Source organism: Callithrix jacchus, chromosome 10 (genome assembly GCF_049354715.1).
Source record: "Callithrix jacchus isolate 240 chromosome 10, calJac240_pri, whole genome shotgun sequence".
In the NCBI taxonomy this organism is placed as follows: Eukaryota; Metazoa; Chordata; class Mammalia; order Primates; family Cebidae; genus Callithrix; species Callithrix jacchus.
In genome coordinates this window covers 128846211-128986130 of record NC_133511.1, presented here as the reverse complement: position 1 = coordinate 128986130, position 139920 = coordinate 128846211, and the positions used below count along the sequence as shown (strand labels likewise).

The window sequence follows — 139920 nt, the reverse complement described above, 5'->3', positions numbered from 1 at the left end:
CACCGAGCTGGAACAGAAGGGTCCGAGGGAACCAAAGGGGCTCTGGGGCAAACCTCCAACCATGGGCAAGCTTCATACAAGCACTCAAAGCACATTCTCACTAGGCAGGCCCTCGGAGACTCTGATCTATGTTCCCCTTTCAGTGGGGGGGAAACTAAGGCCCAGGGAGGCTCCTGCACCCTAGACAGGCCCCACCCCTTAGAGGGGTCAGTGAGGGAAAGTCAGACCCCAGCAAGATGGGAGAAGTCCCACACTGGAGACAATCAAAAAAAACAGCACCAGTGCAGGTCCCAACTGCCCCAAGCTCAGCTCCAGTCCCTGGAGGATGAGCTGGGCCCGTGCAAATTCCCTGTGTGTTTCCTGCATGTGCGCCACCAGGCAACTACTGTCTGACTCGAGCCCCTGCCCGCATACCCCAGTACCACCCAGTGATTGCCTGGGGCACCCCCAAAGGATCCGGCCATGCCAAAAGGAGCCACAAGCAGATGGCAGTGCCAAAGGGAAGGGGAAGACCATAGGAGTGAAGCCTGTAGTGCCCCCAAAGGCAAGTCCAAGTGGCTGAGGCTGCGAGCAGGGCTTCCCAGCTGGCCCGCCTCCCACTCTCTGTGCATTCTCGTTTGCATGCGTGGCATTTCCACTTGTATACTATTTTACTTCCCAAAAATGGACCAGTGCCTCACAAGAAGGTCCATAAAGCAGCAACATATTGACCTGTCAGAATTTTAGGGTGAACATAGGATGTCCCCTATACTCAGGGACCAGCCATCAAGTGTGACACTGGATGCAGGATGTCCTGGACTTGTCCCAGGTGCTTGGTCGCTTAAGACACTTGGCCAGATGGTGGCATGAGGCTAACAGTGCTTTTGTTTCATTTTCAAGCAAAACCCGGGGCCTTCCCTGGAAGCCAGCATTGTTGTTTCAGAATGAGTGGACAGGGAGGCATCCCGGACAAAGCTGATGTGCACCACACAGAAGATGGGAAAGAGACCATGCTGTCTCTTCCTGTCCATGTTGCACTTGTCAAAATGAAACTTCCATGAGTCACCCAGAGGAATAATTTGCAGGTAGGAGAATGCAGCGTCTGGGGTCTGCTTTTTTTGTTGTTGGTTTTTTTCGGTAGAGACAGGGTCTCAAAATGTTGCCCAGGCTGGTCTCCAACTCCTGGGCTCATGGAATCCTCTTCCCTTAACTCTCCAACTTGCTGGGATTTCAGGCATCAGCCACTGTGCTCAGCCAGGGATCAGCTTTGCAAAACTGCAAAGGAAAAAAAAAGTAAAGGTAGAGGTAGGAAACATATTGACAAGATTGGAAAAATGTTAATGGTGGTTGCAACTGGCTGGTGATGTATTATTCTATTGCTTTTGTATAAGTTTGCAAATTTCCATAAGAATGCTTTGTAAGGAAGTAGAAGTGATACTGTTACATATTGCTGAGAAATGTAAAACCAAATACAAAGTTAACAAAAAGAGATAAAATATAGACACATACACGTTATATACATGCACATACCATAAAAGAAGGCAGAGCCGGGCGTGGTGGCTCATGCCTGTAATCCCAGCACTTTGGGAGGCCGAGGCGGGTGGATCACGAGGTCAAGAGATCGAGACCATCCTGGTCAACATGGTGAAACCCCGTCTCTACTAAAAATACAAAAAATTAGCTGGGCGCGGTGGCGCGTGCCTGTAATCCCGGCTACTCGGGAGGCTGAGGCAGGAGAATTGCCTGAACCCAGGAGGCGGAGGTTGCGGTGAGCTGAGATCGCGCCATTGCACTCCAGCCTGGATAACAAGAGCGAAACTCCATCTCAAAAAAAAAAGAGGGCAGAAAGGCCTGGGCAGATACCCTGATCAAGTTTTCGTGGTGCCATCACAGTGGCCTTGCAGTTTTTGCCCAGGGCTCCTTGCTGACATGAACTCACAGCGGTGTGCCCCTCACCTAGGCCTGCTTCTTTCTAATAAGACAGGCAGGAAGCCACCCCTGGCACTTGGTCAGTTCAAAAGAAGCGTTTGATGATTTTTTTTATTCTGTTAATTACTGAAAGTCCATACTAGAGGAAAGAAATTGTTTTGTTTTGAATTTATTTATTTATCAATACATGGTCTTGCTCTGCTGCCCAGGCTGGAATGTAGTGGTGTGATCACAGCTGACTGCAGACCACCTCCCACGCTCAAGCAATCTTCCTCCCCAAGTTGCTGGTACCACAGGTACACACCACCATGCCCAGCTAATTTTTATATTTCTTGTAGAGACAGGGTCTCACAATATTTCCTAGGTCCCAAATTTCTGAGCTCAAGCAATCCTCGAACCTTGGCCTCCCCATGTGCTAGGATTACAGCCTGTTTTGATTTCAGGCAACAATTGTTTGTGGTTCCTGAAGTAAACCCTCCAAAATATGCTGGCTATTAATCAATCACCAGGGTTGGGATCTGTAAGGAAGGGTGTTGGGGCAAAGATGGCTGCAAACTCTTTGCCACTCACCCCATTGAGAAGCAGAAAGGATCCCTCTCCCGTGAATCTGCAATGGTCTCAGTAACTTGCTTGATTAGCTGAATGAGGCAGACATGATGCTGCATAGAGTTTCTGAGGCCAGGTTTCTAGAGCCACTCCTAGGCCTCCTGGAACACCTGCTCTTGAAACCCACCATGCTCCTACCATGCTGTGAGGAAGCCCAAGCAGGCTTGTGGAGGGAGCTGTAGGCAGCAGCTCCCAGGGCTCTGCCAGGCATGGGAGTGGGCCATCTTGGAAGTTGATTCCCCAACCCCAGTTGAATTCTTCTAGCTGACGCCCCACAACACAGAGCGAAACTATTCTGCCAACTGTTCCCAAATTTCTGATATAATCATAGGTATAAATAAAAACATGGTTTTAAACCATAAAGTGTTGGGATGGTTGTTTACTTGGCAGGAGATAATAACAACAGGTGTTATCATGCTAATGGAGAGAGGGCCTTCCAATCACGTGCCTGTTAACACCTGACTTTATGCCCCAGTGTTGAACAGTAGAGTAGTGGCCGTGATTTGGGGCAGAAAGGGATGGTGAGGTCACAGGGGCAGAAAGGGATGGTGAGGTCACAGGGGCAGAAAGGGATGGTGAGGTCACACAGCTATCTGGCACGGGAGCAGGGCAGCCCTGCTGAGAAAGCCCTGCCCTGAGGGCTTTCAAGTAGCAGTTAAGATCAGAGCATTTCTTCCTGATGCCACAAAGCTATCAGGGGCCATTTATATTTTTTATTCCAAGGGGCTTGCCCATGGAGCAGATCCTGGTAATATAATCAATATTTCAGCTATCCTGGAAGCAACCACTCCTGGGCTTAAATAAAACCATTTTTAATTTTCAGAATAAGCAATTGGGTGTTTTGTTTGGTTTGGTTTTTTGAGACTCTGTTACCCAGGCTGGAGTACAGTGGCACAATCTTGGCTCACTGCAACCTCCACCTCCCAGGTTCAAGCGTTTCTCCTATCTCAACCTCCAGAGTAACTGGGATTACAGGCACGTGCCACCCCACCCAACTAATTTTTTGTGTTTTTAATAGAGATGGGGTTTCACGGTGTTAACCAGATGGTCTCCATCTCCTGACCTCATGGCCCACCCGCCTCAGCCTCCCAAAGTGTTGGGATTATAGGCATGAGCCACTACACCCAGCCTTTTTTTTTTTTTTTTTTTTTTTGACACAGGGTCTCACTCACTCTGTCACCCAGCCTGGAGTGCAGTGGCTCAATCTATCATGGCTCACTGCAATCTCTGCTTCCCAGGCTCAAGTGATCCTCCCACCTCAGCCTTCTGGGTAGCTGGGACCAAAGGTGCACACAAACCACCAAGCCAGGCTAATTTTTAAAATTTTTGTAGAGATGGAGTCTTGCTATGTGGCCCAAGCTGGTCTCAGACTCCTGCACTCAGCCTCCCAAAGTGCTGGGATTACAGGCGTGAGCCATTGTGCCTAGCCAGAATTTCTTAAGGATGCCAGACTGGGCAGACAGCTCCATCTCTGAGACTGTGACCCTTCCCCAAATCACAATCATTTTATTTCTTCATCAAAGAAAAAAAATAAGATTACTTACTAGACACCTGTTAAGGCACACACACAAAAGCACCCTACAGCAGGACAGATGGTGACCAAGAGAGGACTCAGAACCCATCGCTACCAACCAGAAACACCTGGCCTCCAGCCTGCAAATGTGGCAGGCTGGACCCTCACCAGCAGGACACAGAGCACAGCTTGCAGGGATGGGTCTCTGTGTCATTTCTAGACGTGTGTCCAAGTATCCAGAACAACTGGGAATGCCACCAGGCCTTTGCTGTCATTCCCTTAAACCTCTAACAGTGAGCTGGGTCTTCAAAGGACTTGTCTCTGTCCGCTTACCTTATGCTGCATGACAAACAGGCCCAAAGCTCTCAGGGGCATACACCAGTCCTGTCGCTGGTGGCGGGGAGCGGGGGGCAGTTGTGCTCCATTTTCTTTTTTGGAAGGAGCAGCCCTGTCTGAGGTCTCTCTGGCCTTGCAGCAGAGAGTTGAAAATGGCAGGACGCTGGCTTTGACAGGCTCTGTTCAGCAGTGGTACGTGTCAAGTCAGTCACGTCTCACTGCCCAGAGCAAGGTACACGGCCACATTTGATATCCACATGTGGGAAATGCAGAAGCTCCCTGCGGTGGGGGAGGCAGAGATCCGGAGCAGGCAGTTGATTACAGGGCCATCTGGATGAAGAACGGCCAAGCGCTCAGGTTCTTCATCCCGAGCCAGAGCAAACCAGCCAGGACCCTGAGATCAAGCCACTGTCACCAGAGTCCATTTGTAATTATGCCTTGTCCTTGTTGTGTCCACATTGTAGTGGGGTTTCTGTTTTTTGATTCACCTAAAATTGGTGGTTGGTGCGATCCACAGATGAGAAACAGGAACTCACAACATTGCCCTTCAACAGGCGCCGTGGGCAGAACGCAAAAAGGAGCAGCCGCTTTGGAAGATGACTTGGTGGTTTCTTACGACAACAAATGGACCCTTCACATACCATCCAGCAGTTGCGCTCCTTGGCACTTGCTTGGATGAGTTGAGAACGTGCATCCACATGAAAGCTTGCACGTCGATGTTTGCAGAAGCTTTGGTCATAATTGCCCAAACCGGGAAGCCACCAAGATGTCCTTCAGGAGGGGAGCGGATAAACAAACCCTGGTGCATCCGGTCAGCGGAATGCTTTTCAGAGCTAAGACAAATGAGCTAAAGTCATGGAAGAACCGTGAATGCGTGTTTTTAAGTCAAAGAAGCTCATCTGAAAGGGCTGCGTGCTGTATGAGTCCAACCCAGTAACATTACAGGAAAGGCAGGACTGTGGAGACAGGAAGAACATCAGTGGTTGCTGGAGTTAGGGAGGAGGGAGGGATGGGTAGGTGGAGCACAGAGGATTCTTAGGGCAGTGAAACTCCCCTGTACAATACTGTAACGGTGGATACAGGACACTAAGCATTTGTCCAAACCCATTGAATGCACAGCACTGAGAAAGGACCCTCAAGCAAACGATGGACTTCAACTAATCATATTGAATCAAAAAATAACAAACAATAAAACAGCGTCCTTCAGCCACCATCACCTGCTGTGCCACCTGCTGGGAACTGGAGGAGGGGCTTCCTAGCATCCTGTTTAAAAGGCTAAACTGGTGCTCAGCTCGGTCCTCCTTAACACTTACCACCTTTGTACGTGCTGCAGCCCACTGGCAGGGCTTTCAGATGTCACCTCCCAGTGCACAAAGCCCCTGGGGCAGGGACTTCTTGCTATTCATGGCTGAGTCTCTGGTGCCTGGAACAGGCGTTGGCATGCTGGAGCCTCTCAGATGATTCGCCAACACCGTGACTCTGCCCTCAGCCTGGATGGCCGCACTGTCCTCCTGGTCTCCTCACTCCCTTTCCTCTTGCTGGCTCTCCTCCTTCCTGACCCAGCAGCTAAGATGCTTCTACCTCTCCCTGCTTCAGTCCCTCAGGGGCTCCCCACTGCTGGCTGACGAAATTCAACCTTTGGCACCAGCTCATCAGGCCCGGGGAGGTACAGGAGGCCAGTAGGACAGGGCAGGGAAGGGAGAGGCCCAGCAGACACACCCAAAAGATACCCTTACACTGAACCATATGGACAAGCATGAAGGCCAGGCCTGCCAAGACCCCTGGTACCAACAGCCTCCCCTGCCTCTTCTCTCCTGTCTCACCCTGATCCTCTAGCTCCAACACATCCACCCTTCTCCCTCACGAACCTTCATCCAGGCTGTGTGTAGGTTAACGGAGCACCTGCCTGTCTTCCCAGCCCTGTCCACGGGCAGGATCATGCAGTGGTTTCCAGGCCTGGCCCCAGAGGCAGGACATCCCTCTGGCAGAGGGATGACATGCCTCTGTTTCCTCTTCAAACAAGGAGCATGGTGGGACCTGGCCGCAGCCGATCCTGCTTAGTACATGCCTGGCACAGGGAAAAGGCATTGCTGCATGCCTGGAGGTTCTGGTGTCATTGATCGTATGATGATCATGGATCCCCAGTGGAGCTGGGGTGTGGCTCCCACGTGGCAGACCAATGAGTGTTCTGGCCGCCAGTGGAAAACACAGACCCAGTGCCTGTGTTTTCAACTTGGATGAGGCCTGGGGGCCGGGATGCACGCTCATAGCTGCTCTTCCAACAGCACAGGTTGAGAAGAGGGCTTTGCAAACAGTGCCATTGGGTATTATTTCCATGGCTGTCCCCACATGAGAATCACAGGACACAGCACGGGAAAGAACTCTACGCCTCTCTCAACCCAGATGGGGAAACTGAGGCCCCCAGAAGGAAAGGCCGGCTTGCCTGGGTCACAGTGTCCAGAGTCACACATGTGACTAGCAGCCCATGGAGGGTGGCTTGTGGGTCCCTGCAGCCAGCTCCTGCCCTGGGGAGAAACTCCTCCTGAGAAATGTCACTGGGCCTCACCTTCATGTCCTCACAAAGCCCTCACACTGATTTTGAGAAAGCTACCCTTGAGTGACACTAGGGTAGTAGTTACATGTCCCGTGCCCAGGGTCCAGGACTGTGAGAAGCCAAGCAAGGTAGACGCCCCTCGGCCCAGCCTACGGCAGGAGACCCGGCATTAGACGTGGCTGTGGATGCTGAGGGCTCACCCCAGCAGCTTGATCACCAAAAACAATTAACTCAGGTCACCTTGTACGCCCACCAAACTGCCTGCCAGGCACCCAGTCCAGCCCCCTCCCAGCCCAGGGCAGAAGACACTGCTACCCTCCTTTATCTCAGAAGGGAAAGGGCTTTGTCCTGCTCATACAGGTGAAAGCGGTGGTTTCTTCCTGAGAGGAGAGGTCTGAAGGCTGAAGTCAGGTCTGCGTGGCCTGGTCCCGTTATCAGCTGAAAGTCCCTGTTGCCGAGCGGAAACAGCAGGGCCTGCCACTCTCGGGGCCCGGGGGCATTTCCCAGAGTCTGGCCCCAGCTGGGCCTCAAGGCCAGCCCCATTGCCCTCCTCGCCCAGCCCTTCCAGGCAGCTCGGGGAGGCTCAGTTAATTCTATGTCTAAATACGTCTCCAGCATCTCGAGTCCGGCCCCTCTTTGTCCCTGACACAGAGGGGAGGGGGTTGGGGGGAGTCAGCAACTGTCACGTAGGGCTCCATAAGAGTCCACCAGTTCTCTTCCCCTGGGCCAAGGCACCAGCAAAAATACTGCTAGCCGTTCTGTTTTTGCTGTTTTACGTCACCCTTTCCATTGTAAGCCATAATTTTCAGAGGTTTATAGGTCAGCTATTAAAATAAAAAAGTCTCTTACTAAGAGAGGGCTTTGAAACTAGTGGGCTGCTGGGGCAGACAGTGTGGGTGCAGGGGGTGCACACAGCCTCCACTTCTTCCACCAAAGCCTGGGCATCAGAAGCCACCTATCCCCAAGCCCTCCTGGTTCCAGGGTGCCCCCCTTGTCCTCCCACTTCTCCCTCCCCTCAGAGGCTTCGAGGCCATCCCTCCTCCACTGCAGGTGTGAATAGACCTTGAACACTCTGGCTGTCTTGTGGCAAGACCTAGGGAGACCCTGGTGCGAGGCCTGAAGAAGTCTGGAGGGACGACGTGCATTGGCGGAGCCCTGCTCCCCACCCCACACCCCTGTGCATCCTCGAACTAGCAGGGGCCTGAGCCCATCATCGGGGGCAGAGGGGTTGCCCATGGTTTCCTTGAAACAAGCCTGGGTCTGGGCAGCAAGTCAGGGGCTGTGCTGCCTGCCTGCTGGGGCTACGTGAAGCCCACACTTGTCTTTCTGCAGCCCCGAAGGTGGAAGGTGATAAATGTGGGGTGCAGTGCCGGCCAGCTGCCCCTCCTGAGATAAGGTGACTGGAGCAGGCGGGAGTGGGCCAGGCCCAGCCGGGAGAGAGGCTTCCCCTTTTGGACTGGGGATGGCCACTTTGGCCTGCTCTCTCCTGCGTTCTAGCTCTCCAGCTTTGGGGGTGCAGGAGGCAGGCACAAGCACAAACAGACTGGAGTTGCAGCATCTTTCGGCCTCTTTATTTAGAACCCGGCGGACGAGGGGCCGGGGCAGTGGTACAGTCGGCTCAGGAACCATTTTAACAGATTTGTCTTCAAGTTTAAGATAAACACAGTAATAGTAAGAGAGAGCGAAAGCGCGAAGAGAATGCAAGCTAGGTGGGCGTGATGGCAGCTACAGCTTGTGAGTGACCCCTTTCCCCAGAGTCCGCTATGAGAATAAAGTTATACACTTGTCAATAACGGGACGATGTGGGAGGTGGAGGTGCCTTTGGCATAACCAATAACCGAGCTAGTGCGTGGCAGAGCGGTCCACGCCTGGACATAAATAGAAAATATAAGTTAGTATAACTTTAAAAACTTTTTGTACAAATATACATGGTTTTTTTTATTTTTTACTTTTTTTTTACTTTTTTCTTTTTTTTTGCACTGAGTTTCAGCAGAGATTAAACATTTTATATAAATGACTCTTAAAGCTTTACACCTTGGGACCAGTGTACCTTCTCGTGCAGAATACATTTAGATATAAAAAGACGTAATCAATACATTGCACAGTTTTCAGAATTTAAACACCGAACGCTGCTCTGCGGCAGCCGCCGCCGGTTGCTGCTACATGAACGGTCCCAGCCGAGGCCCCAGCGCCCTTCCAACGTCCGCTGCCCCGGCAGGTTCCCTCGGGGCTCTTTGGGCTCTAAACTGCGGAGCGGGGGAGAGAGGGGAGGTCAGCAAAGTCCGAGAGCACCCCGCAGGAAGGCCCCCCGCGCCCCCCAGGTGCGCCGTACTCACTTGGCTCACCGCAGCCTCTTGCGCGGGGTCTGCTCCACCGAGCCCACGCCGGGGGCGCCGCTGGGAGCGGGACACGGCGGGGGGACCTCTCCCGACGCCTTCTCAGGCGCAGATCTCTTGCGCTTGGCGAAGAAATCTGCGGGCGACAGCGCGCACGGCCGGTCAGGGCGGGGCCGGCCGAGAGACCCAAGAGGGGGCCGGGAGAGGGCTTGGGGCGCGGGCTGGCCGGGGTGGGGGCGCCGTCCCTGCCCGCGCCGAGGTCTGCGGCGGGTCAGCTTTGTTTACGTCGCCGCGCAATGTGCTGTGTAAGCATTTCCCCTTGTCCCGCGGCCAAGCCCCCCGGGGCCGCCGCTGCGCTTAACCCCCTCCGCGCCGCGATCACGACGCCCGGCGGCGCCCGGGGAGGGTCTCCTGTGGCCGGGGGTGAAGGCTGCGCTCCCGGGGGGTCGCCGCCGGGGCTCCTCCTCCCACCCCGCCCGCGCAAGCCGCTCGAGGGCACGACCACGGGGCAGGGAGGGGGGTGAGGGCGCAGCCGCGCCCTGAGCGCTGCGGGCCCTTTAATGCCACGGGAGGAGGCGGGAACCCAGCGAGGCCCCCCGAGGGCTGGGGAGACCGGCCGGCGGGACAAAGCGGGGCCGGGCCGGGCCGGGGCGGGGCCGTGCGGGGCTCACCGGAGATCAGAGGCCCGGACAGCTTCTTGATCGCCGCGCCGTTGGCGCTGGCAGCAGCGGTGCCGGCCGCTGGACGTCCCGAAATCCCCGAGTGCAGCTGGTCAGCGAGAGGCTCCTGGCCGCGCTGCCCCTGGTTCGCGCCCTGCTCGGCACTCTCTTGAGGAGCCGCGTCCGGGGCCGGGCCCGGGGCGGGGGCCGGAGCCAAGGCCGGGCCCGGAACCGGGACCGGAGCTGGGACCGGGGCCGGGGCCGGGGCTGGGGCCGCGACCGGAGCCGGGGCCGGAGCCAGAACCGGAGCCAGAACCGGAGCCGGGGCCACGACCGGGGCCAAGACCGGGGCCACGACCGGGGCCGCGACCGGACCTGCGATCAGACCCGGAGCCACGACTGGAGCCGGGACCGGAGCCGGGATCTGAGCCGGGATCAGACCCGGAGCCACGACCGGAGCCACGTCCGGAACCGCGACCGGGGCCGGAGCCAGGACTGGGGCTGGGGGCGGGGTGGACGCCGGGGCCGGGACCGGGACATTAGGCAGCTGCTCCGGCGCCTCCTCGAGGCCGTCGAGGGACTCAGCGTCCGGCTCGAGGGGCGGGCTGACAGCCACCGCGACCGCGACGGGCCGCGGCGCCAGCAGCAGGCGGCAGCGCCCCACCTGCACCGTCTCGCGGTAGAACGCGGGCACCGACTCGCTGTCCACTTCGGTCCACTGCAGGCGTCCGGGGCCCCGCAGCGGCATGTCCTGCTGGAAGTCGTAGTCCCAGCGATTCTGGTCCTCGGCGTTCAGCTCGGCCAGGCGGGCCTGCAGCTCGCGGCTCAGCTCCTCGTGGTCCACCGGGCCGAAGAGGCTGCGGCAGGCGCTGGTGCGCACAAGTACTGGGAAGGTCCCACGGGCGACAAGACGCTCCATCACGGATGTGCTGCGGAGGGACGCGTCGGACATGGCCCGGGACTGCGCGATCGCGGGCAGCGGGAGAGGAGAGGACAGCGAGAAGAGGGGGAAGAGGACAGGAGGAGAGGGCGGAGGCCGGGCGCGAGGGAGACCCCGCGCAGCCCGACGCCGCGTGTGCGGGGGACGCGGCGGAAGGGCGGGCGCGGCGGCTACCTGGCGGTCGGGTCGAACACTCTCCTGCGTGGAATTCGCTGGTCTGGTCGGGCCGGCAACCGCGCCCCCTCGATGCCTGCTGGCTCGCTCGCTGCTCGGGCCTGGCTGGCACCCCTCGAGCACAGCGCACTTGGCCTGTGGAACGCCCAGCCCGCCTGCGCCCGCTTTATACGCGCGGGCCCCACCCCCGTGCGCGCGGGCCCGGCCGCGATTAGCATAATGTAGTATTTTCAGTTTCAACAACACCGCGGCGATTGGCCCCCGCCCCGCCGCCCCGCCCCTTCGCGGCCCCGCCCCCGCGCGCCGCCCATTGGCCGCGAGCACACCCACCGAGGGCGAGGCGGGGCGCGCGGCCGGGGCGCGCGGCTGATTGGCGGCCGCGGGGTGAGCGCGCTGTAGCAGGGGAAGGGGGCGGTGAGCGGGGCGGGGGCGGGAGTTAAAGGGCGCTGCGGGCGGTAACGTGACACCGCGACGCCCCGCCCCCTCGCCCCATCCCCCCCGCTGCCCCCCCCCCCCCGGCTCCCGCCCCCCGCCGGCTCCTTTGTCTGCAGGCGGGGGCCTCGGTCCAGCGCGGCAGGGGCCGGCTCCCGGCGGGTCCGGTGTCCGGCCAGGCCCCGCGCGACCCCGGCCCGGTCCGGACCCCGGCGCCCAGCCCCGTCCCGTGCTCGCCCCTGGGCCTCCTGCGCCGGCTGACGGGACTTGGACCCGCCGCTGCCAGCTCGGCCCCGGCCTGCGCCGGACGGGGTCTTCGGCTGCCCCCGCGCGGCCTGCTGCGGCTGCTGGGTTGTGTCCCTTCGAAGGGTCCGCGCACCTGGAGCCCTCACACACCTGCCGGCCCGAAGGCCCTCGAGTCGGGAAGGGGGGACGGGGTCAGCTCCACTCTTTCCCGGAGGGACCATGTGTAGGACACTTGGAGAGGCGCCCAGCAGCCCCCTGGGGCTGGAGAGAGAAGCCGCCATCTGCGGAGGCCTACCCTGCCCAGTAGATGGAACACAGGCTTAGCCCAAACTGGGCTGCGCCCATCATGTCACTGTCGGGGGTCCCGGCCCCCCTCAGCCTTGGGCCAGGCCACCCCAGCCCCGGGATCGGCCTGTTCAGGCTGCTTGGAGGCTGCTGTACTGGGTAAAAGTGAAAGATCTGCCTGAGGTCATAGGGGAAGGGGCTGAGAAGGACCATGCCCCTCCCCCACCTGCAGCCCTTCCTGGTACAGACCTTGGTCGTGCAAGCGCGCGCGCACACACACACACAAACACACACACACACACACACACACACTGCTTCACCCCAGCCAGACCAGACCCAGAGAGACCATTCTTTCCCGCTGTCTCCGCTTTGCCTCACTTACCATGAGGCAGGGAGCCCCCTCCTTAAACTGGGAGCCACCCAGGTCGGGAGGGGGACTGTCAGACACCTGTTGGAGGGTCCAGCAGTCTGGGAGCTCTGAGCCCCTGTCTCCAGTGAACCTGTGAGCAGCCAGAGACATCTGGGAGGGAGGGACGGCAAGGTCCCCTGAACCCCCAGCAGCCTGCCTCTGAGTCCCAAGACACCCCAGCCCCTGTGAAATGCCGTGACAGCGTGCAGATGCCACTGGGGGAGCAGGGTGGGTCTTCTGGGTCTGGGGAAGTGAGATCTAAAGTGAGGGGAGAGCTGTCCCGGACAGGGCGTTGACCCAGGAGAGGGGCCAGGGCCCTTGATGAACCACATGCAGGGATTTATGTCGATTTCATATTCTTCTCTGTGCACTATTTTTCAAGTTTCCCACAACAAGCACAGATGTGACAATTTTTATCTTAGGAAAACAAAGAGAAGCTGAAGAAGGCTCCAGAGGCCCTGCGAACCCCTCAAGCAGGACTCATATCAACTGGTCTGGGAGCAGAAAGAGGCAGGGTCTAGTCACCCCTGCCCTGTGCCAGGGCCTCCCCAGAGACTAGGAGCAAAGGGCCAGAGTGGGTAGTGACCTAGTGGCCCTCAGACACCCACACTCCAAACATCCGGACCCATTGGCCCTAGTGACACCCCTCGGAGGGTGTAGCTGCCTCACCCTGTGTTATAGAAAAGCAGCAAAAGTAGCAGAGACGTCGTGGGCCCCGAGGCCGCACAGCTGGGAGAAAGCGGGCTCGGAAGCTCCGGCTGCCTGGCTTTCTGGTTTGCTCTCCACTTAGGTTCCCTACTTTTATTTTTCCACTTTACCAGCTTAATTACAGAGTCAAACTCGGGGCTGTGGGGACTCCTCCCGTCTTGGCCTCATTAGAAGTCGAGAGGTGACCTGCTCTAAGTCTGTCACTCTGAATTCAATCAAGGGTGGTACCCAGTAGCTTATTAAAACTGCACATCCCAGGAGTGGGGACTGCGCCCGCCAGCCCAAGCCAGGGACACACCTGGAGGAAGGCACCCCAGGAGCTGGGGGCTGGGAGTTCCAGGCTCTGCGAGGGGGCCCAGTCCTCCAACCCAAAGGGCCCGGAAGCAAACATCTGTCTGGGTGCAACAATCAAGCTCTATTTTTGTCATTTAAAATGTCTCCAAAGGGAAAAAAGAAACCAAAGGAACAATATTTGTACTCTGTGTTGCTGCAGAGAGCAGAACTGGGGAGGGGTGCTGGTCAAAAGGCGTGGGCTGTGCTGTGCTAGTGCCCCAGCTCCTGCAAATGGGGGGGCCTCTGTGGGGGGCTCGTGAGTTCCGGGCCCTCGTGTGTATGTTCACGTCCTGTCATTCTTGCCCCCAGCCGAGAGAGCAGCAGAGGAAAGGCAGGACATCCACTAGCCTTTGCACTCTCCTCAGAGCACACGGAAAGACATTTCCCAGCTCTCTCGCACACAAGTGGGCCTCGGACCCGCTTTGGCCGGGAAGGTTTTCAGGAACGCTGGCTGTTCACCACTTCCAGGCTGTCACGTCCCAGCCGCCCACGCAGTCCTTCTGCGCCCTCTGCTGGCCAGATGGAGGCTCCGGACCCCAGGAGAACCACCCTCTGCCCTCGGCATTGCCTGTGTGGGGCAGAAGGAATAAACTTTTACTGCATCTCAACCCACTAGAAATGTGGGGTTCTCTATCACAGTGGGGCGTCACATACCCTGACACGTAGGGAAGGCATGGGAAGATTTCAGTTGGCCTTTGAAAGATAAGGAAACCAAGGCTTGAGAAGATTAAAAGCTGCAGCCGGGCTCACACCTACACCCTCAGCACTTTGGGGACACCAAGGTGGGCGGCTTGCTTGATCCCAGGAGTTCCAGACAAGCCTGGGAAACAGAGAGAAACCCCATCTCTACAAAAGATTTAAAATTTAGCTAGGTGCGGTGGTGTGTGCCTGTGGTCCCAGCTACTCGGGAGGCTGAGGTGGGAGGATCGTCTGAGCCCAGGAGGTTGAGGCTGCAGCGAGCCGTGATCGTGCCACCACCCTCCAACCTGGACAACAGAGCAAGATACCCTCTCAAAACAACACAAAGAAACAAACAAGAAACACCGCACAAACAGTTAAGGATTCACCTGCAGCCGGAACACTGTGCCTTCCTGCTGGAAAGCTCCAGAAGCCAGGGCAGCCTGGGCCCCAGCCCTGGTGGAGCTTTGCACAGGAGTCGCTAAACCAGCTACTTCCCAGGGACCACCCATGGGCCAGTCCTTGCCACAACCGCATGGGCGGTCGGCCAGTGTTGTAGGCCCACTTCACAACTGAGGTGACACAGGCGAACGCACTGGCCCGTGGGCAGCAGGGCCGGGGTAGACCCAGGAAGCCCCCTTCTCGGCCACATGTGCTTTCTGGTGGATGACCTCCACTCCAGTGCCTCCGCGGCTGCCCGAGGCCTCCCTCTCCCAAGCATGGTCGTGGCAGCTGTACAGCTGCCTCGATGGTATGTTCACAGCCCCATCAGGAATGTGTGCCACAGGTGGCTTCACAGAGATACGGGCGCCTGTCAGGCCAGGCCCACTCCCTACCCCAGAGCCCCAGGGAACCCAGATTCTGGGACACAGGACATCCGGCCAGAGGGTCAACCGCCCCTATCAGGGAGTAACCAAGGACAGGCCGGGAGCTTTTTTCTCCTCTCTGACTCTTGGTGAAAAATGCCTCAGGTCTGTTCCCTGGGTTCTGAAGCCCTGAGCTATCTGCCTTTCAAACAAACGAAGTCCTCAAAGAATGTTCCATTCAGCATGGGCCCACATCATCCATCGGTCACAAAGCACTGAAGAATGCAGGCACAGGCTCAAGGTGGGAGGGGAGGGGAGGACCGGACACCACCTGCATCCATCTGTGCCGCTCCAGGGCCCGTTAGAGATCCGGGTGCCCAGAGCCCACCCTCAGCAGCACTGCCCTTCCGCAGCACCCCAAGGACCCTGCCGGAGGTGCCTGTGTCCTTCCTGGCTGCCTCCCAGCTGCTCTCCAGGTGGTGCGCTTTGGAGGGTACTGGAGGGAAATGTTTAGCGACGGTAATACTGGCTGGCTTCATCCTGTGCCTGCTCAGGGCCCTGCCCTAACCCAAGGCTGGGCTCACTGCCTCATTTAATCCTTCCAAGACCCCTGAGAGGAGGTGTGTTCACGCCCATTTTGCAAGGGAGGGGACTCAGGCTCCCGGAGTTGAAGCCACCTGCCTGAGACCACTGAGACTTGGGGCTGCCTCTGCCTTTCACCCAGCCCAAGCCCCTCCATAGGACCTCTAGCAGGGGACAGGAAAGCGGAGCACACAGAAGTCAACTGCCCTGGGAATCTCCCCTGGACATCCCCCACCCAAGCCCTTGAGCCAGGCCTGGGCATCTATGCAGGGCACAACCCTGGCCAGGGATGGCTGACCCTGGAAGGACCACCCCTTAGACCTCAATCGCCATCACCCAGCAGCAGGTTCTCAGACAGCCCTGGACTGGCCTGAGAGACTCCTGCCCCCTGAGCCTCCACCTTCCCGTCCGTAAGATGGGGTGGGGAGTCATCCAGCGCAGAGGCCCCAGGGGCATGGGGAGTGACAGATTAACCCAAGGACCCCCCCTCCAGCAACAGGCAGCTCGTTATACACTTGGCGGGGGCCATGCTGGGCCAGGAGAGCTGCTCCCGCACCAGTTCCTGTGCACAAGGCTCGCCCCACCCCCCAGGACGGGCTGTTCTTGGGGCGGCTGCCAGGCACGTCCTCTGCAGGTGCCGGCCCCCCTCTGGTGACGCGGCCACATGCCGCACAAGCTCTCATTACAGGGACTGCCTTGTGCTGAGGGTTCAGGCTGGGGGTCCTCACTCCCCAGGAACCAATGGGTGGAGCTGGGCAGGCCCTGAGGGGAGGCCCAGTGGGAATAGGGAACAGTCACCCCTGCTCCAGAACGGCCCAGGGCTGCTACCCTCAGGGTCTGGAAGAGAGGGACCCTGGATCCCAGCCTGCCTGAGACTGCTGGTTTCAGCACTGAATGTCCCAGGAAACCCAGGGTCACTGGTAATCCTGGGCTCCACACGGCCCCTTTCTGGGCTAGGAAGGGGAATCCGAGCTAGAAGGCAGGTACAGGGGAGGGTCTCAAGGACATGCAGGGACCTATGGCAGACAGCCCTGCAGCCAGCTCTCAGCCCACCAGGCCTTTCTTCCTCTTCCTGCCAAGCCACAGGACACACACTCAGAGGTCCCAGGCCCAGGCTCACTTTATCAGGGAAACAGCAGGAAAAGCACGTCTGTGTGAGCAGGTCTCCCTTCCCACCAAGCCCCTGACTTCCTGCTGGAGCCGGGGGACCCCTGTGACCAGCATCTCCTGCCCACGGAGGGGGACACTAGGTCCCCCAGGCCTCTCCAGGCCACTCCCTCCCATCCTGCTTTCCACACTCAAGCCATGGTGTTCCCAGAAGCTCAGGGCCCAGGGAGCAGGAATGCCTCCAGAGAGGGGGCATGAGGGCCTCCAGATGCACGCCACTACTCCCTCCTCCACTGCAGGAGCAGGGGCCTGAACTTACCGAGGAAGCCCCACCCCTTCTGGGCCCTCGGGGGTGAAGGGGTTTCCCAGGCCTTGAGAGAGACTTTAGACCTCAGTTAAGTGCGTGCTACATGGCATGACCTCTTTGAATCCTGTTACCTTCCTATGTCGGAAACTGAGGCCAGAGAGGTGGAGTGACCAGCCCAGGGTCCCCCAGCGAGTCAGAGACAATGAAGCCATCTCCTGCCGTGGGCTGGGGTCCCGCCCCACTGACCTCCAGTGTGAGGGAAGGAGGGGAGCCTCCATCACTCTTTCCCTCTTTCCTTCCTTCCTTCCTCCCTCCCATTTTCCACCTCCTCCTGACCGAGTTTTGGAGCCAGGGCAGTCGGCCAGACCCAGCGCAAAGGCCAGGAGGTGACGGCAGGCGTGCCCTGGCCGCGTCCCAGGTGGCTGCGCCCCACAGGGGAGGGCTGCTCAGAGTAGATGCTCTGCAGAGAGGATGCCCGTGCCCCCTTCGCCAGCCGCAGGGGCAGCCAGAGGCCAAGCAGCCCCTTGCCCGAGGGAGCCTGGCCGCCTGAGGGCTGAAGCTGGGTGCCTGCTGCCCCCTGGTGTCCCGAAACGGCACAGCCACGGGGACCCCCACCCGTCTCATTCAAGTCTCACACCTGGAGGTGATGGGGCCAGGCCCTTCCTCTCTGACTTTAGCCCCTCAAGTCTAAGGTGGGGGTTCTGCCGAGTGTGGCCATCTGGGCTGCAGCGGGCAGGAGCACATTTAATCACAAAACCCCAACACTCCTCAGATCTGGGGCTGGGGCAGTGTCACTCGCACCTCCGTGGGAAACAGCACGTGGGCCTTGCCCATCTCAGGGGGTGGGGGAGGGGAGACAAGGATCCAGCTCTGCAGCGAGGTGGGCACCCGCCCTGCCGCCCCTCCCCCGTTTCCTCTCCGCTCACTGCCCCTCCTCCCCTCCTTCCTCCTTCCTTCCCTCCTTATCCCCAGCTCCTCCTCTTCCTCTTCCTGCCCTGTCCCCCCGCAGGCCCAGGCCCGGCCGGCAGCCCAGCGCCCTCTGCCTTCGTTCCCGCCATTGGAGCTGCTGCCTGGAGCCCCTAGGTGCAGCCAGCCCCGAGGCAGCAGCCTCTCTGTGGGGCCTGCACCTGCCCACCGTGTGGTCACTGCCTGGATGCTTGTGGACACACACACCCTTCAGTCCTATGCACAACTGTGCCCTGGCTGCTTCAGAACAAGGAATCATAGTCCTGCTCCTGGCTGGGAGCTGGGGACCGGCAATCAGGCAGCTGGAGAAGTGGTCAGGGAGGGCGCGGCCCAAAGGCCCGGCTCAGAGAGTGAGCAGGGAACGGGCCAGGGGACGGGGTGGCTGGAGTGGGCCGCAGGGCTTGGGATGCAGCTCAGGAGCTGGCTTCACCCTGGAGGCAGCCAGATTTGCTCCTCAGCACCTGGCCCAGCAAAGTGACAGGCACTGCCTGGCCAGCAGCAAACACAGAGGCTGTGGAGTCGGGCAGAGCATCTGCCTCTTACAGGCTGTGTGTCCTTGGGCAAGTTGCTTAACCTCTCTGTACTTCTTCTTGCTCATCTGTAAGGCTTCTGATGAGGCACAGCAGCCCTCTTCTTGAGGACACCACTACCCTCACCATCATCAGCCTCTCCTTCCAACCTAGAGGGGCAGGGGCAGGTCACAGACCTGCCACTGGCGCCCCTCCAGCAATGTTGCAACAAAAACTGGACATTCACTCTATACCCAGGGACATGGGCTGGTGGGGAACAAAGGCACCTATGCCCCCGTCACATAGTTCTCAGACAAGCAGGATGAAATGGGGTGTGTGTGTGTGTGTGTGTGTGTGTGTGTTTTGAGATGGAGTCTCACCCTGTTGCCCAGGCTGGAGTGCAGTGGTAGAATCTCAGCTCACTGCAACCTCCACCTCCCAGGTTCAAATGATTCTCCTGCCTCAGTCTCCCAAGTAGTTGGGATTACAGTCATCTGCCACCACGTCCAGCTAATTTTTGTATTTTTAGTAGAGACGGGATTTTTACCGTGTTGGCCAGGCTGGTCTTGAACTCTGGACCTCATGGTCCCCCCACCTTGGCCTCCCAAAGTGCTGGGATTACAGGCATGAGCCACTGTGTGCAAGCTAGGATGAAATGTCATCTATATGACAAACAGCTTGGGCAGTGAACCCCACCTTTGACAGAGTTCAGGACAGTCCATGGGATACAGGTCACTGTGACTCTGATGTGCCAGTCTTCATGCCAGCCCTCAGTGAGCACTGAGACACACATGCCCAGCACCCAGCAGTGGCCCCATCCCCAGCTGCTGGTCAGTACCACCTGCCACTGCAGCTGGTACCTCTCTGCCAGGCAGCCTCATGCCATGCACTTTATGTGCAAATGATCTTGTCTGATCCTCACAAGCATCCTGTGAGGCAGGGATTAACACTGTCCCCATTTCACAGATGGAGAAACTGAGGCTTGAGAGTTAAAGGCCCATGCAAGGCCTGGTAAATAGTGAAGATGCCAGCCTGGTGGGGCTGACTGCAGAGTGCATGTGTAAGTGCTGGGCTCTGTCACAGCACTGGCCCCTGGCACATATGCTGCCAGGATTTTAAGATTGGGGCCCCCTTGCTGAGCCCTATTTACAATTGCCCCCTTTCCTGGGTTACTCCAGGTTTTAATTTGTAGCAATTAGTGAATTGAGCTCATGTGGGGTCTTGTTTGTATTTGCTTTTCAGTTTTTTCCGTTTGGGGCATGTGGGGTTTTATTGAGAGAGTCTCACTCTGTCACCCAGGCTGGAGTGCAGTGGTGCAATCTTGGCTCACTGCAACCTCTGCCTCCCAGATTCACAATTCTCATGCCTCAGCCTCCCAAGTAGCTGGGATTACAGGCACCTACCACCATACCAGCTAAATTTTTGTATTTTTAGTAGAGATGAAGTTTTGCCATGTTGGCTAGGCTGGTCTTGAACTCCTGGCTTCAAGTGATCTGCCTGCCTCAGCCTCCCAAAATGCTGGGCTTACAAGCATGAGTCACCTCGCTGGGCCCTGTATTTGATCAGCCGTGGCAGCCTGGCAGATGTTGCTAAGGGTGTCTGGGCACCTGGGCCTGGGCCTAGTGGCCTGAGCAGCACCTCCTTCTCAAATGTCAAATTGAGACCTGGACTAGGGGTGTCTGATTTGTGGCCTCACCTGTCTGCCTGTCCATTCAGCAACATCTCCCTGGGACCTCAGGGACAACTATGCCTTCAGGGGCTTCAGGGTGGGCAGGCAGCAACAGAAATAAGTATACAAAGCAGGGCAGTGCCCAGGCTGCATGATGAGGGAGGTGACAGGGGGTTTTCAGGGCAATGACTTGTGCCAAGATCCAAGGGTGGAAGGGAAGGGATGTACAGGCAAGGGAACCATTCCAGGCATGGGACAAAGGCACAGACCCATCCAAAGATGAGTGCAGGGCAGGCAGTGCTTGGAGGTGGAGCGCTCTCTCTCTCTCTGTCTCTCTCTGTCTCTCTCTCTCTCTCTCTCCCCCGCTCTCTCTCTATGTCTCTCTCTCTCTCTCTCCCTCTCCCCCCCTCTGTCTGTCTCTCTCTCTCTCTCTCTCTCTGTCTCTGTCTCTGTCTCTGTCTCTCTCTCCCTCTGTCTTTCTCTCTCTCTCTCTCTCTCTCTCTCTCTCTCTCTCTCTCTCTCTCTCTCTCTCTCTGTCTCTCTCATGCTTCTTTGGTTTGCAAAATGTGGTAAGATCCAGCAGGGGTTGAGGTCCCAGGGCCCCAGAGCTGGCCACCCCCCAAACAGAGCGATGTCACCAGAGGTCTAGGGGTGGGAACAACTACAGTTTTGGAAACTCACCCAGCCAGGTCCAGGGTGCCCAGAACAGAGAAAGGAGGCTGCTACATCTCACTGAGATGCCAGTATGGCTGCCTCCAATGGAAACCAAATAGCCAGGCTCCCTGAAGCTGCCAGCAAGTCTTGGGGTGGGGCGGACAGGTGATAGCTGAGGGGAGTCCAAGGGTCAGAAGTAATTGTATGGGTTTCGTAACTTCTCTTGCTCCTTGGAAATCCGTCTTGCATCTTTCTGGAATCCCTACTGAATTCTGAAGGTTCTAAAAGACCCAGAGGCTGGGTGCTGTGGCTCATGCCTGTAATTCCAGTGGGAGGATCGCTTGAGGCCAGGAGTTCAAGACTAGCCCAGGCAACATGGCAAGACCCTGTCTCTACAAAAAAAAATGTTTTTAATTAGCTGGGTGCGGTGGTCTTCATCTGCAGCCCCAGCTACTAGGGAGGCTGAGGCAGGAGTATCCCTTGAACCCAGGAGTTCGAGGTGGCAGTGAGCTATGATCAGACCACTGCACTGCAGCCTGGATGACAGCAAAAGCTTGCCTTATACAAAATAAAATAAAGAGACCCTGGATGTGGGTTGGATGGTGAGAGCCTGGGGCTCTCCTTAGTTTCTGAGGGACAAGGGACTGGGACCAAAGGAGGCTGCAGTTGGGGGAGACATGTGTACCTAAGAGATGGGCAGCAGCTAAGCTCCAGGCCTTCAGGTAGGGGCCTGCTGGGGGACAGAGGCCCTGGTGGCCCTGCCGCCCACCCTGCCTCAGTTTCCCAGTTCTGGCTGGTGAGAGGCAGCTCTCTCAGGACCTTGCTTTCTTGTGAACTTCTAAGGCACATCTCTTCCTGATTCCAGGCTGCCCTTCACACGCGTGCACACACCCACATGCACACCTGCACACGCGTGCACACACCCACATGCACACCTGCACACGCGTGCACACACAACCCACCAGGGCCCTTGCCAGGCTGGGGCCTCCAGCTGCTGGCTCCTCCCCTGCCTCCCTGGATGGACATCCGTCATTTGCTGCTGGCTCCTCCCCTGGCCCCCTGGATGACATCTGTCCTTTGCTGCTGGCTCCTCCCCTGCCTCCCTGGATGACATCCGTCCTTTGCTGCTGGCTCCTCCCCTGCCCCCTGGATGGACATCTGTCCTTTGCTGTTGGCTCCTCCCCTGGCCCCCTGGATGACATCCGTCCTGTGCTGCTGGCTCCTCCCCTGGCCCCCTGGATGACATCTGTCCTTTGCTGCTGGCTCCTCCCCTGCCCCCTGGATGACATCTGTCCTTCGCAGCACTGTTCTTCCATCTTCCTGAGTCCAAAGCCGGGCAAGGTGTCCCTCAAGGGGGTCTGGAGGTTGGGCCCGCAGCCCCGCAGTTCCTGGTGCCTGTGCTGCCGCCTGGCTGCTCCCCAGCCTCCACCATTGTCCCTTCCGACCTCTAGGCCAAGGACTGGGGAGAGTCCCTGTGGCCTCCAGGGTCCCATGAGGGGAGGGTGACTCAGTTTGTCCAGACCTGTCCCAATTTTAGCATGGGAAGTCCCACATCCCAAAACTCGTCAGGCCCTAGCAAACCAGGGCTCCCCCAAGCAATGAGTGAGCCTCCTAGAGCAGGGTGTCAGCCCCTCCACCCGTCCCCTCTGCTCCCTTGGCCTGTGGTATGAGAGCCCAGGGACGGAAGGGTGCTCGCCCATCCAGGACCCCAGGCCTCTCCCCAAAGCCCGTAGTGGGTGGCCACCCTCCCTCCATTTGGACACTGGTGCTGGGACTGGCCCTTGGCCCTAAGCCCATCTGGGGTCCCTGGATTACTAGTGGCTAATGGAGAAGCCCCTGTTGGCAGGCAGAGCCTACTCCAGGGACAAGCTGCCCTGGGCCGAGGGCCACGATTCAATTCCACAAACCTCTCGTGGGAGACATCAGAGTGCAATGCCCAGCCCTGTCCCTCCTCCTGAAAGTCTCTGCCCAAACTCCAGTCCCAGAAGCACATTCACCGAGTCCAGTTCTAGAAGGTTCCTCAGCACCTGTCAGCCCAATTCCTCACATGGCACCTGCAGAGCCTGGGCCTAGAAGGTGAGAGGCCGAGTGGGCACCACCAGGCCTCCCCAGGACTACCTGACAAGCCTTTGAGCTTCAGGCTGACCCCTGGGACCCAAGGATATCAGGTCGAGGGGTGAGGGATCTTTGAATCCAGCCTCCCAGACTCTTAACCTGACACCTCCCAGATGAAGCTGAGGCCAGGTGCCCGATGCCCACAGCAGGCTGGAAGCCCCTCATAGGCCTGTGACTCCCAGGACAACATACAAAGCCTGGGGTGCTAGGATGGAGCCCCACAGGGTGTCAGACATAGATCCCACCGTTCAGGCCCCCCCACCGACTGAGGCCCGCAACCTCGCCTCACCTGGCTGAGAAGGTGCAAGGCAGGACTCACATCCAGTCCCGCCTCAGCTCCAGTTCTGCCCCAGGCAAGATCTTGTTGGCTTTGGTGAGACAGGTCCCCGGAGAATCATAGGGGTAAGAGCAGAAGGCCTCAGGGAGCACACATTCCCTGCACCCATGGAGGGTGACGAAGACCAGACTCCTTCCTGCTCCCTCCAGATGACCCCTCTGTCCTCTGTAGTATCGCTTTTTTACATCTTAACGTCATGAACACAGGTTTGCTCTCTTCGTCCCACTTCCCCTCCAGCCACAGTCTCGTTTCTCGACCCCCTTCAGAAGGGTGTCCATCCCCTGCGGTTGCCCATTCCTCTTGCTTGAATCTCGAGGTCAGCTCCCAAGCCTATGACACTCCTGCCAAAGCCACCAGGGACTCCGGTGCTCGGCCCACAGACGCTCCCAGGCCTCCGCTCCCTGACCCACCTCTCCCTCCAGGCTCGACTCTTTTTGTTTCCCTCCCTTTCCCTGGTCAGATGCCTGGCAGCTCCTCCTCATGCTGGGGTCTGGCCTTGGCCTCTGGCCCCTCTCCTCTTTAGCCCCATGCACTCCTGGTCACCTCATCCAGGGTCAGAGCTCTAAATAGGACCTCAATGTGAACCACACCCTCCCGTTCAGCTCAGCTGCAAACTGCACCCTCTGCCCGCTCTGCTGGCTCACAGGCCCCTCCCCTGGACGGACCTACAGGGTTCCCTCCCCGGGTGTTGCCCTCAACCACTCCTTCCCAGCAGCCTTGCCCTGGCGGCCCCTCAATCGACCCTCTCAGCCCAGGCCCCAACCAGCAGGAAGTCAGTCAGCCCCTCCTTCCAGGGAGGTACAAACTCTGCCCCTCGAAGCCCCCCAGGCCCCACCCAAGCCCACACCACCTCCCATCTGGACCACAGCAGAGACCTCCTGCACTGCCCCTCCCTCCATCCCCCATCAGCATGTCTCCCAGAGGTTCCCTGGGGAACAGAAGGGACTGAGAACCCTGCAGCAGTGTCCACGCACACACAGGAAGGACTCCAGCGCCCATAAGGTGCGTCATTTCCTTACTGCTTCCCTAAAACCTGCACGCTCGAGGTAAAATGGCAGCTGCCAAAGGCCATCAGCTTTGTTGGCTGATGTCCCAAACAGCTGGCACAGGACACCCACACAGTAGGTGTTTTGTATATGTTTGCTGGGTTAAGATAGACACAAAGCCATTTCAGATGTCCAGGCAGTGGTATAGGACGGTCAGCTCTGACGCTGGCCTCCTCTCATTCGGGACTTTCAGGGCTCCCAGCCTCCAGGGTGCGGCCGTCAGAGCAACACTTCTTGGTGCGGATCTGGCTGTGTCCCTGCCCAGTCCTCCCAGGGCCACCTTTCTCTCTAGACTCACTTTCTGCCCCGTCGCCCAACTATACACCCTTGGCCCAGCCCCTTCCAGGGGCTCAGCTTCCCTAGCCCTCCAAACCTCGGCTTACCTCTATGCTGTCATCCATGCTATTCTCTCAGCCAGGATGCCCTTCCCATACCCGCCAACCTGTGCCCACCTTTAAGACTGGCTGGGGCATCACCTCCTGCTGTGGGCTCGGGGGAGAGGCCAGGGGTCCTGGATGGGTGGCACCTGCAGAGCCAGGGCCTAGCAGGTGAGGGGCCGAGTGGGCTTGCTGACAAGCCCAGCCCCTTTGGGCTGGGGGCTGACCCCTGGGGCCCAAAAATACCAGGGTGAGGGACCTTTGAACCCAGCCTCCCAGACTCTTAACCTGACACCTCCCAGATGAAGCTGAGACCAGGTACCGGGTGCCCACAGCAGGCTGGAAGTCCCCATAAGGCTGTGACTCCCAGGCTGACATACAGCTGTCCTCCAGTCAGCCTGGATCCTCTCACCCAGCAGAACCGTCGCCATGCTTCTCCGAAGCCATGAATGTTCTGGGGCTTGGATGCTCCAGCCTCTTAGCCCCAAAGCCAAAGCGGCTTCCTCTTGAGGAGGAAGTCCAGGGGGTCCAGGGCTCCTCTCCTCACCCAGCCCAAAGGGCAATCTTCTCACGTTCCCTCAGAACCAGGAAGTTCCCCCACCCACACTGAGCCCGTTCATGACAAAAAAAAAAAAAAAGATCTCTCTGATTTCCTCTGCTCAACCAGTTCCCTGGCCACCTGAGGCCCGGCTTCACCTGGAGGAAGACAGTGGTAAGTTCGCAGCCTTCCTGCCACTCCCCCAGAGCCAGAGGACCTTCAGCCTCCCCTGCCCACGTCTGGGCAGTTAGGTAACTCAGCCCCTCTCCTCCTGCCACTTCACCCTCCAAGCCCTGCCCAGAGAACTGAGGAGGCCTCTAAGGGACTGTCCCTTTCTTGGGGACACTCCCTCACACCTGCCCCATGGAGTAAGCGTCCATGTGAATGCCCATCTTCTCCCAGGAGGCCAAAATCTAAGACACCCTGAGACTCCTGTCACCTGCCCCGGTCCCAGCTTCCACAGCTGGTCCTTCTGTGCAGTCCTTCCAGGAAACTCTGGCTGACCTGAGTTCTCAGCTTTGGACTCTGGGCTCTCAGCTCGACTAAACCCTCCCTAGGTCCCCAGGGAGGCCAGTGGTGACTACTCTTAAACTGAGCTTGTAAAGGATCTGGGGACACCCACCCCAGACACAAACACATCCTCTCATTTGAACTGTTTGGGCTGGAATCGTCTTGGGCATGCACTGCTCCTGTACATTTGCTAAAATACGAGCTGACAGAAGGCAAATTCACTGGACAAAAGGTATTTGGTCCGCAAATTTATTGATGTCTATGCATGGGAGTCTTCAGAATGAAGACCCAAAGACAAGGGGGAAGTTGCCATTTTTATGTTTAGGCTCAATAAAGTATGAAGAATCATGAAGGAACAAAAATGAACAAAAGGGCTTGTGCTAACCTGAAACCTAACCCTAACCCTAAGGCAATAAGCCTACTGCCCTATTGCCACTGCCCTAACCCCACTGCCCTAATGCCACTGCGCTAACCCCACTGCACTAACCCCACTGCACTAACCCCACTGCCCTAACCCCACTGCCCTAACCCTACTGCACTAACCCCACTGCCCTAACCCTACTGCACTAACCCCACTGCCCTAACCCCACTGCCCTAACCCCACTGCACTAACCCCACTGCACTAACCCCACTGCCCTAACCCCACTGCCCTAACCCCACAGCACTAACCCCACTGCCCTAACCCCACTGCCCTAACCCCACTGCACTAACCCCACTGCCCTAACCCCACTGCCCTAACCCCACTGCCCTAACCCCACTGCCCTAACCCCACAGCCCTAACCCCACTGCCCTAACCCCACTGCCCTAACCCCACTGCCCTAACCCCACAGCACTAACCCTACTGCACTAACCCCACTGCCCTAACCCCACTGCCCTAACCCCACTGCCCTAACCCCACTGCCCTAACCCCACTGCCCTAACCCTACTGCCCTAACCCCACTGCCCTAACCCCACTGCCCTAACCCCACTGCACTAACCCCACTGCCCTAACCCCACAGCCCTAACCCTACTGCACTAACCCCACTGCACTAACCCCACTGCCCTAACCCCACTGCCCTAACCCCACTGCACTAACCCCACTGCCCTAACCCTACTGCACTAACCCCACTGCACTAACCCCACTGCCCTAACCCCACTGCCCTAACCCTACTGCCCTAACCCCACTGCACTAACCCCACTGCCCTAACCCCACTGCCCTAACCCCACTGTGCTAACCCTACTGCACTAACCCCACTGCCCTAACCCCACTGCCCTAACCCCACTGCACTAACCCCACTGCCCTAACCCTACTGCACTAACCCTACTGCCCTAACCCCACTGCGCTAACCCCACTGCCCTAACCCCACTGCACTAACCCCACTGCGCTAACCCCACTGCCCTAACCCCACTGCCCTAACCCCACTGCACTAACCCCACTGTGCTAACCCCACTGTGCTAACCCCACTGCCCTAACCCCACTGCACTAACCCCACTGCACTATCCCTACTGCCCTAACCCCACTGCACTAACCCCACTGCACTAACCCCACTGCACTAACCCCACTGCCCTAACCCTACTGCACTAACCCCACTGCACTAACCCCACTGCCCTAACCCCACTGCCCTAACCCTACTGCACTAACCCCACTGCACTAACCCCACTGCCCTAACCCCACTGCCCTAACCCCACCGCACTAACCCTACTGGGCTGTGAGCCAAAATGCAGCAGGGCCGTCGCTCTAGATTTCGTGAACTTTCTTGAGAAGCATTCCTTCCTCGTGGGCATGGGCAGGACCCTCCTGGAATGGAGTCTCATGCCCTATGGTCCAATAAGGCAGGTCAGATCATTTATTTAAGGCCAGTTTTTAAACAGAGAGGTGGAGGGAAAGTTAGAGAGATATTTAGGTTTGATGTCTGGCTGTGGGAACAGAGTTGGGGTTCAGATTTCTATGGCCTGCCTTGGGGAAAAGGGATTCTAGTTTCTATGGCCAGCTTTGGGGAAGAATGGCGCTGAGAGACAGCAGAGCAGAAGGTCAGAGGAAAACTCTTGCTTCCGAAGCTGCTTCTGAGGCTTCGTGTTGGGGCATTTTCTGAGACCCAACACAGCTGAGCTGCTGAACCGAGAGCTGCCGAACCCTCTCCCACGACGACTTCAAATGAACCAGCCAGCCGGCCTTGGGCTACCTGGCTCTGCCCCTATCCACCAGGACTTTGGACGGCTCTCCCTCGCCTCTGCGATGTCCGCCCCACCCTGTCTCAGGACCCTCCACCCACTGCAGTTTTCTGCTCTGTTGAGCTACACTTGACACAAGGCAGGGAGACACTGGCTTTGACATTTGGGCCTGTGCCCGCCCTTGCCTGGGCAGGTGGCTGGGGCAGGCGTCCTGAGTGAGCGCCTCCTTACTTAGTGACAGAGGCGGGAGAATGGTGCCCAGGTCAGGGCAGGGCCCTAGCCAAGTGTGCTCAGCGCGGCTTGTGTGCGCACAGAATCAAGAATGGAGATTTGGGAATGTCCACCCAGATTCCAGCGGCTCCAGCGGCGGGAGCAGCATGAGGCCAGTTTACCTGTGTGCCTGCCTCTCTGGTGGCCCCTGCAAGGGTTGGGGAAGGGGCAGGCAGGGTGCAATGGGGAAAGCGGGCTCTCAGCTGCGGCCAGCAGCCTCCAGGTCTGGGGGGTGAAGTGAGGAGGGGCCCAGAGCTGTTCCCACAACTGCGCCTGCCTCCAGCCCCACACTGCCTCTCCTGGGGTCCGCAGTGGGCCCCTGTGCTACCTGAGGGTCAGTGTCCGCCTCCAGAGGGCACCGGGCCGGATCCACGCTGCAGAGGGCTGGGGCGGGCGAAGCCAGGCATGGGGCGGGCCCACGGGTGGGCGGGGAAGGAGCGGGCCCTGGGGGGGGGGGCGAGGCGGGCTCGGCCAATGAGAGCGCAGAGGCAGCGGCGAGGGCGCTCCGGGAACGCGCAGTGGCAAACGGTGAGTGCGGGAACTCGGCCCCAGAGGGGCGGTGCCTGTCCCAGGTCAGCCTCCGCGAGGGCGGGGCCGGGGCTCTATGCGGAAGGACCGGTGCCCAGGTCAGCAGGAGAGCTCACCCCACCGGCACCCGTGCCCAAGCCCACCCCTGCGAAGGCAGGTACCCAAGCACACCCCGGCGAGGGCGGCCCCTGAGCCCCGAAACCCGAACTCCGGAGCAGCGTCGCTCCTCTGCCCAGTGAGGTGCCCCCGACGTGCCTGCTGGGGCTGCCCTGCCTTCCTGCACCCGGGAGCTCCCGTCCTGCCCCACCGGCCCAGATGTGCAGTCAGGTGTTAATGTGGCAAATTTTGGGGAAGGCTTCAGCAGGCGCAAAATCCAGTACCCACCAGTTAGACGCCAGCAGGGGAAGGGCGGGACAGACAGCACCCTGCTGTGGGAGGTGAGGCAGCTGCTGCCTGGCCTGGGGAGCCTGCAAGACTGCGCTCTCTCCCCTACACACTCCAAGACCAATCCAGAAGCCCCTTGGAGCTCTGGCTGCTGCCACAGAGGAAGGTAAGCCTTCCCTGAGAGCCGTGTTGGGGACAGGGCCACTGTAGGCCTAAGGAGGACCCCCAGGCACAGGGACCCAAATCATCCCTCTGGCCACAGAAGGCTCTGATATTTGAGCTGCATACAGTCACCCCTCCGAGCCCCTGCCTCTCTCTAAAAGTGGGGCATGGCACCTTCCTGTGTCAGGCATCCAGCCACTGAGCCGGGCACGGAGGCTGGCCCAGGAGCAGTGTGTCCCTGCCTCCCCTCCCATGGAGGCTATGTGCCTGGAGACCAGCAGTTGTCAAAAGTGGAGAAGGTGGGGGGCACCTGATGGGTCCTCTGAGGTCCAGGTGGCAGGAGAGCCCTGCTGTGGGGGTCCTGCAGCACTGTCCTCTCTTGCAGGCAAGGCTGCGGGGGTGCTGCCTGGGACCCAGTGACTCAGCACCCCCGCCCAGATCAACTGGACTTTTGGCCCCTGCTCCGCCAGCCTCCTGCTTGGATCTCTCCTGGGTCTTACTGCGGCACCTGCCCAGGATGCAGGGAGCTTGGGCTCCCAGGGACCAGGGCCAGTCCCACAGCAGGATGGGCGCTCTGGACCGGCCCTTGGTCATCCTGCTCACCTATGTGCTGGCCACCATCGAGTTTACCTGCCTCTTCATGCAGTTCTCCATTGTACCAGTGAGTAACATGCCCCAGCCCCTGCTGCCCCAGCCAGGGCTGCCCCCCTGTTCCTCCTACCTTCCATCTGGGCGGTGGCAGAGAGTGGGGGCTTCATGCTGCCAGGGCCCCTCCCGGTTGGGACCCCACGCCATGCTTAAGCTGAGTAAGTTAAGGGACCCAGGCTTCTGCCTCTGGACCCCCGTCAGCACATCCTGCATTCTGGCTGCAGTCCCAGCCCCCGGGAGAAGCCGTGGGGAGCCGCCCCACTTCGCTCCGGGGGCAGCACCTCCCAGAGCCCCGCTAGTGCATAGCTCCTCCTGCCTCTCACCAGCAGCCTTTGCCCTCTGGAGTTCCTGCCCCAAGGGTTGGTCAATCCTGCCTGGACTCTGGCACATCGTCCTTCGGAGAGGCTCTCCCTGCCTTGCCGCCGGCTGATGTCTCCCCACTCCATCCTCCTGGGCCCTTGTCCACTAAGTGATCTGTGGTGGCAAACTGATCTCAAGCTTTTTCTTTCTTTCTTTCTTTCTTTTGAGATGGAGTTTCGCTCTTGTTACCCAGGCTGGAGTGCAATGGCGTGATCTCGGCTCACCGCAACCTCCACCTCCTGGGTTCAGGCAATTCTCCTGCCTCAGCCTCCCGAGTAGCTGGGATTACAGGCACGCGCCACCATGCCCAGCTAATTTTTTGTATTTTTAGTAGAGATGGGGTTTCACCATGTTGACCAGGATGGTCTCGATCTCTTGACCTCGTGATCCACCCGCCTAGGCCTCCCAAAGTGCTGGGATTACAGGCGTGAGCCACCGCGCCCGGCCGATCTCAAGCTTTTTCATGAAGGAGAGAGAAGGCAGTTTTACCTCAGCATCTCCGTTGCCACGTGCGGAAACATTTCATCGGCAAAGTCACGCTAGTTTGCGGTACCATTCAGCGGCCTGGAGCACAGTGTGTGGCTCTGACGCTGTGAGTGCGGTGATGAAGTCATCTTCACCATGTCTGGAGAGGCTTGGGAACAACGTCGCACATCGCCAAGAAGCACAGGCAGAGTCGGGGCCAAACTAGGGCCTTTCGACGTTTGCTTCTGGGAAGCCCGGCCCTCCTCCTCTGAGCCCTCAGAGCCTGGACCTGGGCATCTGGGTGGGAGTGGGGATGGCACAGGCTTCCAGCCCAATGATGAGCATAAGGATCCCTCTCCGCCGTGCCTCGGAGCCCAGCCCACTCCCACTAAATGGCCTGGGTCAGGCCCTGAATCTCCTCCTCAGCAGTGGGGAAGCCTGGGCGGGAGCCCTGGTTTTCTCATCATAAAATGTGTTATAACAGTCCTTACCTGTGGGGTGGTGTGGGCCAGAGTGAGAAGTCACAGCCCTTTCACCAGCTGGGCACAGACAGGTGGAGTGGCTTTGGCTGGCCACGCACACTCATGGGGAGGGGCATGTTTTCACTCAGTAACTCGCACTGGGCCCAGGAGCTGACCCTGATGTCACAGCCTGCAGTACTACAGAGCATAAAGTCCCCAACAACCCACACCCTGGTGCTGAGCAAGATGACCGTCCACAGCAAACACACAGGGACTGCAGCGGGAAGGGGTGGGGTCGTCCCCGTGGAGAAGGCAACCTTGGAGCAGGGCTTGAAGGAAGCAGGAGAGGCCCGGGGCAGTAGAGCGGCCAGAGTGGCTGGAGTGGACAGGCTGAGGCCAGAATGGGACCACACTCTACCTGCCACTCAAAGGACTCGGCTGGGGATGGCTGCGGGGAGGTAACAGGTGGCTGGAGTTGGCATGTGTTGTCGAGGGATTGCAGGGGGTGTCAGTCGAAGTGGGCTTGGGAGCCCTGAAGATTTGGGCTTGAGCCCGAAGGAAGGAGAGTGGACAGGAGGAGAGGCAGTCTTTGGGGAAAGATGGGAGCCCAGCTGGGGACGGGTTGAGTCTGAGACGATTTTAGTGGAGAGCCGAAGGAAGCTGGCACAAGGCAGTTCAGCACAGAGGCTCCGGGACCCTGCAGCATGGAGGGGGTCGTGGGTGGGCCCCCCCGGAGGGCGGGGAGGCTGAGGTCGGATGAGCTGGGGGAACTGGCAGTGGTGGCCGAGGTGGGGCAAGGGGACCCAGCATGACTCAGAGCAGCAGACCATGGTGGAGGAGGGAGGAAGCCACCGAGACAGTTGTCACTCCAGTGGGAGGTGTGCCAAAGCAGCCCACTGGAAGCAGCAGTGTGGGTCAGCGGGGACTTCGGGGAGGGGGAGGCAGCGGGAGGCGGGGGCCTGCTCCCGGGGCTGGGAGAGGAGAGATGGAATGAGAGGAGGCTGCAAGGGGCAGCAGCTGCTCAGAGCTCTGCCAGGGAATATGTGGGAGTAGCTGTAGGGAGGGTCAAGAAAAGGCAGGAGAAGTAACAGGGGGTGTGATTGCTCCAGTGGGCAACCTCTCCCAGAAGGGGACTGTGCAGAGAAACTGGGAGAAAGGAGCACTGGGAGAAAAGGCTGGGATGTGACTCGGGCAGGAGGATGACGTGGAAGGCCAGGCCAGGCATGGGATGAGGAGCTCAGCATCCTCACATTAGCAGCGGGCGGGAGGGGAGGGATGGAGGAGGCAGAGGTTTACTAGGGGAACGTGGGAGGATTGTCAGGTGAAGCTTACAGACAGAAGTGACCTGGTAGATGGGGGGCTTCCCCAGCGTCGAGGCAGCAGGGGTGGAACTGAAGGAAGGAGTCTGGGGTTGGGGGAGGGAGGGGTTGCTGACTCTCTTGGGACTGAAGTGCACTGGAGAGAATCCGTGTGGACCAAGGGGGACAGAGGAAAGAAGGGGATTGGGACCCCAAGACTGAGCTCTGGGAAAGGTCTAGCGTATGACGGGGGGCAGTGTACTAGCATCTGGGGCTGCTATAACAAAGTATCCAAAGTCAAGGGGGCTTGGAGCCACGAAAGCTTGTCTCACAGTTCAGGAGGCCAGAAGTCTGAGGTCAAAGCCCCCTCTGAACCCCACAGGGGAGGGTCCCTCCCACCTCTTCCAGCCCCTGGGAGCTCAGACTTCCCTTGGCTTGTGGCCTCATCGCCCCGAATCCCTGTGGGTTTTCACAAAGTCATCTCTCCGAGCGTGTCTGTGTCCCAAATTCCCCTTCCACTGAGGACACCGGTCACATTAGATCAGGGCCCTCCCTCATGTCCTTGCTGTAACCTATTAACTCTGGAAGACCCCATTTCCTTAGAGTCGCATTCTGAGGTTCTGAGGCTTAAGACATATGAATTTGGGAGTGCACAATTAACCCATGGTGACATCACTGGAAGGAGGGTCAGGGACTCAGAGGCAGGGGCCGGGGGAGGAGCGGCTCCTGGGGAGAATGAGGGCAGTGATAGGAGGGGTGTCCCTGGGAGGGATGCTGTCACGGGCCTACCCCTCCCGAGGAGCTGAGGGGCTGGGGCCTCACAAAGCAGACTGTCCTTCGGGGCAATGGGCCACCTCCTGGAGGTCATTCAGGGGCTTTGGGATAATCTGTTGCTGGCCAGGACAGTGCTGCTGGCTTCCCTACAAAGTTTTGAATGAATGAAGACAAAATGGTGGGGGTCAGGTGCCTCTCTGAGGTGTACCCCACAGAGGGGAAGGACCCTAGAGGCCACCGTGGGCTCCCGCCTAGGAGAGAAGTAGGGTCCTTCGGGGAAGGGCCCGTCGACCTTCACATTGTGTAGTCAACAGAGCCCGGGCCCTCTGTTCCCTCCCCCCACTGCCCATCGGGGACCCCAGATTCCAAGTCCTGCAGCCTTTCCTAGCACCTCCCCACAGGCTCACCATCAGTTCCCTCCTCCCCCACCCCTGGCCCATCGGGAACCCCAGATTCCGGGTCCTGCGGTCTTTCCTGGCCCCTCCCCACAGGCTCACCATCAGTTCCCTCCTCCCCCACCCCTGGCCCATCGGGAACCCCAGATTCCGGGTCCTGCGGTCTTTCCTGGCCCCTCCCCACAGGCTCACCATCAGTTCCCTCCTCCCCCACCCCTGGCCCATCGGGAACCCCAGATTCCGGGTCCTGCGGTCTTTCCTGGCCCCTCCCCACAGGCTCACTCCTGTGTTTCAGTACCTGTCTCGGAAACTGGGCCTGGATTCCATTGCCTTCGGCTACCTGCAAACCATCTTCGGGGTGCTGCAGCTGCTGTGTGGGCCGGTGTTTGGCAGGTACAGTGTGTGTGTGCAGGGGGCTCTCCCCACAATGACCCAGGTCCTCTCAGACACCATGGCCGGGACCAGCCAGGTTCCCCAACCCCACACCAGACCCCACTGGGATAATGGCACTCCTGTGTCACAGCCTGATGGGAGTGCAGAAGAGCTTTGGCCCCTGCTAGGTTCCCTGGGTGTCCCACCCCACGCTTTCCGTAATCCTGGCCATAGCCAGAGAGACAGTGTGATTGGTGAACACCTCATGGCCGTAAGCACCCAACCCATAGGCCTGCCAGGGCCAAGCAGGAGGGACTCTGGGGGCCCCATACACCCCGGGTCTCAGTGCTACCGGAACACTAAGCTCCGGACAGCACAGGGACATCCTCCCACAAGCCACATCGGACAGAGCAGTAAGGGTCAGAGCAGCCCCTTAGGGGTTGGTAGAAATGAAGCAGTGCCTTAGGCAGCAGACCAGCAGCGGTCTCTGGGAGGGCTTCCGCTGGCCCGGAGCGGGAGGGAGAAAGGAGCTGGGAAACAGTCTGTAAAACTCAGGCCCATCCCTTGGCCACCTGCAATTCTGACTTTTCTTTTTCTTTCTTTACTTTTCGCTTTTCTTTTCTTTTTCGAGACGGAGTTTTGCTCTTGTCACCCAGCCGGAATGCAGTGGTGCAGTGGTGTGATCTCAGCTCACTGCAACCTCCGCCTCCCAGGTTCAAGCGACTCTCCCGACTTAGCCTCCCAAGTAGCTGGGATTACAGGCACCTGCCACCATGCCTGGCTAATTTTTGCATAGACAGGGTTTCACCATGTTGGCCAGGCTGGTCTCGAACTGCTGACCTCAGGTGATCCACCCACCTGGGCCTCCCAAAGTGCTGGGATTGCAGGCATGAACCACCGCACCCAGCCAGGATTCCATCATTTATTTTACACGGAGTTGATCTTTCCCGTGGGTCAGTCTCGACGCTCAGTGAAGCTGTCTGCACACAGCCCCACTGGGACGCTGGGGAAACTGAGGCCCTGAGAGGAGGGAGGCCTCCCAGCAGCCACCCAGGCTCTCAGGCCATTCGTCCCCATCTGCACTCCGGCCTTCCGGGTTAGCCCCTGGGCAAGGGGAAGAGGGACCCTGACTGCCTCCATGAGGGTCTGACCCGCCCTTCGGGCCCCAGGTTCGCAGACCAGCGTGGGGCACGGGCAGCGCTCACCCTCTCCTTCTTGGCGGCCTTGGCACTCTACCTGCTCCTGGTGGCCGCCTCCAGCCCAGCCCTGCCTGGGGTCTACCTGCTCTTCGCCTCCCGCCTGCCTGGGGCACTCATGCACACGATGCCAGGTAGGCCCGGGGGCTGGGGGACAGGTGGGGCCGGGGCGGGGGCAACCTGGGAGGACCGGGCCACTGCTAGGGAGGTCGGCGTGCGGATGGGGTCTGGCCCTGAGGGCTGGACAGGGGTTGGGGGTGACGTCAGTGTGGCTTGTGGAGGGGCAGGTGGAGGTGGAAGGGGTTGAGGGAGGTGGGTCGTGGTGAAGGGTACAGCGAGGGGCTTTCACTACTCAGCCCCCCTGTCCCCTCCCCAGCCGCCCAGATGGTCATCACCGACCTGCTGGCACCCGAGGAACGGCCTGCGGCCCTGGGCCGGCTGGGCCTCTGCTTCGGAGGCGGCGTCATCCTCGGCTCCCTGCTGGGTGGGACCCTGATCTCTGCGTATGGGTGAGTGGAGGGGCCGAGATGGAGGCTTCGGGGTCAGGACGCCCTCGGCCCCCTCTCAACCTCGGTTTCCCCTTTTGCTTGTCTGGCAGGCTGGGCTGGGAACTGGGGGCACAGGTGGCCATGTGGCATGGCTGCAGGGACACCTGGCCCCATGCAAGGCCTAGGCCTGACCTCCCAGGCTGGCCCTCGATGGGTCTCAGTGATGTCCTAGTGCTGGCCGGGGTGCCACTGAAGCTGTCTGTGCACAGCCTCACTGGGACACTGGGGAAACTGAGGCCCTAAGAGGAGGGAAGCCCCCCAGCAGCCTCCTGCTGGGGTCTGGGATGCTACGGCAGCCGGGCTGAGCTGTTGGATGGTAGCCAGAGCGGACAGTGGCCAGGAGGCCGGAGGGAGCATGAGCATGGGGGGGAGTGGGCTTCCCACTCACCTCCTGACAGTCCCTTGCCAGCTGTCTCTGGAGGCTGCAAGGGTGGCTGTGCCTGAGAGGGTTCCCCAGGGAGAGGGGCTGCAGCAGGACTCTGGCAGGAGGATCCATGGATCTGCTGTCTCCTGATGTCAGCTCTTCCTGACTCAGTTTCCTCAGCTCTGAAATGTAAATCCTGATAGGAGGGGAATGGTCCTGGGAGGGTAGATGAAGTTACAGCTGTGCCCCTTCCCCCGGCTTGTATTCTATACCCAGGGTCTTCCCAGGCCCTGACCCCCACCCTCTGCTGGCCTGTGAGTTTCTCTGAGGCTCCATCTGGCGTGGAGCCTTCCTGGCATCTGAACTCCCACACACTGGGGGTGCCCCTCAGCATGAGGCCAGCACTTATGTGGACACCAGGCTCTCCAGCCCTGGATGAGCTGATGGCAGTTCCCAGGCCAGACGCCCCCTAGGGGCTGCAGCCTGGGCTCCCCAGGACCTCAAGGCAAAACCCAACCATGGTGGAGGCAGCTGTGTGCTGGCACAGCCCCAGCGCAGGGAGGTCTCAACGGCCTTGTTAGCGCCTCTCCTTCTCTGCAGGTCGCTAGTGCTTCACTGGGGGCCTTAAGTGAGGCCCTGAGCGTTCTTCCAGCGTTTTCATGAGAGGCTGCGCTTCTGACTGATGGCTGCTGCTGGCCGTGAGCGGGACGGTGGTGGGGGGTGAGCAGTTTGTCTACTCAGGGATGTTTTCTGAACACCTGATTGGTGCCCCCAGGATGACCACGATGGTGAACAGCACAGGCTGAGTCCCTGGGCTGAAGTGAATGTGATACGAATTCCCATAACGTCAGCTGAGCTACATGGAGCAGAAAGTCACAAAGCAGGACTGGGGGTTCAGTGGACAGGGTCACTGGGGACTGTGAGCAGGTGCCATCTGAGTCGAGGCCCGAATCGGGTGGGAGAGGCGAAGAAGCCACGGTGCAGAGACCTGGGCGTGGAGACCAGGAGGCTGTGCAGCTGGAGGGAGGGAGGAGGGGCAGGCGCCAGGCTGGGGCACCCTGGGTGGCACAGCAGGGGTGAGATGGGGGCTGGACACCCCTGCAGGGAGACCGGTAGGGCAGCCACTTTGCCAGCCAAGGATGGTGGCCAGACTGGAGGTGAGTGGTGGGAGAGGGCAGAGGGCGGACTCTGGCTTGGCTTTGCCAATGGGCGGGATGTGGGGGTGAACTCAAGATGGCAATGCCAAAGCCATGTCTGCACCTGGGGCTGGTCCCGGGGAGCCTGGCAGCCTTGCACAGAGGCCCGAGCAGCCTGAGGCGCCACCGGGATTTGGGTCTTGTTCAGGCCCAGACAGGGTGCTTGTTGAGCACTCAAGGGAGCTGCTGAGTAGGGACCCAGATAAGGGAGAGAAATAGGGCAGGTCTTCAGGTGTGGAAGGCCCGGAACTACTCACTGAGCACTCGTGTTTTGGGGCTGGGAGGCGAGGAGGGAGAACAGAGAGGATGAGGAGGGAGCACTTTCCGGGAGTCAAGGGCTGAGGGGTTCGAGGGGGGCAGGGACCTGGGCCTCTACTGCTGGTGGCCAAGGAAGGCACAGTGACCCAGTGTCTGCAGCAGGGCAGCCATCCCCAGGTGCCGGTGCCAGCCGCAGGAGCCTCATGCAATAGACAGGTCCAGGGAAACAAGGAGACAGGAGAAGGGTCGGGGAGTTGAGCTGTAAGCAGGGCAGAGGAGGGTTCTGGGGGCTTTGCTCAGGGAGGAGGAGCCCTGAGGAGGCGCCCCAGGTAAAGAGGAGGGCTGATGTGGGAGCTGAGCACAGGGCTGGTGGGGTGTCCCTGGAGGATGGGGCCCAGGGCACCTGTGTGGGCAGCAGTGGCGGGACTGCAGGGACGGCTTCCCCTGAGGCCAGGAGGGTGGCAGTTGTGAGGCATGGGGAGCCGGCACCACCCAGGGCCTGTCTTTCGAGGGTGGCTGGGGTGAGTGGGGGTGTGAGCAGGGCACAGGGAGGAGTGCTGGGCCCTGGCAGGTGGCCGAGCTGGGCAGCCGCTCTCCCATGGTGCTGCCCACCCCGGGGACTCTGCTGGCTCGGGGCCCAGCCACCTGTTGCTGTCTTCTTCCCGTCCTCACCTAGGAAATGGGCCCTCCCGCACCCTCACTCTCCCAGAGGGATGCTTGGAGGGTCCAAGCTGGTTCGCACAGCGGGGCCAACACGCTGGAGCAGCTCAGCACGCATGCCTCCTGCAGGCCCGCCTCCCAGGCCATGGGTCCCTCCCGTCTCTCCTGTCCTTTCCCTGTCCCCACTGCTGACCGAGCACACCATTCACATCCCTCTCCCTCCCTCCGGCCGCCAAGACAGCCCCTCCCCCTACCCACGCCTGCCAGTGTGTTCCATTGGCTTCCCTGCCTCCATTCATCCCAGGACCCCAGGCACTCTACATCCTTGACGTTTCGTCACCAGGCCAGCTATGACAGTTCCTTTGATGGATGGGGAAACTGAGGCCTGGGAGATGGTGAGACTACCTCCATAGCCCTCCCGGTCCCTGTCCAAGGCTCAGGTGGTGTGGGACTCCCTCAGGATCCTCACACCACACCCAAGACTCAGGGCACTGTATGGGCCTATGGGAAAGCTGGCTGCCCAGAGTGGTGGTGGGAGGGCTGCGGGGGTAAACTCGTGGCTGGAACTCTGCCTTTGTCCAACCCAGATGGGGAGAGGGAGGCCCACATCTCCTCTTCAGGGGCTCACCGAAGGCAGTGAGGCCAGTGCCACCCAGACTCCGAGGCCTCGTGCCCCATGGCAAGGGCCAGCCCCCTGGCCTCCTCAGTCTGGCAGCCCCCAGCCAGCTCTGGCTCCTGGCCTAGCCAGGGGCAGGAGCCTGGTGCAGCTGTGAACGCCCCTCCTCACAGCCTTCCTGCCCTTCCTTGATGGAAACCAGGGCACAGCACACATGGGGTCTTCCTCCCTGCCCACCCACCTGTGTATCCCATTCACCTGAAAGGCTCCAGTCCTGTCTCGTCCGCACCCACCTGGGCAGCAGGTAGGAGGAGGAAGTGGACTTGGCACCCACAGGCTGTGGGGGCAGGCACTTGTATAACTGGTTTGGGCCCAGCCTCTGGAGCCCAGGGCTGAGAGACCAGGCTGGCCTGGGGAGGGACCCAAGACCTGAGTCACTGCACACACGCTGGGTGTGGGGGTGGCTCTATGACTCATGTTCTGAGCCCAGACCCTCACAGCCTGGGGAGGGATGGAGAGAGCCATAGAGTCCTCCCTGCATCAGACAGCGGGGAGCCCTGCAGCGTTTGCCTTCTCTGGGTGGACAGGCGGCCACCAGGGCAATGCCCATGCCATGGGGGAGCCAGTACCCAGACAAGAAGAAACGAGGAGCCAGGGGTGCTGGCGCTCAGAGAGGCAGGACGAGGTGGGAAGGGAGGGGAGCAGCGCCACACATGACTCGGGGCACCCCAAGCACTGAGCAGAAGCTGAGGGGTGCAGAGGTGTCTGTAACAGGGCACCTGCTGTGTGGGGGAGGCAGGGGTTGACAGGCAGTGGAGGGGGCAGCAGGATATGGGGGACCCGGGCCCACCCCCACCCCAGCTGGGTGGAGCTAGGACTGTGGAGGGACATAGCAGAGCCAGAGAGGCAGGAGCCCCCAGAGCCAGAGAGGCAGGAGCCCTAGAGCCAGAGAGGCAGGAGCCCCCAGAGCCAGAGAGGCAGGAGCCCCCAGAGCCAGAGAGGCAGGAGCCCCCAGAGCCAGAGAGGCAGGAGCCCTAGAGCCAGAGAGGCAGGAGTCCTAGAGCCAGAGAGGCAGGAGCCCTAGAGCCAGAGAGGCAGGAGCCCCCAGAGCCAGAGAGGCAGGAGCCCCAGAGCCAGAGAGGCAGGAGCCCTAGAGCCAGAGAGGCAGGAGCCCTAGAGCCAGAGAGGCAGGAGCCCCCAGAGCCAGAGAGGCAGGAGCCCTAGAGCCAGAGAGGCAGGAGCCCTAGAGCCAGAGAGGCAGGAGTCCTAGAGCCAGAGAGGCAGGAGCCCTAGAGCCAGAGAGGCAGGAGCCCTAGAGCCAGAGAGGCAGGAGCCCCCAGAGCCAGAGAGGCAGGAGCCCCCAGAGCCAGAGAGGCAGGAGTCCTAGAGCCAGAGAGGCAGGAGCCCTAGAGCCAGAGAGGCAGGAGCCCCCAGAGCCAGAGAGGCAGGAGCACCCAGAGCCAGAGAGGCAGGAGTCCTAGAGCCAGAGAGGCAGGAGCCCTAGAGCCAGAGAGGCAGGAGCCCCCAGAGCCAGAGAGGCAGGAGCCCCCAGAGCCAGAGAGGCAGGAGCCTCCAGAGCCAGAGAGGCAGGAGCCCCCAGAGCCAGAGAGGCAGGAGCCCCCAGAGCCAGAGAGGCAGGAGCCCTAGAGCCAGAGAGGCAGGAGCCCCCAGAGCCAGAGAGGCAGGAGCCCCCAGAGCCAGAGAGGCAGGAGCCCCCAGAGCCAGAGAGGCAGGAGCCCCCAGAGCCAGAGAGGCAGGAGCCCTAGAGCCAGAGAGGCAGGAGCCCCCAGAGCCAGAGAGGCAGGAGCCCTAGAGCCAGAGAGGCAGGAGCCCCCAGAGCCAGAGAGGCAGGAGCCCCCAGAGCCAGAGAGGCTCAGCTGTTGCCTTGTCCGAGTGCTTCCCAGGGCCTGGGGCACTCTGGCTCTTTCCGTTCTTTCCCCAGCGGGGAGGGAGCAGGCCCCACCGAGATGGTCCCGGCCCTGCTGTCCCTCAGAACAGCCTGGGGAGCAGCGGCCGAGCTGGACAGGCCTCCTGCTGGCCCTGAGTCACTCCAGATCCCATTTGGGGAAAGAGGAGCTTGTGGCTTGGCTGAAGGGCTGTGTGTTTGGGGAGTGGGGGGACCAGGTACTGGGAGACACGAGGACTGGGAGGGGTGAGGCCAGAGGGGCCTGTAGGACCTTCTGGAGCACCCTGGAAGCCAGAAGGCAGCTGAGCTCGGCGTGTCCCTGCAAGATTCTTGTTTTCAGATGTGGTTCTAACTACAGCATTGTGGGGCAGGCAGGGGTGACTTGTCCCAGCCCTGGGCTGGATGTCAGGGATGCTCTGGGCACCCCATGCCCCATCCTCTTGTGACCCAGGGGTCGCATGAAGCTAAGTCCCAGCTGACCCAGCCTCGCCCCTCCCGTGGGTTCGCTCCTGGCAGCAGGATGACCTGGGCACCTGCTGTCACCTCTCAGAGCCTCAGAGCAAGGTGAGGCTAGATGAGGCTTGTCACTGGAGACCGTACAGGAGCTAGACCAGCAGAGGTTCCTGGAGACGCCGCTGAAAGGCAGCTCCACTCCCTGCTGTCTGGGCAGCATGCAGGTGGGCTGGGTCCTGCAGGTCCAGAGGGGCCCCAGGACAGGGGGTGAGCAGCAGGGCCGGCCCAGCTCTCATTTGCATAAGAGGAAATGAGGTCGCCCAGCAGGTGAGCTGAGGAGGAGGGGACAAAGACCAATTAAGCTGTCCCCGCCTTCCTGATTGTGGCTCCATTGATAAAAGCGTTGGATGCGCCCCTGGAAGCCAGCGTGCCCCTGCTTCTGGGCAGGTCAGGGTGAGGTTGAGGGGGGCTGAGCAGAAGGGGCTGCCTGCATTGTGCGAATGGAACGTTGATTCAATGGTCCTGGGGGATGACCAGGCTGTGGGGGCGGGCGAGGCATGCAGAGGCCCTGGGGCTGAGGCCGGCATGCTGGATGTCCTTCCCACTCCTGGCAGTTCGTGTGGGGGGAGCAGGAGAGAGCCCTGACTGGGGAAGGACAGCCCAAGTCTCCCCCAGCAGCCATCGGTGGCCGCTGGCACAGTTTCGGGCCCTGACTCACTCCTGGGGCCCTCCAGGGCTCCCCAGCCCCAGGCTCTCCTGTTGCCCACAGCAGCGCTGGCCTTGGGTTCTCCCGCCACCACTCAAGGGCCTGGCTCCCTGCCACCACGCCTTGCTTGTCACCAGCCTCCCAAAATAGCCATCGAAGTGGCGCCTCTGCTCCTGTGCACTTCTGGGGCATCTGGCAAAGAAGGCAGGTTTTGCCCCTGCCCAGCCAGACCCTGAGCTGTGACGTGCAGGCCTCTAAGGCCAGGGTCCCAAAGAGAGGTCCCTTCTCTCTGGTGCTGGCTACAGGAGCCAGGCATCCCTCCCACACCACACATCCGTGCCTGCTGGCTGCAGGGACAAGCTGTGGGGCCGGAGCCCAGCCAGGTCCTTTCCCTGGCATTTTCCCAAAGAAAGGGCCCAATCGTGTGGAAACCCAGCAGCCAGAAAGCCCAAGTATATGGCGCCCCGGGGGCCATGGGTGCTGGGCGGGGGGGGAGGGTCAGAGCTGCCTTGATGGATTGATGGGGCAGCGGCACAGGTGGGGTGGATGTGTGCTGGCACCCCTACCCCCACCCATGTGAGCTCAGGGGTCGCGCCTGAGAAATGAGAGCTGGCCAGTGCCCAGACTGTGTACCCAGAGGTGGCCCACTGGCTGTCCTAGTCAGCGAGGCACCAAGTCCCTTCCTTGCTCTGGCAAATGGGTACATGTTTGCACGTGTGTGTGTGCATGTGTATGTGTGCGTGTGTGCACGCACGTGTGTGTGCGTGTGTTGGCGCATGCGCGTGCATGTGTGCATGTGTGTGTGCACGTGTGCTTGCGTGTGTGTGTGCATGTGTGTGTGCACGTGTGTGCGTGTGTGTGTGCATGTGACTCTGGTGAGGAGGGGCGGAGAAAAGGGCTTTCTTTGAACTTGGTGGAGACACACTGGTCTGTGGCTGGCCGTGTTTTCGGGTGCAAGGGCACCTTCCAGGACCCTGACTCCTACTTATGTCTGTGCCCTGAGGCCCGGACCAGGGTGGATTTGGGGGCTCTGCTGAGGTTGGGGCAGAACCTGTGCTGCCTGTGTGATCGGCTCACACATTTGTCCCATCATCTAATGATCACTGCGGTCTCAGTGCAGGGTCCAACCTCAGCCCACTGCCTCAGGGACGAGTCTAGCAGCGGGTAAAGTGAGTCTTTCTCACATGGCATGCTGTAATGGGAAGGAGGGCTGGGGCCTCACCGAGAAGGGCCCTTGCAGGCTGTTTAGGAGTTTGCTTAGCTGCTTTGAGGGAGGCTGTGGTGGTCAGGCCTAGAGGCCTTACAGCCAGGCTCAGTGGGAAGCCCCCAGTTTCCTCCTGCCTCTCCCTGAGCAGAGGTGGCTGGCTCAGCCCCCAGGAGGCAATGGTGACAAAACAGCCCACTCCAGGCCCCTGTGTTTCCAGGTGACAAGGCCTGCTGGTTCCTTCCAGGGGAATCCCAGGCCAAGTTTCCAGGTGGGGACTCATGGCAGGGAAGCTGACGGGAGAGCCAGAGTCACAGGCCTTGGCGGTGGCCCAGGAGGTGGGAAGGTGGCCGAGCAGCCTGAGATGCAGATCCGGGGCATTGCAAGTCTCTGGAATGAACCCCAGCCCAAAGCTCTCTTCAAACCCAGCTGCACCCACTCTAGAAAGTGGGGAGGGGTCCTGTCAGGAGGGGAGGCAGTTTCTGAGGGCCCGCTAAGTGCCAGGCCTGCCCTTGCCCCCACTGGGAAGGCAGGGTGACCATCCCCATAACACAGCACGGGTGCCCAGGTCTTGGAGAGCCCCTCCCAGGGACACGCACGCCAGACTTGCCCGTTGGAGCCTCTCCCGACATTGGCTAGTGTGGGAGCTGCTGTTCCTGGGAGGATGTGCCACCTACCCCAGGCGCCCAGCAGCCTGGCTGCCACACCTGGCACCCACAGGGGCTGCCAGGGCCTGGGTGCCATGGCGAGGGCCAGGGATAGTGCATGCTTCACCGGTTCCTTCATCCACCACTGAGTAAATGTCCTCTGAGGGTCCTGGTCCCGAGTCTTTAGGTCACAGACTGTGGGGACCTGAGAGGTCAGGCTTGGGCTGCTTTCAGCTGTCGGAGCCATAGTGCGGCCGAAGGCGCAGGTCTCGGGAGGAAGCGGGCGCCTAGGTCCTGGGACCCTCGCCCTGTGCAGCCAATGCTATTGCCCGCAGGATTCAGTGCCCAGCCATCCTGGCTGCCGTGGCCACCCTCCTGGGAGCTGTCCTCAGCTTCACCTGCATCCCCACCAGCACCAAAGGGGCCAGAACAGATGCCCAGGCTCCACCACCAGGTAAGCCCCGCCAGGTACACCCTGCCCGGATGCTGGGGCAATAGGAGGCATTGGCTAGGCCTGTGTGCTCCAGCCAAGGGGCACGGGGCAGGAGGGGAATCTGGAGGGGGGCTACTCACACCCTCCTGCCTTCCTTGAACCCCTTCCGGCTGCCAACTTCATAGGAGCCAAATGAGGTGTGGTCATGAAAAGGTGGAAGTGAGGGTCAGACAGGCAGGGAGACCCAGATGGGGAAGGCGCTAAGAGGGGAGGCCCAGGAGGGACCCCCAACAGGATGGGTGGGCTGGCAAGGCTCCCGAGGCTCCAGATGCCCAGGGAGATGCGAGGGTGCTCCCCCAGGCACATGATCGGTGGAGGACAGAGGATGGTTAGGCGGGTCTCAGGAAGAAAGGCTGGGGCTCACCAGAGGAAGTCCCCTCAAGGGTGGCCCCCTGCTGAGCCTGGCCCCTACATATGGGACACATGGCAGGGCCCGTGCCTCTATGCCTACGGACTAACAGCCCAGCCTGGGATGGAGGAACCCACCTGGGGCCATTCTGGGACAGAAGGCTGTGATGGAATTAACCCAGAAGGTCCAGAGGAAGGACTGGGTGGAGCTAGGGCTGTGGCGGGACATAGCAGAGCCAGAGAGGCAGGAGCCCCCAGGGCAGTGGGCAGCAGCCCCCAGGGCAGCGGGCCAGAGGAATTCATAAGCCCGGCGGGGGACCCGCAGCACCACACTCAGAGGTGTCCAGCGGACCAGGGCATGGTGGTGACTTGTGAGCACAGAGTGGCATGGCATTGCCGTTGTCATCCTCTGGGCTGCTGGCCAGGTCACGCTCTGCCCAGGCCCCAGGCCAGGACCTTACAGGAAGCAGCTGCTGGTCCCTTGTTCAGGGGCTGCTGTGCACAGAGAATGTTTTTCCTGAGTGCCTCTGGGGATTCGGGGGGCCCTAGGCACGCGTGGAAGTGTGCTGAGTGGTGGTGCCCACCTCGGGGCTGGGAACATCACCAGCTCTCATACCCACGAGCAAGCGGCACTGAAGCCAGGGAGAAAGATGTACCCTGGCAGGCAGAACAGAGGCCTGGGAGCAGTGAAGCCTGCAGCCGGGTGAGGGGTGGGCATCGGCACCGTGGCCTCCGCAGGCCTGACTGGCCTCTCCCTGCCAGGCAGCCCCTGGGCCAGTGTGTTTGACCTGAAGGCCATTGCCAGCCTGCTGCGGCTGCCAGACGTCCCAAGGATCTTCCTGGTCAAGGTGGCCTCCAATTTCCCCTCAGGTGAGCCTCAACTGCCACCGGCCGCAGCCAGAGCCTGGCAGAGTTCCAGCTGTGGCCAGGGCCCAGCCCTTCCTCTGGCCTGTGCCCCTCAGGTCCACGCAGAGGTGGTAGCACAGGCAGGAGCAGGAGGAAGGCAGAAAAGGGTCTTTCCCACCTCCCTGCAGCCCCTCCACACCGTGAACCTGCAGACCTCAGGGCGGGTCCCCACAGGCAGAGGGCCTGGCTCTCCGCTCTCCATGGGGACCCACCCTGGGATCTGCAGTGCACCCCTCAGCTCTCATCCTCATACCCTGTGGCCCCACATCCTCTTGGGGCAGCCTGAGACGCAGGGAAGCAAGTATGAGTGTCAGCACCGCCTCTGAAGCACGCTGGCCCACACAGCAGATCCTAGGGTGTCACGGACCAGAGAGAACAGCGAGCCGTGGACAAGCCCATGGGCAGCCCCGTCTCTCAGAAGTTCCGTCCAGGGTCCTCTAACTGGGATGCCAGGAAGCAGGATGGAGAACGGGCCCTTGACCTCCAATTGCCCCAGCCTCTGTCCCACCCAGCCCGCCTAGGCAGGCTCTTTTGATTCTCAAAACTAGAGCCCAAGTCACTAACCTCAGGAACAGAAGCCTTTTTTATTTCGAGGCCACTGCCCAGGCTAGAGCGCAGTGGCGTGATCTCAGCTCACTGCAGCCTCCGCCTCCCAGGTTCAAGCAATCCTCCTGTCTCAGCCTCCTGAGCAGCTGGGACTCTAGGGGGTGTTGGTGCACACCTGTAGTCCCAGCTGCTCAGGAGGCTGAGACAGGAGGATTCATTTAAATTTTAAATTTAAAAATTTAAAGTTAATTTAAATTTTTGTAAAGGCAGGGTCTCACTATGTTTTCCAGGCTGGTTTCAAACTCCTGGCCTTAACCAATCCTCCCTCCTCGGCCTCCCAAAGTGCTTGGATTGCAGGCGTGACTTCGTGGGCTTTTATAACAGAGGCCCAGGGTGGGTCTTGGGGCCAAATCCTCCCAAGTAGTCAGCCCTGGGTCCCCCCATTCCAGCGCCTTCCTGCTCACAGTCCAGAGCTTAGCAACCCCTTAGGAGCCACCTTCCACACCAGGGATCCGGCAGAATTCCAGGGAAGGGTCTCACTGGCCTGGCTGGCACCACAGGCCCCTCCCTGAACCAGGCACCGGCCAGGGCCCAGACCCCCTGGCTGATTGGTCAGGCTGCTGAGACAGGAGGGAGACAGGCAAAGGCCAGGGTGCGGTGGTGCTCACGCCTGCTCCTCTGCCCTGGCTCAGGGCTCTTCATGATCATGTTCTCCATCATCTCCATGGACTTCTTCCGGCTGGAGGCTGCCCAGACTGGCTACCTCATGTCCTTCTTCGGGCTCCTCCAGATGGTGAGTGGCACGCAGGGCCTGCTGAGGGCATGGTGAGGGTCTCCAGTGGGGCCAGCCTCTGAGAGTGAACGCTTCTCCCGATAGAGGCTGGGGAGCCCTCAGCCTTCATCCGGCAATGTCAGGGTCCACAGGGAACCAGGCCAGCTGCAGTGGTAAGCATGCTGTGAGGACAGTGGACTCTGGCCCCTGATGCAGCCGGCTGGGGTCTGTGGCAGCCCACCTGTCCACCAGCTGTGTGACCAGAGCAAGTCTCCCAAACTCTCCAAATCCACCCCATGAGGCCAAAGTGCCACCTTGCAGGGTCCTTAGCAGATGAGGTGACCTGACATGGCAAAGCACTTAGACCACTGTGGGCCCCTGTGGAGGTTCCACAGGAGCAAGACGCCAGCGCTCAGAGGCGAGGCTGTCATTGTAGATTGCCCTAAAAGCCTGGCAGCTCTGACGAGGCAGGGGTCCTGTCTGCCAGCCCCCCAGAACTGCTCAGCTCCTGGGCCAGGGCGAGCCCCCTCCGCCGCCAGCTCCTCTGGGCATCTGGACCAGACCCTGGGGTGGTGGGGCAGGTGATGGTGTGCGGCCACCCAGTATGGCTGCCTGACAGCCAGAGTGAGGGAGGGGCTATTCTGGGACCCACCAGGGTGGGGGGCGGGGCTCTCAGCCCCTCTGGAAGCCTGTGGCATTCCTGGCACCTCCAAGCCATTGGCTCTTCAGCCTCTGAGCCCAGGACTAGACAAGTGCTAAAATAGCCTCTCCTGGGAGGGGCTGGTCCCCCACCGTGGGCAGCAAGGGCTTCTGCTTTGAGGTCCACGGGGCCACCCTGGCAGGGTACAAAGAGATAAACAGAAAAACAACAGCAACGACAACAGTGAGAGTCCGGGGCTGGTGCCACGGGGCCTGTTCTGAACAGGCTGTGCCCAGCTCACCGCGGGTAAGACCCTCATCAGACCCTGGCTGAAGCCTGCAGCCAGGATGGACATGGCAGCCCCTGGCCTGTGTCGGGGGCACTTGGGCCTGGCGTGGCTGCAGTGGGGACCCTGCCTGAGACAGACAGAGCTGGGTGGTGACCGACACCATGGAGATGCCCTCGAAGGAACTGGGCTGATGAACCGCCCAGGGCTGGGGAAGGAGCGGGGTGAGGCCTGGGGACCCTGACAGGCAGAGCAGCAGGACAGGAGGCTGAGGCGGGGAGGAGGGGCCCGCAGAGTAGCCTAGCCCCAAGACCGGCCAGGGACAGGCTGCTCTGCTCCAGGTTCAGGTCAAAGCCTGCAGGGCTTCTAAGTTTAAGCTTTTTTAGACTAAATGGGCAAATGGAGGCACAACACACATAAGCATCTGGCGCTGTGACCTCCTCCTAGGTGCATTGCACGGAGTGAAATTTGCCAGCTCCTCCTTTGAAAGCTTTTAAAATCCCAAAACACCCTAAAGTAAAGCAAGTGTGAAAGTAAGGTCTTTAAGTCATTTGTGGTTCAGGTTGGAAGCAGCTTCTGTTCTGCCTGGCAGGACATGGGGAGAGTGGCTGGTCCCCTCCAGAGGTTCTGCGGGCTGGGCCTGCCCTGCAGGTGAATACTGAGCCCAGGGACCCTCCAGCGGGACCACCCCTGCATTCCAGGCATGTTGGCCCAGCTCTCCCTGCTCGGTGGAGGAGCTGAGATGGCCAGATAGGGAGCCTAGCCCTGACCTGGGAGCTGCCCATGGCCAAGCCTGGCCCACTGAGTCCGTCCCTGGGAGCAGCCTGCAGCCCAGCCTGGCCCACCAGGTCCGTCCCTGGTGTCCCTGGTGTGGGCCTTCCTTTCCTCCCTTGTGGAGAGGAGCCCTGTCTCCTCAGGGACCTCGGAGCCATCCTGACACAGTCACTGCTGGCAGGGTGGGGAGAGACCCCAGGGGCTTGCAGATGCTGAGAGGCCTTCTCTGGAGAGGGACCCCACAGGCCAGTCTGGAGGTCCCTGCTGTTGGGGCTGGCCAAGGTCCAGACGGCCCTCCCTCGCCTCTCCCATCCCCACTAATACCCTCTCTGTCTGGTCTAGGTGACCCAGGGCCTCGTCATCGGGTGGCTGAGCAGCCACTTCTCAGAGGAGGCGCTGCTCCGCGCCAGTGTGCTGGTCTTCATCGTGGTGGGCCTGGCCATGGTGAGGGCTCCCCGCTCTGGCCCACTCCCCTGACCCTCTCACTGGGGCAAGGCCACTTTGGACAGTGCCATCTGTGCTTGGGCTCCTGGCCCCCTCCACCCTCCACCGCCACCCAGGGCCAGCCCTTCAGCAGGGGCAGCAGCCAGGGTGGAGAGGGACCGGTAAGACCCTAGGGAGGACCCTGGCCCCACTCAGCTCGGCTCCAACCTGCCCGCCCCAGGCCTCGATGTCCAGCGTCTTCCACTTCTGCCTCCTGGTGCCCGGCCTGGTGTTGAGCCTCTGTACACTCAACGTGGTCACCGACAGCATGCTGACCAAGGCCGTCTCCAGCTCGGACACAGGTGAGCTGCAGCCAGCTGGTGGGCAGCCTCCTCCAGGAAGCCCTAGGAAAAGCCCAGTGGGGGTGGGATGGTCTAGGGGCCTGGGCTCTGGACCAGACCCTGGGGTGGTGGAGCAGGTGATGGTGTGTGGCCACCCAGTATGGCTGCCTGACAGCCAGATCAAGGGAGGGGTTATTCTGGGATCCACCAGGGTGGGGGCGGGGCTCTCAGCCTCTCTAGAAGCCTGTGGCATTCCTGGCACCTCCTTTGGAGTGTGGTGGGTGGGGTGGGGTGGGTGGGATGGGTGCCTGGGGTCTGTGTGGGGTGGGTGGGTGAGAACCTGGGGTCTGTGTGGGTTGGGTGGGGTGGGGTAGATAGGGTGGGGTCCAGGGGTCTGTGTGGGGTGTGTGGGGTAAAAACCTGGGGTCTGTGTGGGGTGGGTGAGGTAGGGAGGGTGGAAGCCTGCGGTCTCTGTGGGGTGGGTAAGGTGGGGGCCTGGGGTCTGTGTGGGATGGGTAAGGTAGGGGCCTGGGGTCTGTGTGGAGTGGGTAAGGTGGGGGCCTGGGGTCTGTGTGGGGTGGGTAAGGTGGGGGGCCTGTGGTCTGTTTGGGGTGGGTAAGGTGGGGGCCTGGGGTCTGTGTGGGGTGTGTGGGGTGGGTGGCCTGTGGTCTGTTTGGGGTGGGTAAGGTGGGGGCCTGGGGTCTGTGTGGAGTGGGTAAGGTGGGGGGCCTGTGGTCTGTGTGGGGTGGGTAAGGTGGGGGCCTGGGGTCTGTGTGGGGTGGGTAAGGTGGGGGGCCTGTGGTCTGTGTGGGGTGGGTAAAGTGGGGGGCCTGTGGTCTGTGTGGGGTGGGTAAGGTGGGGGGCCTGTGGTCTGTGTGGGGTGGGTAAAGTGGGGGGCCTGTGGTCTGTGTGGGGTGGGTAAGGTGGGGGGCCTGTGGTCTGTGTGGGGTGGGTAAAGTGGGGGGCCTGTGGTCTGTGTGGGATGGGTAAGGTGGGGGCCTGCGGCCTGTGTGGGGTGGGTGGGGTGGGTAAGGTGGGGGCCTGGGGCCTGCATGAGACTCCTGCCCACCACCTAGCCCAGCTCGGGGCAGCCCAGGGGCCTGGGAGGGGCTGCCCGGAGGTGGCATTTGGCTTGGTTCTGAGAAGCACCTAAGGGTCTTGCCTTCCAGGCCCAGAAGCCCCAGGGACTTCTGGGCCCTCCTCCAGCACAGTGGGGGGTCACGCAAGTGCTCAGGAACTTCCTGAATGAATGAGTGAATGAATGCACACCATTAAATCCAGAAAGTCCCTAGGCCACTTGGGGGACACAGGGCCCCCCGATATAGACCTCCCTGCCCCCACTTCAGACCTAACTTTCTTTCTTGAAGCCTAAGAAAGCCCCTCATGCAGTCTGGGGATGCCCTGGTCCCAACAGTGCCCAGGCTCCTGCCTCACCCCAGGCGCGGTATGGGCACACAGTGGCCAGTGCAGGGGGCTCCTGGGGGCTGGCAGAGGTCACAGGACTCAGGGAGTCCTTTGGAGTCCTGGAGGTTCTTCCAGGTCTTCCCAGCAGCAGAGCCAGAAAACTCAGGGCACAAGTCTGACCCTCCTTCCAGCTGCCTGTCTGGGAGGTGGCAGCCCAAGGTCTGGAGGTACAGATGTCGGGGGGGCTGCAAAGGGTAGGCCTCTTCTCAGGGCTGCCTGGGAACCTTCAAGGCCTTCTGGGACTGTGACTCCATGGTGCAGGGGCTGGCGCAGGCTGAGCCAGGAGGGCTTCCTGGAGGAGGTTGGGCTGAACTTTGGAGAGGCCAGGAGGAGGGCACAGGAGAGGAAGGCCTGGAGAGCTGAGGAAGAGGGCTCTGGATGCTGAAGGAGGCCAGGCCCAGGCACCACCACCAGCCTGGAAGGGCTGAGATTTCCAACTCCAGGAGACCTGGGCTCTGAAGCCCCTGAAGCCAGTGACCCTCTGGGCACAGGACCAGAGGCAGAGAGTCCTCCCACCTGGAGTCCTGGGGGGTCCTCCCGCTTAGTGAGTGCTGCCCTCCATGTTGCCCCAGTGTTGACAACAGCCATAGATAGTGTCACATGTCTGTCCATGCTGGTGGTAGCTGGCCAGAGGGCTGTGGAGACAGGGTGTCAGGGACAGAGCTAGCTGCTGCACAGGTGGAAGCTATCCGAGGGTCCTGGGGAGCGGCTCAGTCTTGCTGGGGCTGCAGGAGGGGCAGGTGGAGGGGCCGTGTGTGGGCTCCCGAAGCCCCTCCCTGGCCCTGTTGGGGGAGTTCCACGAAGTGGTAGCAGCTCTCCAAGATGGGGCTGCTGGAGGAAGGGCTGATGGCCAGGAGGGGCTGTGGGGTGGGGGCGTCGTGCCCACTCTAAACCCAAGCCCCAGCAGCATCTCAGGCCAGGCTCAGCCTCCCGACTGTATCACCAGCCCTCAGTGGTGGTGTGCATCCTGGGAAAGAGCCGCCCTGACACCCTAGGGCGGGAGGTTCCGGGCCCCAGAAGCAGATGCCATCTCCTGCTGCGGTGACCTGTGGCCCTGTTCCCAGGCTCCTCCTCCACTTAGAAACTTTCTGAGGCAGGGAAGAGATAGCCCAGTGCCCTGGGAAGTGCCCTGTGCTGCCTTCTGCACGGCTGAGTGGTCCTCAGGGAACAGGCACAGTGGGTAGAGACAGCTGCGTTTGCTCCGGAGGCCGGGTGGGTGGCAGGGGGTGGGGGACCGGAGGTTCAAAACCAGCAGGTAGAAAGTCCTGAGGGCTGTTTTCGGGAGCATTTCACCAGACGATGAAGGTGAGGACTGTGCCATGAGGTTGTGGGGGGTTAGGAGCGGCAGCAGGCCATGGCTGTGTCCAGGAAGTGGGCCACTGCCCAGGGAGCTGCCCAGGGCCTGACTCCCCCATCCGCCCTCCAGGGACCATGCTGGGCCTCTGCGCCTCTGTGCAGCCACTGCTCCGAACCCTGGGACCCACACTCGGTGGCCTCCTGTACCGCAGCTTTGGCGTCCCCATCTTTGGCCACGTGCAGATTGCAGTCAATGTCCTTGTCCTCCTGCTCCTCTGGAGAAAGCCTGTGCCCCAGAGGAAGGACAAAGTCCGGTGACCGCTGCCCAGACACAGACTGGCAATAAACTCTTAATAAATCCCTCCGACCTCTTCCGGCCTGGTTTCTGCAGGCTCACACATGGCCTGCCTGCGTCCTTCGGGGAGGGATGGGGCCTCAGGACTGGAGGGCTTCCTAGAGGAGGGGGCCTACAGCTGGGCAAAGCTCTGGGGAGGACAGAACCACCCAAATTGGTTCCCAGTCATTAGTGTAGCCCTGAGCCCGCTCACAAAGGCACCCCCTGCTGCCACACAGACCCCCTTGCTCACACCCCAAGCAATGGGGAGCTCCTGCCCAAGCCCTGCCCACAGTGTGCCTGACCAAGAGCAGAAACGGTTGCTTTAAAAGATCAATCCCAGAACTTTGGGAAACTGAGGCAGGCGGATCATGAGGTCAAGAGATCGAGACTATCCTGGCCAACATGGTGAAACCCCGTCTCTACTAAAAAAAAAAAAAAAAAAAAAAAATTCTGGGCATGGTGGCTCGAGCCTGTAGTCCCAGCTACTCAGAAGGCTGACGCTGTAGAATCGCTTGAACCCTCGAGGCAGAGGTTGCAGTGAGCCAGGATTGCGCCACTGTACTCCAGGCTAGCAGCAGAGTGAGACTCCATCTCAGAAAAAAAAAAACAAAATCAAGGAACCAAGGCCTTCCTAGATGGAAGGAAAATTGCCCTCACTCTGCTGGACAGCACAGCACATACCCAAACCTCATTCGTGAACTAACTGCACCAGGGACAACCCAGCACACACCCAAATCCTGGTCCCAGAACTGTACCAGACACGCTGCCAGCCACCCAAACCCCAGAACTGCACCAGACACGCTGCCAGCCACCCGAACCCCAGAACTGCACCAGACACGCTGCCAGCCACCCGAACCCCAGAACTGCACCAGACACGCTGCCAGCCACCCGAACCCCAGAACTGCACCAGACACGCTGCCAGCCACCCGAACCCCAGAACTGCACCAGACACGCTGCCAGCCACCCGAACCCCAGAACTGCACCAGACACGCTGCCAGCCACCCGAACCCCAGAACTGCACCAGACACGCTGCCAGCCACCCGAACCCCAGAACTGCACCAGACACGCTGCCAGCCACCCGAACCCCAGAACTGCACCAGACACGCTGCCAGCCACCCGAACCCCAGAACTGCACCAGACACGTTGCCAGCCACCCGAACCCCAGAACTGCACCAGACACGCTGCCAGCCACCCGAACCCCAGAACTGCACCAGACATGCTGCCAGCCACCTGAACCCCAGAACTGCACCAGATGCTGCCAGCCACCCAAACCCCAGAACTGCACCAGACACGCTGCCAGCCACTGAAACCCCAGAACTGCACCGGGGATGCTGCCAGCCACCCGAACCCCAGAACTCCTCTGGTGTACTCCTCTCTCAGCCTCTTTGTCCTATAGCTCAGTGGTCCCAACATTCTCTGCCTCGGGGACCAGTGTCATGGAAGACCATTTTTCCTCGGATTCGGGTGGGGGAAATGAAACTTTCACCCCAGAGCATCGGGTGTTAGATTCTCATAAGGAGCGGCTTCCTGGATCCCTCACATGCGCAGCTCACAAAGGGTTCTCCCTCCCATGAGAATCTACCTCTGCCACTGACCTGGCAGGAGGTGGAATTCAGGGGGGAATGCTCACCCCACCACTCACCTCTTGCCTTGCAGCCGGGTTACCTGATTTGCCGGCCAGGCCACCTACTGTTGCCTTCCCAGCCGCCTGACCACAGCACTTCCCAACCCCTCACCCCCAGTCCCCGGCCCTGGGCTCTGGGGAGGAGAACTGGGCATGGGGAGCCGGCCCAGCCACTGTGACCGATTGACCCATCTGGAGAGAACAGGTTCTCCACAACCTCAGCGAGGGTCTGCAGCTGCCCCCAAACCATGAAGGCTACCCCTCCTCTCCTTGGGCTGCCTTGAAAAGCAACTGTTAAAACGTGGACTCCCCAACTCTTAGAATTCCACTGTCCTCAGAATTTGAGGAATTCCAAAATTCCTCAAACTACAAGTGGCCTCAGAGCTCAGGCCAGCTCGTGCCTCTGCTCGAAGCCCCCAGGGGCAAGGCCTCTCCTGGTGACCTTGGACATCCGTCCAGGTGAGGCTCTGTGCGGCAGCTGGGAGGCCCAGGAGCCCAGCCACAGCAGCATCCTCAGCTGCTCTTTTCTGCCCTTTGTTTGCATGGGGGCTTCACAAAGTGTGCTGGGGGAAACTGCCTGGCAGGAAATGGTTTCTTCTGCATCTAGCACCAAGACTCCCACAGGCCATGCAGAAAAGGGACAGCAAGGGACAGCACTCTCCCCGCCCTGACCCCAGACCAGCTAAGAGGCTTCGTCAGCCCCATAGCAACACAGATTAGGGCCCGATGCTGGTACTTCTCTGCCTCCCCTACCGGCATTCCTCCAACCAGGAAGGTTCCAGAAACGAAGGCCCCATCGTAGGGCCAGGAGTTGTGCGTGTACCCCTTAGCTCCTCACTGGGTGGGGACACACTTCCTGAGCCCTGTCTCGGACTCTCCTTGTCTTTCAGAGAATGCAGCCAGGGAGGGCAGCAGCCATGCTGGTCTGCTATCTCAGGAAGAGGGGCTCAGGCCTCTCCATCCCCATGTCCTGGGACAGCACCTGGACGTGCAGGGACCTCTGCCTCCTGCCCCAACATCAGAGACAGCCCAGAACTCTCTCTTGTTCCCTCAAAAGCAAAGGTGACCCTGCCCTCCCCACACTGTGGGCACTGGCCAGGAGCGCTGGCAGCAGGCAGCCAGAAGGCTGAGGGTTTCCCTCGGGTCTGGTGCCAGGTGTGTGGGGAGGAGGGGCTGCTGGGGAAGGTCCCCCACCACAGGAAGCAGCAGGGCCATGGGCCACCACCCTGTCCTCCCAGGCTCAGTTCCTCAGGACACAACAGGGAGCAGAAGGTAGCCAGGTCAAACCCCAGGGCACTTCCTGGCCTCCGGGGAGGTTGCTTGGAAGGAAGGTGTGGACCTGGCCCAGCAGATGACACGATTCATTTATTCATTCAAAGCCGGTTGCCAGCGCCTTCCACACTGGCCCGGCAGGACTGGATGAGGGTGACCTGCCCTTCCCTTCCCGGGCCTCCACCCTCCCAGCAGGAATCTCACTGAGCCACAGCCGGATGGTAGAAAAGTGAACTGGCCAAATTTATTTGCGGTGGGCGTATCAATGCAAAAACAAGATATCAAGATTATAAAATATGTGCCTACAAAGAATCAGCGAAATAAATACATAGATATTAGATAGTCCAATAACTTAAGGCGCCCGTGCTGCGGGGCGAGGATCCGCGCGCCCGGCGAGGCGTTCTGCTGCTGCGGGGTTGGAGAGCGCGGTCCGGCTCGTCCACTGTGCGGCCCTGTGGGAAAAGGACTGGGTCAGGGAGCTGCGCCAGGGCCGGTCGGGGTCCAGCCTGAGGGGCCCCGAGACCCTGGCGCGAGGGGAGCAGCGCGATCGCGGGGCGCCGGGTCCCCAGAGAGCTGCAGCGCCCCGCCCCCCGCCCCGCCGTCGGGCGTGGAAGTGGCTTTTCCCCCAGGGCCCCCGACCCGGCTCTTGGGCGCGGGCCGGCACTCACCGCGGCGGGCTCATGGCGTGCGGGGCTGGGGCTGCGGGGAGGGGTCTGAGGGCTCCGAGGGCTCCGAGGGCTCGGAGGGCTCGGAGGGCTCGGAGGGCGCCGCGGCCTCGGCGGCCTCTGCGGGTGCGGCGGGTGCGGCGGGCGCGGGGCGCTCCTGGCGGCTGCGAAAGCCCTGCAGGGCGCGGCGGTTCTGGAAATCGATGAGCGCCAGCGCGATGGCCGCGTTCCAGCAGCTCTCGCCCGCGCAGCGGAAGTCGATCTCCTTGCGGTCGGTGGTGACGATCGTGAAGTACACGTACTTGCCCGTGCGCTCCACGCAGTCCACCTTCAGCAGCGAGTGGAAGCGCAGCTCCTTGGGGCGCGCGCGGGGGCTGGCGGGGAACAAGCTCAGGCGGTCGGAGGTGAGCACGCCGCGCTTCTTCTTCCAGAGCTGGAAGAGGCTGTCGCTGCGCTTCTCCAGCTCGCCCTCGCGCAGCACCTCGTCCGGGGACTTCATGGCGGGCCGGGTTCGAGACTGGGGGCGGCAACACGGCGGCGACGAGGGCGGTGGCGGCGCCGGCTCAGCGCCTCGTGGCCCCGGCGCGGCCTTTATAGCGCCCCTCCCCGCCCCGCCCCGTCCCGCCCCGTGGGGGCCGCCCCGGCCCGCCCCGGCCCTCGAGCCACCGCGCCCGCCTGCGTCCCGCGCGCCCCAGGCCATCCCCTCCCCAGCCGGTCCCGGTCCGCACGTCGCGTCCGCGCCACGGTCAGTTCCCGGCCGCCCCCTCCGGTCTCAGAAGCCCGCGCTCCTCTTGTCCCCGACGCCCCAGCCGTCCGACCCCGTGGGGTGACTTGAGGTCCCGCCCCGGCCCGCACCGTCTCGCAGGCCGGCCCCGCGGAGGAATGCGCTGCAGCCAGCCCTGCCCGCGGTGACTCACGCTGGGGAGCCCCAGGAAGCACCCGCGGACCCAGGGTCGGCCCACAGTGCGGAGACAGCAGGGACCAGAACCCCACCCTCCATGCACTCGAGGGCCAGCCCTGCCGTTCTAGGGCTCCTGGGGCAGAAGGAGGGTCGAGGCCCCCTTCCTTCCTCTCAAGCCCTGTCCGTTCATTCCTCTTCGGTCAGCGGGACGGGGGATCTTCCCATAGACCCTCTGCGGAACCAAGCTCCCAGCTTGCCACCCACGGGCTGCGCCCGGAACGACCTCCTCTCTTAGCCTCGGTTTTCCCTTGTGTGAAATGGGAACAGTAGCCTCTGCTGGGTTAGGTAACACGTGGAAAGGGCTGGAACAGTAACCCATAAAACTCTGTCATGGGAGGGGAAGAGGAGGCCTGCGCCCTCGTGGTGTCCCGAACTGGGGGACCCACTGCTCCGACCGCGCCCACGACCCGGACCGAGAGGAGTCCCGGAAGCTGAGGGGTCCGGGCTGGCCCGCGACACCCGCTCTCTGGCATCAGCCTGGGGACGAGGATCGGCGGGGGCGGCTGAGTCATCGCTTTCCAGCTGGGTAGACGGGCGTTTTATTTACCCTCTTCCTGTAAAGGGTTTAATAGGAAGCGAAAGCCGGCTCTTCCCCGGTTCCCAGGGGTGGGGGTGGAGCCGGCCAAGAGGACCCCGGGACCCCGGCTGCTCCAGGGCCGCCACCTCCCCGCGCCCCCGGCCCCAGTTCTGCCCTGGGAAGGTCACAGCAGGAAGTCCCGCCTCTGGGGTCGGAATTGGCCTCAATGGCGGAGCCCACGCAAAATGAAAACGAGAGTCCCCTGATTCAAAATTGACTTAAAATGTCAAGACAGTGGCCGCAGATCTTAAAACCCAGACCTGGGACCAGCCCTGCCTCTGCTGGCCCTTCAGGGTCACTGTGAGGGATAAAGAGGCAGCTGGCTCAGAGGAGCCCCCGGACCAGGTGCTGGGAATGGCATGCAGGTGGCAGCTGCCCGGTGGTCCCACCTGTGTGGCCAGGGGACCTGGCTGTGGGCAGGGGCGTTGGGTGCAAGAGCAGCGCCGGCAGAGGGCAGGGTTGGGCTGTGCCAGGCACTTCCCTTCCTCCCAGCCCCACCTTGGAGAGACACCTGCCTGAGACCTGCAGGTCAACACTGCCCCCTACCTGACGCCTGTCCTTCAGCGGGGCTAGGATCCTGTGAGTGAGGGAGCAGCAGGTAGGGCGGGCTGGTCTTTGGCGGGGAGAGGAGATTCCAACATTGGCCGGGAGAGGCTGCAGGAGGGATTCGGACTCGTGTTTCTTCTTTCGCTGCTGCAGGGCGCTGGGCTGCTGGGCAGTGTGACCTGGGCAAGAGGTGCCTTTGGGCTGTGGAAGAGCAGAAGCAGCCAGCGGCAGAGTGATCTGTCACTGCCCAAAGGAGCCACCATGACTTGTGGGTACCCATAGGTGCCAGGCCCAGCAGCCTGCCCATCCCACCCAGGCGCCAGCCTGTGGAACCTCGGCTCCAGGAAAGCCCCCAACACTCGGCCTTGCTTAAGCGCCTACTGTGTGCCCGCAGGCCTGGCTGGTGCTGAGACCCCAAAGGAGGGAAAGGAGTCCCTCTAACCCTCAGAGGCACAGCAGGTACATGAGGATGGGGATGGGGGTTCAGGGGTACTGGGGGCCGAGAGGACAGCTGGGAGGACTCTGTGGGGAGGGCGTGCCCCGGAAGGCCAGCCTCCACCTAACCCAGAGAACCCCTCAAAGTGGGCATTCCAGCCCCCGTTCCACAGAGGAAGAAACTGCTTCAAGATGGAGAGGGCCTTGGGGAAGGGACAGAGGACAGACAGGAGCAGACCAGAGGCTGGGAGAAACGAGGGGAGGACAAGGGTTTGGAAACCAGGTGAGGCCAGGTGAGGTGAGCTCCTCAGCCCCGCCCAGCTCCTCTCTTGCCTGTACCCCCGTGGCCCTCTAAGGGGAGGATGGGAAACTCACTTCCCCGAGGTCAGGACTTGCAACCCAGGGTGGTGCTCCAGCAGGCGTGCCAGGAGGTAGGGGTGGGCAGCTTCAATTCCAAGGCCCCGCCCTCTGTGACTCCATAGGGGGCTTCCTGCCCATTCAGCCCCTCTCCACTATTCCCTTCACGGATGATGTCAATACCTGGGGGCTGTGGGGGTGGGTGGCCCTTTGGAGGCTGCTGGAAATCAAGTCCAAGCCCTGGAGGGGAGCAGATGGCCAAGGCCAGGCCTCCCCAGGCAGCTTCTCTGCCCACAGTCCCTGCCCCAGGGGTTCAATCTTGGTGGCCCTGGCCTCCCCAGCATCGGCTAGACACCCTGGGACCCTGCTTGGCCGAACCAGCTGAACCTGGTTGCGATTGTAGGGGCTGGAGGGAGCCGGCTCCAAGCCCTACCAGCCCTGGACCAGCAGATGACTTCAGGAGCCCCCAGGGCATCTGTATGTTCATGGGCAAAAATAACCTACAGCCTCAGGAGGTGAGAGGGTCTTGGAGGAGACCATGGCCACTTGGCAGGTGTTTGCAGGCAAGGCCAGAGCCAGCTCCTGGCCGCCCCCGTTCTCTCTGCGTCCACCGTCTACCCGAGGGCTTGGTCACCACCACTCACGCTGCCCTTCGCCCCTCTGAGCCACCCACCTCCGCCAGCATCCCCCCAGCCTTCCTTGCCTGAGGCCTGAGCCTCACCTGGTCCCACCTGCAGCTGAGTGGTGCCCCCAGGAGGAGCACTGGCCCCAGCTGCAGATGAAGAAAGTTGGCTCAGAGGTGCAGCGACTTGTCAGGGTCACATTGCCAAGGAGGGGCCCTATCCCCGGCCCCAGAGCAGGCCTGCCTGAGGGTGGCCTCTGTAGGATGAGGACTGTGATGCCCACTTTCTGGGATGGGGGAAGGGGTGAGGCAGCGGAGTGCCGGCATAGGAATACCACACGAGGGTCTTTTGAGGAATGTCCCTCCTGGGACCATTTGATAGTCAAGAGCCGGGAGCCTTCTTGGAGAGAAGAGATCGGAACGCGATGTGGATCCAGCTGCACCCCCATGGGAACTGCATCATGAGCGGGTTCTGGGCCCCTCACATGCTGGAGACGGAGGAACCACCGGCCGGAGAGACACCAGGGCCAGGCGCCATTTCTGCCTGTTGGGGCTGTTTTTGTGGGTTTGCAGGGAACATGGGGTGAGGGTTTCAGAGAGGTGGTGACTCAGGTTACACAGCAGCCAGTGGGGCCACATCCACCAATGCCTCAAAGCTGCAGCGCCCTGTGGCCAGGGGCAGGAAACAGCCCTGATGTTCTGTGACTGCTTCTCAGGATGGGGAGGGGGCTCTGCCTGGAGTTGGTGGCATCAGGCAGCACCAGTCCAAGCCAGGTTTACTAATATTTATCCGATGGCCACATCCGAGATTCACGCGGAGCCTGAGCCAAGGGATCCACCCCCAGGCAGGCACTGGTGCCCAAACATCTGGCCTGGGACACTGGCTGCCCTGTCCAGCTCTGGCCCCTTGGCACTGGAGCCCAGCTGTGTGAGGCTGTCAGCAGCTGGGGCAAGATGCGGGCACCTCTCCGAAACTCCCCGAGTGAGGTCACTTCCTTGTGGTGACGAGGCCGGGCCCTCCAGGCACTTGCCCAACCAGCCTGGCCATCCTGCCAGCCTGTGAGGAAACTGTGTGTCACAGGGCCCGACTCAGGTGCCTGGGGCTTGGCACCGCCCTCTTGTGGGCAGGGTTGCTCAGGGACAGCCTGCGGAAGGGCCTACTGCTCTCCAGTTGGGAAGGCACACCCCTTGCTCCTCTCACCTCCTCCAGGAAGCCCTCTCAGATTACCAGGGCAAACTCTGAGGCCTGCCTGCTGCCAACCACTTACTTCCAGGCCGTCGGTCTCCAAGCCTCCACCCATATGAGCCTGGGGAGGCCGGGGGATGACCCAGGCTGCCTGGAGCTGCAGTGCCTGAGCAGGGCACTGGTGCCACCTCACCTGAGCTCAACGTGGCCCTTGCGCCAGGGCCTCTGACTCAGGCCTGCCCTCGATCTGTCTCCTCCCACCCACAGCCTGAGGAGTGAGAGTGCCCTAGCAGGACCCACCTGGTTTTCGGGCACCCACCGTCAGCCTGCCCTTGACCTGGTGGTGTTCCCTGTTGCTGTGTCTTCCCTGAGCTCTTCTGATGGAGTCTGACAGGCAGGTCCTGCTTTGCAAGGTATTGGGGACTGAATGAGAAACCCAGAACACCCTTCTCCTTGGCCCCTGATGAGCTCCTATTTATCCCTCAGTACCCTGCTCAGAAGCTATTAGCAGCTATTGTTAGCTTCTTAAATGCAGTGACAAAGTTTTATTCTTTGGGACCCCCAGGGACCAGCCCAGGCACTCAGGAAATGATTTGAAAACTGGGAGCCAAAAAAGCATCCTAAGGCCCCGCCCGCTCAGTGGCTCACGCCTATGATTCCAGGAAGTTGGGAGGCCGAGGTAAGCAGATTGCTTGAGCCCAGAAGTTTGAGACCAGCCTGGGCAACATAGCAAGACCTCCTATCCGCAAAAAAAAAAAAAAAAAAAAAAAGAGCCAGGTGTGGTGGCGTGCACATTAGAGCCCCAACTATTTGGGAGGCTGAGATGGGAGGATCACTTCAGCCCAGGAGGTCGAGGCTGCAGTGACCCATGATCACTCCACTGCACTGCAGCCTGGGTGACAGAGCAAGACCCTGTCTCAAAAAGTAAAGGTATCCACGTCATTGCCCAAAAGACCCCCTCTGCACAGACCACGGAATATGGTGCCAACTGTCGGCTTGAGCATAAGACCTGACAGCCCCCGGCTGCCTCGGGTGACTGGGAGTCAGGACCACCAAGCTGAGGGGCCTGTGAGGCAGAGTGGGGCCTCTGTCAGGCTGGTGTCACCTCCACAGGGCTGCTTGTGGGTGGTCCTGGAGCCTCCAGAGGTTGGGAGATGAGGCCAGGATGCAGGAAGCTCAGGGGAGGGCCCTCTCAGCAGTCACTCACAGATGGAAAAGACCAGCTGCCATGACTGCCCTGCGCCTGGCTTTCGGGGATGCCTCCAGAAGCTTGAAGGAGTGAACCCATGAACAAAGGAACAAACAACATGCAGGAAGGGAGAGAGGGAGGACTGAGGTGGCCCATGCTTGGACAGGACTCAGATTGCAGAGACGAGGGGACAGCCTTCTCACAGCACGGAGACTGCATCTGCTGCCCACCCCCCCACCCCCGGCCTGAGCTGCTCATTCGGCAGGTCTCGGGGAGCCCTGGGAGGTGTTATGTCATTAATTCTTTCCAACATTAAAAAATTGTTAAAAATAGGCCAGGCACTGTGACTTGTGCCAGTCATCCAGTGCTTGGGAGGCCCAGGAGAGAGGATTACTTGAAGACAGGAGTTCAAGACCAGCCTGGGGAATACAGCAAGAACCCATCTCTAAAACAAAAATCTGCCAAAAATAGTAACCAATTGTTGATATAAAAAGTAAAAAAGGCTCAAATCATTTCAAAATTGATGCTGGGTGTCATGGCTCATGCCTGTAATCCCAGCACTTTGGGAGGCCAAGGCAGACAGATCATTTGCAGTCAGGAGTTCAAGACCAGCCTGGCCAACGTGGTAAAACCTCATCTCTACTAAAAATACAAAAAATAGTAATAATAATTAGCCGGGCATGGGGGCATATGCCTGCAATCCCAGTTACTTGGGAGGCTGAGGCAGGAGAATTGCTTGAACCTGGGAGGTGGAGGTCGCAGTGACCCAAGATTGCAGCACTGAACTCCTGAGCTCAAGCCATCCACCCATCTCAGCTTCCCAAAGTGCTGGGATTACAGGCATGAGCCACTGAGCCTCGCCTTTTTGTTATTATTAATTTTTGAGAGGGGGTCTTCCTCTCTCGTCCAGGCTGGAGTGCAGTGGTGCAATAATGGCTGACTGCAGCCGCGACCTCTTAGGCTCGTGAGCCACTGGGACTACAGGGAACACGTCACCACGCCTGGCTAATTGGTATATTTTTTGTAGAGAAGGGGTCTCACTATGTTGCCCAAGCTGGTCTTAAATTTCTGGGCTCAAGCAATCCCCCTGCCACATCCTCCCAAAGTATTGGGGTTACAGGTATGAGCCACTGTGCCTGGCCTCATCCTTTTTAAAAAAGCATTTACATTTCCTTTAACACCTTTTTTTTTTTTGAGACGGAGTCCCATTCTGTCATCCAGGCTATAGCACCGGGGCATAATCTTGGCTCACTGGAACCTCTGCCTCCTGGGTTGAAGCGATTCTCCTGCCTCAGCCTCCTGAGTAGCTGAGATTACAGGCACTCACCACCACACCCAGCTAACTTTTGTATTTTCAGTAGAGATAGAGTTTCACCATGTTGGCCAGGCTGGTCTCAAACTCCTGACTCAAACGATCTGCCCACCTAGGCCTTGAAAAGTGCTGGGATTATGGGTGCGAGCCACCGCGCCCAGCCTCCTTTTAATGATTAAATACGGGACTGCCCTGTGATCCGGCAATTCCACTCCGCATTCACATGCTCACAAGAACTAAAGTAGAGTCTCTCTGAGAGATCCACGCACACCCATATTCTCAGCAGCCAAAAGGTAGAAGCCACCAAGCGTCACGCATCCACGGACAGATGGGCACACACGATGGATCCACCCAGTGTGGACGGGAATCCTCACACTGGCTACAACGCAGATGGACTCTGGGGGCGCTGTGCTGAGGGAAGTAAGCCCGACACAAAGGGGCAAGGACTGAATGATTCCACCTGCACGAGGTCCCAAGAGTCGTCAGATTCAGACAGGTAGGAGGGCAGAGGCCAGGGCTGCAGAGGGGAATGGGAAGTGAGTATTTAATGGGGACCGAGTTTCAATTTGGGAAGAAGAGAAATTGTGGAGGCAGATGCTGGTGACAGATGCACACGTGTGAATATGCTTAGTGGCACTGAACTGTGCACTTTAAAATGGTGAAGATGGCAGCTTTTGTGATGTACCTGTACCAGTTTTAAAATGCGCTTCCACGTGAGCATCCACGCATGCAGCGGCATGTCGTATCTCTTCCTGTGAAGCCCCCCACCACACCCTCATTCTGTGGAATCCTCCATGTCTCAGCCACCCCTTTCGACGAATAGGCTTGGGCTGGGTCCCCTGCTGCCCTCATCATACATGGCACTGCCTTCCTGCACATCAGACGTGGCACTGCTAGGCTAGCGGGGCCCCGGATGTGTGCTGACTGCCAAGAAGACCCCCAGTGGGGCTGTGCCTATTCACCCTCTCCCCAAGGGCTGCAGTGCCAATCTCCCCACACCAGGCCAATGGTGGGCGCTCTGTACTTAAAAAAAAAAAAAAAAAAAAAAAGTCAACCTGGGCTGGGCACCATGACTCACACCTGTGATCCAGCACTTTGGGAGGCCAAGGTGAGTGGATCACTTGGGTTCAGGAGTTTGAGACCAGCCTGGCCAACATGGTGAAACTGTCTCTACTAAAAATAGAAAAAATTAGTCATGTGCGGTGGCATGTCCCTGTAATCCCAGCTACTCGGGAGGCTGACGCAGGAGAACTGCTTCGCCCTAGGAGGTGGAGGCTGCAGTGAACTGAGATCATGCCACCACACTCCAGCCTGGGCCATCCAGAGTGAGATACTATCAAGCAAAACCAAAAGCAATCTGGCATCAAAAGCTGGTGTCTTGTCTCCACGCACAGCTGTCTCTCCAGGTGTCTGTGGCCTTAGGTATGGCTCTCTCTTCCCCTCTTCATGTGCTTGGGTCTGTTTGAAAGGCCCCTTTCATAGGCTGAATGGTGGCCCCCAAAAAGACGTATCCACATCCTACTCCCCAAAACCCATGGATGTGACCTTGGATGGCAAGAGTAAACACGACCTCAGTGGCTAGGGTGTGAGGGAGATGAGGCCCCTGAGAGCCGGAGCTCACCCTGGACTCCCCAGGTGGGCCCTGAGTGCCACCGCACCTGCCTCACAAGGGAGAACCACGGAGAAGCAGGCACAGGGGGAGGGAGGGGCCTCGTGAGACAGAGGCAGAGATTGGAGGGAAGTGGCCGCAAGCCAAGCAATGCCTGGAACCCCCAGATGACAAGGAAGGGTCTCCGTGTAAGGTCTGCTGTTCTGGTCCTTGCCGGGGGGCAGCCTGATGTAAGGGGGCAGGTTGAGACCCAGGGACAGCCTCAGGCCCTCGATGGCAGCCCCCACGCTGGGGCATCAGATGCTAGCGACTCTGGCCAGCACCTGCGCCCGAGGCCCCATCTCCAGATGTCCCCTCTTGTCCTCCCGGCCCTGCACCCGCCTTGCTCAGTGAGGCACTGTCTTCCTTCCTCAACTGGCTTCCAGCCAGGCGGGCCCTGGTGAGGGCCGGTGTGGGCGGCCATGCCCAGGGTCTGGGATCCGAGGACCTGAGGCTTCTCCTGATGTCTCAGTTGCAGAAACAGACCTAGGGAGATCTGGAAACTTGGACACCACAGACTCCTTGAGGAGCCTGACAAGGGTGACCTGAGTGAGTCTGCCCTGAGTAGGGTCCGGGACAGTTGTAGCTGCCCCGTTTCTCCTGGCTGGGCTGGGCCGGGCCAGGCTGTTGGGTTGTCATGGAAAGTAACATCCGGTTGCCTCTCTGAGAGCTGTGAGTCAGCATCGCCAGGACGGGCCAGTGGTTGGCACCTTGGGGACAACCTGGCAGGCGGGGCCTCCCCCAGGCACAAGGTGACCTGGCCTCAGCAGGAGGCATCCAGGCCTCGCCCTGCAAGAGCTCAGTCCTGGCTTCCGTCCTGAGCCTCGGGTCTGCGTCTCTTACATGGGGAAGGTCCCAGGTGTGTGAGGTGCCTGGAAATCCACATCAAATCCAGCAAGTCAGCTCAGCCAGGGCCAGCCTCAGGAGGCACCCTTCCGGGAGGCCCTGCCATTGGGGGCCACTGCTCGCCAGTGTCTCCCAGTGGGCAAGACCCAAACAGCCAGGGCTGGGGTCCCTCAGGTCCACCACTCCACATGGGGATACTCCCAGGGGCAGGCTGGGGAGGAGGTGCCTGCCTCCAGCAGAAGGAAGCTGGGAAGGCGCCTGTTCTGAAGTCTTCGGGGCAAAGCCCAAAGTTCACGCCAGGCTGAAAGGGAGCCACAGCCCTCTGCCCACAGCAGCCCCTTCTGCAGGCCCAGGGCTCCCTCAGGACACCGCAGCCGCAGGTGGCTGAGTCTGCAGCGATCACTTGTCCCACTGCTGCCCCAGACTGTTCCTCTGTTGCTCACTGCTTGCACAGCCCTGAGCCCAGACTCACAGCCAGGCAAACCAAGAAGCCACCAGGGCAGGTCAGAGGTCGGAAATACCAGGGGCTCCACCCACCCACCCTGGCTGCCCCTGCCTCCCACCTCAGGGGCAAGCTTGGATCCTGGCAGCCCAGGCTGACTCAGCCCACCCAGTGATGGGGTTGAGGGCGGCTGGGGCATTTTGCGGGAGGGACAAGATGGGTGGGTGGTAGAAAGCCCTGGACCTGGGCCTTAGGGAAGGAGGCCCTGGTCCCAGGGGGTGGCCCTTGGGCCTGGAGAGCTTTGCTAGGCAGCAGGACGGGAGCAGGATGGGAGGTCTGCTTGGTCCCAGCTCCACATAAACGAGAGCCGTGAGCCTAGACAGTAGACTGGCCTAATAGGGGGACCTGAGGGACACACCACCCACAGACCCGCACGCAGGCAGCTATGGACAAGGGACTCAGGGGGCCCTGCCATCAGCAGCAGCTGTCAGGTTCTGGGGAGCCACAGCTCCCAACTCAAGGGAAAGGCCAGAAGTTTAAGTGGAATCACCCTGTTCTGGGGGCTTTTGAACAATGAGCTTCAGGCTGGGTGCGGTGGCTCATGCTGTAATCCCAACACTTAAGACCACCCTGGCCAACATGGCAAAACTCCATCTCTACTAAAAATACAAACATTAGCCCGGCATGGTGGCGCACATCTGTAATCCAAGCTACTTGGGAGGCTGAGGCAGGAGAACTGCTTGAACCCAGGAGGCGGAGGTTGCAGTGAGCCAAGATCGTGTCACTGTACTCCAGCCTGGGCAACAGAGCGAGACTCTGTCTCAAAAAAAACAAAACAAAAAAACAGAGCTTCACTGACAGTTAATTCACAAACATCCACATATACCCATTTTTGAGGTAACTCAATAAGTTTTGACAAAAGTATACACCTTTGTGACCACTTCCATCACTCTAAAGGGTTCTTTGGTCAATCCCCTCCGCCCCCCCCCCACCCCTCCCAGGCAGTCACCAGCACCATAGCTTTTCAGGATCTAGAACCAGACAGAAACGGCCCCCCCAGGTGCCATCTTCAGTGCCTGGCTATTTGCCATGCAGATTTGTTCCCTCCTTGCCCAGAAGCACCCATGTGATGGCAGCCAACAGAAGCGTCTGAGCCACCAATGCAGGGGGTGCCCCAGGCCCTGCCTCCTGCCATCTCCTGGGCTGCTCCCCAAACTCCTGCCCTGACCTCAAGTGTCACTGGTTTGGGGTCTCAGTTCCCCCACGAAGTGAAGAGCCACAGGGAGCCCCTTGGCCCCCAGGACCAGGAAGGGAGCAGCCACCCTTTACCCAGACTAGGCCGGGGAGCTGCCAGAAGCCCCTTCCTAGCTGCCTTCCAGATGGTGGCTCTGGGCAAACCTCTCAACCGCTCAGCAACTTTGTGACGACTGGTCTCTCACTGAGGTCCCTGAGGTGACAATGGCCTGGGCCTGGGATGGTTCTGGGGCTCCGTGGTCACTGGAGAACAACCTTCCCCTTCCTGAGACCCTGGGGAGCAGGCAGGACACCGTGGCCATGCAGGGGTGACAGAGGCCAGAGGTGCTGAGTCCAGTACGGGAGAATGGGCTCCTGGAGGCACCACCTGCGCCCTGGGACCTCCACACTCCCCAGGCTGCACATGGAGGTCCTGCACCCAGATGTCCTTGGAACTGGGAGGCATCCACAAAACATGCACCCCCACGGTCAGACTCAGTGGGGGATACAGGAGCCCAGTTCTGTGAAGGATGAATCAGGGTCCTCACACACCTCTCACTGAAAAGGGAAAACCCAGAGGCCACAGCATTATCCCTTCCCCGACCTGTGCACGTCTAACCACGCAGGTGGCTGTGAGGGGCGCTCCCCGTACCTGTGGAGTCCTCCCTGAAAGAGACTCCAGACACCCAGCACAGGGCAGGGTGCAGGGCTCGGTCTCTGCAGCTGAAGGCAGATCACTGTAACATGGTGCCTGCCCCTTGGATTATGGGGTCCAACCCAGAACAGATCAACCAAGGCCAGGGTGCTGCTCCCCCATGGGGCCACCCTGAGGCTGGGAAGCTCCCCCAGGTGCTTCCTGGGAAGCTTCCCCAGGATAGGGACGGAGGAATGCATGCAGGAAGCATGGACGTCAGGCCCGGCAGCCATTAGGGGTGTGCTGGAAATGTGTCCAAGCCCGCACCTCCCTTCCTGCTGCTCCCAGGGAGAAGGCAGCCTATGGGCGAGCTGGAGGCAGCAGGGCCGGGCCAGCCACATGGGGAGCCGGGAGCCCGCTCACAGCTGCCTTCTCACGACGCCTTGCCGTCCGCCAGGGGGCGCTGCCAGGGCTGGGATTCCTACAGCCAGGTCAGGAAGAGCCAGGGCGGCAGGTGTCTTGAGTGGAGCGCCGCCTCTCACTGGGGTTGGACGAGAGGCCGGGAAAAACCAGCGAGCAGGAGCAGGCAAACCCAACACGGGCTTTCTCAGTAAGTTCTCTTGGAGCCGTCTGGAGCCACAAGGCGTCGTCCCACTAACTCGGAGAAATGAACCCCTCCCGGGGGCAGGAAGAAACACTTTCCCTGGACCCACAGTGAAGCCGCCTGCGTGCAGCAGTGACTCAGGTGTAGTGGGGTGGCTACAGCAGCCTCTGCCTAAAACGGCGCTTTCAAAGCCCCAGAAACAAACTGTACCGTCGGTCTTGGAGCCACCAAACCCAGGGCTCAAGAGTCCAGCAGGGTGTGCGAAACATCGGAGCCGCTGGAGGGCAGCAGAGAGCGCCCCAACCCCCAGCACATTCCCCCACGAAGAATCACAGCACAGCGCTGACTCCAGGTTTCACTTTAATAGAATACTCTTAACTATTCTGTACAAACTGAAAACACTGTATCGAGTTACAAATGTTCTAAGGTTAGGCTGTGCGGACACGGCCATCCTCGGCTGCCAGAGCGCGCCATCACCCAGTGGAAACCCCACCCGCCAGCCGCCAACAGGGCACACCAAAGCCAGGACCCTCAGACAGGATGAATGGTGGGGCCGAGCAATGCGGCTACTGAGAAAGCGGGACTTGACGCTCATACGCTCAAGTGAAACAGGCTGCCCAGCCCAGTCCCCCGCCGGAGACGACCACCGAATGCCGGCTCCGGTGGCAGGGTGGGGCCTGACGGGCTCGTCTTCAGCCCTGGTGGCAGGGAGCAACGTTTCTTCTGCACAGGCCTCACTCCTGCTACGAAGTGGCACATCTTCCTGCCCAGGTCACCGAGGTGGTTCAGAAACGGTAAGGACGAGTGACAGCGAAAGGCCACAGTCCTCACAGGTAAGAAGGGATCAATAAATAAGAGGTGACTCGCGGCAGCTCCCGCCTGAGCCTGTGTGCCGCAACCCTGCCCCACCCCTAAAAAGGGAAATCAAGAAGCAGTGAGCTAAGCAGAACACGCCCTACTCTACGCAGCCCTTCGGAGATCAGCACACTCGGCAGATGAAGCCGCTGCCAACAGCCGGTGGGTTTCCTCGCATCAAAGGGAGAATTCGGTCCAACTGCAGGGGTGGTGGGAGAGGTTCGAGATCCCTGGAATCGCATCGCCAGTCTCAGCCCGTTTTGCCAAGTGACCCCCACCCCACCCCGTGTGGTCTATGGAGCGCCCCCAGAGGGAAAGGCCAGGCAAGTCCAGAGCTACAGGCACCAAGGCTGCTGAGGGTGCCGGACGAAACCTGTTTCTGAAATGCATTTCAGTTGCCACTGTACAAGTTAAGCAAAATAATGAGGAAAAAGGAAAAGTGAAGGTGAAAATCATGCACTTGAAAACGAGTCAGATGGAGCAAGCGATGCCGACTGGCTGGTGCTGCCGCAAGGACCGAGGCCCCGCCCACAGGCCCGGAGTCCCCACAGTCTGCCAGGCGCCCGCCTCTGCTTCCTACTGCTGCTTGCATTCCGCCGGCTGGCTGGCTTCCTTCTGTCAATGAAAGAGAGGACAAGGCTTGTAGAGAGCAAAGCCAGCGCCATTCACCAATTAGCTCCAATCAACAACGAAAACCAAGACTGAATGAGTTCTTTCTCATTGAAACAAGTGGTTACTGCAAATATACTTTTAAATAAAACAGTGGCAAGAACAAAGCTGACTCCCCATCCCTGCCCAGTCAAAGCGGGGCTGCCTTTTTTGTTTTTAAAGATATGCCCCTGAGGCACTCAAATTCGTGGCGTGTTCAGCAGGAGGGTTTTGAGGCCCCTTGGGGTGGTGGAGCTTCAGGCGGCTGCCCAGAAAAGTGCTGGGAAGCAGCCGGTGCCCCACCCACACAGCAGTGTGCTCAGCATGGCAGCTCACCCAGGAAGGCCGCAGCGAGGCCACCCCTCCTGGTGTCAACAGTCCTCATCTCTCAGGTGCACGTGTGTCTCTGGGTAGGCTGGACTTGGCGCTCAAGGAAGCAACTCTCTCCTCTTGCGGGTTCCTGCTCTCTGGACTAGTGGGGAGTGCCCTGGCAGATCCATCCGGTGCACCGACACTCACTCACCCTCCCAACAGTCTCACCAAGGGGGAATGCTATCCTTCCCGTGACGGCATCCGGGAAGGATGGACCCTTCCAGAGGAAGGGGTTAACTCCAATATTATCTAACACAGATCTCATACCCCTTAAACAACATCCAGCAACTCCATGGATTTGCCTGGAGGTCAAGAGCCTATGAAATACATCACGATCTTGCCGACGCTTCTGAGCCAGTAACTTTAGGAATCTGTAACCCATGATTCCTGGCTGATTACGAACTGCTCTAGATTTAGTCCGGTGTGCCTACAGACCCTAAGAACATTCACCGTATGGGGCAAAAGGACCCCTGGGTTCACTAGCTGTCATCTTCCACGCTGGAGGCCGAGGCTACAGTTCATCTTTTGGGAAATCACATTTAAGGGATGACAAAAGAAATTGTATAAGGGATGCATAGACCCTATCAATAACCCTGAACCCCGGGCTAAGCTCCCAATCTCAGCCACCCCACAGGCTGCCCAAGAGCCTGGCGGAGAAAAGGAGGCTGACTGAAAACCCTAGCCAAAAAGATGCCAACTGAGACCTGCCAATCTGACATTCGAGGGTAGACTGAAGGTGGCCCAATGCAGTGGCCAAGGGCACTGAGCCGCTGGCTTTAAGAGCGTGGGGGATGCAGGGTGCCCCGGGCAGGTGCACTGAGGGGAGGAGTGAGGGAGGAGTGGGACACGAGCAGCGTGCCACCACCAAGGGACTCGCCTAGAAAACGGGAGGTCAATAAAGAAGCTGTGCAGGGGCCGGGAGGCCTGAGGCTGGTCACAGGACGACAGAGACTCCATCTTTATGGACATGTAAGTTATACAAATACGACGTCATGTCATACATAGGATTTTATAATTTATCCTACCACAGATTGAGCATCCCAAATCCCAAATCCCAGATACTCCAAAATCTGGAACCCTCTCAGTGCCAACAAGACAAAGAAAACGCCCACGGGAGGATTCCGGATTTGGAATGCCCAACCCGAAATAAATATAAATTATCCTAAGTTGTAAATATTGTAATAAATATTTTCAACCATGAGAATGTAGTTTCTATTTGTCCTAAATAAAACCAATAGCCGGGAATGGTGGCTCACACCTGTAATCTCAGCACTTTGGGAGGCTGAGGTGGGTGGATCACAAGGCCAGGAGTTCGAGACCAGCCTGACCAACATGGCGAAACCCCGTCTCTACTAAAACTACAAAAATTAGCTGGCTGTGGTGGTGCACGCCTGTACTCCCAGCTACTCAGGGAGGCTGAGGCAGGAGAATTGCTTGAACCTGAGAGGTGGAGGTTGCGGTGAGCTGAGTGCACCATTGCACTCCAGTCTGGACAAGAGTGAGACAATGTCTTAAAAAAAAAAAAAAAAAAAACCCAGTATCCTGGGTGATGAAGACTGCTAGAAAGAACAGAGTCTGCACAGAACAGAGACCCTCAGGACTGGTGCTCTGACCCAGTGCCTTGCTGGAGGGGAGCAGGCTGGGCACCTGGCTGTGCGAAGAGCTGCTTCCCTGTGCCTGAGGAAGGACAGCACATGGCCCACCCCTGCCACGCTTTGGTGCTCACACAACATGCTGGAGCTTCTGCGAGTGACTTTTATAAATGAGACACCAATTGCTCTTTAGCTTGTGATTACACGCCAAAGGGTGACTGCAAATCGACTGAAACCTGCGCTGCTTCATGTCACAAGAATTTAATGACAGTTCAGTCATTAATCAACGCTGACCTGATTATCAAGGGAGAGAGCCGGCATTTTAAAAGGCACCAACTCATAGGAAGAATCTCGTCTCTCATGGGACCATCTGAAAGGTGGGGTTTTCACAGATGTGAGAAAGGCAACAGACATGCACTGAACACGATGGCCCGCGACAGCTGCACCGGGGAAGCAGCAGCCCCCGTGCCCAGAGCTCTAGGGCTGAAGAGGCCTCAGTGCCACAGTCCTGGGGGCTGCTGCTGTCACACCCTGCCCTTCTCTTCCAGGGACACACGCTGCAACAGAGAGGTGGCAGGCATCAAGGATTCTCTTCACAATAGCTGGTGGCGTGGGTCCAGGTGAAGTAAGAGCGGCTAAGCTCTTCTGACATTCGGGGACAACAGGAACTAATGGTAGCTAGTCACAATTTTAAACATGCAGGCAAATTCTCAAACCTGGCCCTGGAAAACAAAATTGCTCCATGAGCAGCACCTGCCCTGCGTCCTCTCATCAGTTTCCCATGGAAGCAGCCTACACGAGGAAGGCAGAAGGCGGTGGTGCTCAGACCTCAAGGAGACTGGTCTATGGGACTGCCAGGACTGTGCTGCCGCTCTGTGACAAGACCTTTAAAAACGGAGTGCCTGCTGACCCCAGCACGCAGAGGCCTTGCCACGGCGGTGAAGTTTCTCAGGCACCTCTTGTTCCCACCTCTCTGCTTTCTCCCACTACATCCCAAGAGTGCCACGAGTGAACAGGTCTCGTCACAGGCAACAGCCTCTGTCCACTTATGGGCCTGCTGTCAGCCATTCCGGGACAGGGCAGAGCTACAGGGACTGAAGAGAGTGGGGTGGGAAGCAGTTTCCAGGCTCACTTGACGCTGACTTTCATCTACGACTGGTTCTGGCCTCGTTCAGTTAGAGCACTCTCCACCAACCTCAGAACAGTACCTTCTACTGCTGACGTCCAAACAGAGGCCAGGTCATGTTTTAGATAAAAAATGCTGGCACAGTAAAAGCTCAGTCACCCCTTTGTGTACCTATTGGTCTGCACAAGACACGAATTCAAAAAGTATAAATATTCAACAGACACGTGCTGGTGATGACAGTGGGCCTATTTCAGCTGCCACAGTGTGTGTTCTGAGCACAGCTCGGACGCCAACCGTGTTACACTCTCTGCAAAGACTGTCTGCTTATGGTGGTCTGTGTATGTCACCCTGCAGGCTGCTGACCATCCAGGGCCCTCTTGCTGGAAAGCAGTACCATCAACAATGAAAATACCACCCAAGTTACATCTTTGTTACTTAGTGAGAAACACTGGGCTCAGAAAGCGGGAACCAAATCTAGGCTTGGTTTGTTGATTTTTTTTTTTTTTTTTTTTTTTTTTTGAGACGGAGTTTTGCTCTTGTTACCCAGGCTGGAGTGCAATGGCGCAATCCCGGCTCACCGCAACCTCCATCTCCTGGGTTCAAGCGATTCTCCTGCCTCAGCCTCCCGAGTAGCTGGGATTACAGGCATGCGCCACCATGCCCGGCCAATTTTTGTATTTTTAGGAGAGATGGGGTTTCACCATGTTGACCAGGATGGTCTCGATCTCCTGACCTCGTAATCCACCCGCCTCGGCCTCCCAAAGTGCTGGGATTACAGGCGTGAGCCACCGCGCCCGGCCGGTTTGTTGATTTTAAAAGTACATGTAACACACACCTGTAGAAAACACTGAGCTTTCGGAAGCCCTATGTCAAACCTGTGCCACAGTGAGTGTGCCTGGACGGCAGCTTCCTCTGTATTCAGAGTCAAAACAGTGCATTATACAAAGTACAGGTCAGAAGTTTGGAAGTTAGGTATGAATGGAATTCCACCTTACCTAGAAACGTATGAATGATTAACAGACAAAAATTACACCTAAATGGGGAAAAAAATTGAAAGGAACTGTCAGCATGAAAGAAAATGAAATGCACAAAATTATACAGGAGGAAATGGCCACAATTTCTCATGATACAAAAGGGCTGTGGGCTACTGCACTCGGGGTGAGCAGCACCCACACCAGGTCACACCTTCAGAAAACACGCAGAAGCATGACTTTCGCTTCTACCAGATGATCCAACAGAAACCTTCCTTCCTGCCTTTTCCTTTGCCTGCGTAGACTCTAACACGCCAATCTCTCTGGATAGGTGCATGTGACAGGGACAGCAGGCGGGGCCTTACCAGGCCACACATGCCTGGCAGTCTCTGAATGTCACACCATTAGCCTCAACATGTTTTTAGTCCTTTCTCCACCAACCAACAGAATCTATCGAAGGCCTCCTGGGTGTTAGTGCGTGTAATCCACCCCTGTGTGGTCTCTATAATGGCTGGTGAGAATGCTCCTATAGAAACCTGGGACATGAAAGGAGACTGAAGGTTGTCCAACGTGACAGAACAAACAGAGGGCAGGAAAAGAGAAGCCGAGGCACAGAAGACAGAGAGGGAGAGACAAGGACAACAAGCAGGGCAGAGGCAGCTGTGCGCGGAGTCTGAGGCGGTGGCCCTGCCAACTGTCCCCAGTCCCTGCCTTACAACTGCAACCTTGAAACAGGGCCCAGTAAGCACACGCGGCCCTTGGGGCCGGCAGACACCTGCAAGGCAGTGATGGGCAGCATCTATTCACCCACAGCTGCTCACTGGCTGGCTGACAGCCCTCATCTTCCCTGTCCCCACGCTGGGTACTCTCACACCAACAGGCCAACCTTTAGAAGACGAACATTTCCATGAGCATATTCCCAGAACGGCATTATAAGACACATTTTTTAAAATGTTGTAAAAGCTCTTCTCCCATCCCTTCCCACAAGGATCCACTACTGTGAACATGCACTCATGGAAATATCAGGTTTTAACCAACTGAAGACAGAACCAGGTTATCACACCAACAGCTTTTAGTGCACGTTCCAAAAAACAAAAGGGAAAACAAGCAGAAAACATCTGGTCGGACAGAGACACATCACAAAAGCACCAGGTAACGTTAGTATTCCGACAGCCCATAATACACTTAGAGAGACAGGTGAACTACACATTTCCCGTTTTACAGGAGTAAACTCTCGGGACAGCTTCAGAACAACATTCAGGCAGTGCTGACTCTAAGATGTGGCAAATGGTCAAAGCACCCTGATTTAAGTTACTCTCAGAGCACAAAGATCTAAATTTGCAGGTTAAATTAATGGGCTTGCCCACTCATTTTAAATTCCGTTTTCTTTAGTAAAGCTCCCAAGTTAGTCCTAAGTTACCTGAGGCAGATGAGCTACCCAGACACAGCACCTGGGCATGCGTGGCCCAGCTGCGGCCGTACGATGATGCCCACGATCCCATTACTCTTTCTGAACAAAAAGAGCCCCCAGGTCCCTTCTGTGCACCGTTTCCAAACAGGCACGGAGAAAAGTTTATTTCTGCTGTCAGCTAAATCATCACCTTACCTTAAGGAATGAAACATCTGGAGAATAAAAGTTGCTCTACTTAGGTCTGTGTAAATAAGACACAGCTTGAGACAGCTGGAAAAGCTTCTACTGAATATGTACACTCCACACTCAATTTCACACTAAGTATCTGAATAAATCATTCCAGTATTTTTCCGACACATTTTAAAGTTTCTAATTAAGGAATAATGAATACTGCTAACACTACTGCCTCAAAGTGGGGAACGTTTTTAAAAATCTAACAGTGCAGCATAATGAGGAGGTCTGGGTGGCCCCAAAGTTACCAACCTTGGGGTTAATTTCCATATCATCCTCATCTTCTCCCTCCTCGTCACCTTCTAACTCCTGTATTAAAAAAGTGAGAATTAGCTGGAAAGACATTTAAATTCTTGTGGCATTCACTATCCACAAACACAGGAGAGCAATGAGCTGCCTTAGAAGGAAATCAATGACTGCTACCTACAAGCGACTCACCACTTCCTCCGACACCTAACAATTATTTCTAGGTATCTTTTTGTTCTCACAGATAACCCTAAAAGAAACACATTTCTGAAAAAGTAGATTTTGTTTGTTAAATGATTATTTTCTAAGATACATTTTCTACAGGGTCAAATACTCTGGAAACCGTCCCAGCATTTGCTATGCATTTCTGCTTAGTGTTTCAACAACACTACTAGAGTCAAAGGCAGCTTCACAAAAACTGGGTGTAACACAGCCCTGTGAGCCACAACCTTCAAGCAGAAAAAGCCAAAGAAACGACATCAGGGATAAGCAAAGCTGCATAAACCTGCTTCTTACCTCCTCTTCTCCCTCTTCACCTTCTTCAAACTGGAAAAACAGAGAAAAACACTTTTAGGGTTAAGGAACATGAGAGCAGCCTGCCGGAGACACCAGTCCCATCCAGTGACTCGCTGACCCAGCCTAAGAGCAGAAAGTCCAGCCATGCTGCCTGCTGGGCCTCGCCTGGCTGAGCAGTCATTTGCTTGTGAGCACTGCATTTTAAAAGCATGCCAGGAAACTGAAAGCCAAGCAAAACGAGGGACAGGATAGGAAGCTGGTCAGCCAGGATGTGCCCTGGGCACAGCTGGGAACCTGGCACCACAGCTCTGCCCTGGCTGTCCTCACACTGAAGGGCAGGCACAGGAAAAGATTTTTGGAAACTGATGAATCCGCTTTCTTTAGATGTTTTACAAGGCTGATCTAACCAGGAGCATGATGTTACTGGATACAGGAATTTGGGTACCATTTTACATCTCACACAAGATGAAAAGAAACCTTAGTAGAAATCTACTAAAACTTGGGCGTGTTTTCGATTAAGTAAAAAGCTAGGTCCTCAAAGGCGAGCCTCCAGCATTAGTCAATTGTCTTGAATCAATTTCTTCCGCATCCAGAGACATCACTGGACTGAAAATCAACTCTCAAACATGAGACTTACACCAAAAGCAAAACCATCTGATCACCACTGTGCATCACCAGGGCAGTAAAGGAAATGCAGTTTCACCTCCACATTTCCCTTTTGTTGAGCCCATACCACGTACTCCTCAGAGCCAGCTTCAGTGGAACTTAGAAGGACCCTATTGTGGCGGCGTGGCCCAGCCTGAAACAAGAGTTCACACAGCCTGTGCCAGGTGGCAGCCGGGATGAGATGTGACCACAGCGCTGCCCCCTTTCACTCTAAGGATCCCATCTGGCCTCAGGCAGGGAAAGACTTAACAGTCTTCGGTTTCAGGTCGGGCTCCAGTGCCTATCCTGAGGCTCTGAGTCCACTGATTCACCTTTGAGGTGCTGTGCCCAGGGGCTCCTTCAGATGCATCTCCTACCTGGGCAGAGCAGAAGCTGCCATGTGCAGGGAGACAAGACCAGGACTGCCACACTCACTTCCTCCTTCAGCAACTCCCTAGTGTTGGGGTGCGGTCTAGAGTGTAACATCATCAAACACTTTTTATGCCAACACTTACTGAGTCACTGCTCTGCGCCAGGCGCTATGTGAAGGGCTTCCCCACTAACCAGAGTCTCCCATGAGCTCTACTTACAGCTGAGGAAACCGAAGCTCAAAGAGGTGGTGGAACTACTAAGAGGGAGAATGGGGATGCAAGGCTAAGCCGTCTAATCTGAGCTGACACTCCAGCCTCTAAATGACTGCTCATCAGTAGCACCTCATGAATGAACACGTATGTATCTACCACAAGCCACAGTGCCCACCAGCAATACAGACACTGCACAGAAGTAAGCAAACAGCACACATGCATGTTCCAATCTTTTAAATTGACAGCGTATGATGAAAAATGTCTGAGATAAGCTTTCCAATGTGTAGCTACTAGCCCGTGGCTCACTATTTCAACTTAATTTAAATGGAATATTCAGTTCCTTAGTCACAGCAGCCGTATTTCAAGGACTCAAGTGGCACACACGGTCAGTCCTACTGCACTGGACCAAAGAGCCAGAGGACAGTTCCATCAAGAGAAGGTTCTACCTGAGAAAGTGCCGGTCTAGAATCCATAAAACTAAGTCTTGGCAGCTGCTTAGTTTTGGCAGTGTCCATGTTCTCTGACCTACAATCACCTCCCAGCCTAGGGATGAACAAGCCAGTTGTGTTTTAGAAGTTTCACACTGGCCTATTCTCCCCAAGGGTGGAACGCAATACAATGGGAGAAGTGTGAGGAGATGCTGGTGTTTACTGCCACAGGGGGCTAAGGCCCCTGAACCTGCCTAAGCTCTTGCTGCCCTGTCTGAAGCCCCAACAGACCAGACCTTCTAAGAAAAGAAACCTAGCACAGCCACAAAACCTAAGAGCTCTACGAGCAGAGAATATCATCTACAACATTCCTCCAGTAACATTCTATAAAACAAAACTGTACTTTCCACAGATCAAGATGACTCCAAGCTGCCTGAGCCTTGGCAAGGAGCTTCTAAGCGGTGCTTGGGGTGTGCGCCCACAAGTTCTGACTGTGGAAAAGCTGGCTTCCCTCAAGCCCAGAAAGGAAAGTGACATGCAATCTTGTTGTTTTCTTGGAGAACACGGGTTTTCTTTTCTTTTTTTTTCCTTTTTACCTAATCAGATAAAGTTCAGGAATTTCTATTTCTTTGGGGTGATGAGCCACAGGATAGCATGAGTCCACTGTCAGTAAATGTTTGCAGTGGCAAGACCTCCATGAAAGAGATGTTCCTCATGTTTAGAAGTTCCCTGAAGCTTAGGTTTTTAGAGAACACTGTGTGAGTCACTGGCAATCAACTCTGAGACTGCCTCACTTTTCTTGCTGTGTTCCTCAGACTTCTCCTCTTCCAAGTATATTTCCCCCACAAGGAGAGCAGCTTGGACTACGTATCTGGCTGATGATGTAATAAAAAGATTAGGCATTGGGGTTTCCCAAGCCACACAATTCAGGGCCACCCTGCACCAACAGAGGTAAACACCCAGGTGGTAGCTCCCCGCTTCCCCAGCCTCATACATTGTCATCATCCTCTACGGCCTCCCCAGTGAAGTACAGCACAGCCCGTGGGACTATCCGCTCACGGAAAAAGTGTCCAATTTCAAAATCAGAGGCCAATGTGAATTCAGAATCTTCATCCTAAGGAGGAAAAACCTACATGTTAACTCATTTTAATGGGATAAAAACATTTGCTTCACCACCCTCAGCCAAACCTCAGCCCCCTCACTTTTGATTTACCTGACTTAAAAACACCAAATTCCTGTACTGCTAGGGGACGGTCACTAGACACTCAAAGTCCCTTTAAAACGACTTTAAGGGCAGTCACAGTGGCTCATGTCCGTAATTCCAGCACTTTGGGAGGCTGAGGCGGGCGGATCACCTGAGGCAAGGACTTCAAGACCAGCCTGGCCAACACAGTGAAACGCCATTTCTACTAAAAATATGAAAAATGAGCCAGCATGGTGGCACATGCCTGTAATCCCAGCTACTTGGGAGGCTGAGGCAGGAGAACTGCTTGAACCCAGGAGGTGGAGGTTGTAGTGAACCGAGATCATGCCACTGCACTCCGGCCTGAGTGACAGAGCAAGACTCCATCTCAAAAAAAAAAGCAAGCAAACAAACACAAACAAAAAAAACCTACTTTGAAGCCAAAATGGCAGAGAAAGTCGGAAGCGAGGGCCCCATAGCTCCTCTACTTGTCCAAAGGTCTCAGCCAGAGTAGGAAGTGTCAGAGCCTCACATACAGGGAACAGGCAGTATTAAAGGACTAAACTTTTGCTACTGCCACCAACATAAGAAACACATACTTTTACCCAGATGTGTAATGATTTCAAATTAATCCCAGCATTTGAAGAAACAGGAAGGGGTTTTTTATTTTTAAGAGACAGGGTCTCACTCTATCACACAGGTTGGAGTGCAGTGATGCAATCAGGGCTCACTACAGCCTCAAACTCCTGGGCCCCAGCGACCCTGGAACTACACAGTGCATCACCATGCCTAGCTAATTTATTTTTTTATGTTTTAGGACAGGGGTCCTGCTGTCACCCAATGGAGAGTAGTGGTGCGATCTCAGCTCACTGCAACCTCCTCCTCCTGGGTTCAAGAGATTCTCCTGCCTTAGTCTCCCGAGTAGCTGGGACTACAGGGACCCACCACCATACCCAGCTATTTTTTTCTTTTTGGCATTTTAAGTAGAGGCAGGGTTTCACCATGTTGGCCAGACTGGTCTCAAACTCCTGACCTCAGGTGATCCGTCCGCCTCGGCCTCCCAAAAGAGCTGGGATTACAGGCATGAGCCACTGAATTCGGCCAGCTAATTTTTTGTAAAGATGGGATTTTGGAATGTTGAGCAGCCTGGTCTCAAATTCCTGGACTCAGGCAATCCTCCCACCTCAGCCTCCCAGAGCATTAAAATTACAGGCATACTGATTCCATACTCAGCCAGGGCTGAACTTTTTTAAACAAGTAGACATTCACTCAGGAAAGTCTTTAATACAAAAATAAGACTATTAACAACATAAATCTTACCAGTGATTCTCCATCCCCAGATGCTAGAAAAAGAAAAGACAAAACATATTCAAGTTACAGTGACAAGTCCTCAGAATTTTAAAGCCCACACAGGAGGAAGCTTTGCTGGTAGACAAAATGTAACATTTCTTACCTTGAGGTTTAAACTAGAAATTCCCAAAGCCTTGCATCTCCTTACAGGCATCTTTGCAAGCTCCATCCACCACTTCTGAAGGTGGTCCAAGTGCCTTTACCCCCCCTCCCTTCTCCCCCTCCATCATGTGCCATGGGCTGGCACTCAAGCTTGAGAAAACCATTTTGAGAGGGTTAATGTATTAACACGAGGAAAGGCAAACAGCCCCAGACTGCGGCCATTCAGTCTACTTGTGCTTTATGGGGCACTTTAACTCATGCCCTGCAGGACTATACATGATGGTGCAGAAGAGGAAGTCCGTAGGCCTTACAAGCTGTGCGGGTTACTAAGGCACTGCATCTCAGAGAGCTGGAAATTCCACTTCGTTTGGAGGGTGCTGAAACGCCCACCAGTGCCCCCTGGAGAGTGGCGCAGCTCCTCACCGAAAGCTGATGCTTGGATGAGCTAAGCACACCAAGACAGGCAGGTTCGAACCACAATGAAGCTGTGCAACGTTCAGGTGGCATACGAGCCAAACCCGATTTTAGAAACACTTCCTACAAGACCTGGCCCTTCATCAGGAGCTGAGTGTTTACTGCTGCTTAGTCTCATACCTGCCCGTTCAATATTCACTGGGCTCTTCTGAGTCTCTCATCCCATTAAGCCACCACAACCATGGCAGCACTTTCCGCTTGCTGCTGAGGCACAAGTGTCGGGGGCATAAACACCACCCATGAGCAAGGCACGGTGCCCAAGCCTCAGTGTGCCAACATCACCCGGGGGTTTCAGACATGGGTTTGGAGCAAGACTAGGTGTCTAAATGCTGGAGCAGCATGCTCCCCAGGGGTCTCTGGCCCCAGCCATGAATCAGCACAAGGATTCTCAGCACTCAGACTTCTGGACTGGCTTTGTAGCCTGAAGGACTAAGGTGGTGCTGGACTCACTAATGTGTCCTTCAGTTCACACCACAGGAGTCCATTTTGCTTGTTTCTTCACTACCCTATTACCTACCCCCTAGCCATCCTCAATTTTTTTCACAGAACTTAACATATTTGATAGTAAGTTATGTGTTTGATCAGTTTAAAAGTGGCTTATTGATGAGACTTATATACCATAAAAGGCATACACTTTAAATGTACAACTTTATGACTTTTAGTGCATTAATTTTAGAGTTGTGCACTAATAAATTAATTTTCACATACCATTAAAGTTTTAGAACCTAAAAAAAAAAAAAAACACTTAAAAATTCCCTTGAGTCCACTATCAACTCTTTTTATTCTAAAAATTATTTTTAAATCAGTTTGAAGAAAAGTGCCTACACAAAGTCAGCGATTCCAGAAATTGAAGCCCCCTGGCTTCATGGTGGATTCACAGATCATCTCCAGAACACCCAACCCAAGTGTCTAAAAGGAACTTCCCAAAAACGGAAATTAACTTAATATCTAGCTCATGACTGCTCTTATTCCCCAAACCATATGTATTTGCGTCTTCTAGGTCCAAGGTCTAACTGCAGAAAATAGGCACCACAATTAAAACGGCAGACTCAACTCTGAAAGGCAGCTTGATAAATAGGGGTGCTGAGCTCCCAGACAAAACCGACGAAGTCAAACATTCTGTTGGAAAAGAGAGCCGCTCTGCGGCCCCACATGCAGACAAATGCTCGCTGATCATCTGCAGCAGGGGCTGGCGTCTCTTCACTTCATGTTTTTGTTCACGGGAACTGAAGAGGATATGAGTATTTTAACACTGACAAATAGCTTGACCTGCACATTCTCTCGCGATTAGGAATTTATATGAGAAATCCCCAAAAATTTACTCTTAAAATCGACTGGTCAACTTTTACTAGTTTAACGGTTTCATCTTTGTTTTACCACTTAGGAAAATATAAATTAAAAAAAAAAAAAGAGCTTCCAAGCTGTGATCTGCCGATGTTTTTCAAAAATGAAAATCCCAACTACTTGTGTTCCTCACAACACATAAATCCCAAAAAACTTCTATCACATCACACATGAACAAAATTAGGAGAAAAGGGGAACTGAGCAGATGATCCCAAAGCGGCGTGACTAAAACCAGTGCACAGCAGGAATGGGTGCCTGGAGAGCAAACCCAGCAGCTCTCCGCCAAGGCTGGGAGCGGTCCCTGGGGACACAGGAGACGGGCAGAAACGCCAGCTGGTGGACAAGGGTGTTCCAGGTGTCCAGGTGAGGAAACACAGCTTTCAGTTTTCTTAAACCCGCAAGGTTTTGCCTGGGCTGTCGCCAAGCAGAGTAAAGCTCTTCCCTTTCCTGCAGAAGATGACAATCCCACCCTTACTGTCCTAACTACCTCTGACCCAGGCATAAACTTGCCAGTGCACCAAAAGAACAGCCTGGGACACAGCAAATGTGCCCCTACTGACTACAACTGCCTGAAAGAACAGGACTAAAGTCTCCGAGCGTTAGGAATCTACCAGGTGACTAAAATTATTTTATACAAGTACAAAATGAATATTAACAACCCATCAGACTTGCCTTTCAGAGGACTGAAGAAGTTGAAAAATGACTCATTGGGTACTTGTTTCGTGATTGTTCTAACAGTGCCTCGACCCTTATGCTTCTGCTTTTTCTTGATGGTTTTGACAGTAACATTCTTTCCTTTCTTCCAGTCAATAGTACACCTGCCAGGACGAGACAGCTGCCATGAGCACACGTTCCATGAGAAAAATCCATTACAAATGCAGGCAGGAAGCAAACCACAGCTCTATGCCAAACCTGCAACACTATATAAAACCAATCTGCAAACCAAATGCAGTGGCCCATGAAGTTCACTTGGAGGTTGGCAAAAGAGAAATGGCCTGGTCCTCTTGCAAGCTGGGCGTGACCACTGCCTCAAACTTCAGACTTCTGGAACAATGGTCTCATTTTCCCAAGACATTTCATCAGGACTCTGAAATGTGTATTCTGTGTCTGCACGATACACAAGCGCTCATCCGTGGCTTCCCAAGGAAGCAGGAGTTGCTGCTGTTTCAAGGCAGCCTAAGTGAGCGGGGCAAGCTGAAAAACGAAAACAGGAGGCCACTGAGAATCCTGATGGCCAGTGAGGACCACAGTCGCCCTGGGGATGCCGGCTGAGGGCTGAGCATCGCATGCTCTCTAATGCTCAATCACTGTGGACCCAGGAAACGCCTGGCAGCACCTGAGGACTGACTGCTTAAGAACACGCTTGGAAAGACCAGGCCTTTTTCTCATATGGCCTGGCCCTGAAAAATAATCTTTCTCAATTACTCCAGAAGGACTTTTAATAACGTTCTGAATTAACAATCAGTACTTGGTTCTGGTAAAGAAGGATAATTGTTTCAAGTCAAGACCAAAACCATTTCTCAATCGAACCAACCTCCAGAAATTAATTCTAAACCAATTTCTCTCTGCAGCGATCTACAGAGACTGAATCAGTAGGAGTCAAACAAGAGCTTTGCTGCCCCCACCTATTTCCAAAGCAATTAACTGATCAATACAGGCCTGGAATGAGGCTCATTCACTCAACATATATTTACTGGCTGAGGGTAATACATCAGTTCAATTTTAAGAGCTTCAATTCGAGGTGTCTAGACAACCCGACACTTTCATCCAAATGAAGAAATCAGGCCCTGTCCCAAAGGCCTGCCTCTGCAACCATGTGACACATTTCCAGGCCCAGCCATCAAGTCCAAGCTCTGCACTACAAGCAATCGCAAACTGAAAGGCAACTCAAGTATTTGTATAGCAGGCTTTCAAGCAGATTAGAGACGGGACTTAATTCCTTGTTTCTATCTTACCCGTAAAGTGATAGAATTCTCTCGATTTTGCTTCAGAAAAACAAGGCGGAGTGACATTTTCTTACCCATCACAGTCCACGATCTCAGGGCCTTCAAAAGAAAACGGATCAGCCTTATCTGGCTCTGATTTCATCTTGTAGGTTTTCGTCAGGACCGAGTTGGTGAAGTAGTCGTTGGGTTCAAAGTGGAACTCTAACACAAAAGACTAAAAGCAGAAACTCAGAGTAAGCACTAGTTAAAATCGACAAATAACGAGGACAGAATGCTTGGCGCACACAATACTTATTAGAAGCTATTTTGGAAAAGCTCAACAGGTAGGACCATGGAACAAGTAAAACTTCTCCATCGCAGAAAAGATCAGGATGAAGTTAGAGACAAACGGTGGACAGAAGGGAGTCATTGCTTCAGTTGGCGAGTGGAGGCATGCCCCCGCCCAACAGCGGGGCTCAAGCTCTCCTAAGGAACCCCAGCTTCTCTCAGCTGCTCCCAGCCCTTGCTTCCTCCAAGGAGGGAAGGGACTAGGGGAAGGCGGGGGCACCAGCAGCCCTTCCCCTCCCCTCCTTCCATTCAGCCTCAGCCCCAGCCCCCACCCTACTGGGGGAGCCAGGGTCTATACTCTGTGCTGTGCAGTAAAAGTGGTGACCCCATAGCTTTTCTCCCAGGAAGTGAGTGGGAGGAAAGTACAAATCTCTACAAGGACAGAAAGCTCATCCTTCACTTACAAAGCACGCTACAGACCTGGAAGAGAGGTGAGCACACTGGCAAGAGGATGCAAACATGCACGCAGACACAGATCAAATCCAACAGCCAACAGCAGCAATAGACATTCACGCTCACAGGTAACACTCACACGAACACCAAAATGAGATGTCTTTCTTTGAGGCAAAATGTACAAAAATACGTAGTCCCAGCAGGATTTAGGGGTACTGGGTACACTCATATGCTGTCAACAGATTTATGAAGGATCATTTGATAATATCAAAAAATAAAAATAAAAGGCATATTCCTTGACTCAAGAATTCTATTTTGAGGAATTTGTTCTACTTAAGGAAAATACCTGGATGGATGCATCAACATGTGCCAAGACATTTACCTCATCCCTATTTATAAAAGACAAACATGGAAGATGAGCTTGGTTGAGCAATTTATAGACAGTTTACAAGGTCAATTCTGCACTCAGACAGCCTGGGTTCAAATCCCATCTCTGCCTATAGTGCTGGGCAGTTTGTGGAAGCTACTCAGCGTCTCCACGCTCTAGTTTCCTTATCTGTACACTAGAAATGACTCTCTCTGAGTTCATGGTTAATCTGTATCACTCAGAACAGAGCCAGGTTTATAGGCAAGGCTGGCTAAATGGTAGCTGTTTCTATTTTTCATTGTAATGGTAAGAACATCAATGGAGGGAAAATTAAGAGGACCAATAAAAAAAATATATATATAGAGCAAAATTTCGTCTCACACACACACACACACACAAAAAAAAAAAAAGGTATATACATTCAAACAAACCACTTCCACAAAGGAGAAGTGAAAAAATAACTTTCAAAGAAAGGCAGAGGAGGAGAGGGGGCATGAGGCTCAGGAAGTCAGAATCAGAGAGACAGTCTAGTCAGTTTCTGGAGGGATGGTGGCAGGACCTGGCTAGGAGCTCTCCACTGGCCTGGGCAAGAACAAAGTGGGTAGGGCACTGCAGATGAACCACACAACACAAAGGCCAGTCACTTGCCTGGCAAAAATCACAAGGAAAGGAAGACAGCTACAAGGAATCAGCATCAAATAAGATACCTATTTCTCTCCCCAACCCTCCAGGGCTTAAAAAAAACACACACTAACATAAAGAGGGAAGGCAAGCAGCCAACCAATGGAGAGACTGCGGATTCCAGAACTGCTCAAGGCTGTGACCACAGTGTGGACAACCAACCCAGGGCACGGGGTGACCCCATAAAACAAACGATACTGTCATACTTGTGGTCCTTCACCATGCCCGACTGTTTTTTCCCTCTTTTAAAGACCAGGTCTCCCTATGTTGCCCAGGCTGATCTCAAACTCCCAGGCTTAAGCAACCCTCCAACATCGGCCTCCTAAAGCGCTGGATTATAGGCATGAGCTACCAGGCCTAGCCTACTTTTCTATAGATAGACTCATATTTCTTCCTATTTTCCTCTCCCCTCTGCCACCCAAACACAACTGAAGACGATTCAACTGTTTAACTCCCCAACCGAAAAGTGGCTGCTGCATTCACACACACTAAGCCAGGCAAGCCATAAATATGCTAATCATGCTCACTCTTACTGGCCACTGTTAGGCAAGGCTTGGGTGTTCCCAAGCGAACAGCTTTTGAGCCTTCTAAAGCTTCATTTCCTTTGACTCAGTAATTACAATGAAAGGCATCTAAACTACGGCGGTGGCTCACACCTATAATCCTAGCGCCTTGGGAGGCCAAGGCAGGCAGATCATCTGAGGCCAGGAGTTCAAGACCAGCCTGGCCAACATGGTGAAACCCCATCTCTACTTAAAATACAAAATTAGCTGGGCGTGATGATGGACACCTGCAATCCCAGCTACTTGGGAGGCTGAGGTAGGAGAATCGCTTGAACTCGGGAGGCGGAGGTTGCAGTGAGCCAAGATCGTGCCACTGCTGAGAAGAGAAGGCAGGAAGACACTGCTGACTAGTCCCAGGTCCCCACCACCACCCACCCCCAAGATCCCTAACCCATGGCCCCTCATGCAGCATCTGTCTCCAAGACCTGAAACTGAAAGCCACCAGTCAGTCAGTCATGTGCCACTGGAAATGCTATTGCACTGGAATGGAACCCGTGAGCTACAGCCAGGCTGACAGGTTACGAACAGTGCTGCCTGGGAGAACCAGGCTGGGATGAGATAGCCTGGCGAGGCTATCCGAAGCTGAGCATATGTTTCCTCAGATAAAATAAGGGCTGACACAGTGAAGCTTGTTTTAACAACTGGCAGGCGGATCCACGCCACTAGCATTACTAGTGCAATGACACACCACAGCGAGCATTTTGTAAAGACGTGTTTCAGGACAAACCAAAGACCAGAAAGAGAAACATTCTTCAGTCCTATCTGCACTTTCTTTAAAGGGTAAAACCTAGTAGGTTCAGATTTCCGAGTAAGTGCTGATCATATACGTACATACCTCCCATCCTTTTAAACTTTAAAAATATGCATTAGACGCATGCAAACTTGAAAGACACTTGGGAAAAGAATGGTATCCTCTCCACCCAACAGGGTAAACAAACAAACTACAAGACCAAGCCCTGGCACAGTGGACACCCCCACAGACTAGGAGCTGCAACCTGACTCCTGTGTTGGTGCCCACCTGGCTCTGGGGCATCACATGGTCTCAATCACTGTCAAATCTTCCGGCAGACTCACGTCTACAGTGCCAAGCGGGACACAGAAAGGCAACGGGATCCCCATCTAACTCTCAGGGAGCAGACAGGCAATGCGGTACTGAATCTAACTCCTGATGCCAATCAGAAGGTCAAGCCAGTACTCACCATAGGCTGTCCAGGGTCAGAAAACTTCACTTTAATATCCTGAAGGTGTTTCAAGATTGGTTCATCATATTCCTAATCAAAAAGAGAAAAAACATTTCCAATGGGATTTTAAAACACAACACATCTCTCCCCAAGAGTCATGGTTGTATAGGCTCCCAGATGGTGCATCATCGGCCCTATTGGAATTCTGTCCTTGTCAAGTAGTAACTGCCAGGAAGGAACCCAAACTTATTTACCAACTCCCTGTCACAGAGAAGCAGCACCAAGATGTCCACTTTCCCTGGTGTGGAGCAACGGTGGCTAATCACGGCTAGCGAAGGACAGTGCCACTGACACTACCTGCCTGCAATACTGGGGGGCAAGGGCTTCACTGCTTTCCTGCCAGCAGCTGCCACAGCACATAGAGATCAGAAAAGCTACCAAGACTGCTGGTCCTCAGCCTCTCTAAGTAGGCAGAGCGGAAGCCTGGAAGTCAGAAGAGAAGGCTAGATCAGCTACAGCCTTGACAGCCAGCTTCCCCACCTGTGGCAATAAAGTTGTGCATGGCTTAACAACGGGGCATCTCCTGAGAAACACTGCTAGGCAATTTGTGTGCGATCATCACACACCTAGATGGTGCAGCCTACTATACACTATTGCTCCTAGGCAACAAACCTGCACAGTACGTGACTGTACTCAATACTGGAAGCAGCTGGTAACATGGAGAAGGCACAGTAAGAACATGGTTTCATAATCTTACAGGACCACTGGCCTATATGCAGTCTGTTGTTGACCAAAATGTGTTAAGTGGCTCATGATTGTATCCAAAACTCACAATACACAGGTCACTTCTTTAAGAATACTTACACAAAGTGTGTCTGATCTCTAACTTGCAGGCACCACAAGAGTGTGCAAATTCTCATCTGTGGCTGTATCATTTGACAAGTGATATTTCTTTAAACTCAGAGTTTGCCAATACCTGTCAGCTTAGAAAGTTCAAGTGAAGAAAGTCAGAAGAGGCGTGGTAAGACCTGAATCCTCCAAACCACGGCCTAGCGGCAGGTGCTCCGTTTCTAACACTGTGGTCACTTCTTTACCCCCGAGTCTGGGAACTAACCATTTTGATGCATGTCTGTGTGTAATGAATCAGGACCATGACGTCAAACATTTATTTCTGAACACTGAAAACCCGTCCTCTAGCTTTCTGAAAATATACGCTAAATTATCGTTGGCCACGTTCACCCTGCAGTGCTACAGAACAGCAGCACTGACTCCTCCTATCTTGCAGCGCTCTGTATCTGGTAACAGCCCTCTCCCTATTTATCCTCCCCCCTTTCCTTCTTAGCCTCGGTGAGCTGTTTTTGCAGCTCCCACATGAGTGTGACCACGAAGTAATTTACCTTTCTGTGCCTGACTTGCCATTAAGTGAGCCCTAATTTCCAATTCTTCTGCCATTATAGAACAAAACAGAACTAGCAACAAAAAGATACCTGCAAGTCTCTAGACAAAAAGTAACCCAAAGGCAGTTGTAAAATAGGCCACACCTGCACGCGACGTTCAGTCTCCAGCGCTGTGCGTGCTACCCACCGAAATATGCGCTGGCTCTGGATCACCAAGATAAGCATTTCACCAGCATGCTTTCCAGAGGTGGCCCTGGGAACTTCAAACTCATCCCACTCAAAGGAGCAGTACCACTGATGCTCTCCCAAACTTCATGAAATAACCACTCTGTTCTCATTTCCTCAAGCAGCCATGTACCCTGTGAGCCAAAACTTTCATGTCCAGCGCAGATATAATGCAATGCCCCACGTTTCAGACACTCAAGACGTAGGGACCAAAGGCATCTCACTTAGATTATAAAGCCACTATCTCAAATTTTCAGAACTCTACTTGGAGAAATATATTTCAACAATTCCCAAATTTAGAACAAAGGGACTTAGAGTCAACCCATCTTTGGGATTTAATATTGGACCAAAATGAGCGGGGCGCAGTGGTGCACACCTGTAGCCCAAGCTGCTGGGGAGGATCACCTGAGGCCAGGAGAATGAAAGAGCAGTACACTATGTGCCTATGAAAAGCCACATCAGTGGCTCTATCGACCTCTAAGCTGGGCACCACAGCAAGACCACGTCCCTTAAAAACGAGAGGGCTTCTCTCAAAAAATGGCAGACTTCAAAACCAGCCATTAAAAGACCATTGTTAAAAAAATCCAAATAGAACATGCTACCATTACCTGCCATGTATGAGGTTACAAATAACATTTCTTCAGTCTCTGCTATTAAATGAATACTCTATCAACTCCTGCACATCTTTTAAAGCTTTTAAAACAAAAAGCAGTAAGACACTTCAGGGCTGAAATACAGAGCACTGACACTAACAGAGGTGCTGGGAGAATGAGAAGGGACACCCCGTTAAAATGTGGCCAAATGCCCCTCTGTGCTGTCAAAACCCAATGCCGTAACTAACCAGATTGCCACACGCACAGGAGAGGACGCCAAACCTGTTCAAGTCACCTAACTCCAGCTCCCAAACCCTGTATCACCACACCCTCAATCCCAGGTGTAGATGCTCCAAGCCTGCAGGGCAAGCATCACCCCAGGACACGTGAGACAGGCAGCCCCACAGAACCAGAATCTGCACTTCCACACCACTCCCCGTGTCCCCGAAGTCTGAGAAGAAATAACCTACAAGCCAATCTTTCCCCCTGCTCCCTGCCATGGGATTCTCAACTCTCAAGGAGCCACATGAGGACTTCCTAAAACCACCTCAAAACTCTCAATGCCTTGGTGATCGATGAGGCATTCAGTTTTTTCTGGTTTTCAAAGCTGCTCAGGTGATTGTGCTATACAGTCAGGGGAGACTACGGCTCTGGTACACATTACTTAATTTTTCCAATAAAATTCTGGCTCATGGCATTCTTTTAAAAGTATGGTCTAGTAGTCTTAAATTCTACCTTTTTATATGAAAAGGAAGCTCAGATCAGGAAAACCAAGGCTGTTCTACTGTAGATGCTTTTTGGTCTGGAAGGAGAGTCAGAAATGCATCATCCTTTCCGTATTTTCTTAACTTTTGGCTTAGGACAAAGGATAAGCACTAAAGAAGAGAGGCAGCAGAGGCAGCAGTGGGGTACATTTCTGAAGACTTTAAAAACGTAGCTGTAAAATCCTGTGCAAATAACCATAGGGCAGTTTGCAAGGGACAGTGGCTATGCTCTGGACGGGAGAAGCACTGTCCACACAAGCAGAGCCTGGAGCTGTCCTGAGCAAGTCTGAATGCAGACGTGCTGTTTCTGGGGACTCTGGAGCAATGAAAACCAACAAGCAAGTCAGTCAGTGAGACTTAAGGCAAGACTTGTTTCTGTATTCTAGAAACTTCTATTAACAACTCATTTCAGGGAAAACCAAATTTCTTATCTTTTTTTTCTTTTTTTTATGTTTAGGAATGGTGGACTAAGAATCTGCTTGGAATTTCTGAGCATGTGAGTGACATCTGCTTAACTGTGCCAGTGCTTCACTGATCTAGGGGAAGCTGTTTAGCTGGGGAACCTCTGATCTCAGTATTCTGAGGTCTTTTCTGTCCCAGAGAAGACTTTTCCAAATTCTTTTCTGAGGGATTGAAGGACTGGCTGCAGTTTTCTGGGTGCTCAGACGGCCATGATAGGGAGGGGTGGTCCTTGGCCTTCATTCTATATATTTCACCCAATGCCCTGTTTTCCCTCTGGTTTCCTGCCTTCAGTCTGCCTGTGTTCCCTAGTCCAGGTGTCCTCTGTTTACTGTTTCCAGGGCATACATTTCCATTTATTTGCTGGGGTGAAGAAGAGTCAGTAGTTCAGCTCTGTGCTGTAGGGAGTGTTAGGTATCTGAGTGCCTTTTTATTTTAATTTTGAGACGGTGTCTCTCTCTGTGGTCCAGGCTGGTATAGTATAGTAGTGTGATCACAGCTCACTGCAGCCTCAGCCTTTCAGGCTCAAGAGTAGCTGGGACTTTAGCCTCCCTAAGGGACTAAGTAGCTGGGACTACAGGCAAGCAGTGCCATGCCTGGCTAATTTTTTTTTTTTTTTTTTTTTAATTCTCCACAATCTTAAGTTTTGTCTTTTTTTTTTTTAATGAAAGAAAGAAAGAAAGAGAAAAGGGGGGGGAGAGAACAGGAGTCTTGCTCTATTGCCCAGGCTGCAATGCAATCTAAAAGTAGGTATTAAAAACCTCTTTTATGCTGATAATTGTGCTTAACAGCAGAGACAGGAAGGAATAAGGAAAGAAAATAACAAACCAACAGCCAACCAATATTTCGTTTAAATTTGTGAAATGCTGTGCAAATGCTGAAGAGTGATTTGCTTCCATTTGTGTGGTTACTTTCAAAATAGGTGTAATGTGATACTAAAAAAAAATGTATGTTCTGTGAATCTGGGGTGAAGAATTCTGTAAATATTCACTGAGTTTACTTGTTCCAGGTCTGAGTTCAAATTATAAATGTCCCTGTTAATTTTCTATCTCGATCCGCCAAATATTAACAATGTGGTGTCAAAGTCTCCCACTATTATTGTGCGGGAGTCCAAGTCTCTTTCTAGGTCACTGAAAACTTGTCCTATGTATCTGGGTGTTCCTATATTGGGTGAATATATATATTTATGATCATTGACTACTGTTGTTGCATTGATCCTTTTACCATTATGTAATGTCCTTCTTTGTTTCTTTTAGTCTTTGTTACTATTAAAGTCTATTTTGTCAGAGAGGAAAGTTACAACTCCTGTTTTTTTTTTTTCCTCCTCTCCATTTGATTGGTGAGTCTTCCTCCAACCTTTTGTTTTGAGTCTTTGTGTGTCCTTGCTTATGAGATGGATCTGGATACAGCGTACCGATGGGTTTTGACTTTTTATTCAGTTTACATGTCTGTGTCTTTGATTGGGGCATTTAATCCATTTAAATTTAGGATTAATATTGATATTTGTGAGTTTAATATTGTCATCTAATGCTAGCTGGCTATTTTGCCCATTAGTTGATACAGATTCTTCATTATGGAGGTATTCTTTACCTTTTGGTAAGTTTTTGGGATGACTGATACTGGTTGGTTCTTTCTGTGTGTAGTGCTTCTTTCAGAAGCTCTTGTAAAGCAGGCCTGGTGGTGATGAAATCTCTGAGTGCTTGCTTGTTTGTGAAAAATTTTATTTTTCCTTCATTTATGAAGCTTAGTTATGAGATTCTGGGTTGAATATTCTTTTCTTTGAGGATACTGAATATTGATCCCCACTCTCTTCCAGTTTGTAGGGTTTCAGCTGAGAGATCTGCTGTGAGTCTGATAGGCTTCCCTTTATGGGTAACCTGACCTTTCTCTCTAGCTGCCCTTAGAATTTTCTCCTTTATTTCAACCCTGGTGAATCTAACAATTATGTGTCTTGGGGTTGCTCTACTTGAGGAATATCTTTGTGGTGTTCTCTGTATTACCTGGAGATGAGTATTGTCCCACCTTACTAGGTTAGGAAACTTTTCCTGAATAATATCCTGAAGAATATTTTCCAGCTTGGATTCATTCTCTTCATGACATTCAGGTACACCTATCAAATGTAAATTAGGTCTTTTCACATAGTCCCATATTTCTTGGAGACGTTGCTCATTCCTTTTTACTCTTTCTTCTCTAATCTTGTCTTCTCATTTCATTTCATTAACTTGGTCTTCGACCTCTGATATACTGTCTTCTACTTGATCATTTCGAGGTTAAAACCTGTGCATACTTCGCGGCATTCTCATATTGTATTCTTCAGTTCCATTAATTCACTTATATTCCTCTCTAAATTGTCTATTCTCGTTAGGATTTCGTCAAACCTTTTTTCAACATTCTTAGTTTCTTTACATTGGGCTAGAACATGTTCTTTTAACTCACAGAAGTTTCTTATTATCCACCTTCTGAAGCCTAATTCTGTTATTGGAATGCACTCATTCTCCATCAGGCCTTGTTCCCTTGTTGATGAGGAACTGTGATCCTCTGTAGAGGGAGAGGCATTCTGATTTTGAGTATTCTCAGCCTTTTTATGCTGGTTTCTTCCCGTCATTGTAAATTTATCCACCTGTCGTCTTTGTAATTACTGACTTTCAAATTAGGTCTCTGAGTGGACGTCCACCTTGTTAATTCCCAGCGCCGAAATCTGAGCAACCCACTGGCTAAAACAGCAGCGTTAAGATTCTTGCTGCTTTTCTGCCCAGGAATCTCCGGTCTGGCTTCCCTCCTGAATCCCTTCTTCAATCAGCTGAATGGGCAACTCTGCCTTCGCTGAGCTCCAAACGTTGACCAAAAGGGGACCCAGTCTGCACCCTTTACTCTGCACCAAGAACTGCCGTGCCAGCCACAAGAGTCACGCTGGCGACCCGTGGGTCTCCTCCGCTGGGAATCTCCTGGTCCATGAGCAGCAAAAATTCATCTGAAAGTGTGGTGTCCTCTCGTTCTCTGCGCTTTCACTGCGAGCTACAAGCCTGAGCTGCTAGTGATCGGCCACCTTGGGTCAAATTTGTTATATTTTAATTTGTTCACCATTTCACCATAAAAAGTAAAATGTCAAGGCAAGACGAAAACAGAAAGGTTGGGTATATATATATTTTTTAAGACAGGGTCTCACTCTGCAACCCACCAGGCTGGAGTGCAGTGGCATGATTATGGCTCACCACAGCCTTGACCTCCTGGGCTCAGGTGATCCTCCTGCCTCAGCCTCCCAAGGAGCTGGGACCACAGGCGCACACCATCACGCCCAGCTAACTTCTGTAATTTTTTGCAGAGATGGAATTTCGTCATGCTGCCCAGGCTGGTCTCAAACGATCTGCGCACCTCAGCCTCCCAAAGTGCTGGGGCTACAGACATGAGCCACCATGCCTGGCCTTAAAAAAAAAAAAAAAAGTACTTTTTCAAAAGAAATGTTCAGAAAACATTAGCAACTTGTTCAAAAATTAGAGATGTGTGTACACACACCCTTCATCCCTTCAAAATTAATCATCCTACTCTGACGCTTTCCTGAGAACTCACATCACAGTAAGATTGGAGGTGGGCTTTGAATCTATTCACAGGCTTCCCCACAGGCAAGGCAAGAGACTTTTATAGGGGGTAAAAGGTAAGGAACTGACTGGAAAGTTTTGGATGAGACTCAGAGGTGCCTGGCTTTCTACCAAAAGCTGCCAAAGACAGCATCGAAGTGGTTTATTCACCACTGTGACTAAACCATTCACTGTGAGATGAGGACTGCTCACCAGAGGCCCTAGTCAAAGAAAGTGCCCCTCCGCCCACCATGAACCACCTTTCAAAGGCCAAGTTCAGTGCTTCAGAAATACCATAGATAAGTAATGTTAGAAGACTACCACACAGGCTGGATGTGGTGGCTCACACCTGTAATCCCAGCACTTTGGAAGGCTGAGGCAGGCAGACCACAAGGTCAGGAGATCAAGACCACCCTGGCCAACACGGTGAAACCCCATCTCTACTAAACATACAAAAATTAGTTGGGTGTGGTGGCACGTGCCTGTAAGCCCAGCTACTAGGGAAGGGGAGGCAGGAGAACGGCTTGAACCACACAGTCAGAGGTTGCTGTGAGCCAAGATTGCACCACCGCACTCCAGCCTGGCAACAGAGTGAGACTCCCTGTCTTAAAAAAAAAAAAAAAAAAGTCATTTCTCTACAACTTAGAAATGTGCTTACCTGGACTAATTCACTTAGCATATCTACATTTCTAAAGATGGTAAACCAGAACTCTGGAATTCCTTTGGGATTTGGCTCTTCAGCTGTTGCCGCCTCTTTTTCTGTTATGACTACTTTATTTTTCACATCTCCCTAAAAAAAAAAAAAAAGATGCAAATAAATCACAAAAATACAAATTTACAAATAACTCAGTGGCTTAATGCCAAATATCATTTCCAAATCCTGTCTTATCTCCCATCAGAAACCTTTCTGAGTCTGCATCTCCAAACCACTCACTGGGCCATGTGACATTTTTCACGTGTTTCTGAGGAAAAAGCATTCAAGACATTACATCCACATGGAATTCCACGATATGATCTCACATCAACGGTGAAAAACTAAAGAGACGAAAAAGTGCCACCAACTCTGGGAAAGGCCACCCAGCGCTAGCTCTGTGAGGTGCCACCTTGAGACAACTGTCACCACAAAGGCAGATGCAAAGACTGTACCTCAACCTTAGGGAGATGCAACACAAATATGCAGAACAACTATCACTGAGTGAAAAAAGTCCAGTGCAAGGATAAATAGTTCACCTGGACTAATAATCTGACTTCCGGTTAAAATTTGCGGGGCGGGGGGGCAGGAAGTTGAAGAAAAAAAAAGTAATAATTTGCTGCAGCAAGAAAGTACTCAGCAACTTACCCAGTTCTAAGGAAACGGCTACAGATGCCGTTTCACGGACACTATGCAACCATCAGAAAGTACTCAGCAACTTACCCAGTTCTAAGGAAACGGCTACAGACGCCGTTTCACGGACACTATGCAACCATCAGAAAGTACTCATAACTTACCCAGTTCTAAGGAAACGGCTACAGACGCCGTTTCACGGACACTATGCAACCATCAGAAAGTACTCATAACTTACCCAGTTCTAAGGAAATGGCTACAGACGCCGTTTCACGGACACTATGCAACCATCAGAAAGTACTCATAACTTACCCAGTTCTAAGGAAACGGCTACAGACGCGGTTTCACGGACACTATGCAACCATCAGAAAGTACTCAGCAACTTACCCAGTTCTAAGGAAATGGCTACAGACGCCGTTTCACGGACACTATGCAACCATCAGAAAGTACTCAGCAACTTACCCAGTTCTAAGGAAACGGCTACAGACGCCGTTTCACGGACACTATGCAACCATCAGAAAGTACTCATAACTTAGCCAGTTCTAAGGAAACGGCTACAGACGCCGTTTCACGGACACTATGCAACCATCAGAAAGTACTCATAACTTACCCAGTTCTAAGGAAATGGCTACAGACGCCGTTTCACGGACACTATGCAACCATCAGAAAGTGACCAGAAAGTACTCAGCAACTTACCCAGTTCTAAGGAAATGGCTACAGACGCCGTTTCACGGACACTATGCAACCATCAGAAAGTACTCATAACTTACCCAGTTCTAAGGAAATGGCTACAGACGCCGTTTCACGGACACTATGCAACCATCAGAAAGTACTCATAACTTACCCAGTTCTAAGGAAATGGCTACAGACGCCGTTTCACGGACACTATGCAACCATCAGAAAGTACTCATAACTTACCCAGTTCTAAGGAAATGGCTACAGACGCCGTTTCACGGACACTATGCAACCATCAGAAAGTACTCATAACTTACCCAGTTCTAAGGAAATGGCTACAGACGCCGTTTCACGGACACTATGCAACCATCAGAAAGTACTCATAACTTACCCAGTTCTAAGGAAATGGCTACAGACGCCGTTTCACGGACACTATGCAACCATCAGAAAGTACTCATAACTTACCCAGTTCTAAGGAAATGGCTACAGACGCCGTTTCACGGACACTATGCAACCATCAGAAAGTACTCATAACTTACCCAGTTCTAAGGAAATGGCTACAGACGCCGTTTCACGGACACTATGCAACCATCAGAAAGTACTCATAACTTACCCAGTTCTAAGGAAACGGCTACAGACGCCGTTTCACGGACACTATGCAACCATCAGAAAGTACTCAGCAACTTACCCAGTTCTAAGGAAACGGCTACAGACGCCGTTTCACGGACACTATGCAACCATCAGAAAGTACTCATAACTTACCCAGTTCTAAGGAAATGGTTACAGACGCCGTTTCACGGACACTATGCAACCATCAGAAAGTACTCAGCAACTTACCCAGTTCTAAGGAAACGGCTACAGACGCCGTTTCACGGACACTATGCAACCGTCAGAAAGTACTCATAACTTACCCAGTTCTAAGGAAATGGCTACAGACGCCGTTTCACGGACACTATGCAACCATCAGAAAGTACTCAGCAACTTACCCAGTTCTAAGGAAATGGCTACAGACGCCGTTTCACGGACACTATGCAACCATCAGAAAGTACTCAGCAACTTACCCAGTTCTAAGGAAACGGCTACAGACGCCGTTTCACGGACACTATGCAACCATCAGAAAGTACTCATAACTTACCCAGTTCTAAGGAAATGGCTACAGACGCCGTTTCACGGACACTATGCAACCATCAGAAAGTACTCATAACTTACCCAGTTCTAAGGAAACGGCTACAGACGCGGTTTCACGGACACTATGCAACCATCAGAAAGTACTCAGCAACTTACCCAGTTCTAAGGAAATGGCTACAGACGCCGTTTCACGGACACTATGCAACCATCAGAAAGTACTCAGCAACTTACCCAGTTCTAAGGAAACGGCTACAGACGCCGTTTCACGGACACTATGCAACCATCAGAAAGTACTCATAACTTACCCAGTTCTAAGGAAACGGCTACAGACGCCGTTTCACGGACACTATGCAACCATCAGAAAGTACTCATAACTTACCCAGTTCTAAGGAAATGGCTACAGACGCCGTTTCACGGACACTATGCAACCATCAGAAAGTGACCAGAAAGTACTCAGCAACTTACCCAGTTCTAAGGAAATGGCTACAGACGCCGTTTCACGGACACTATGCAACCATCAGAAAGTACTCATAACTTACCCAGTTCTAAGGAAATGGCTACAGACGCCGTTTCACGGACACTATGCAACCATCAGAAAGTACTCATAACTTACCCAGTTCTAAGGAAATGGCTACAGACGCCGTTTCACGGACACTATGCAACCATCAGAAAGTACTCATAACTTACCCAGTTCTAAGGAAATGGCTACAGACGCCGTTTCACGGACACTATGCAACCATCAGAAAGTACTCATAACTTACCCAGTTCTAAGGAAATGGCTACAGACGCCGTTTCACGGACACTATGCAACCATCAGAAAGTACTCATAACTTACCCAGTTCTAAGGAAATGGCTACAGACGCCGTTTCACGGACACTATGCAACCATCAGAAAGTACTCATAACTTACCCAGTTCTAAGGAAATGGCTACAGACGCCGTTTCACGGACACTATGCAACCATCAGAAAGTACTCATAACTTACCCAGTTCTAAGGAAACGGCTACAGACGCCGTTTCACGGACACTATGCAACCATCAGAAAGTACTCATAACTTACCCAGTTCTAAGGAAACGGCTACAGACGCCGTTTCACGGACACTATGCAACCATCAGAAAGTACTCAGCAACTTACCCAGTTCTAAGGAAACGGCTACAGACGCCGTTTCACGGACACTATGCAACCATCAGAAAGTACTCATAACTTACCCAGTTCTAAGGAAATGGTTACAGACGCCGTTTCACGGACACTATGCAACCATCAGAAAGTACTCAGCAACTTACCCAGTTCTAAGGAAACGGCTACAGACGCCGTTTCACGGACACTATGCAACCGTCAGAAAGTACTCATAACTTACCCAGTTCTAAGGAAATGGCTACAGACGCCGTTTCACGGACACTATGCAACCATCAGAAAGTACTCAGCAACTTACCCAGTTCTAAGGAAATGGCTACAGACGCCGTTTCACGGACACTATGCAACCATCAGAAAGTACTCAGCAACTTACCCAGTTCTAAGGAAACGGCTACAGACGCCGTTTCACGGACACTATGCAACCATCAGAAAGTACTCATAACTTACCCAGTTCTAAGGAAATGGCTACAGACGCCGTTTCACGGACACTATGCAACCATCAGAAAGTACTCATAACTTACCCAGTTCTAAGGAAATGGCTACAGACGCCGTTTCACGGACACTATGCAACCATCAGAAAGTGACCAGAAAGTACTCAGCAACTTACCCAGTTCTAAGGAAACGGCTACAGACGCCGTTTCACGGACACTATGCAACCATCAGAAAGTACTCATAACTTACCCAGTTCTAAGGAAATGGCTACAGACGCCGTTTCACGGACACTATGCAACCATCAGAAAGTACTCATAACTTACCCAGTTCTAAGGAAATGGCTACAGACGCCGTTTCACGGACACTATGCAACCATCAGAAAGTACTCAGCAACTTACCCAGTTCTAAGGAAACGGCTACAGACGCCGTTTCACGGACACTATGCAACCATCAGAAAGTACTCATAACTTACCCAGTTCTAAGGAAATGGTTACAGACGCCGTTTCACGGACACTATGCAACCATCAGAAAGTACTCAGCAACTTACCCAGTTCTAAGGAAACGGCTACAGACGCCGTTTCACGGACACTATGCAACCATCAGAAAGTACTCATAACTTACCCAGTTCTAAGGAAACGGCTACAGACGCCGTTTCACGGACACTATGCAACCATCAGAAAGTACTCAGCAACTTACCCAGTTCTAAGGAAATGGCTACAGACGCAGTTTCACGGACACTATGCAACCATCAGAAAGTACTCAGCAACTTACCCAGTTCTAAGGAAATGGCTACAGACGCAGTTTCACGGACACTATGCAACCATCAGAAAGTACTCAGCAACTTACCCAGTTCTAAGGAAACGGCTACAGACGCAGTTTCACGGACACTATGCAACCATCAGAAAGTACTCAGCAACTTACCCAGTTCTAAGGAAACGGCTACAGACGCCGTTTCACGGACACTATGCAACCATCAGAAAGTACTCAGTAACTAACCCAGTTCTGAGGAAACGGCTACAGACGCCGTTTCACGGACACTATGCAACCATCAGAAAGTACTCAGCAACTTACCCAGTTCTAAGGAAATGGCTACAGACGCCGTTTCACGGACACTATGCAACCATCAGAAAGTGACCAGAAAGTACTCAGCAACTTACCCAGTTCTAAGGAAACGGCTACAGACGCCGTTTCACGGACACTATGCAACCATCAGAAAGTACTCATAACTTACCCAGTTCTAAGTAAATGGCTACAGACGCCGTTTCACGGACACTATGCAACCATCAGAAAGTACTCATAACTTACCCAGTTCTAAGGAAATGGCTACAGACGCCGTTTCACGGACACTATGCAACCATCAGAAAGTACTCATAACTTACCCAGTTCTAAGGAAATGGCTACAGACGCCATTTCACGGACACTATGCAACCATCAGAAAGTACTCAGCAACTTACCCAGTTCTAAGGAAACGGCTACAGACGCCGTTTCACGGACACTATGCAACCATCAGAAAGTACTCATAACTTACCCAGTTCTAAGGAAATGGTTACAGACGCCGTTTCACGGACACTATGCAACCATCAGAAAGTACTCAGCAACTTACCCAGTTCTAAGGAAACGGCTACAGACGCCGTTTCACGGACACTATGCAACCGTCAGAAAGTACTCATAACTTACCCAGTTCTAAGGAAATGGCTACAGACGCCGTTTCACGGACACTATGCAACCATCAGAAAGTACTCAGCAACTTACCCAGTTCTAAGGAAATGGCTACAGACGCCGTTTCACGGACACTATGCAACCATCAGAAAGTACTCAGCAACTTACCCAGTTCTAAGGAAACGGCTACAGACGCCGTTTCACGGACACTATGCAACCATCAGAAAGTACTCATAACTTACCCAGTTCTAAGGAAATGGCTACAGACGCCGTTTCACGGACACTATGCAACCATCAGAAAGTACTCATAACTTACCCAGTTCTAAGGAAATGGCTACAGACGCCGTTTCACGGACACTATGCAACCATCAGAAAGTGACCAGAAAGTACTCAGCAACTTACCCAGTTCTAAGGAAACGGCTACAGACGCCGTTTCACGGACACTATGCAACCATCAGAAAGTACTCATAACTTACCCAGTTCTAAGGAAATGGCTACAGACGCCGTTTCACGGACACTATGCAACCATCAGAAAGTACTCATAACTTACCCAGTTCTAAGGAAATGGCTACAGACGCCGTTTCACGGACACTATGCAACCATCAGAAAGTACTCAGCAACTTACCCAGTTCTAAGGAAACGGCTACAGACGCCGTTTCACGGACACTATGCAACCATCAGAAAGTACTCATAACTTACCCAGTTCTAAGGAAATGGTTACAGACGCCGTTTCACGGACACTATGCAACCCTCAGAAAGTACTCAGCAACTTACCCAGTTCTAAGGAAACGGCTACAGACGCCGTTTCACGGACACTATGCAACCATCAGAAAGTACTCATAACTTACCCAGTTCTAAGGAAACGGCTACAGACGCCGTTTCACGGACACTATGCAACCATCAGAAAGTACTCAGCAACTTACCCAGTTCTAAGGAAATGGCTACAGACGCAGTTTCATGGACACTATGCAACCATCAGAAAGTACTCAGCAACTTACCCAGTTCTAAGGAAATGGCTACAGACGCAGTTTCACGGACACTATGCAACCATCAGAAAGTACTCATAACTTACCCAGTTCTAAGGAAATGGCTACAGACGCCGTTTCACGGACACTATGCAACCATCAGAAAGTACTCAGCAACTTACCCAGTTCTAAGGAAATGGCTACAGACGCCGTTTCACGGACACTATGCAACCATCAGAAAGTACTCAGCAACTTACCCAGTTCTAAGGAAACGGCTACAGACGCCGTTTCACGGACACTATGCAACCATCAGAAAGTACTCATAACTTACCCAGTTCTAAGGAAATGGTTACAGACGCCGTTTCACGGACACTATGCAACCATCAGAAAGTACTCAGCAACTTACCCAGTTCTAAGGAAACGGCTACAGACGCCGTTTCACGGACACTATGCAACCATCAGAAAGTACTCATAACTTACCCAGTTCTAAGGAAACGGCTACAGACGCCGTTTCACGGACACTATGCAACCATCAGAAAGTACTCAGCAACTTACCCAGTTCTAAGGAAATGGCTACAGACGCAGTTTCACGGACACTATGCAACCATCAGAAAGTACTCAGCAACTTACCCAGTTCTAAGGAAATGGCTACAGACGCAGTTTCACGGACACTATGCAACCATCAGAAAGTACTCAGCAACTTACCCAGTTCTAAGGAAACGGCTACAGACGCAGTTTCACGGACACTATGCAACCATCAGAAAGTACTCAGCAACTTACCCAGTTCTAAGGAAACGGCTACAGACGCCGTTTCACGGACACTATGCAACCATCAGAAAGTACTCAGTAACTAACCCAGTTCTGAGGAAACGGCTACAGACGCCGTTTCACGGACACTATGCAACCATCAGAAAGTACTCAGCAACTTACCCAGTTCTAAGGAAATGGCTACAGACGCCGTTTCACGGACACTATGCAACCATCAGAAAGTGACCAGAAAGTACTCAGCAACTTACCCAGTTCTAAGGAAACGGCTACAGACGCCGTTTCACGGACACTATGCAACCATCAGAAAGTACTCATAACTTACCCAGTTCTAAGTAAATGGCTACAGACGCCGTTTCACGGACACTATGCAACCATCAGAAAGTACTCATAACTTACCCAGTTCTAAGGAAATGGCTACAGACGCCGTTTCACGGACACTATGCAACCATCAGAAAGTACTCATAACTTACCCAGTTCTAAGGAAATGGCTACAGACGCCATTTCACGGACACTATGCAACCATCAGAAAGTACTCAGCAACTTACCCAGTTCTAAGGAAACGGCTACAGACGCCGTTTCACGGACACTATGCAACCATCAGAAAGTACTCATAACTTACCCAGTTCTAAGGAAATGGTTACAGACGCCGTTTCACGGACACTATGCAACCATCAGAAAGTACTCAGCAACTTACCCAGTTCTAAGGAAACGGCTACAGACGCCGTTTCACGGACACTATGCAACCGTCAGAAAGTACTCATAACTTACCCAGTTCTAAGGAAAAGGCTACAGACGCCGTTTCACGGACACTATGCAACCATCAGAAAGTACTCAGCAACTTACCCAGTTCTAAGGAAATGGCTACAGACGCCGTTTCACGGACACTATGCAACCATCAGAAAGTACTCAGCAACTTACCCAGTTCTAAGGAAACGGCTACAGACGCCGTTTCACGGACACTATGCAACCATCAGAAAGTACTCATAACTTACCCAGTTCTAAGGAAATGGCTACAGACGCCGTTTCACGGACACTATGCAACCATCAGAAAGTACTCATAACTTACCCAGTTCTAAGGAAATGGCTACAGACGCCGTTTCACGGACACTATGCAACCATCAGAAAGTGACCAGAAAGTACTCAGCAACTTACCCAGTTCTAAGGAAACGGCTACAGACGCCGTTTCACGGACACTATGCAACCATCAGAAAGTACTCATAACTTACCCAGTTCTAAGGAAATGGCTACAGACGCCGTTTCACGGACACTATGCAACCATCAGAAAGTACTCATAACTTACCCAGTTCTAAGGAAATGGCTACAGACGCCGTTTCACGGACACTATGCAACCATCAGAAAGTACTCAGCAACTTACCCAGTTCTAAGGAAACGGCTACAGACGCCGTTTCACGGACACTATGCAACCATCAGAAAGTACTCATAACTTACCCAGTTCTAAGGAAATGGTTACAGACGCCGTTTCACGGACACTATGCAACCCTCAGAAAGTACTCAGCAACTTACCCAGTTCTAAGGAAACGGCTACAGACGCCGTTTCACGGACACTATGCAACCATCAGAAAGTACTCATAACTTACCCAGTTCTAAGGAAACGGCTACAGACGCCGTTTCACGGACACTATGCAACCATCAGAAAGTACTCAGCAACTTACCCAGTTCTAAGGAAATGGCTACAGACGCAGTTTCATGGACACTATGCAACCATCAGAAAGTACTCAGCAACTTACCCAGTTCTAAGGAAATGGCTACAGACGCAGTTTCACGGACACTATGCAACCATCAGAAAGTACTCAGCAACTTACCCAGTTCTAAGGAAATGGCTACAGACGCAGTTTCACGGACACTATGCAACCATCAGAAAGTACTCAGCAACTTACCCAGTTCTAAGGAAACGGCTACAGACGCCGTTTCACGGACACTATGCAACCATCAGAAAGTACTCAGTAACTAACCCAGTTCTGAGGAAACGGCTACAGACGCCGTTTCACGGACACTATGCAACCATCAGAAAGTACTCAGCAACTTACCCAGTTCTAAGGAAATGGCTACAGACGCCGTTTCACGGACTCTATGCAACCATCAGAAAGTGACCAGAAAGTACTCAGCAACTTACCCAGTTCTAAGGAAACGGCTACAGACGCCGTTTCACGGACACTATGCAACCATCAGAAAGTACTCATAACTTACCCAGTTCTAAGGAAATGGCTACAGACGCCGTTTCACGGACACTATTCAACCATCAGAAAGTACTCATAACTTACCCAGTTCTAAGGAAATGGTTACAGATGCTGTTTCACGGACACTATGCAACCATCAGAAAGTGACCAGAAAGTACTCAGCAACTTACCCAGTTCTAAGGAAATGGTTACAGACGCCGTTTCACGGACACTATGCAACCATCAGAAAGTACTCATAACTTACCCAGTTCTAAGGAAATGGCTACAGATGCCGTTTCACAGACACTATGCAACCATCAGAAAGTACTCAGCAACTTACCCAGTTCTAAGGAAACGGCTACAGACGCTGTTTCACGGACACTATGCAACCGTCAGAAAGTACTCAGCAACTTACCCAGTTCTAAGGAAATGGCTACAGACGCCGTTTCACGGACACTATGCAACCATCAGAAAGTGACCAGAAAGTACTCATAACTTACCCAGTTCTAAGGAAATGGTTACAGACGCCGTTTCACGGACACTATGCAACCGTCAGAAAGTACTCAGCAACTTACCCAGTTCTAAGGAAACGGCTACAGACGCCGTTTCACGGACACTACGCAACCATCAGAAAGTACTCAGCAACTTACCCAGTTCTAAGGAAATGGTTACAGACGCCGTTTCACGGACACTATGCAACCGTCAGAAAGTACTCAGCAACTTACCCAGTTCTAAGGAAATGGCTACAGACGCCGTTTCACGGACACTATGCAACCATCAGAAAGTGACCAGAAAGTACTCATAACTTACCCAGTTCTAAGGAAATGGTTACAGACGCCGTTTCACGGACACTATGCAACCGTCAGAAAGTACTCAGCAACTTACCCAGTTCTAAGGAAACGGCTACAGACGCCGTTTCACGGACACTACGCAACCATCAGAAAGTACTCAGCAACTTACCCAGTTCTAAGGAAATGGTTACAGACGCCGTTTCACGGACACTATGCAACCGTCAGAAAGTACTCAGCAACTTACCCAATTCTAAGGAAATGGCTACAGACGCCGTTTCACGGACACTATGCAACCATCAGAAAGTGACCAGAAAGTACTCATAACTTACCCAGTTCTAAGGAAATGGTTACAGACGCCGTTTCACGGACACTATGCAACCGTCAGAAAGTACTCAGCAACTTACCCAGTTCTAAGGAAACGGCTACAGACGCCGTTTCACGGACACTACGCAACCATCAGAAAGTACTCAGCAACTTACCCAGTTCTAAGGAAATGGTTACAGACGCCGTTTCACGGACACTATGCAACCATCAGAAAGTGACCAGAAAGTACTCAGCAACTTACCCAGTTCTAAGGAAATGGCTACAGATGCCGTTTCACGGACACTATGCAACCATCAGAAAGTACTCATAACTTACCCAGTTCTAAGGAAATGGCTACAGACGCCGTTTCACGGACACTATGCAACCATCAGAAAGTACTCATAACTTACCCAGTTCTAAGGAAATGGCTACAGACGCCGTTTCACGGACAGTATGCAACCATCAGAAAGTACTCAGCAACTTACCCAGTTCTAAGGAAATGGTTACAGACGCCGTTTCACGGACACTATGCAACCATCAGAAAGTACTCAGCAACTTACCCAGTTCTAAGGAAATGGCTACAGACGCCGTTTCACGGACACTATGCAACCATCAGAAAGTGACCAGAAAGTACTCAGCAACTTACCCAGTTCTAAGGAAATGGCTACAGACGCCGTTTCACGGACACTATGCAACCATCAGAAAGTACTCAGCAACTTACCCAGTTCTAAGGAAACTGCTACAGACGCCGTTTCACGGACACTATGCAACCATCAGAAAGTACTCAGCAACTTACCCAGTTCTAAGGAAATGGTTACAGACGCCGTTTCACGGACACTATGCAACCGTCAGAAAGTGACCAGAAAGGCTACCTGGCAAAGTGCAGGGGAGGTTTTATGACATCAGGCCCCATGGAAAAGGTAGACAAAGGGAAGTAAAACTCAACACTAAATGGAACCATGGTAAATTCTGAATGTCTTGCCAAATGGGACTGTTATAATGAAATGATCTTGCAGGTTTTTTAAATCAGCGAAGGCAGATTCCCTTCAGCTGTAGGAAACGGATTCACAACTACATTAATCTATAGCCATGGCTTCAATTAGGCCAGGTTCTACATATTTTTAAAGGATGAAAAACACATATGGCCACCAAAATTATCATACACCTCATAACAAACATAAAAACTGCAAAAAATTAGTTATAGGATAAAAGTTACTTGTCTCCCGAACATAAAATCCGGCTGACAAAGTTAACCTGTGAACTGGGAGTTTTCACAGCACTAGAATGGGACCAGTCACTAGAAGAAAGCTGTGAGCAGGTACTGACAGTCACACCACAACCACCATACTCAACCATCCACCGGCTGAGCACCTCTCAGGGAGCACGCTAGTCCACGCCACTCAGCAGAAAGGTACTCCCCTCACAACTCCCCCAGTCTTCCAGTGACTGAGCACACAGGAGCATCTCCTCTTGATCTTTGCTTTCTCTGATGTTTCAACCTTTGTTCGTCTGATCCCTTATTTCGAAATGCTCCTGTCCACAGATAACTGAGGTGGCACTACATCTTACTCCTCGTATTAACTGACAGTGCTGTGTCAGACACTAGATCCGTATCGGAAAGGAATCTAAACACCCAGCCTAATGATGCAGCAACACCAACTGTGAGAAGCACCAACGTTTACTAGTAATTAAAACTCATGTAAAAATGCTTATTTTCAACAGTATTAAAACAGAACACGAGTCACATTTTTCTAAAGACTTACAGCCAATTTCTCCTCCTCTTCATTTTCGCTGTGCCATTCCGATTCCGCATCTGTTGGTTCAACATCGCCGGTGATAAATTCTCTTCTCTACATAAAAATGAGGCCTTATTAGGATTATGTTATTAGCTTATTTGGAAACTCAAGAGTTAAATGTATAAATAATGTCTATAAAACGACTTTGAAAACTGCTTATTTTTACAAATATTTTAAGATTCTAAATCTTAGCGTTCAAAGAAAAATACTCAATGTTTCCCTGGGTAACTCTGGATGTTTCACCTAAAGATCTAAAATAAAGATGCTCCCCAACTTCCAATGCTTCGACTAAAGACTTTCAACTTCACAATGGTGCAGAAGCTACCAAACTTCGGGCACCCACAGAGCCACACTGTGTTCTACTCTCGGTGGAGTGTTCAGTAAAGGACACGAGATACTCAGCACTTTATTATAAAACAGGTTTGTGGAAGGTCAAAGTGTTCTGGGCTCGTTTAAGGTAGTCCAGACTAAGCTACATCCGGTAGGTGAGATGCCTTTTTGCCCTAGATGTTGTCAACTTATACTGGGTTTATCAGAACATAACACCGTCTGCATATTAACCTCATTAACAGAGCCCCTACCTTGTCAAAGAGAGGCTGGTATAATGCTGCATACTTTCTTTCCAAGTCATGAACTTCTTCATAGAACTTGGCTTCTATATGAGCACACCTCACCTGAAGTTGTTTCAATGCATTAATTCTTCTTTTTACTGCTTTAGGTAAACTAAAAAAGGGAATAAGAAAGACAACATCCTCATGCCTGCAAAGTAAGGAAGCATGCTTTTCAATTCTATTAAAATAAATTCAGGTTGGCAGAACTAACACCCTTACCATGAACAAGACCTCTTAAAAATCATTAAGGTTGAACATCCCAACAGTAAAAAAGGGTACAGGAGGATGCAGAAAAGACAATTCATGAAAGAATAAACACAAATTGTCCAACACGAAGACAGGTTCAATCTCATAAAATATCCGAAACAATGTAAACATTTAAAAGCACTCATCTATTCCTTACCAAATTGGCAATTAATACCAAAACAAAACACCTAGGTTTTATGAGGCTAAGGGCTAAGAAGCCCTCTAACTGATTCATCTTTCTTAAGGGCAGAAATACTGAAAATGTTCTTTGGACCCAGTAATTCTACCTTTAAGAATTTATCCTTCAGGCGGGACGCAGTGGCTGATGCCTGTGATACCACCACTTTGGGAGGCCAAGGTGGGAGGATTTTGCTTGAGGGCAGGACTCCAAGAGCAGCCCGAGCAATAGAGCAAGACCCCTCTCTACCAAAAACTTCCTAAAATAGCCAGGCATGATGGTGTGCAGCTGACCTGTAGTCCCAGCTACTCGGGAGGCTGATGCAGCAGGATCACTTGAGTCTGGGAGGTCAAGGCAGCAGGAAGCTATGACTGCACTACTGCACTCCAGCCTGGGCAACAGAGCAAGACTCTATCTTACCAAAAGAGGGAAAAAAAATTTATCCTAATCAAGTATTCATGCTGGAGTGTCCATCGATAGATCCGTAAAACTGAAAACTACACGATGCAAGTTCAAATACAGCCTATGCATCACCGCACTGTCCAAGAATATTCAGTGCCACGTGGGATCCACTTGGCACACTGGAGAAACACAGACCATAGATAACACAAGTTTGTCTTAGAGTCAGGCCAACGATGAGTCTGTCTTTCAATCCTTTTCCATGTTTTAAAAAATATTTTAGTTTGTATGTATAACTTCTATAAGTCAGAAGAGAAATCCCTGTTTTTAACCCATCAGAACTATGTGTCACAATCATGCGGACTGAAGAACAGATTCCTGGCCTCATCACAGACCCAAATAATCTACCCTGGGGCAAGGCCCTGGGTCCTGCATCTTGAATACTCATTCACATGATCAGAGTCCTAAGTCTAAGCGCATGACTTACCCTCCAACATCACACTGCACAGAACAATAGGCAGTTCTCACACAGGTATCACTGGGCTGGCAGTTACTAGAACAACTGCGTTGCATCCCAAAGGACCAGTCTCCGGGGTTAAACAGAACCACAGCTAAGGTCCTTAATTTAAGCACTGACTCTCAAATAATGTTTAACACTCTGGAACTACTGCTGGTAGGTGAAAACGAGGGAAAAGCATGAAGAACTGGACTCTCACTGGCATTTGTGCCTCTCTTCTGCTCTGATCATTTGTTCACTGTGACAGGGCACTCTGCTGCCCAGGCTGCAGTGCAGTGGTACAGTTTCGGCTCACTGTAGCCTCAACTTTCTGGGCTCAAATGATCCTCCCACCTCAGCATCCCGAGTAGATGGATTACAGGGGCACACAACCAGGCCAGTTAATTTTTTTTGCATTTTTGTAGAGATGGGGTTTGGCCACATTGCCCAGGCTGGTCTCAAACTCCTGGGCTCAGGCAATCTGCCCGCTTTGGCCTCCCAAAGTGCTAGGATTACAGGTGTTAGCTACCATGTCTGGCTAATTATACGATTTTAAATTAGTTTAATTTTCGAAACTTTCCAACTGAAGTAAAATGACAAAGCATGTTAAACAAACTGGACCCTGGCGTGCCCCAGCAGTCCCCCAATCATTCATATCAACTACACCCAGGTCCCTGCACTTTTCCTGGAATGCGGCCAACACGAAACCACTTCTAGTCCCACATAAACTTGTTGCCACCCAAGCAGTTCCTCACAGAATGCCACCCCACTAGCCCAGTTTTAAAGCGAGAAAACCAGAAACCATTACTCATTCTCAATTCTTGCCACTCCCGCTCAGTATCACTCCATCCCATCAATCTAGTCTGCAAAAAAAAAAACATCAAAAAATCTTACCCACTAAGTAATCCCCTGAAAAGCTTCTAAATGGGCAAAGCAAACTCTGACTGACCTGGCCAACATGGTAAAACGCCGTCTCTACTAAAAACACAAGAAAGCATACAGCAAATCACCACGGCATGTGTACACCTATGTAACAAACCTGAGTTCAGCACATCTAAATACAAAGAAGCTAGGTGGGCATGGTGGCTCACACCTGTAATTCCAGCTGTGGCAGGAGAATCACCTGAACCGAGGAGGCAGAACTTGCAGTGAGCTGAGACAGTGCACCACTGCACTCCAGCCTGGGTGACAGAGTGAAACTCTGTCTCAAAAAAATACGAAGTCCCCTTCTTGTCATAATTGCCCTGGTAGTCGTAATTGGGGAAACCAGTATGTAAGGTGGGACCTCGGAGAGACCAAGCCCTGACCCAATTATAAATGGAAGCCCAGTAACAGCTCATTCCTTTCAACAACAACAACAACAAAACTGCCAGGCACGGTGGTACACGCCTACAGTTCCAGCTACTCTGGAGGCTGAGGTAGGATTACCGGAGCTCAGGAGTTCAAGGTTACAATGAGCTATTACATGCCACTGCACTCCAGCCTGGGCAACAGGGTGAGACTATGACTCAAAAACCAAAATTCCTTCCAGAACGAAGACGGAGGTCCTGACGAGCCATCTGAGGGTCACCGTCCTTCTCATTTTCATATTGCAATGCATCTAGGACACAGGCCTCTTGTAGGAAAGCAAAGGTATCAGCCAGGTGTGGTGGCTCACCCGTCAAGCCAGCATTTTGGGAGGCGGAGGCAGGAGAACGAACTGAGCCTAAGAGTTCAAATCCAAAAGCAGCGTAGGCAATACAGCAAGACCCCACTTTTTTTTTTTTTAAGACAGTCTCGCTGTCACCCAGGCTGAGGGGTAGTGAACACTCAGAGGCGTGCGGCGCTATGCCCAGCTAATTTTTATTCTAAGGTGTCAGTGTCACAGGCTCATGTGGGTTAGCCAGGAAGGAGTTCTTTTAGTTAACTTAGAAGCCACCAGTTGTCCTCCCCAACTTGGATGATCCGTGAAGTCCTCTAGCCCTCCACAAGATGGCACTGTGCACTTCCTATCAGACAACTGACAAGACTGCTCCGTCCCGCAGGCAAACCCTGAGCCTGAGCACGGGGTACAGGGCCACTTATCAGTGCCTGTCTCTCAGAGACAGTGTCTGTGGAATGAAAACACATTTATTCCTCTTCCGAATAACTAAAAAGTGATTTTCCCTTTGTCCTCCGTTGCATGAGACCCTACTGACGCGTACTCACGTTTCAATGTAGCTGGAAGGGGTGTGAGGGACACTGTCAAGTCGCTCCTGTAAAGCCGCCAACACTCGAGGATTCTGCATCACCTGATCTGTGAGCTTCTCTATGAAGAGTTAAAACCAAACATACTTAAAATACGCCCACCACACACAATAGCCAAGAGTCAAAAATTAGTGACATCGCCTACTTAGCTTCGCCTAGATGTACATCTAATTTCTAAATACATATACCAGTGACTTCTTAAACAGGTTTCGAAAATAATTAAAATTTATTTTAAAAGCATTTAACACTCTAGGTTAATCACCTGATGGGTCGTTACAAATCTACCGAACAGATACCTAGAGTCCTGGCTCTCACCAGGACTGTGGCTGTTTAGCTCCAGGCTTGAACGACTGAGAACATCATTAATGTCATTAAGTTCCCGTGGTCTACCCACACGTCCCATTGCGTCCAGAAGCCAAGAACGAAGACCAGATCAGTTCCTCCAGGCAAAAGAGCATCCACTAGCACCCTCAGTCACTGTGGTGCCGTGACTTCAGTCTAGGAGAGCCCAACGCTCAGCAGCCCCGACGGCACTGTTCTTTGCATGTGCTGCTCACCTCTGCCTCGAATGTTCTTCTGCCTAAACCCACCTCCGTCCAGGAAGCACTTACGACCATTCCACCCACTTACAGCTAACCCAGGTGTGTAGTGAGCTCCTGAGGTGTTTGTATTCAGAAGCCCATTTCCCAATAAACCAATGAATGAGACCCTGTGAGGGTAGTGACTGTCCTCGTACTCAGCTGTAACTAAGGAGTGGCAGACATCTGGCTTGTGATACAGACTCTAACAATTTCCCTCCTAATGCCACAACACAGAAACCCAAACTCATCACCCTTGCCTTACTCAGAGCCAGTCCATGCCCAGTGATTCTCCCATGATGTGGTACGTCAAACACACCAAGTAGGCACTCTAATTTTTTTTTTTTTTTTTTTTGAGACAGAGTCTCACTCTGTCGCCAGGCTCCAGGCTGGAGTGCAGTGGCACAATCTCGGCTCACTGCAAGCTCTACCTCCCAGGTTCAAGCAATCATCCTGCCTCGACCTCCTGAGTAGCTGGGACTACAAGTGGGCACCACCACACCCAGCTAATTATTGTATTTTTAGGAGACAGGGTTTCACTATGTTGGCCAGGATGGTCTTGATCTCTTGACCTCATGATCTGCCTGCCTCGGCCTCCCGAAGTGCTGGAATTACAGGCTTGAGCCACTGCGCCTGGCCTAGGCACTCAATTTTAAACATTTATAATAGAACTGCGAACACAACCACTCACGTGAGGCACATGAAGTGCATTTAATGGACATAATTTGTATATATAAAACTGTGTACACATGTACAGTATGTAAATACTCATGCATATAGAAACACACATCTCCTCTAGCTCTGTCCACTGAAAGGGCCTACAAACAATGACATCTAGTATCTGTATTTTGGTTTCAACAGGTTGGTGCAAAAATAACTGAAGTTTCTGCCATTAAAAGTAACGGCAAAAGCCACAATTACTTTTGCACCAACCAAGTAAGTATCTTCCTCCATGAAAAGGATCAAAGTCTTTTGAATCAACAGTGGATTTCAGGTCTAGGGTAAGGAAAATACAAGATAAAGTGGAACATCACACTCCAAAGCTAGGAGTACTCAAAAACCGAAGAGCTGAAAGAACCTAGAGGCAGTGGCCCACATCTGCAATCCCAGCCCTTTGGGAGGTCAAGGTGGGCAGATCACCTGAGGTCAGGAGTTTGAGACCAGCCTGGCCAACGTGGTGAAAACCTGTATCTACTAACAATACAAAAATCAGTCGGGCGTGGTGGCATGTGCCTGTAATCCCAGCTACTGGGGAGGCTGAGGGAGAATGGCTTGAACCTGGGAGGCAGAGGCTACAATGAGCTAAGATTGCATCACTGCACTGGAGCCTGCGCTACACACCAACACTCCGTGTTTAAAAAAAAACAAAAAGGGACCCAGAATCCAGCCTGAAGAGATCCCCAATGGCCAAATGAGACAATATGCACACCAAGAAAAACGATGGCAACTGACAACACACTGAATAAAAACGCCTGTAACCCAGCCGGGCGCGGTGGCTCACGCCTGTAACCCAGCACTCTGGGAGGCCAAGGCAGGTGGATCATCTGAGCTCAGGAGTTCGAGAACAGCCTGGCCAACATGGTAAAACCCCATCTCCAATAAAAATACACAAAGTAGCTGGACATGGTGGTGGGCACCTGTAATCCCAGCTACTCAGGAGGCTGAGGCAGGAAAATCACTTGAATCTAGGAGGTGGAGGTGGCAGTGAGCCAAGATCATGCCATTGCACTCCTGCCTGGGAAACAAGACTGAAACTCCATCTCAAAAAAAAAAAAAAAAAAAAAAAAACAAAAAACACCCAGTAATTCATGAGTCTATAGTGACACTAAAATAAGAAAAGGGAAAGTTCTTCTTTAATGGACTGTGTCAAAGGATTGGCAGAATTAGAAAAACACCCCTTTGCAACCACCAACGTTGTCAGGCACGATCATCAGCAGGTGCTAAAACCACTGTGTGAAAGTCTGCTGAAGGAGAAGACTCTACACGTGCCTGACCGACTGCTTGCAAGGTCAAAGGACCTGGATAACAGAGAAGTTGGGCAAGCACTGTCTTAATCATTAAGTCATCAATCTTAGTGTCCCCGGACAGGCGCTGAGCCAACATCATGTGCCTCCCGAAGCAATGACCACTGCATCATGTCACCTGTGTGCCCTTCCTGCCAAATGTTTGCCCTGAATCTCATCAGGAAGAAAGGACTAGGCAAATCCAGACTGTGGGCATTCTATAAGACAACAGTGGCTCACATCACTCTGATGTGTCCATGTATTAAGAGACACAGAAGGTAGACAGATGACTAGAACAAAACAAAATACACAATCCTTGAGCAGGCGCTGGATTTGGGTGTGGGGTAAAAATTGCTGAGAAAACCAGGGAAACAGGAACACAACCACGTTAGGTAACAGTATCGTTCCAATGTTAAGCATTGTAGAAAAGTTTTAGGAAAAAAGAAACCCACCACTCGCTTTCAGACAGTTTGGAGGGAGTGGGGAAAACAGATATATGGTTTTTTTTTTTTAATGGGGGAAAGATACCACATCTGTGAATTTATGAACAAAATGACATTCCCAGGATTTGCTTCCTAACAACCAAAGGAAGGAAAGTTAAGGGTATAGATAGAAAAACAAATGGCCAGGTACAGTGGTCTGTGCCTGCAGTCCCAACTATTTGGAAGGCTGAGGCAGGAATATCAGTTGAACCCAGGAGTTCGAGACCAGCCTGGGCAACATAGCAAGGCTCTACCTCGAAAGACTGGTCATTTGTTGATCAATACTAAAGGTGAGTAATGGTAGGCACAAGAAGGTACACTGTACTTTCGCTTTCCTATTGTAGAGTCTGAATTCCTATAATAAATAAATAACAAATACATCTTTTATTAATGAGAAAGTGATTTTTCATTTTCATTAATCTAACTCTCCTAAAAGTCACTGAAGTACGGGAATCCCTCGCCTGCATTAATTAATGGCTCCAGAGAGCAGAAGACTCCCCACCCTGGAATCTTCTCTCCAACTGCTGTTTTTCATGTGCAGTGAACTGACCTGTATCAGTTGCATTTTTGGCAGCTTCCACGGAATCTGAAGGAACCCCATCTGAAAAACTAAGACAACGGTATGTTTAAAAAGTATTACTGTAAACAAAGTTCCAAAGACACAGCACAGATGGACAGGTTTCTGACTCAACATATTAACAGGTATCTCTACAGTGACGTCAGATTTGCACAGGAGACCACTACTACTGTGTCTATGTTATGAAAACATTCTACTACTTAACACCCCCTCTTCTCCCAAACATACAGCCCTACAAAGTTATTTCCAACCTTAGCCAAAGCTTCCTTAGACAACTTCCACTGCTACAGCATCTTTCCTCAAAACACCGCTCCCAGCCCTCAAACCAAAACCATCAGCCAACAGGCCTGCTACTGTTTGGTCAGCTGCTCACGTGACCAGAGCAAGGCAGTCTTGTCAAGTTAAGACAGTGCCAAAGTGGCTTTATAAAATCAGCCATCGAACAGCTTTTAAAGATGCCTGGACACACTCCCCTCATAAGAAATAAACATTAAATAACATATGCAACTAAAAGTGACCCTCAATCCACAAAACAGAATCTTCCACTGGATCACTGACAGCCACAGACACTTAGGACAGTGTCGAGTTAGTTACCTGACTTCAGCCCAGGCGTGTTACAAAGCAGGGGAGCACAATGACTGCTTTCCATAAAGGATCTGTAAGTGTCAACCTCTGAGGCACGGTTCATGCCTCAAGTAATTTCCTCATGTGCTCTAGTACACACACAAGAATGGGCCACCAGCTAGACCCTGAAGTGCACTTAACTTTGATTCTAATGCTTATTGAAACATGGCTTGGCTGTTGCTCACCAAATGAATTTTAAACTTCAATAAACGAAGTCCACTTTGGCTTACCTGTTATCTGCCATCTGAATGTTTTTATCCCTATAAATGAAAAAAGAGTTATAATCATTATATTCATAAACAAAAATATTTGTTCAACATACTTTTAAAACCATGGTTGCCTATGGGATGGAGTCCACTAGAAGGGGTAGGAGGGAACTTTCTAGAGTATTGAAAATGTTCTAGATCTTGACTGAGGTTACCTGGATATATGCATTTGTTAAAACTCATTAAACTACACACTTCGGATCCGTGCATTTCATCACACACAAACTTGACTCATAAAAATTTCTCACCGGGGAGCAGTGGCTCATGCCTGTAATCCGAGCACTTTGGGAGGCTAAGGTTAGTGGATCACTTGAGGTCAGGAGTTCAAGACCAGCCTGACCAACATGGTGAAACCCCATCTCTACTAAAAATGCAAAACTAGCCGAGCAGGGTGGTAGACACCTGTAATCCCAGCTACTTGGGAGGCTGAACCCAGGAGGCAGAGATTGCAGTGAGCTGAGATCGCACCACTGCACTCCAGCCTGGGCGACAAGAGAGAGTAAAAGTCCATCTAAAAAAAAAAAAATCTCTTATTGGCACTAAAATAACCAGACTTCGGAATAACATCAATTCTAATTTACCTTATCTAACACAATTTGGCAACACAAACATATATTAATGCTAGCTCAATTATTTTAGAGTAATTCAAAGCATTTACTGGTATTTACACTTTCAAATTAACTTGTGGGGTTATTTTCTAATTGCATTTGTTTATTCCACATCTTCCATTACTTCTACACTGAGGATGTACCGCTTGTGTAAAAACCTTGCGTAATGTGCTATTATCCCACTTTTAAAGATGAGTATTTCTATACTGATAGAACTAGATGACATTATAACTGAACATAAAGGGTGGGTTCTAGGGAACTTCTTAAACAGCAGAAGTCGACATTAATAAAATTTACATTTTTAACTTTTATTTTTGAGACAGGGTCTCACTGCTGCCAAGGCTGGAGTGTGGTGATGCAATCCTGGCTCACTGCAGCCTCTGGGCTAAAGCAATCCTCCCACCTCAGCCTCCTGAGTAGCTGAGGCAACAGGCATGTGCCACCAGGCACAGGTAATTTTATTTTTTGTAGAGACAGGGTCTGGCTAAGTTGCCCAGGCTGGTCTCAAACTCCTGGCCTCAAGAGATCCTCCCATCTGAGCCTCCCCAAGTGTTGGGATTACAGGTGTGAGTCAACATGCCTGGCCTATACAATTTCAAAATCTAATCTAAATGCATTTACAGTGTTTTAAGCTAAAGGCATCGCTTAAAAACGTCCTTAAATGTAAAGTAAAACAGGTGTGGTTATGAAGCTCCTTAAACTCAGATGTAGTAAAGACACTTGAGAGCCTCGCTAAAGGGTTGTTCCAGCTGAAAACTTGTCAATGTTCCTTCTTCGGTATCTCAGCAAATCCCAAACCTGAATCACACAGCTTTAGGGTAAAACAAACCACCAACAACAAAACCCTCTACATTTAAGAAAAACAGCTCTAATTATGATCTACAACTGTTCTGTATTTAACTCAACTACTTTTTTAAAATTGAGTTTTTACTGTTTCAAAATAAAATATGCTATTTTTAAGATGTAAAATACAAGTATTAACATTGTCTTTTTCAACAAACTAAAGTATTTGTTTTAATGAAGCAGATGAAAACCAAAAAGGACAAAACATGCAGCAGGCACAGTGATTCACACCTATAATCCCAGCACTTTGGGAGGCAGATCACCTAAGCTCAGGAGTTTGAGACCAGCCTGGGCAACATGGGGAAACCCATTTCTACAAAAAATAAACAAAATTAGCCAGGCGTGGTGGTGCAAAACTGTAGTCCCAGCTACTCAGGAGGCTGAGGCAGGTGAATCGCCTGAGCACAGGAGGCAGAGGTTGCAGTAAGCCGGAATAACGCCACTACACTCCTGCCTACAAGACAGAGCAAAACTGTCTCAACACAAAGGAGGAATAAAAAAATGCGACCAGACGTGGTCACGGTTGATGCCTCTGGTCCCAGCTACTTGAGAAGCTAAGGCAGGAGCATCACTTGAGCCCAGGAATTGGAGGACTGGAGGCTACAGTGAGCTATGATTGTGCCACTGCACTCCAGCCTGGACAACAGAGCAAGACCCTGTCTTTAAAAAAAAACAACAACAACAAAAAAAAAACGGCAGGGTGGGGTGGGGCGGGCAACAAATCCTACAATAGCTGGCAATGCTCACTATCACGACCACAGCAGCAACCCAAACCCAGCCCTAGTCAGTGAAGATCGAAAAATCCTTCAATGGAGGCCAGGCTCGGGGGCTCACATCTGTAATCCCAGCATTTTGGGAGGCCAAGGTAGGAAGATCACCTGAGATCGGGAGTTCTAGATCACCCTGACCAACATGGAGAACCCCATCTCTACTAAAAATACAAAATTAGCTGGGTGTGGTGGTGATGACTCTAATCCCAGCTACTAAGGAGGCTGAGGCAGGAGAAATACTTGAAGCCGGGAGGTGGAGGTTGTGGTGAGCCCGATCAGGCCACTGCTCTCCAGCCTGGGCAACAAGAGCAAAACTGCCTCAAAAAAAAAAAAAGGTCCTGTCACCTTCTGCAAAATACACATTCCTCCCAATTCAGGCCCTGCCTACCTCCCCACACTGATTCCCACTCAGTCTCCTCTGCCGTGTTTGCTGCGCAGGATTCCTGAGGTTAGTTACCTTCTCTCATATTACAAATGCAAGGTGAGGCGGTCAGACTTCTAAGTAATGATTTAAGGACAGCATTCTCAGGGCTGAAACACCATCTACCAGTTGATAATAGTGAGGTGGATTTTTTCTGTCACACGCTTTGATCATGTCTCTATGAACATGTCAGCTTACATGGCTTCCAACTCCCGGTTACCCTGAATTCATAACTGCCTGACCGCTACAGCAGCACTTCTGGGTCAAAAGCATGAACGCATTCTGATACATGCTGCCCAACTAGTTGTTACACAACTACATCAACTGTAATTTGGCTACTTAACTGAAGCTCTCCACTGCCTGACAAATGTATCTAACAGCACCTTCCTTATACCACACACACAGTAACTGCTGAAAGGAGCCCACTGACCTGGAAGCATCTATCACTGTCAGTTTAATGGACAGACTCTTGCTTTCACCACCCAATAAATAATACCTCATAAAGGCACATACTTCATCTCCAACACCGCCTGTACTAGCAAGGGACCTACATGTCAGGCGCTTCATACATTTTATACCAACATCAACTCCACTGGGGAGGGACTATCCTCAGTATGAAAAGAAGCTGAGTCTTGGAAAGGTGAGGTGCCTAATCCAAGATTACTTGACGAGTAAAACATGCATTTGTGTTTCAAACAGGACTCCTTCTGATCTTTACCTAGTACCCCACCACTTCACTTCTGGCTGTTTCTACCTGCTCATTAAAGATTGTGTCGCTGCTGGGCCAGGCACGGTGGCTCACACTTATCATCCCAGTACTTTAGGAGGCTGAGGCGGGCAGATCGCCCGAGACCAGAAGTTTGAGTCCAGCCTTGCCAACATGGTGAGACCCCAACTCTACTAAAAATACAAAAATTAGCCGGGCGTGGTGGCACACGCCTGTAATCCCAGCTGGAGAGGCTGAGGCAGGAGAATTTCCTGAACCCAGGAGGAGGAGTCTGCAGTGAGGTGAGACTGCAATCCAGCCTGTGCGACACAGCAAGATTCCATCTCAAAAAAAAAAACAAACCAAGATTCTGTTGCTGCTATTGGAACAGGTGACAAGCAACAGCTCAGCCAGGGTCAAAGTCCTGCTGTTTAGGGACATCTCCAAGAAATCCATTTTGTCTCGAACTGGAGTATAAAAATATTCCCTTTTGATTCTGTTCACTATGCAGTCCCAGAGTCCCTCACAGTTCGTGGCACAGAATCAGATGAATGCTTAAACAAACTGTTTTATGACACGGGCCAAAGAGATTCACCTTCCCATAGAATGGTACCTGTTTCAACTTAACAGAGTCCGTTGATACAATGACTCACTCAATTTCAGTGAAGGCATGTGCTTTTTTTGGGAGACACAGTCCCACTCTGCTCCCCAGGCTGGAGTACCGTGGTATAATCATAGCTCACTGCAGTCTCAAACTCCTGGCTTCAAGTCACCCTCCCACCTCGGCCTCCCAAGAAGCTGGGGCAACAGGCATGTGTCACCAAACCTGGCTAATTTCCAATTTTTATAGAGAGAGACAGGGTCTTGCTGTGCTGCCCAGGCTGGTCTTCAACTCCTGTTGTCAAGTGATCCTCCCCCCATGGCCTCTCAAAGAGCTGGGATTACAGAAAAGAGGCACCATGTCCAGCCCAGCATGTGCTGTTTAATACCACTTTTGGTGACAAGATGACAAGGCAGTTAAATTAAACCCAACACAATATTCTTTTTTTTTTATTTTAAAAAGTGCTAAATCAAGGATAAAAAAAAAAAAACAAAATAAAAAATTTACACAATAAAAAAGGAAATAATTTTGACTAAAGAACAAACCAACCCAGAACTCAATGTCTAGAACAGGCAGACACACACTGAAGAGCCTGATTTCAAACCCCACGCCTACCGTTTCCCAGCTGCATAGCCTTCTTCTGTACCTCAGTTTCATCATCCACAAACGAGAAGCCAGTGGCTACCTGAGAAGCTGTTAATGAAGACAAATTGCCTAGTACATAACAGCAGGCCAGGTCTCTTTCCGCTTTTCTAACTGTCATGCATATAGACTGTGTCTATTCCCTGATATGAAACCAACAAATGGAGTTACTTTAAACACTGCACCCTGTATAGAGGTTGAGTATCTCTTATCTGAAATGCTCGGGACCACAGGTGTTTCAGATTTTGGAATATCTGTATAAACATGATCAGGTATCTTGGGGATGGGAACCATGTCTAAACATGAAATTCATTCCTGTTTCCTATACATCTTATTTACACAGACTGAAGGTAATTTTGTACAATATTTTAAATAATTTTGTGCATGAAACAGTTTTAACTGTGACCCGTCTCATGAAGTCAGGTGTGAAATTTTCTACTTGTAACATTAACAAGTAGAGGATTGGAGGATTTCGATTTTTGATTTGGGATCAGGAGCGCTCAATCTATATGAGGAAAGACAGTGTCGAGTGGTGACATTATAAACAAGCTAGAGTTCAGTCGGTCAAGCTTCAGCATCACGAATTATTTTTGTTTAGCCATCTCTATCACTCTTAAAACAGAAAGTTATAAGGAACTATCAAACTGACAGGTTTGAGGAAAATGAATACCATTTGTTTTAAATGTTGATACGGGCCAGGCTTCTGCCTTCCTACAAAAAGGCATTCTGGAGATGGGTGGTGGGATGACAGCAGCGTCAATGTACCGAAAGCCACTGAACTGTGCTGTTAAAAGATGGTCAGTTTTGGCCGGGTGCAGTGGCTCACACCTGTAATCCCAGCACTTTGGGAGGCTGAGGTGGGCGGATCACGAGGTCAAGAGATCGAGACCATCCTGGTCAACATGGTGAAACCCCGTCTCTACTAAAAATACAAAAAATAAGCTGGGCATGGTGGCCCGTGCCTGTAATCCCAGCTACTAGGGAGGCTGAGGCAGGAGAATTGCCTGAACCCCTGAGGCGGAGGTTGCGGTGAGCAGAGATCGTGCCATTGTACTCCAGCCTGGGTAACAAGAGCGAAACTCCATCTCAAAAAAAAAAAAAAAAAACGTTGATATGTTCAGTTTAATGTTAGTTTGATAAAACCACAGTCCAAAGACTCATCCGGAAGGTTTTCTCAGTTTTAAAAGGCAAATCAACAGACCTGTACAACTGGGTTAACAATAACGTATCACATAACTGAAAAATTCCTGAGAGATTTTTGTGTTCTTGTCAGAATCAGTATACCACCTACCATGAACTTGACTTAGCCATTCCACAATGTGTAGTACTTCAAAACACCACATTATACATCATACATACAATTTTTGTGTTAATTAAAAAATAAATAATTAAAAATAAATAAAAGGAAATCAAGTTAAATTATGACACGGATACCAGGCAAAAGAATGTTGTAAGTTTTCTCAAGTTCAGGTTCCCTCTCAAGGTCAAAAACTTTAACTATGTCTACAATTCTAAATTCCAATGGGCAAGCAAATCTTCACCCAGTTAATAGGGTTGGAAAAAAAAATTCCCATGATTACATAAATAAATGTTCTGCTTTTACTTATATAAGACACTGCAGCAAACCTATTTATGGATTAACTTCCTTTTACCCCAAACAAAACAACTATTTTCATATGAAAATTTTTAAAATTTTTGTAACAAAATATGGCCTTAATTCCTCATTTTGAACTGAAAATATCTACTCTATAGCTACAGTAACTATAAAACTGGCTCATGGCCAGACATGGTGGCTCATGCTGGTAATCTCAACACTTGGAAGGCTAAGGTGGGCATATCCCATGAGGTCAGGAGTTCAAGACAGTCTAGCCAACATGGTGAAACCCCATCTCCATTAAAAACACAAAAAGTAGCTGGGCATAGTGGCACACGCCTGTAGTCCCAGCTACTAAGGAGACTGAGGCAGAAGAATCGCTTGAACCTGAGGGGCAGAGGTTGTAGTGAGCCAAGATTGCTCAACTGCACTCCAGCCTGGGCAGCAGAGTGAGACCATGTCTCAAACCCACCCTCACCCCCACCCCCAACCCAACTAAATGAAAAGAAACGAAGTGGCCCATGTTTGAGAGACAAAGCTAGAGAGTGTGGTCGTACTTCCCAAAACTTTTATATATTTACTGCCTTAATAAACTCAAAGGTCCTCAATGTCTTTATAGGAGATAACTGAAGGATTAAAATTAATTCAAATGTAATTAACATTTTGACAGGACTCGTTATAATTTCCTAACATCCTATAAATCCTACAAAATTAGGGAAGGTAGTAAGATAAGTAATTTCTGAAGCACAGTTGCTTGACACACATTAAGTCTAAGGAATGGCAATCAACATTCTCAATCCAAGAGGGAGTTGGACCAGTCATTGGGCACAGGTTCAAATCCTCCACGAGTACTGGATGTTTTGGATTAGGGCATCAGAAGAAGCAAAGGAATGACCTATTCTCACAAAGAATCCAGATACCTCTACAGACACCCCAACATCCCCACCCACAAAACCTGGCGAATATACGAAGCCCTGAGACCTTCCAGATTTCATTTCTGTTGCCATGGCTGGTAGACTCCTGATCGAATCTATCATTACCACTCTCCAGGATCAGAAGTTAATCATGTTGTGAAACTTTCCATAATAATGTTTTGGTTTTTTTTGCTTTTTGAGGCGGAGTCTCGCTCTGTTGCCCAGGCTGGAGTGCAGTGTGACAGGATCTCAGCTCACTGCAACCTCTGCCTCTCAAGTTCAAGCCATTCTCCTTCCTGCCTCAGCCTCCCAAGTAGCTGAGACTACAGGCATGCACCACCACGCCCAACTAATTTTTGCATTTTTAATGGAGATGGGGTTTCACTATGTTGGCCAAGTGGGCCTCAAACTGCTGAGCGCAGGTGATCCACTGGCCTCGGCCTCTCCAAGTGCTGGGATTACAGGCCTGAGTCACCGCACCTGACCTACTCATTACTTTAATACATTATCCTAAGCCGGGCATGGTGGCTAATGCCTTTAATACTAGCAGTTTGGGAAGCCGAGGTAGGCAGATCACCTGAGATCAGGTGTTCGAGACCAGCTGACCAGTACGGGAAAACGCTGTCTCTACAAAAAAAAAAAAATACAAAAATTAGCAGGGCATGGTGGCAGGCGCCCATAGTCCCAGCTACTCAGGAGGCTGAGACAAGAGAATTGCTTGAACCCAGGAGGCAGACCTTGCAGCGAGACTGTGTCACTGCACTCCAGCCTGGGCAACACAATGAGATTCAGCCTCAAAAAAAAAAAAAAAAAAGGCAATGAATAATACATGTTTGCCCTCTAAAGAACAAGTTCCACGAGGGCAAGGACCCTGTGTACCTGCTCAATAGCAGTCCCAGGGCCCAGCACAAGACGGGATGAGACTGGTTGCCAAGAAACCTTTGATCAACTCACTGCTCAATGACAGCCTGTCTCCGTGTTACCAGTACACAGCATGGCATCCGCATGCACACACAGGCCTGTTTCAAGCAGCTTCTGAAGACACACAGGAGAGACATTTCCTTAGTCATTCATGTTTGGTTACAAGATCTATTGAAATACCTGACTCCAAACAACAGCAGACCATCTCTTCAGAGACTTCATGGGATGTCAAGCCCTGGGGTTTCAAGAAGGAAGTAAAAACGCTTTCCTTTCCTAACCAAATACTCTACATTTACTCGTGGCCTAGCAGTCTTTACTGCTGCACGCCACCCTTCTTTCCTGGGCAGTTCCTCAGTACACGACTCTATGAGGAAAACACTTTTCTTAATCCAGTACATATATATATATATTTTTAAGATGGGGTTTCACCATGTTGGTCAGGCTGGTCTTGAACTCCTGACCTCAGGTGACCCGCCTGCCTTGCTATCCAAAGTGCTTGGATTACAGGCGTGAGCCACTACGCCTGGCCAGTCCAGGACATATTAAAAGATCTTGTCACCTGGTCAGTAAGGCATTTCCCTCTCCACCTATTTCAAATTGCAACCACCAAAATCCCTACTCCCCACCAGTTTCTCAAAAGCACCTACCACCCTCTAACTTGTTTGTCTGTCTCCCACAGCAGAAACGAAGGCAAAGCCTTCTGTTTTATTCAGTGGGAGGCCCCAGTACCTAGAACTGTGCCCAGCACACAGAAGATGCTCATGAATAAATAAATAGATGCAAAGCTACTTTAAGTAACTGAGTAAACATGTACTTTGCACATAAAAGAGTAGTGTCATTCTTTCTACCATACATTAATTAAACAGAAATCATCTCGTTTTTGAACAGGCTTTTCTGGATAGTGATAAATGCATGGCGCATTTAAAAGTCCCAAGGACATGGAATGAACGCACGTTTAGTTTTAACAGCTAACACAGAGAACACTTGCGGGAACAAATTTAAGGCTATGAAGTGGTCAAAATACAAAGCAAAGTTCACCAAGTGATCTTTCACGGTTTTCACACTACAAAAACGCAATGCCTGTTACTAAAGCTGGCAAACAGTAAAGCAGCCCGTTCTCTCTCAGAGGCAGAACGGGAAACCAATGGCTGCCAGTTGAAAACAAATTTACACCAATCATCACAAACTACTTCTTACAAATTTCACAGCAGTCAAACACAAAATTATTTACTATCTCCCCCTCGAGAAGAGCTTTCCATTACTATATGCTCAAAGACAAACCTTACAGCTGCAGTTTCGGGAGGCATAAATTTGAACCTCAGAGGTCCCACAAAAATTAAGCTGAGGCCGGATGAGAGCAGTTTCCTGCAGAGATCAGCTACTTCCTATCGAAGAATCAAACTAAGTAAAACCAGCTTTTTACTCTGGATGCCTAAAACACGTTTTCCTTTAAGCAAACAAAAAGTAAGTATTCCTTAGCTAGCAGTCTCAGGCCAAACTCCCAGCAAGCTCATCCCTGCTGTCATATCATTCAAATATAAACTACCATTGCTTCCCAGCAGTATCAGCATTTGCCTATTTCACACAGCTGATGGCTCTCAGGCCATTAGGAATTTAAATCACCTTCTTGCCCACAAAGTACTTTTCTTCCAAAACAAATTGAAAAATTTAGGCCCTTTCACAAAATTTTTGGAAGTACAACACAAACTTATCACAATAGTTTTTAAACTGCAGACAAATAAACGGAAGAAAGAAAAGCACTACTATATATACATATATATTTGAGGTCACTTCCTCCAGATGCTAGAGACTATCAATTGCTCAAAAGAAAAACAGAACAAAGCTTCCAATCTCTACACTTAGCTGCAAATAGCCAACACAAGGAATTAATATGCCATCAATAACAAAAGGCTACTAAAAACTGATAGGTTAACGAAAGTGTTTTCATTTCAGTTTCAAGTTCAAATTCATACTGTAAAGGGGTGAACACATCCTATCCCCAGGTACTTAACCGCCATACAAGTAAGAACTACCTCATGTGGGTAAAAATCTCAAAATCCTACAGAAGAATCTGATGTCTAATGACTCATCTGCAAACGCAATATCCTGTACATTTTGAGGACACCCTAAAACACGTGTAAACGTTTCAGAATTCAGTCTACCAAGGTTGTAAAACTTAAAAATGATTAAAATTTCTCTGCTACTGCAAAGAATTCAACCAATTTCCCCAATAATTATGTTCATTTTGAAAAATAGTACAGGATTTAAGGCTTGCACAACAGATTTACAAACTGTTAAGATGTTATGATACACAGGCACAAGTAACTGCAGACATTCTGAAGCAGTAACTGCTCAGCCAGGAAAAAAAGACTGCAAGTGTATACGTAGTAACAACTATTTAAGACAGCAGTCAGGTGTCACAAAGTCACACCATGAGGCCTACAATTCTAGTAAAAATGTCTCTAGGTAACTGGTGAAGTACTATTAAAGAACTAATTTTTCTCTCTGTAGTCACTCATTTAATCTTTGGAATACATCCCGGTGCTATCACCCCGTTCCTTTCTCTGAACTTCATTTTACTACATTTGCGTATTATTTATTCCGACAGCAATCGCTCATCCCAGTCTGAATCTCAAAATTCTACTATGGGAGGCATTTGGCATTCCGTGGAATAATATAATTTCGAGATGGTAAAGATCAACCAGCTCAACTCCTCACAAGCTAGAGTTCAGTTAGGCTTAGTACAATGATGAAAACAATTTCTCTTTAAAACTTTTTTCATTCCCTTTACAGAAGCGGTAAACCTGGGTAAAGTTAAAACCGCCTGGGTCTTTATCTAAGCTTGGACAAGTCATTCTACGTAAACTCCCAGGGCCTCAGCTTCCAGAGTGGTTAAACGGAAAAACAATAGTATTGATCTCACAGACTACTGGATTATGAAATGAGTTAATACACGGAAGCAGGCTGGAGGCCTAGTGCGCAGTGAACAGGCATTAGTCATTTAGAGGCGTATTTACTACTGCAGGAGGGCAGTAACTTAAAAAAGACTTACGTCTGAGGTCCAACAACCTCATCTACATACTTGTGTATTTTTAAGGTGAGAGAATTTTCAAAAGTCTATTTTTATACTGTATACCTAAATGCAGGTAGTTGAGGCAAGGGACTACTACAGGAAAAAGGAAGGCAGACTTGGGTATGTGAACCAAAGCACAGACGAATGGGCACGACTCCTCCGACAACAGGATGAAATGGCGGACCTTCCTGCCAGAGGAGCGCAGAGTCACCCACACAGGTGATGTGACACACGTTAGGGTCTAAAGGTCCCACGGCTGGAGTCCCCTTTACTGGACCCTAAACTTGTCTGCCTCCTGCACCGCAATCAGAGAACTGTGGACGGTGGAAAGTCTTACCATGACCAGGCCATCCTCCGCTGGGGTGAACGGAGAACATTCAGAAAGGGAAAATTTAAATAAAAAAAAAAAGACTTTGGTCATGTCAAATGTGACCTCACTCACCATCTGTGAACTGAAAGAAAAGCATGGCACTTTCCCATCCAGAACACCTACAATTATTTTTCTTCCGGAGAGTTCGCTTTTCCCTCGTGAAAGACGATTTTAAAACAGTAAAAAGACTTACTGCCCACCTTGCCTAGTAAAGCGCGTCCCGTGAGTAACAGGCTGAGGCCAGTCCCCGGGCAGCGCACGCCGCCCATCGCACCCCACAGCTAAGAAGCGGCGCCGAGGACTTTCTTCCCCGTCAGACGTGCCCTCGGTCACACGAAACTTACTGCCACAGCCCCGCGGAGCCCAGCCCGACCATCGCCCCACGGAAAAGCTCAAACTCCCAAACATCTAACCGAGAGGACCTGGACGTCTCCACCTTAAAAACGGGAAGCCTGGACGCTCCGGCGCGCCCTGCCGTGTAACCGCCGCGGCCCCCGCACGCGGGGCGGACCGGGCTAGCGGGAGATTTGAGCGGCCGCCGCCTCTCGCCGTCTTCGCCTCCTCCGCGTGGCCGCCGCCCAGGAGGCCGCCCGCGGCGCAGAACAAAGCGCCCTGACCTTCAGGGCGGCGGGCGGCCGGGCGGGGCGCCCCAGAGGCTGGAAGGGGCGGCTCGCCAGCGCCCCAGGCCCGGGCTCCAGGCTCCAAACCCCAGGCCCGTCGCGGCCGCCGCCGTCCGCCCAGACCAGGACGCGGCCCCGCCCCTGCCCGGCGCCCCGCAGCTTCCCTCGAGGGCCGCCGGCCGTGCCCACCCTCGGCCCCTCCCGCCAGCCCCGGCCCGGGCGCCCTCTCCAGCGCGCTGTTACCCGCCCAGTGCCGGGGTCTCCGCACCTCGCGCCTCCTGCAGCAGTGGCGGCGACCGTGGCTTCGCTCACTTTAGAGCTGCGCCGCCGTGGCCGCCAACAACGCCGCCTCCCATTGGCCTAGGCTCCTGGCTCCTCTCTCCGCGAGCAAGACCGGCTGCGATTGGGCGAGCGCGGCGCAAGTCAACTGCGCTTCGCGCCGCAGACGGCAGCCAATGAGAAGCCTCCGAAGAAGCGCCGCGCCGTATGCAAATATTCCTCCGCGCGGCAGGCGCCCTGCGTTCCTCCGCCTCTTTAAATGGGACGGGGGCGCGGTGGAGACCCGGAGTGTGGTTCCTTCCCCTGGGACCCTCCCCGGCTCGCCTCGGACCCTCACGAGACACTGGGCGCCACGGCACTCCGTGGGCCCCGGCCGTCCTTGTCTCCTGCGCCCTCCCAGATCCCTAGTTCCATCCCGTCCGCCGCCGGGCGGTACCTCCAGCCCTCGGTGCTCCGCTCATGTGCGAACCCCACCTCCCACGGCGTCCCCTGGCTCAACTCTTTGCGTACATCGCGGGGGCCCCTCCGCCTGGGAGCCGTTTCAGCAGCCCGGTTGGGGCCTAAGCCTAACCCCTGCTCACCCCCGGGGTCCCAGGTTGGAGAACACGTCTACGAAGAGGTGGGGCTGGGTCCTCTCCGCGGACACAACGGGACTCCCCACTTCCTGCGTTTCTCCCCGCAGTGTCCCAGCACCCTAGCTCTGGCCTGGGGGAGACCCTGCCGCAGGGCGCACTGGGCCCTCAGCTCGGGCCCCTGAAGCAGAGCAGGGCAGAGGGCTGGGCTTGCTCGCCTCGCCCGCCTTGTTCTCCCTCTCAGGGTGCCCTCTTGGCTGGGGTGAAGGTACCAGCCCCAGCCTCTCCACATTTCGTAGAAAGACATCCACTTTTATTGGAAAATAACCCTACGCTGGAACTTTTGAGGCTGATTCAGCTCCATGTTCAGCCGTGCCATCGCGGGTCTTCATGACTTTCGTGCATTTTTTTCCCGAAACGTTCTCTTTTTTGGGGTGAGGTTACTTTTGAAACTATTATTATTGGCAACTTATTCCTGTAATGGGGAGAATCTGAAACCATCTAACGCCCCGTGGTTGAAGGCTTAAGAACATAGGGTCACTTATAAACCTGAAAGGGAAGCTGGAAGGCTGAGGCAGGAGGATCCCTTGAGCCCAGGAATTCAAGTCCAGCCTTGGCTCCATGGTGAAACCTCATCTCTGAAAAAAATTGAGTGCGGAGCGCCGTGACTCAGGCCTCTAAGCCCAGCACTCTGGGAGGTAGAGGCAACAAGTCCAGCCTGGGCAACATAGCAAGAGCACCCCTCCCTGCCTGCAAAAAAAAAAATAGGCCAGGCACGGTGGCTCACACCTGTAATCCCAGCACTTTGGGAGGCCGAGGCTGGCGGATCATGAGGTCAAGTGATTGAGACCATCCTGGCCAATATGAGGAAACCCTATCTCTACTAAAAATACAACACTAGATGGGCATGGTGGCACATGCCTGTATCCCAGCTACTTGGGAGGCTGAGGCAGGAGAATCGCTTGAACCCGGGGTGGGGTGTTGGGGGGCAGAGGTTGCAGTGAACCAAGAGTGTCACTGCACTCCAGCCTGGGCGACAGAGCGAGACTCCATCTCAAAAAAAAAAAAAAAAAAAAAAATACCCAGGTGTGGTGGCTCAGGCCTGTAAAGCTACTTGGGAAGCTGAGGTGGGAGGTGGGAGAATTACCTGAGCCCTTGAGGTCAAGGCTGCAGCGAGCAGAGGTGTGGCCACTGCACCCCAGCCCGGGTAACCAGAGGGAGACCCTGTTTCAAAAAAAAAAAAAGAAAATTAAAACAAAAAGTATTTTGAAAAACCCTCAGAGGTGACCAGTGCCTGGCGGAGGCGTGACCCACACAGCGTGCTGAGTCCTCTCTGGCCATCTGTGTTTTAGGGGAGGGTGTGTGCTCTCAATTCCTATTTTCCTTGTTTAGACCTTCAGACTTTTCTACAGTGATCATGCTTTATGCTTTGTGGAAGCATAAACAATGAAAGAAACGACACAAGAAAAGAACCTGTGCTTTTGCAGTTTTGAGGGTCCTTACTGCCATTGAATAAAGCCTCCAGTCCATTTGCAGTAATGAGATCCAGCTGCTCTTGGATGTTGGCTTGGTAAGGGCGGCGTCTGGGTGGGTGGAGCCCCCGAGGGAGCTCGGCCTTGGTGCTGGGGGCGGCTGGACCTGCTGCTTGGGAGATCCGCTGGAACTGGAATGACTGTGGTGCTGGTGGTTTCTCTCCTTGGAAGAGACTCATTTGGAAATAGTCTTCACAGATGCAATTAGGTAATGAGGTCGAGGTGGGCAGATTACCTGAGCCCAAGAGTTTTGAGACCAGCCTGGGCAACATGATGAGATCCCATTTCTACAAAATATTTAAAAATTAGCCAGGCATGATGGTGCATCTATAGTCCCAGCTGCTTAGGAGGCTGAAGTGGGAGGATTACTTGGGGTTGGAGGCTGCAGTGAGCTGTGACTGTGCCACTGCGCTCCAGCCTGGGTGACAGAGCAGGACCAAGACCCTGTGTCAAAACAGAGAAGTCCCCAGATGATGCTTCTGTGCAACCAGGGCTGAAGGCCACTGGGATCAGGACTCCCAGGGTAGCCCCAGGCTTCTCAGCACCCAGTGGGGTTCATCCCTGTTTTCCCAGTGCTGCCTCTGCCAGGCCTCAGGCCTGAGCCCACCTGTCTACAGCCCCTCTGCCACCTCAGCCTCCCCCAACCTGGAGATCAGGAGTCTCCTCCAGAGGCTGCCCTGCCTGTGGTTCTGTTTCTGGCTGCCTTGTCCTCACTGGGGCTCCGGGAGGCAGCCCCAGACAGTCACCACACTGTGTCTTTTTCCTTTGTGTTGCCAGTACCTGGAAAAGCGCCTGGCAGTTGCTGAGCTGTGCCCTTACCTGGGCGCTACTGACTGGCTACACCTTAGCCTGGAAGTGAAGGCAGCAATCACTGCCCCATTCAACAGAGGAGAAAACAAAGGAATCCCTGTAGTGGTCCCAGCTAAGTTGCTCTGACCCTGGAGGGGGCCATGCCCTTCACCTGCTGGGTGACCTCACAGCCAGCAAGAGCTGGAGCCTAGGCCTCAGAAATGCCAACATCCCCCTCAGTGGCTCAGCCTATGCGGCATTAGTGAACCCGGGCTCCAGAGACATCCAGGAGAGAAGGCAGGTTTCTTCTGGTATATGGAGAACAGAAAACGCCCACAGTATACTCCACATGAAAGAGGGGTGAACAGGCGGGGAGTGTCTCTGCAAGTGTCACACCCTCAGAAAGAAGGCTTCTGGAAGACCGTACCCCAAAGTTTGCAGGGATTTGAGAGGCAGGGCACAGGGCCTTTCAGTTTCTACTTTATACTGGAAATTGTCTGTATTATTGTTATTTTCCTTTGTGTTGCCAGTACCTGGAAAAGTGCTGTGTTGCCAGGCACCAGGCTGGAGTACAGTGGTGCAGTCGGCTCACTGCAACCTCTGCCTCCCGGGTTCAAGCAATTCTCCTGCCTCAGCCTCCCGAGTAGCTGGGACTGCAGGCGCGCACCACCACACCCAGCTAATTTTTGTATTTTTAGTAGAGATAGGGTTTCACCATGTTGGCCAGGATGGTCTCCATCTCTTGACCTTGTGATCCGCCTGCCTCGGCCTCCCAAAGTGCTGGGATTACAGGTGTGAGCCACCGCGCCTGGCCTGTATTATTTATTTTTAAATAATGAATACATGATGTTCTTTTTTTTTTTTTTTTTTTTTTAAGATGGGGTTTCACCATGATGACCAGACTGGTCTTGAACTCCTGACCTCAGGTGATCCACCCACCTTGGCCTCCCAAAGTGCTAGGATTACAGGTGTGAGCCACAGTGCCCGGCCCATGATGTTCTTATGGTAAAGACACCAAAGACTGCTCTTTGTGGAAAAACAGGAAGATGTAAATCTGGCTCTTCCAGCTGAACAGAGCTTTCGTGTACACACACAAAAACACTTTTCACAGGCAAACTAATATACAAGAAAAATGTCCACACCATATTGTTCCAGAAGAATCTGCTGCACCCTGACAGCAAGAGTGCAGGGTAGGGAGGTGCTGGGATCCTCTTGGGGGCCAAGCCAGTGGCATGGGTCCAGCCACCCTGTTGTCACGGCAGGCCCTCAACCCAGCGGGGGGAGACTCGAGGGAGCTGGGGGATGGCAGAGAGAAGGAGCACCAGTCAGCGGGCACTCAGAGCGGGCAAACTCCAGGCAGAAAGCGGCCTGGAATCACTGAACGCAGGGGCATGAAACGGGCCGCAGCCTGGCCCTACTCCAGTCCAGGTGGAGCTAGGCCTTCACCAGCTGTGGGGACCAGGCATGCCTCTGGCAATCTGGACACGTTTTTGTGCAGCCGCCCCTGGGAACCGGGCACAGGCCACTCCTTCCTGCCTCCTTGGATGGCACCGCGGCCTTGGGCCAAACTACACTCATGCCAGGCATGGCAGCTAAAGACAAGGGTATTTCCTCCTGGCCCAGTTGTAAGGACATGTGATACCTGGTTTCCAGCACAGGAGAGAGGATGCACTGCGGAAGGGATTCCAGCTGCTGGGGTGCGCTGCACTTCATCGGTTTCTGTGGCTAAAGGATACTGAGTTACAGGCCTCGGCCTACTTCGTATCTCGTTAAGGACACCTCTCTTTGCAGCCACCATGATCACACTAACAAAATTAGCAAAAATTCTACTGTCATCCAATACCTGGTCATTCAAATTTCTTGAAATGTCTTTACAGCAGGTTGGTTCGAATCCTTCAAAGGTCACCCCTCAAACCCGGTGGTTTTGCTTCTCACATCTCTCCCAGGCCTTCTTTTCTGCCGTCTTCTGCTCCCTTTAACACAGGCATATTGAAGACACCGCGGTGGCTCAAGCCTGTAATCCCAGCACTTTGGGAGGCCTAGGCGGGTGGATCATGAGGTCAAGAGATCAAGACCATCCTGGTCAACATGGTGAAACCCCGTCTCTACTAAAAATACGAAAAATTAGCTGGGCATGGTGGTGCGCACCTGTAATCCCAGCTACTTGGGAGGCTGAGGCAGGAGAATTGCCTGAACCCAGGAGGCGGAGGTTGCGGTGAGCCGAGATCGCGCCATTGCACTCCAGCCTGGGTAACAAGAGCGAAACTCTGTCTCAAAAAAACCACCTTGGCATCTGACACAATGCCCCGCCTTCTGCACGAGTCTGGTGGCTGCTTCATGGCCTTACCTGCACGGTCTTTCTGTGCCCGGTATTTCCTGGAGGCAAAAAGTGAGCTGAACAGCCTTGCTATTGAGGGGGCTCTAGCCCAGCGGCCGGGGCCTCAGCTGGGAGACTGCAGGAATGTAGAACCTGGGGCTCCTCCTAGACCTGAACTGGAATCTGTGTTAACAAGCAACTCCCGGTGGTTTATATGCACGCTCAAGGTTGAAAAGCCCTAGCCTAAAGGCTTCATTCAATACTGACTTACATTTTTAGGGGAAATCCTTCTTTTTGTGGGGATGGTGGTTTAGGGGAGGCGGTAACGGACCGGCAGAGCCCAGCATCAGAAAGTAACATGTATCTCCTCCTGGAAACCTACATGCCACCTGCAGGGTGACACTTTGGCAACATGAAATTATGCAGCACTACCAGCTTTCACCCAGGGGTCTTAGCATCCGAGGTCAGCCCTTGCCTGAATCTGTGGCTTCACGTGGGGTTGCAGAACGGAGATACCTAATCCTGCCGCTTCTATTAGCTGGCATCCTTGGGGAAAGAACAACTTTCCCCTTGTAGCTAGGGCCATTTGGTGGCCCCAAAATACACTTCCTATGGAAGGAGAAATGCTTGGATCTGTCACTGAGTAACTACAGAAGGAGTTCACACAGGAGCCACCTCCAGTCATGACAATATGTTTTAGCTTTCTCTATTTTTTTTTTTTTTTTGAGACGGAGTTTCGCTCTTGTTACCCAGGCTGGAGTACAATGGCACGATCTCAGCTCACCGCAACCTCCGCCTCCTGGGTTCAGGCAATTCTCCTGCCTCAGCCTCCCGAGTAGCTGGGATTACAGGTGCGCACCACCATGCCCAGTAATTTTTTTGTATTTTTAGCAGAGACGGGGTTTCATCATGTTGACCAGGATGGTCTCAATCTCTTGACCTCGTTATCCACCCGCCTTGGCCACCCCAAGTGCTGGGATTATAGGCATGAGCCACTGCGCCCGGCCACTTTTCTCTATTTTTGAGAATAAATACAGATGCCTGGGTTTCGACTAATTTTTTTTTAAGACAGTCTTGCTCTGTTGCCTGGACTGGACTGCAGTGGCGCGATCACAGCTCACTGCAGCCTTGACCTCCCATGCTCAGGCCGTCCTCCAACCTCAGCCTCCTGAGTAGCTGGGATCCCAAATGTGCCACCACCCCAGCTAATTGTTTTGATTTTTAATAGCGATGAGGTCTCGCTATGTTGCCCTGACTGGAAGCATTCTTTTCAGTGCTCAAATTGTCCCAGACATAGCCAGTAGGAGCTCCTGAAGCCTTATTTCAAAAGTAATTACAGGTTTCCAGAAAACTGCAAAATTAGTAGAGGTTTGTGTGCCATCCACCTGGTCTCCTGATGGCCACACTGTGCCTGGCCAGAGCACAAGATCAACACAGGAGACTGACACTGGTACACTGTGCGTAGATCCAGCCTTTGTTATCACCAGATTTATGATCACCATGGCAACAAGAACAAGGGAGTGCCCTCCCTGCCAACCTCCCCACTGTCCCTGTGCAGTCACTGCCCCCGAACCTGCCCCCACTTTTGACCCTGGCTGCCACCATCTGTTCTCTAGTCTTACAGCTTGGATTTTGACAATGTTATCTATGTGGAGTCACACAGCATGTGACCTTTCAGGGGTGGCTTTTCCACCTAGCAGAATGCCCTTGACACATACCACCCAGCTGCTGTGTGTCACTAGCTTGTCGTGTGTCCTTCTGACGTGACTCCTTGGTGTTTGAAAACTTCCCTTTTGGGGCACAACAGAACCTGGGCTCAGCTCCTCCTGCTGCTGCAGACCTGGAACTGGCCATTTCTCCAGGGTGGCAGTGGGATTTAAAGCCCCAGATTGGGGCCGGGACTGCTCACTGACACCAGGGATGCCTTGCTTCTCTCCCTTCCCATCTACATAGCCAGGAAACAATCTATGTTTTTAAATCGCAAGTCAGTTCATATTGTTTTTCTAATTCATATTTAATAATTAAAGTGATTTTCCTTGACTTCTTCAATTTTATCCTTGTATTTTTTTCTCTTACACTGAAAACTTGGTTGCTAGGCTGGGCACGGTGGCTCACACCTGTAACCCTGGCACTTTGGGAGGCGGATGGGGGCAGATCACTTGCGGTCAGGAGTTCAAGAGCAGCCTGGCCAATATGGTAAAACCCCATCTCCACTAAAAATACAAAAATTAGTTGGGCATGGTGGCGTGTGTCTGTGGTCCCAGCTACGTAGGAGGCTGAGGCAGGAGAATTGCTTGAACCTGGGAAGTGGAGGCTGCAGCGAGCTGAGATCACTTCACTGCACTGGAGCCTGGGTGACAGAGGGAGACTCCATCTAAAAAAAATTGTTTTCGTTGCTGACACCAGTGATCTTATTTGTCCTGGCATATAGGGTTTGAAAATAACAATTCCAACATTACTACTAACAACAAAACTATTTCTTAAAATTGACGTTTCTACACTTTTTTTGACTTTAGAAAATACCCTATTAAGTCCAGGCGCGGTGGTTCATGCCTGTAATCCCAGCACTTTGGGAGGTCGAGGCGGGTGGATCACGAGGTCAAGAGATCGAGACCATCCTGGTCAACATGGTGAAACCCCGTCTCTACTAAAGATACAAAAAATTAGCTGGGCATGGTGGCACGTACCTGTAATCCCAGCTACTCAGGAGACTGAGGCAGGAGAATTGCCTGAACCCAGGAGGCAGAGGTTGCGGTGAGCCGAGATCACGCCATTGCACTCCAGCCTGGGTAACGAGCGAAACTCCATCTCAAAAAAAAAAAAAAAAAAAAAAGAAAATACCCTATTAAAGATTAAAGATGTGTAACAAATAGGGACAATTCTCAGAAAGTTGAAGTTCTTTTCTTGAGGCTGCCAGTTTGATTTATGGTTTTGTGGCAGATGGTACTTTCTGAAATGGCGGCAGTAGTATTTCCCATCCCTACTGGAACCCAGTAATGCCCATCACAGGGTGGTAGCTATGCCTCCCCTCCCCATGGATGTGGGTGGGCCTTGTGATGCCCTCCACTAGGGAGGACAGTGGAAGTCAAGACATGCCCTCCAAGGTTAGACCCTAAAAGGCGCTATAGCTCCTGCCTCTCTCCCAGGACTTGCACCCTTGGTGGTACAGGCTGCTGCGACAGAAATCAGCCACCCTGACGCTGCCAAGCTGGAGAGACCACAGAGAAAAAAGGTGCCCAAGCCATCTCAGTATGGGACCCAGGCACAAACCTAGAGATGACCCCGTCTCCCTGTAACCGAAAACCGACCAGCTAAGCCCAGTCCATCCAGAGCCGTAGTCCTAACATGATAGTTGTTTTCAGCCATGAAGTTTTGGGGTGATTTGCTAAAGTGGCAACAGGTAACTGGAACATGTTTGCTTTACTTTGGGGGACTTTTCTTTCTGTTTTTTTTTTTTTTTTTTTTGAGATGGAGTCTTGCTCTATCACCAGGCACGCGCCACCATGCCCGGCTAATCGTTTTTGTATTTTTAGTAGAGACAGGGTTTCATCATGCTGGCCAGGATGGTCTCAATCTCTTGACTTCATGATCCGCCCACCTTGGCCTCCCAAAGTGCTGGGATTACAGGTGTGAGCCACCACGCCTGGCCTAAATTTCTTTTATATGTACAACACTGACAAGGTTCAAAGTCAGACCTATTAACACCTAGAGACAGTCATCATTGATTTATAACCTTAGTGCTCCCTGTGTAATTGGGTGGTGCTCTCAAGCTGTGCCAAGCACCCTGCTGATACCCAGACAGGCCAGTTCTAGCCTTTTACTGTGTCACACACCACTGCAGTAAACAGCATTCACACATGGAGTGCAAGGAAAAGAATTGGTACACCCACAACCCAACACTGCCACACATCCCATGCTGGGGCTGCTGCCACCATCCACATGCACTGGATTGAGTGTCCCCCTGGCTGTGCACAGCAATAATGACTGTCCTTTGTCCCGATGGATCTGGCCTGGCACCAGCTTCCACAGGCATGAAGCAGGCTCTGGCTTCTGCTTACACCCTCCTCAGCCGAGGACAGTAAGCACCTTCACATCTGGGTGGTGATTCTTCATCCAGGTGATCCAAGTGTAGAGGCAGGATGGCAAGGACAACACTGGATGCTGGGGACAGACGGCCCCTGCTGTGTTGAGCACTGCCCCCACCCCCACATCTCACCCATCAGCCATGCAGATCCTGGACTTGCTGTCTCCAACGGCAGTTCTGGGCAGCGCGCCAGGGGCCCGCCTGCTGAGCCACTCGCTTTGCTTCTGCCCAGTATGGAACGGCGCTAGGAAAACCTGCAGCGTGTTTATTCATCAGAACCCGAGGGCTGACTGAGTGGCCTTTGTCTAGGGCTCAGCAGGCTCTGCCAGTCTGAGCCTGTCTTTTTCCTACTCAAATACCTCCAAATGTGCCCACACACCAGAGATTAGCCGATAGCCATCAGCATGGGGGAGAAATTCCTTGGCCAGCTGAAGCAGCTCAACTGACCCAAACACCTAAGTTGTGACCTGCTGACCAAGCAGCCTGGCTGGCCACCAGGCCCCCCGCCAAGCGCTGAGCATGCAGGGTGAGGCACAGAGGGTCTCATTGGCCCCCCGTCAAGCGCTGAGCATGCAGGGTGAGGCAGAGAGGGTCTCACTGGCCCCCCGCCAAGCACTGAGCATGCAGGGCGAGGCAGAGAGGGTCTCACTGGCCCCCCCGTCAAGCGCTGAGCATGCAGGGCGAGGCAGAGAGGGTCTCACTAGCCCCCCGCCAAGCACTGAGCATGCAGGGCGAGGCAGAGAGGGTTTCACTGGCCCCCCGCCAAGCACTGAGCATGCAGGGTGAGGCAGAGAGGGTCTCACTGGACCCCCGCCAAGCACTGAGCATGCAGGGTGAGGCAGAGAGGGTCTCACTGGACCCCGCCAAGTGCTGAGCATGCAGGGTGAGGCAGAGAGGGTCTCACTGGCCCCCCGCCAAGCACTGAGCATGCAGGGCGAGGCAGAGAGGGTCTCACTGGCCCCCCGCCAAGCACTGAGCATGCAGAGCGAGGCAGAGAGGGTCTCACTGGCCCCCCCGTCAAGCGCTGAGCATGCAGGGCGAGGCAGAGAGGGTCTCACTAGCCCCCCGCCAAGCACTGAGCATGCAGGGCGAGGCAGAGAGGGTCTCACTGGCCCCCCCGTCAAGCGCTGAGCATGCAGGGCGAGGCAGAGAGGGTCTCACTAGCCCCCCGCCAAGCACTGAGCATGCAGGGCGAGGCAGAGAGGGTCTCACTGGACCCCGCCAAGCGCTGAGCATGCAGGGTGAGGCAGAGAGGGTCTCACTGGCCCCCCGCCAAGCACTGAGCATGCAGGGTGAGGCAGAGAGGGTCTCACTGGACCCCGCCAAGCGCTGAGCATGCAGGGTGAGGCAGAGAGGGTCTCACTGGCCCCCCGCCAAGCGCTGAGCATGCAGGGCGAGGCAGAGAGGGTCTCACTGGCCCCCCGCCAAGCACTGAGCA

The 139920-nt window shown here is 53.5% G+C and overlaps 5 protein-coding genes, 2 long non-coding RNA genes and 1 other non-coding gene across 17 annotated transcripts; 2 read left to right on the top strand and 6 right to left on the bottom strand.

Moving 5' to 3' along the window:
* Positions 1–8466: 8466 nt before the first annotated feature.
* On the bottom strand, positions 8467–11165 carry CDKN1C (cyclin dependent kinase inhibitor 1C). Of its 2 annotated transcripts, XM_009008688.5 has the most exons (4): positions 11027–11165; positions 9925–10841; positions 9254–9389; positions 8467–9163 (listed from the first exon to the last, which is right to left on the bottom strand). In XM_009008688.5, the coding sequence occupies exons 2-3, from the start codon at positions 10829–10831 to the stop codon at positions 9259–9261; spliced, it is 1038 nt and encodes a 345-aa protein (XP_009006936.4). In that variant the 5' UTR covers positions 10832–10841; positions 11027–11165; the 3' UTR covers positions 8467–9163; positions 9254–9258. The 2 variants fall into 2 exon arrangements, with proteins under 2 accessions (XP_009006936.4, XP_078197888.1); XM_078341762.1 differs by lacking the exon at positions 11027–11165 and having other exon boundaries at positions 9925–10965.
* Positions 11166–11262: 97 nt separating this feature from the next.
* Positions 11263–30117, bottom strand: LOC118145682 (uncharacterized). Its single transcript, XM_035264400.3, has 3 exons — positions 29857–30117; positions 12372–14007; positions 11263–12000 (listed from the first exon to the last, which is right to left on the bottom strand). Exons 2-3 carry the CDS (start codon positions 12507–12509, stop codon positions 11263–11265), a joined length of 876 nt encoding a protein of 291 aa, XP_035120291.3. The 5' UTR covers positions 12510–14007; positions 29857–30117.
* Positions 28666–52318, top strand: SLC67A1 (solute carrier family 67 member 1). 3 transcript variants are annotated; one of them, XM_035263708.3, is made up of 12 exons: positions 28666–28746; positions 29521–29796; positions 30544–30735; positions 33832–33929; positions 35078–35238; positions 35481–35613; positions 43998–44116; positions 45266–45373; positions 46648–46748; positions 48770–48871; positions 49092–49212; positions 52082–52318. In XM_035263708.3, exons 1-12 carry the CDS (start codon positions 28666–28668, stop codon positions 52267–52269), a joined length of 1680 nt encoding a protein of 559 aa, XP_035119599.1. In that variant the 3' UTR covers positions 52270–52318. The 3 variants fall into 3 exon arrangements, with proteins under 3 accessions (XP_035119599.1, XP_035119600.1, XP_078197887.1); XM_035263709.3 differs by lacking the exon at positions 30544–30735; XM_078341761.1 differs by lacking the exon at positions 30544–30735 and having other exon boundaries at positions 28666–29139.
* Positions 34817–39048, bottom strand: LOC128929016 (uncharacterized). The gene is made up of 2 exons (XR_008474859.2): positions 39005–39048; positions 34817–36198 (listed from the first exon to the last, which is right to left on the bottom strand). It is a non-coding gene; the product is annotated as an uncharacterized LOC128929016 (long non-coding RNA).
* Positions 52319–55403: 3085 nt separating the features above from the next.
* PHLDA2 (pleckstrin homology like domain family A member 2) lies at positions 55404–56414 on the bottom strand. Its single transcript, XM_002755662.5, has 2 exons — positions 55853–56414; positions 55404–55636 (listed from the first exon to the last, which is right to left on the bottom strand). Exon 1 carries the CDS (start codon positions 56346–56348, stop codon positions 55863–55865), a length of 486 nt encoding a protein of 161 aa, XP_002755708.3. The 5' UTR covers positions 56349–56414; the 3' UTR covers positions 55404–55636; positions 55853–55862.
* A 1665-nt stretch (positions 56415–58079) lies between these two features.
* LOC144578204 (uncharacterized) lies at positions 58080–58611 on the top strand. The gene is made up of 3 exons (XR_013523603.1): positions 58080–58201; positions 58328–58392; positions 58516–58611. It is a non-coding gene; the product is annotated as an uncharacterized LOC144578204 (long non-coding RNA).
* Positions 58612–68784: 10173 nt separating this feature from the next.
* On the bottom strand, positions 68785–129253 carry NAP1L4 (nucleosome assembly protein 1 like 4). 7 transcript variants are annotated; one of them, XM_078341758.1, is made up of 16 exons: positions 129153–129253; positions 116791–116820; positions 115910–115968; positions 112258–112357; positions 108722–108863; positions 108108–108194; positions 95649–95780; positions 87996–88067; positions 84540–84679; positions 83192–83337; positions 80570–80592; positions 79061–79180; positions 76410–76439; positions 75900–75956; positions 74030–74067; positions 68785–69911 (listed from the first exon to the last, which is right to left on the bottom strand). In XM_078341758.1, the coding sequence occupies exons 2-15, from the start codon at positions 116802–116804 to the stop codon at positions 74062–74064; spliced, it is 1128 nt and encodes a 375-aa protein (XP_078197884.1). In that variant the 5' UTR covers positions 116805–116820; positions 129153–129253; the 3' UTR covers positions 68785–69911; positions 74030–74061. The 7 variants fall into 7 exon arrangements, with proteins under 7 accessions (XP_078197884.1, XP_078197883.1, XP_009006930.1 ...); XM_078341757.1 differs by having other exon boundaries at positions 129178–129253; XM_009008682.5 differs by lacking the exon at positions 74030–74067.
* LOC118146015 (small nucleolar RNA SNORA54) lies at positions 87207–87329 on the bottom strand. Its single transcript, XR_004731485.1, has one exon. It is a non-coding gene; the product is annotated as a small nucleolar RNA SNORA54 (small nucleolar RNA).
* Positions 129254–139920: the final 10667 nt, after the last annotated feature.

Bases quoted from the DNA above. Each gene is read 5' to 3' on its own strand.
- CDKN1C (XM_078341762.1), bottom strand. From the start codon at position 10,864: ATGTCCGACGCGTCCCTCCGCAGCACATCCGTGATGGAGCGTCTTGTC. The intron at 9,390-9,924 runs GTGAGCCCCGCA...TGTCGCCCGCAG, and splicing joins GTCCGGGCCTCTGATCTCCG to ATTTCTTCGCCAAGCGCAAG.
- LOC118145682 (XM_035264400.3), bottom strand. From the start codon at position 12,509: ATGTCTCTGGCTGCTCACAGGTTCACTGGAGACAGGGGCTCAGAGCTC. The intron at 12,001-12,371 runs GTAAGTGAGGCA...TCTACTGGGCAG, and splicing joins AGGGGGCTCCCTGCCTCATG to GGTAGGCCTCCGCAGATGGC.
- SLC67A1 (XM_035263708.3), top strand. From the start codon at position 28,666: ATGCGGAAGGACCGGTGCCCAGGTCAGCAGGAGAGCTCACCCCACCGG. The intron at 28,747-29,520 runs GTACCCAAGCAC...CCTCTCTTGCAG, and splicing joins GCCCACCCCTGCGAAGGCAG to GCAAGGCTGCGGGGGTGCTG. The intron at 46,749-48,769 runs GTGAGTGGCACG...TGTCTGGTCTAG, and splicing joins TCTTCGGGCTCCTCCAGATG to GTGACCCAGGGCCTCGTCAT.
- PHLDA2 (XM_002755662.5), bottom strand. From the start codon at position 56,348: ATGAAGTCCCCGGACGAGGTGCTGCGCGAGGGCGAGCTGGAGAAGCGC.
- NAP1L4 (XM_054241216.2), bottom strand. From the start codon at position 128,665: ATGGTCGGGCTGGGCTCCGCGGGGCTGTGGCA. The intron at 116,821-128,633 runs GTAAGTTTCGTG...TTTCATTTATAG, and splicing joins GGCTCCGCGGGGCTGTGGCA to GGATAAAAACATTCAGATGG. The intron at 83,338-84,539 runs GTAAGAAAATGT...TCGTCCTGGCAG, and splicing joins GAGATCGTGGACTGTGATGG to GTGTACTATTGACTGGAAGA.